Here is a 106,265-nt window from a genome sequence, read left to right as displayed (position 1 = left end):
GAATCACAGTGAAACATTATGCCAGGGCAGAACATTGGCATATCTAACTTGTCCATTTCATACACTAATTAAAAATAAAGTCCATCTACGAGGCATGTTTTGTACGTAAGCACCATTTTAACATATTTAAAAAAATCATGTTATCACTTTATGTACAAATTTTATTTTGATATGAAAGACCACTCTTTTATCTTCTTTTATACATAATTGCCATCAATATTAAGGCACCTATATCTAAAAACGTCCTTTTGTATACTGTTGTCATAGAAGATTTGCCACCTCATTCAGCAGTGGGTGAATGCAATCATTTTCACGCTTTAGTCATTGGTGCTGTGCTGGACCTTCAAAGTCCTTTTTCTGATAAAAAAACAAAAAGGCGCTAAACTAGCGCTATTATGAGTATTATAAAATTGTTCCTAACAAAATTCTGTGATAAGATCTTGAGTTCCTTTTATTACATGTGGGACGGACATTCTCATAAGGCAAAATGTGTTTCTCGATAAAACCTCCTAGAGAATACTTCTTTAAACTTGAGGAGACTCTTCTGATAACAAAGAAATAGTGAAATGTCTGTTCATTTTCACTTTATTATTAGTATTAACTTTCTGCACCAATTCATAGGTGATCATTGTCATTGAGGGTTGTCCACTGCATTTCTTCTTCATGAACATTTTTTGACCATCTTTTAAAGTCCTAACCATTTTAATGCTTTTCCATCAATCACATTGTTTGTGCATACACTTCACAATTTTGTCAGTGAATTTTTAATTGCTTTCACATCTTTATCACCAAACATAACAAATAACAACACATACTTTCCAGTCAGCAGGATTCTCAATTGATGGGGGCATTTGAAAAATGCATTAAGAAATGAAAAATGATCAAGTTTTAGCCACTGTGTCTATGGCTTGCAAACGGATGAAGGTTGACAGTGCGCAAGGGGGGCACTGACCGTAGTGCTATAGTGGCAGAATTTCAAAACTGTACTTAAAAAAAACACGCCTCGTACTTACAGAATGAACATGTTCTTTGAAATAACAAAGAAAAATATTACTGAGGTAGTTTCCCTAAATTTTAATTACAATGTCTCCTGAAATATCATCAGGTCTCAAATATGATGAAATTAGTATGAATTAAGTTTTTTCATATTTTTTAAGAGTACAATCTGGACTAGACACTTCCTAAAAAGTATCCTAGCTCTTTAGTGCGAGTATTAGTAGTCCAAGTTTTAGATTTTACAAATAATAAACTGCTTTTTGGTAATAAGCAATAAGTTATTGTAAATATTCTAATAAGTTATGCTACTTATCTAAATTAAAAATAAAATGAGACTTAAAGTGCTGTCCAGCACCACACCTTAACACACCAGTGAGGTGTTGCTCCTGACAGCACAGAAATTTATGTAAAGTCAGTGAGATAGCTTCAGAACCAAACTTTTTTTATAAACATCAGTTTGTTCAATGATAATTTACATTTTTCAGAGCTAAAGGTTATTTTATTGTAATAAAAATATTACTCAATTACAGCCTGTCAAACAAAGCATCATTGAAAAGATTGAAATTTTAAAATGTATTACAAATTGAAGGTTACATTAATCGATATACTCAATGTGGCTACGAAAACAACAATTATCCAAGATAAGTTAAAGGGTCATGCTTTAAAATTAATCTATGCATGGACTAAAACACTTCATTTATGACCCATTGACACCCGTGATGGGACAGAAGAGTGGTCTTCTTCTGTAGTGGTCAAATAAAGAGGGTTGGATAACCGTTTAACTGAATATGTTGTCAAACAGAAGGTAAACAATGAAAAATCTCAATTTTGTTCCATAGCAGACTCATGTGTCATTTTTGGACTGGAGAATCATTTCACACTTTGTTGAAAGAATTTTTCATTTGTCAGTTGTACGTGTTATTGAAAGAATCATTATTATATATATATCTAGAATTGAATAGTAATGATACACCACTATAAGATTGATTAAATTTTCATGGTGTTCAATACAAATTTAGATCTCTTAACATTAAATTTAATTATACACAGCTAAATTCCATTTTTAGTCTTAGAAGTCATACATTTTTTAAACTATTCCCATCATTCAGTGATTAAAAAGGGCACATATATACATATATAAAATATGTAATAAAAATCCTTTTACAAAGCTGTTAGGTCTACATACTTTAGAACTTAACTGACCACTGTACTTTAATATTATTGTACAATTAGATACAATACTATTATTCAATGTAATACATATGACAGAATATATGGATATAAAACTGTAATGTGATTACCAGGCCAGACACAGTTCTGTTGTAACAAAACTAAGAGCAACTAACAATGAAATTTATGAACCTTTGCGACCCCAGACGCATTATCATTTGACTTATTGACATTAGTTCAGTAAACTCTGGCCTGTATGATAAGCTTTACACTTCAGACTTCACAATCATAAACTCAATAAGACACAATTTTATAGTACATAAAATATTCACCTGAATTGGCACCATAAATATATATATATATATATATATATATATATATATATATATATATTATATATATATATATATATATATATATTTAAACTGAGAGAAGTCTTACAAACAAAAATATTTAATGATCTGGCACTTCTATGATTTTACTTTTATATTTCCATTTTCCAAAACCTTTAATAACCCAATTCAAATATTCCTTATACGTTAAGTAGAATTCGTCCATAATCAGTTTATAAATTCCTACTTAGGTACCAAACTATTATAAAAGACTTAAAAAACTGTTGTTAAAACAGTCCCAAAATTGCTTGTCATGTTGTAGAATTGCAACATGTTTTGAGGAAAGTGTTTTTTCATACAATTGTACTTGAAAATAATAAAACAGAATACACAACATTGACAAAAAACAAAATTTCATTAAATAAGAATTACATTAAAGGTAAGCTTACCACACATGCACAATCACAACAACAGGCACACAACCATGGATAATTGATTGACTATTTACTCAAGGAATATCAATTTTAAACCTTTTTCTTGTTTACTCATACTTTCTATTCATTTGGATTATGAGGTATACACACACATACCTTCAGATAAGTATATATGTAAGAATTTTTCCCAAGAGTAATTTATTTATTACTATTCAGACAAACATACTGGTAAAGTGTACAGCAAAATAAAATGTTTTAGTACATCATATTGACATTCTGTTGCAAAAGTAAATTATTCACAAATAAAACTATGTTTGAATGTAGCTACACCAGATATGGGGTTAAACTTGCAATCAGAAAGATAAAAATAAACTAAACATTGACTTCTGAGACTAAATTCATTATTATTATTCGAATACTTCGACAAATTCTACTTTAGTAGAGAAGGATTTAAAAAATATATAATATAGTAAACACAGAACTTTTAATCAACATTTTTATATAATCTTATAAAACATATTACAATATTCATTTTTATCACAGCTTTTTATTACCAAATCACTTTACAATAAAAAATTCTAAAGGCAAACTCAATATGATATTACTTTGTGTAAAAATTCCTATAGTAATATAATAATTCATTATATCTACACTGTGGTGTACTGAATCTCACATGTGCAAGGGAATTGTTGTATTTCCTTAGAGAATGCCACAAATTATCATTCAATATTTGAAGATATTAACAGATTGATAAGAAAAATGCTTGATATTTTGGTCAATACCACTTTTTTGGTATTTCAAAAGATTTTTGAGATATTGATTACATGTAGATCCTATAAGAATTTTTCAATCACCATGAATTGGCCAATGAAATGCTGAAACACATTCAAAACTTGATACAAAGATACACTTTATGAATATCTCAGCAATGACCGTTGAACACGCTTAGTATGTAATTTTATTCCAATATGGCATTCATTAAATTGTTTAAAATTCTCTACTTTGTTATTTATAGAGCTGAAAATGTAAAGAAAAGAATCAAATTTATAAAATTAACTATTTTTTCATATCTCAAAACAGTTTTCAAAATATGAATTACATGTCAATCCATAAGAAATACATTATTAATATTTCTATTGTCACAAAATGTACCAACTGTTTACGACTGAGCCAGAAGGACTATTGTATACGGATTTAGCCTATTACAACTGTAGAGTACATAATGAAAATCTTTGCATAACTTTCCGAACATGAGCTCCAGAGCTCAAAATGTTTTTTTAGTACCACTTTTTATAACATAGGTACAACCATATTCATATATATCTTAATTATTGTAAATAAATAAAAAAATATTTATTGATATTCCTGATATATTATAATATACTTCATTTCCTATAAAAAATATAAATATATATTTTATTTACAGTAATAATTAACTCAAAACTATTGCTTCATTATTATCTAAATATGTGTAAAATGTATGTAAATCACTAATTTACTTTATATACCAATGAATAAAAGTACAGAACATACCTATGAATATCTTTATACAAATATAATTATAAAACTATTAATAATATATTTGATTATTTTAACAAAGACTCATTACAAAAATATTTCATATATTCAACTAAGAAATGAAGATGGTTAATGTGTGACAATATATACAGAGTATTTTAAGATATTAAGATTTTTAATTATTTCCAAACATACGTTGAAAAGATTAATCATATTACCATATAAATAATGAAATTGTAAAAAAGAATAGATTAGAGATAAGAGAAAATCTGAAACTGATAAGGTGAGACCTTTTTGAGTGATATAACCCTGCTGCAAGTATACAGTATTAGAACATAGCTGTCAGTTGGAAGAACCTCAACTACAGTGCTTAATATTTTTAGGTTAAGTTTTAAATACCTGTGTTATGTAACCCTTTTGTTACTACAGTAAGTGGTTTGTTTCACAGCCTCTTCCAAAACTGTCAAGTCTCTCACCAGAGGCATCTCTTAAAACCACCAGCTCATATTCAGACATTTTAGGTGTTTTACATTAAAATGACTTACACATTATTGATTATCGTACAAAGCTAGAATTGTCTGTGTTGTTTATAAAAAAATAACCTTAATATTAGAAACAGTATTAAAATGTTCTACATTATAAACCATAATAAAGTATTTCTTTAACTTTTAGTTTGGAGTTTTTCTTTTAGTTTAACTTCAAAAAGAATATTGTAAAGCCAACTCAATACTTCTTCCATACTCATTAAAGTTATACACAACATATTTCAATAAGAAAAAGATCATGGTAATAACTTTATCAATAGTATTTTTTGGGTGTATTTATGACTACAAATTACTTAATTCGTATATACACTCATATACATAAAATATCATTTTGTAAAAAGATAATTCAGTCTTAGATATTTATATACTAAAAATGTACTTATAAAACTTATAAAACACTCAATAACAATAGTTTATTTTATTTAAATTATTAACATTTTCATAAGCCAAATTCCAAATATTTAGCAGGAGTGAAAATGGTAGCACTTAGTGTAAACCTACTTTCTGTATATGGACTCAAGGATTTCTTTCTAAAAAAGTATCATTTATACAAAAGTGTTTAACCCTGTTAAACCCAGCCTTAATCTTCCATGGATTTGCCAAATAGTCCAGAGAGAAAATGGTCCTTACTGTCGACTTGAGGAAGAATGTATCATTTTCTTACCTTTTAAGACAATTTTGAATTTTATTTTTCATAAGTGTAATTGAGATCAAACAAAAGAAAAAGTTACTTGACAAAATTAAAAATTGATAGGTAAACTCACACATTCTTGGACAAAGGTTTTGCGCCACCATCGCTATTAAGTAGTGTCAATAATAATAATTCTCTTTTTATTTTATACTGAGGAAATATAAATGGACAAAAATAAAGTACAAAAGCTAATTTATTCCAAATATTTGAAAAAATTAGTACAAGAAAAAAAGCATTAAGATAACCATGTATAAGGAGGAATACAAATTGACTGATGATCTGGTTTACCGATTTAAGTTTTCTGATGATCTGGTTTACTGACTGGTTTACCGATTTAAGTTTTCTATCAGTATCGAGTTTCCACCTCTTGTTCTTATTACCTCTCGAAGTTTCCATCTCATTTCTGGAATAACATGTTGCCAATACCTTGTGATATTGCCTTCCACTTTCAATCACTGGATTTTGTACGATAGCCAGTGTTGTTGGAGGGTTGTTTCTGGCTATTTTTTATCAAAGTGTTCCACATGTGTTTTACAGGACTGAGATTCAGACTCTTCTCTTTGGTGGTCATTCAATTCTGTCCATACTACCTTCCCTAAAGTAGACTTTGACTGCTGCAGCGTTATGCGGATGAGCATTGTCGTGAATCAGTTTAAAGTGAGGACCAAGAACTGGAACAAAGGGAACTAAATATTCTTTTAGTATATTTTTCACATACCTTTGTACATTTAAAGCTAGTCTAGAAAGTGGTATGAGCTCTGTGTCTGTGTCAAAACTAATACTACCCCAAAGCATAATGGAATCCCCACCAAAAGCGCATCTTGGGGGAGAAGCAAGCTTGGGAAAATCTTTTACCCTGCCTTCTCTATCTGGAGAAACTAAAATAACTTTGATCTTGTCTGAGAATACTCTCTTCTTCCAATCATTTAATCAGTTGACATGGTTTTGAGCAAATCTAAGTCTGGCCACTCAATGACGTCTTGAGATCTCCTAATACTGAAATCACCTTGTCTAAGACATCTATGTACTGCACAACTTGAAATATATGTACACATTATGTAACTGCCTGATCAGGTCCTGCAGTTGAGTGTATCGGTACTCATTCACCAACTATTGATGATAAAGTATTGATCATTTGTTGTGTCTGTGGCTCTGGATCTGTCCTGAACTGGTTTTTAGTGTTGTAATGTCCAATTTCTAAGCATAACCTTATAGACTTCCCAACTGATGAATGGTGTACTCCAAATATTCTATTTACTTCTTTTTGCAAGCACCCCTATTGAATCAAAATTCTTTCCCTATGTGCCTCAGCAGAAGTGACATTGGACATCCATTTTAGTCTACTTAGCTTATCGACTGCAACACTACTCACATCCAAACTTGCTCAAAACAATACAAATGAGCTAATATGAAAACTGTAAGATTAACATTTCTTTTTTAATTTGGACTGAAGAAGAGATAAAAAACAGAATATAAGATAAGAAAACAGTTTTATATCATTAGTAGATTATCTTCCTTCAGAGGATGCTCCTTGGATTATGTATTAGCCATGATAACAGTTCCTGCAGAATCATAATTGTTAAATGTACCAGGATTAGTTTGAAACTCAGTCACTACGGAGCAGTAACAATATGAAGTAAATTAATTTTTCTGTTTTTTCCTTAATTTTCACCCAGTATTAATTTTGAAAACTGATTTGTAAACCAGATGATCATAAAATTTGATGTATATAAGAAGACAAATTATTTGGTTTATAATAACAAAATTACTGTATAAAACTTCTATTTCAAATAAAAATTTGCAATTAGTCATTTTGGAAGCAATAATTTTTTATGAGTTTTTGAAATTTTTACTTTTAAAAGGAAAGATTAGAATCTTTTTTTTTATTATTTCCAGTATTTATCTCTCAACACTAAAGCTAGACAAAAGAGTGTTGTTGTTCTTAATGTTATTAGTTTTAATTGAACAAGCAAATCTTTAAGAAAGTTGAATATTGCATACAACTTGAAAACCTAACTTGATTTGGACGCTTAGTTCGAGAGTCTCATAAATAATTAGGCTGAGGATGACTCTCTGATACATGTTCACTATACTAACAGGTACATTTGTACATTTGCTTATCATCTCATTCGTTTATTCACTAAATGCCAGTTATTTTTAGTCCACATTATGAAATAAAAATTTTGTTTATTGGCAATGTATGAGAAATGTTTAGTCAATTTTTATTTTACTACCTGCGAAGTCTTCCAATCAGCTGAAACTTAGTTTCTAGGCAAATATAAAACTGCCATAAATAGAGAATTATAATAAAATTATGACTCATGGCGGAAAGATTGAAAAATACTGTAAGTATCTTGTGAGCACCATAAATTAACACGGTATTGAGTACTGAAATGAAATTAAAAAATGATTTTATTTTGAGGTGGTTAGGGCTGTTTTAGACCTCTCTTCCACTCAAACTCAAGCCTACTCTAATTCAAACTAACAAAATCTTAAACACTTTTATAATGTACAAAGTATGGCTGCTGAATAATAAAATTACACATATAATTGGCCATACAAGTTTTGAACAGTAAACTATACAGTGACATTGTGGAAATAATGCCGTAATTTTTAACTGATTCAAACTAAACTTGGTAAACAGTTACTCATACATCGTTTGGATAAGTTCTTAAGCTTTTCTCAGCCAATAAAAGGTTTCAAGATGGTGGCCATTCAGATTTGTGCAAAATAATTATCTGTAGTATTTCACAACATACATTAACTTTCACATTATTTTACAACAAAAATTAAAACTTTTTATAAAACTTTCAAGCAGTTTTAATTCTTACAAATCTTTTGATAACTCTAAGATTTTTTTGATGGCATTCAAAGGTTTTAGAAGTATACAATAACATTAATTCATTATATGTGAATATGTTCAGGTAAAATTTTGGATAGTTTGCTTTAAATAAAGTCCATAGTTTTACATACATATTTATATGCTTATCACAATATATTGTAAGGTTTCTAAATATCTGAAAGTATATACATATAGTATATACAGTATGTTAAGATGAAAACCTTTAAAGTGTTCTTACCATAACTCTTGTGAAAATGAAAAGTCTAAACTAAAAAGGATCTATAGTTTGACATTTCGAAATGACAGCCATAAGTGAAAACTACCTTACCTCTGACTAAGCTGCAAGGGATATTTATAACTAATAATGATTTGACAAGAATCGCATTACACTAAACAAGTTATTTCTCTTAAGAAGACACAGCTTTCGGACTCCCTTCCCATCCACCTCAAAACACTAACATTTCAATTCCATCAAGACACAATCGGAAGCCACTATTACATTACAAATACCTGACTTTAATTACTACAAATAAAATATTGGTTAAAGCCCATTTATATTGGTTTCATTATTTTTAATTTTTGTACTTTTATGTTGGTTTGTATTTGATATGAAAATATCATTTATATAAGCTGGACATGTACTCCCCTTCGCAAGAACGTACACACTAGTATATGTTGATTCCCCATGCCAAAAATTAAAAATAGAACTTACAAACACTAGTTATAGTAGCTCTTTACTGTTGATCACTCAATATTCCTGTACAATATTTTATTACGGAGATGAAAGGCCTCGGACTTATTTTAGACCCTTAGCTTGTGATCTTGTACAAAGTTTGAGGAGATGTTATTGATTGTGGTGGTAAATAGACAGACTATTTATTTCCAATAAATTCACTGAGGGTGTAGAAACATTTTTCTATTAAAAAAGCCTTCAGTGTTCCCTTAAAGACCATTATATCATTTACATTCTTTAGGTCCACAGAAAGAGAATTATAAAAAATTACGGCATTATAAAAACAGTGATGTTTGAAAAAAGAGGTTGCATGGGGGGGAATATTTAATTTGTCGCTATTCCTGAGATAGTGTCCGGACTGCGGAATTAGTGACTCGAAAATGCCCTGGTTTTGCTTAAAAAAGACCAATGTGTGGTAAATATATATACTTGGAAAAGTAAGCAGATTGAACTTCTTAAAGTGTGATTTGCAGGATTCTGATTGACGGATGCCAGCAATAGCTCTCAACGCTTTCTAAAATAAAATGAAATAAAATGATTAACTGCAAATTTTCATTTTCAAATTCGAACTAGAAGTTATGTACAGTAATTTTGTTATTATAAATTAATTAATTTTTCTTCTTCTAAACATTAAATTCTATAATTATCTAGTTTACAAATCAGTATCCAAAATTAAAGCAAAAATTGAAAAATACATTTGGTCACAGAGGATTGTGATTCATTGGATAAACTTCATTACATTTTCCAGTGTGTGTAGATCTTATTATTGGGGTGGTGCAGAACGTTTGTCCAGGCGTGTATGTTATTATGAAATATGTTCAAAAAATGTCTCATGTTTGGTAATTTACAAAAGATAGAAATTGATGCCCCTAAAAAATTCAAACATTTTGTTGAACATATTGCTTATACAGGGTGTCCAAAAAGTCCCGGGTCAGTTAAATATTTTTCAAAATATTTAAAATAGAGCTACAAAACCTTACATAAAGTTACTGGACATAAAAATCAATTTTATCACATATTCAGTGATCCCCTACTTCTTCAGGGGGGCGGCCCCGCCAGGAGTCAGAAGAAAATCTTAAATGTAAGCATAGGTTGATATGCATATCAAATAAAAGGTCTTTATTAGTAGAGTACAGAGCCGCAAACCCGACCTCAAACGGATAACCGAGTCAAAAATGACAGCCGTTCAAAGATGGCTTGAGTTTGCAACTTAGGTTAATGTAAAAAATAAACTGATGAGCTTTTTGATTTTGACTTAACTAACCCAAAACTGTTTACAATTAATTGTTGTTGTAGAATAATAAGTTTCGTTATTTCAGAGAGGGATCGGAGTTTTGGTAAAAATCAAAAGTTTTGGTAGTAAAGTTAAAATCAAAAAGCTCATAGCGGATCACTGAATATATGATAAAAATATATTTTTTCGTCCAGTAACTTTGTGTAAGGTTTTGTAGCTCTATTTTAAATATTTTGAAAAATATTTAACTGACCCGGGACTTTTTGGACACCCTGTATATGCAAAAATGTTAAGAACTTATCTTGATGAATACAAAAGCTGTAGCTAATCCAATGCAGTGTTGTATAAGAACTTTTTAACACACCTTCTCAAATACATATATATTTTATTTCAGTAACACTATAAATCTACAAACTTTTGAATTTATAAAACAATGTACTGTAAAAACCACTAAAACATTTACAACTTATATAAACTACGTTTATATATAATGTTTGAATTCAGATTCATTCTACCATTCTTATTTTCACTCACTGGAGAATCTCCTTAACTTTTAGTCATATTTGACAACTAAAATATAATATAATAATATTACAATGATATATATTTCATACTAATATTAACAATAAGTTTCAATCACACAAACTCAACAATTGATGAGCAGTCATCAATGAGTGATGCTTCATTGTCTCAGTCTCCCCACTGAGACCGACCTACACTACTTTCTTAGAAGACAAAATACAACGCCAAAAGTAATTTTGTTTGTTTTTTAATGTTACTGGTATGTTCACCCATACCACTGTACCAAACATGGTGGAATCTAATAAGCCAACTACATTAAATACTGGAACATCTAATATAACAGATGTTGTCCACTGTCCAATATATCAGATTTTAGGATTAAAAGGATTAATTCTAAATACAATGTTTAGTTTAAAAACTTTAAGTGTGACTTTTAATACATTTTAAAATCATTTTTGAAAACGTCCGGAAAACTAGACACTGAATTTTATGCATAAACTTCCAATATCCAGTTTTACCATGTGCCTGAAAAAAGAGACAAATTTTCTTTTTAAATAAAACAGAAGAATGTCAAACTTATTTATTTCTTAACTGACAGTTTCATTGTGCTGCACAATCTTATCTTTATGTCAACTTTATTTATATATGGTAACTGTTTTGTTCTCTACAGCAGTAGCGACTTTGACATTTATTGAAAAATTTGATTATATGTACAATGAATGTAAATGCCCTATGTAGTTGTGTTGCTATGGAAATTAGACCTGTCCTATGCTACAGGAAATAATTATTAACCCTTTGAATCCCGCAGCGTTTTGCTATATGGTATGCATAAAATGCCGAGTGAAAATGCCTGATTCTGCAAAGGTCTGGTTAAAAATTCATAACAAAATTATTTATTGGTATAATGTCCTGGGTTTTTGTTTTTTTTTTTTTAGATAAATATATTTTCTTTATAAATATAATACATTGATCACTTATTTAACGTTTTTATACCAATAAAAAAAACATTAACAAAAATTGTATGAGCAAAAACATTTTGTTTTTTATTTTGACACAACTTAGTGTTATTGAAATATTTTATTTTTTCACTTTTAGTCATTCTATGTTATACTCCATTTAATTCTTTACAAAAAGACATATAAAAACTTTTGTTATACTTATAAATAAAGTTTGGAGAATAAATATGAAAATATGAACCACTACAAAACTAGAATTTTTTTAACCTAACCTAACACTCTGTGTATTGTCTACATTGCTAATGCTTAAATCTAATGCCTGCAATACTAGGTCTTCATTGTCAGCAATGTTTTTACGACTCATTGTTTATAAATATCACTGAACAAACATAAAAACTATACAACTGTATTTAGTAAAGTACTAGCTGCTTACGATCACTGTAACTCACGATCAAGTCATTGTTCTACTTACACACAGACTAGAACAACATACACAAACCAAATAATTTGAAGATACTAACACTACAAACCCATTTCACTTTAAAAAATTTCAATATTTACAATCATTTGTGAAATAAGCACCAGCGCAAACAAAACATGTGACGGCTCGTCCGCATAGCGGTCGATTCTAAACTCGACTGACACACTCACTTTACAACCGCCGTAAAAATCAGAATGCAACAAAACCTACATCAAAAGTTACGTTGAAGCCTTTGGAATGCGTATGTATAGTCATTGAGGCAATTTAGATAAATAGCAATTCTGGTATTTCTGGCAAATAGCGATGCTGCGGCACTCAAAGGGTTAATATTCCAGTTGTGATTACAATTTGTGTCTCTTAATATTGTTGAACTATGATTATGTGGTCTAATCCTTGTATTATTTGAGGTTTATTAGAGCCGAAAAGGAAGTCTCCTAATAAATGTTTGGCAACAGTAATTAATTTTAGATAAATATACTGCTTTGAAACTGTACGGAGTAATACTTTAAACATAAAACGTAATCTGTAGTAATTATTTTAGAAGTAGTTGTTAATGCGAATAAATTTTAAAAATCTGAAAATTTTGCATTCATTACATTTTTAAACAGTTATAGAGCAGTAACCAAATAATAAATAATATTTTTACAAGCAACATGTAAGGTTAATATGAACACAAATCAGTGTGTATATATCTAGAACTATCAGGCCTGGCAGTTCAGGTACAAAAAGTAAATAAATAATAATGTATGAAAGAAAGTTCCACTTCTCAATGTTTTTGTGATACTTAAAATGAGATAAATTTGGATGGAAGGTAATTTTAGTTCAAACTACCCAAAATTTGTGTCCTTTTAAAATTCACTCATACAAATATATTTTAATTACATATTTAACATTGAATTTGAATGGTATACACTAATTGAAAGTTTTTATAATTAAACTTATATATTAACTTAAAGATATATTTTACATTATAACAAGTAAAAATGGGAATGTATTTGATTTTTATTAGGTCTGTATCATTTTACATTTTGATTACAAACTGTTTTGATTTTACAATTATTAGTAACATACATCATTTTGATTGTCTTAATGCTAATGTAAAACACTAGTTACATAATTTTGTGATGGTAAATGGTCTCTAAACTATCATACAGATTATTTATTACTACTAAACATTTTCACTTGTACTTACTGTGTTACTTCAAAAAGTGAGAAATGCCAGTATACTTCGGTATTTTTATATAATTTATATCTTTATAACATTGCTATTTAGTTTAATTTTCTAAAATACTATCAATAAATATCATAACTAAACTAAAGCTATTGCCATATTAATCTTTTAAACTCTTGACACTTTGGAATGAATATATGATTAAATTAATCACTTTGAAAGATTGATTGAATAGTAAAATAAACAAGTTGCCGTAATACTCTGAAGTCTCATTAAAAATGTGTTAGTTGTTCTCTTGTGGTATTTATTTATTTTAGATTATTTTGCAGGTTTTTACTATAAAGTAACTAAATATTTAAATAATCATGTTCAAGCTATTTACTACAAAACTAAAATTGATGACATCTTGTCAAGTGACTTATTAACAAAACACTAGTGTATCAATAAAACACTGCAGTTGAGCTATAATTGAATGTTTCGTCTAAAGAGTTAACATCTTCAAGAATACAGTACGTAAGAACTAATCCGACAATCAAAAGCATAACACATGATGCAAACTCACAGATACAAGAGGAGCAAACCATGACAAATAAAACGAGTTTGAGCTTTATAGATAATTTAGAATCTAATCACTATCATGGATAAAGATTTCTGTTGATTAACTATTGTATAAGAATAATTATTTAATGACTATTAACATGTAATATAAATATGTCATACAAAAACTTCCATTTGTGCTGGAAATTTAAATATCCACAAAGTTAGCCTCTCTTCGTAAAGCAACCAATGTACAAATGAACAATTATAATACACCGATGAACCCTAATGAAGCACCATAATGTTATTGGCTAATGCAACGGGTTGAACTGTTACTTATTTTTAGTAAATATATTCAACCATACACCACCAAAATATACGAGGGGTATTAGAAAAATAAGGTTCCCATGATTTTTTTGAATAGACAGCTCTATATTTCTACTTAGAAATTTCTTACTTTTATTTACTATACATCAATTTAAAAGTTAAGCTATTTTTCAACATAAGCACCGTTTCTGTCCAAACACTTTTGTAGACGATGCTCCAACTTTTCTATCCCTATGTTGTAGAATTCTGCCGCCAATCCTTTGAGGAATCGAGTAACCTCTTCCTTGACTTCATCATCGGTACTGAAGCGTTGGCCACCCAAGTGTTCCTTTAATTTTGGGAATACGTAAGTGATAATCACTTGGGGCTAGGTCTGGGCTGTAGGGGGGATGGCCGATCTTCAAGCAATATTGTCTCAACTTTTCCAACAACTCCATCTGAAACTGAAGGCCGTCCACTTCGGTTTTCATCGTGAATTTCCATGCGGCCTTCACTGAATTCTCTACACCATTTCCGAACATGTTGAACAGATATGCAGTTTTCCCCATAAACTTCGATTAACTGACGATGAATTACAATAGGTGAAATCTGTTTTGCATTTAAAAAACGTATCACAGCACGAATTTCGCATCTGGCGGTAACAACAATAGGAAGCTCCATCTTCGAAGGCAGCTAGACCGGCACTGTTGGACGTAGCGAGGCGCGAGTGGTATGGATAGAGAGAGGGACAGCTGATGAGTAAGACAGTGTTGCCAGATTTCTCCCAACATATCGCATTCTGTCTCGGCGGCATAGGGAACCTTATTTTTCTAATACCCCTCGTATATACCACCATGCGATTCAACACAATCAAAATAAATTAGAAAATTGCTTCAGCCTAAAAGGAATTTACCATTTAGAGCCAAACCCCAATCAAAATACCAATCTAATAAATTTAAGAAATGTTGAAATCGCACATCAATTAATTTTAAAATCAAGGCAACCAGATGGGTTGAACCTAAGCTGCAACCCAAATTTCCACTAACTGGTCTTCCCCCTGAAATTCACAGTAGTGTTATTGGTTTAGCCATAAAAACTAGCTTTGAATTAACTAATCTAGTTTTGAATTCATACAAGACTCTTGCCCAATACCACGGAAAAACAACTTAAACTGCTACATTTGGAGATTTCTAATAAGTATCAAGACGCAATTTATGACCTTAATATAATATTATCAAACTCACAGAAATTTATATCTAAAAAATTCAATTCGTTACATCTCAAGTTGTCAAATCTGCAAGCGAATTCTAAAAACTATTGCAATTCAGCTGATAAATACCAAAATAATAGTCCAATTTCACATCGTTTTTGTACTGGTAATAGTTCAATTTGTGATAAAAAATAACCTACTTCTACTCCCCACTATCAACTCAGATTCTTATCCTTGTATTCCACAACAAGCCTTTCGACAAACATCTTCATGTGTTACTGAAAACATTCTTGATAATCTAAATTTACTTCCAAATTTCCCAATAATTTCTACGTCTTCCTTTGAAATCCCTTCCAATTCCTCCGATAACCATCCTTCCAATTCTTCCGATAACACTCCTCTGCAAACTACAACTTCTATTGAAACCATAAATACCAAGAATACCATGGATGCTACCGATATTAAGCCAAATCAACAGTCTTCGTCCAATTACAACCATCAACTTAAGTCTGACAATCATAGCTACAACTTACGTCCATTTAACTACAGCAATGAAGAAACCTTGCGAATTGAAAACCTGTCTAACTATTCACCAAATGTTCACGAAAGATCGATATTAGAAAAAGGCCTAACTTTTTCACCCACACCAAGATTTGACCACTTCAAACTTGTTACGGATGCCCTTAATTTTGCACGCAGTATAAGATTAAAGTATTTTTTTTACTGTCCAAAATACAGGAAATCAAAATATAACTGAAAAAGTTCCTGACTGTTTATCAAAATTCAAAACAAATCCAGGTTGGGAACCTCCACCTTTACCAACTAATCATCCTGTTGAAGAATTCATAAATGTCGTCCTAGCCAATCTATCAAATTCCTCGTTTCCTAACAACTTAAATACTACCAAAAAACTTATCTGAAAATGAATTTAGAGCAATTAAATCACTACGTGAAAACAAAGACATAATTATTTTACCCAGCGACAAAGGTAACTCTGATGAATTCTTTAGATTATATTGGTGAATCACAAAGACAACTGAATGACACATCAACATATGAAAAATTAGATGAAGATCCTTCTCCTCAACATAATGAACAAATCCAAAATTACCTTATGAACAACGGTCTTCAAGAGGGATTGTCTCAGAAAGCCATTGAACTACTAACACCTAGATGTCCTAGAACTCCAGTGTTTTACACTTTACCGAAAACACACAAGTCTACCAGACCACCTCCTGGCAGGCCTATCATCTCCAGCTATGGATGCCCTACGGAAAGGATATCTGCTTATGTTGACGACATCTTGCAGCCGTTTGTAAGAACACTTCCTTCCTATATCAAGGACACAAATGACTTTTTAACTAAATTAGCTCAAATTAATCAACCCTTGCCTGACGACGTCTTATTTTGTACTGTCGATGTAGAATCTTTGTATACAAATATTCCTACAGATGATGGTCTCAGCGCTGCCCAAAATTACCTTGATTCACGCCCAAACGATTCCAAACCTAGTACTAATTTCATTCTCAAACTTATGACCATGATTTTAACCTTAAATAATTTTAAATTTCAAGACCAAAATTACCTTCAAACAAAAGGAACTGCTATGGGCACACGGATGGCTCCTTCTTATGCCAATCTTTTTATGGGACTATTGGAAAAGAATTTTTTAACCAGTCAAAATTATAAACCTCTAATTTGGTTCAGGTACATAGATGATATTTTTATAATATGGCAGCATGGTATCAAAGAACTTAACGACTTTCTTTTTAACCTCAACAAATTTAGCATTTTAAAATTTACATGGTCTATCTCACCAGATTCAGTAACATTCTTGGATACTGATGTATTTATTGAAAATCACAATTTGAAAACAAAAATTCATGTCAAAGACAGTAACAAAATGCAATATTTGCATTTCACCAGCTGCCATCCAGTTCACATTAAAAAATCTATACCCAAGAGTTTATCAATAAGAGCAAAAAATCTTTGTAGCAATCAATCTGACTTCCATAACTACATAAACAGACTGTCCCATGTACTTTTTGAAAGGGGGTATCCAAAAAATCTTGTTGATAGACAAATCAGAGCACCTAAAAATATTTCCAGTGCTATTAATCCTAATGATCCTAAATTTATCACCCAATACTTTCCTGGCCTTCATAAAATCAACAAAATCCTAAAGGTTTCTTTTCCTATTTTGGAATCTTCCCCTGAAACTAGAAATTTATTTTCTAAGCCCCCCAAAGTAATTTTTAAAAAACCTCCAAATTTACAAAACATTCTCTCTAGACCGAAATTAAATTATGAAGGCAATAAAAAAAGTAATAACATCAAATGTAATGTGTGCAATCCTTGTAACAAGCCAAGATGCGGCATTTGTAAGATGTTAATAAATTCTAAATCGTTTAAAAGTAGCACAACTGAAAAAGAATATCCTATTAAAGGTAACATTGATTGCACTACAAAAAACATAATTTATCAACTAACCTGTAAATTCTGTCCCAAAGACTATATTGGAAAAAACCATCACTCCATTAAGAGTGAGAATGACCAATCATCGATTTGATGTTGCTCATCAAAATTATGAGAGACCATTATCTGCTCATGCGATTCAACACAATCAAAATAAATTAGAAAATTGCTTCAGCCTAAAAGGAATTTACCATTTAGAGCCAAACCCCAATCAAAATACCAATCTAATAAATTTAAGAAATGTTGAAATCGCACATCAATTAATTTTAAAATCAAGGCAACCAGATGGGTTGAACCTAAGATGATTCTCTTTTCCTTTTTATAACAAAAAAATTTTAGTTCTATGTAAACATTTACAAATATTCTACATACAGCTGATTGGGATCTTGTTGTTTATGGTATTTATTTGTTAAAATTTTTATTTTGGTTATGTCTTTTGTTTTTGGTTTGAGTTCTGTTTATATGTTTTAATTCAGTGTGTTCTGAAGAAGGGTTGTGTCAACTCGAAAATTAAACATGAGCACTGAATTTTTGTTTCTGTTTTTGTGTACACTATAAAGTACTTCGAAGAGTATATATATATATATATATATATATATATATATACCACCATATATGGCCACCGTATATATGGTTATATATTACCATATTTCGACTTCAAATTAAGTAAAATACTGGATTTAAAATAATTATTTAATATTATTGACGGAGTTAGAGGAACTTGTCTGGCATTCTATCACTCAGCTATGTTAACCATTTAAGTGTATTTTATGTGTACAATCGAGAATTGGGTAAGTGCTTATGACATAGATATACTCCTCATATTTTTCCGGTGAAACTAAAGATCATATGATCATGCTTGATGTAAAGTTGACTGAGACATATTTGTCTATCAGCTACCACACGTCATGGCAACTCACCCTTTGTTATGGGGTACGGATAGGAGTGAGGAGGGAAACCAGACTGTTTCACGACTTCCACCATGCGCCATCTGCTACCGCTTAGCTCGCACTGATACTGCATTGTAAATAACCATGTCATTTACCCTTCAATTTACTATCTGATGGTTTAAATGTGAAAATGTATTTGAATGTCATAAATTTCTTTCTTTCTCAAACACTTCTCAACTTTTATAAAATCTGAAAAACTATCTTAGGAGCTATTTTTTCATTTATTTTATATATTTTTGTAGGACTAAACAAAAACATTCGTACTGTATTTATATGTTTATATGACAATTATTATCTAATAATCCATAATCCTAATAAAATAGTATTTTACTCTATTTTTGTTTAAAAAAACTTTATTGGACCTCCTGCCCCCTCCACCTTGTCCCATTCACCATCACCAAAGATAAACTATTCCACTAGAGTTCCAAAACATCTAAATCTTACAAGATAAATGATTTTTTTAATAATATAACACTTTTCAAAATTACCTCACCCCCAGCAAAACTTGAAAAGTTTTGAATTTTGTAATTTATGGACAATTGTATAATTATATATCATGTCACTATTGTAAACTAATAACGTTATATGATTTTAAATTAGCTTGTAAATGATATTTGGGACCAAAACAACCCAGCTAGGGCAGAATACAGGTTTGAAAAAACGATATCAAAAATTTATAACTCAATGTATCCTTGTAATAAGTTATGAACTGGACATTGTTCGGTAATTTTACTGTCTACAAAGCATGTGGCTATTTCAGCAGATTTTTCACAAAACCAGTGACTAGGACATAGAATGATTTTTTCTTTTGTTTTTAATAATACAAAAATTACAGGTACTTTGGTATTATACAGAGGCCACTATTTTAGGACGAGTTTTCCTTATCGGGGACCAAAATAAACTTCCGTTATATGTTACTAGTACTTCCCTTGTTTAATAATGAATAAAAAATACTCAATGAGTCATACTTGATGTCGATAAATTGCCTCCAAATAGGCCTAGACAAGTGACCCTTCAAGTAGACCTAGACGAGCGACTCTCCAAATAGGCCTAGACGAGCAACCCTCCAAACAGGCCTAGACGAGCAACCCTTCAAGTAGACCTACATGCACAAATCAATGGTCACTTTAGAATAATTAACTGTAGTTCTTTTAGTTTTTGTTTTCATTGATTGTTGTGCTCTTGATTAATTTATAATTTCACTATGAATAGTAAAGTTTTTACCGACAGAATGCATGTGGCGGTCGGGAGTAAGGGCGACTGGTAGCGATACATTTAACTAAATTCTCACTGACATCACTTCCTTTTGGGAGGCAGAATACAATAACTGTTCATCGCAATGACTTGTAACTTTCAAAATAGGTTAAATAAAATCTATTCTTTTTAATACTGTAATTTATTTTGGTCCCCAATAAGGAAATCCTGTCCAAAAATAGTAGCCTCAACATAATACCAAACTACCAAATTACATTTATGTCCTATTTTTATGATTTCTTACTGTTTTGACAACTCGGGCATTGCCAGAAATTTTGGTATTTTTTGCTTTTTGCATTTTTCATAACTCCTACAAAGTACAGTTTTTGCATTTAGGTTGAATTTTCTCCAGATTCTGCTATAAATATTCATAGACAAAATGTTTATTTGCAATTACAGAACAATAAATAACTAATACAAGTGTTTCAGACTACAAAGTCATTCCCGTATATGTGGCTTGCTGATTTACCAATACGCCTAACATCTGCAGTACAAGACAGAAGGGTGCCAATATTAACCCCCTTAGCAGTAAATTTGTTAAAAATAGTTTCAATACCATCAATGTACCCAGCCCTAATCATAGGCATACATTACACTGCAATTCCTTCAAATATAAAATACATGTGATTGTGACATCTTAACAGTACTAATGATATGTGCTATTGACATGGCGAAACCACAAGGCTTCATTTAACTATACAATATATGTTTAAACCAACGATGAATTGTTACCTTTTTACCGTATACATAGTACATTGAAGAATGGGTGCAACTGAAAGGGATCATAACTTACAGTTTCGTAAAGTCAGTTACACCCAAGAAGTTAAATATCTCATGATTCTAATGGTCTATAACAAACACATATTACTTTTTTGATAAGTTAAAAATAGAGAATTAATCTTGTTTGAATATCAGCTTGAGCTTGAGTGTTCTTGAGACTGACACTCAGCATCCCAGTCCAGGGGCACAACAGACGCCATTGTCTCTGAGAACTTATCCAGAGTACAGGGAGTAGGGCAACCTGGGACCTCCCATCTTTCTGTGGCAGTAGCAGCATAACTGTCAAGGTAGTAAAACTGCAACATGTCAATAGAACAACTTCTATTCAAGTTAAATAAAAAAAATACAGTATAGTATATAATAAGCTGTCCAGATCAATAAACCAGATTGTCACCAGGATAATAATGTATAAAATTGAAAAAATAGATAACATTTATAATTACGAGAGATGTTTTTTTTTTTCAACCTCCGATCTCACGTCATGATGGGCAGACAAGTGGCAGGTCAACGATGAGCGCAAAGTGACTGCGTGATGAAGAAGATCAAAGACGCAAGTCTGTCGCTACAGACAGCCTTGTTGAACAAATTGACAAAGTGCTTAGTGAAACTCGTTGATTCAAAATAACTCCTTTGTCTTTTGAATTTCCAGAAGTATTAAGATCTTCTTTTCACTCTATTGTTACAGAACATTTAGGCTACAAAAATATTTGTTCTCGCTGGGTGCCAAAGATGTGACTGACACCCAAAAAACCGCTGAAAGTCGTCAGATTCTGCTTGCAGGAATCATTTTAGACTTCTCAATTTAAATTTGGCGGAAACATCAATAGAAGCAGCCATGTTTATGTGACAGTAGCTCAGCACAAACTGACTACTTGAACTCAGCAGGGTACTACGTGAACTACTAAATGAGTAGTAAAGAAGATGCGTGATCGACTACTGTGCACTCCACGAACCTGCTTCATGTCTGGCCACCATGGTGTGATATCGGAGGTTGAAAAAAATGGCCCTCGTACCAATATAAAGGTTACATGTTCTTCAAAATCGCTAATGGATATCTATTATTATGTAATGATCACTATCCAGTCAAACTGGTGGGCTGATTCAAACCACGTGACTCACAGTAAAATAAAAAAATATTATTAAGTTTTATTCCACCATTGAATAAAGACGAAAACAGAGTTTAATACTGGTGAAAAGAAAGTGATTGAACATTGTATAGGTATTAATCAACCATCTGACAATATAAAGGAACGTTTACAACTTAATTGTTTATCTTATTCCTTAAAAGGAATTTTATACAGGAAATTTATAAATTGTAGCCAATTTGTTATCTAGTTCAGGACTACATTATGTAATAAATTAATATATATTATTGTATTAAAAAGAAAGATTTTGAGAATGTATTTAATATTCTAGACAATTTTACAGTCCTAATTAATTGGATTATAAATACTCTTCTGTAATTATTGATTTAATTGAAGATATATTTTATTTAATATGATGCTAGGAGCAAGGAGTGAAGATAGAGCAGTAAAGATATATAAGTAACATCAGTTTACAAAAGTCCTTCCAGCTCAGTTGGAATGGAAAAGTCAATTGAAAATTGCAAGTAAATCAGAATGTATCAATGAATATTGAAGAGAGCTGGTTCAATACAAATCATTTAAGTATAAAAAAAAAACAGAATCAATTATTTTTCACTAACTAAATTACCTTAGGCAGAGTCTATTTAACTACTTGGCCTATACATAGACATCGGTTTGAAATGAGATGTATATGTATAATATCTATGCAAGAATCACTTATTTACTAAGAAAACTTTAACTGTGTGTTAGTAGTGATATGTTGATTAATGCGTATTATGCTTTTTTCACTCTCAGATTGTATATGGTATTACTTTACGGGGAAATAGTACTTATGTTGCCGTTTAGCGCATATGCGTAGTGTAGCTACATCAGTTGGAAAGCCACAGACGCCATTACAACACCGTTTGATACATGATTTTAAAATGCCACCGACTATTGATAATCCCGCCGACTGTGAAGTGCGTGCTGTGATTAGTTTTCTCTGTGCTAAAGGCTTAAAAGCAATTGACATTCATCGTCAAATCAGTGAAGTTTATGGTGAAAACATTATGAGTGAAGGAATGGTGCGGAAATGGGTTAGGGCCTTCAAAGATGGCCGCACAAAAGTTCATGATGAGGAACGAAGTGGGCGACCTTAGTCATTACCGATGATCTCATTGAAAAAGTGGACTGTAAAGTGAAAGGGAACAGACGGTTCACAATTTCGTCCTTAGCTGAAAAATTTCCTGCTGTATCAAGAAGTGTTCTCTACGAAATTATGTCCGAACGTTTAAATCATCAGAAACTGTGTTCACGGTGGGTACCTAAAATGTTGAATGATGCGCACAAAACCAAACGATTGGGCAGTGCATTGAGCTTTCTCGAGCGTTACAGTAACGAGGGCGATGATTTTTTAAGCCATACCGTTACAGGCGATAAAACGTGGGTAGCCTGCGTTACACCAGAACCAAAACAACAGTCAATGGAATGGCGGCATTCAACATCCCCTAGGAAAGTCAAATTCAAGCAAACAATTTCTGCCCAGAAAATCATGTGCACTGTCTGTGTTGGTCAATTTTCTGCCTCAAGATGAAACAATTAATGCAGCCGCGTACTGTGAAAAAAAATTGCGCCGCGCAATTCAAAACAAAAGGTGTGGCATGCTGAGTGCAGGCTTCGTTTTGCTCCACGATAATGCTCGTCCACATTCAGCAAATTGAACGCAAGAGCTCATCACTTCATTCGGCTGGGAACAATTGGACCATCCTCCATACAGTCCCGATCTAGCGCCTAGCAACTACCATTTGTTTCTGCACTTGAAGACGCATTTGGCGGGGAAGCGTCATTCCAATGATGAAGAAGTAAAAACGTCTGTGCAACAGTGGTTGTCCAGTCTGGCGGCGAGCTTCTTTGACGACGGCATACAAAAGCTGGTCCCAAGATACGACAAGTGCCTTAATAATAATAGAAATTATGAAGAGAAGTAGAGGAAAGAATGCTTTTTCAGGTAAATAAAGTTTTGTTTGAAAAATTTACTTGTTGGTTTTTTATATCAAAACAGTACTTACTTTAAAAACATGCCTCGTATATAATATATATTTCTGCCTAATAAACGTAACAGAAAATTTGCATAAATATAAAATTAGATCTGACATACATAATTATAACACAAGAAATAACTAAGTCCTAGATTAGCTGTTACCTGCTAGACTTACAAAAACAAATAACAGCATATTTTGCATGAAAAATAGATTATTCAACAAATTGCCACAGGATTGTGGATTGTGAGCGGATGCTCACGCTGTCACTTTTAATAAATTCAATTAATATTTTGTATTTCAGAATCCTTACTTTTTTGCAAAGCTATTCAATATTTAAAGATTATGAAAGATAAATTTAATCAGAATGTGAATATAAAAGGAATAAATATTATACATTTTTAAACAAAACCTTTGGATTTCCTAAACTTTAAGGTTAAATATTTTGTGGTATTTTATAACAAAAATAATATAAAGTTTGTGCCAGTTTATATTCTAGCATTTTCTTACCTTTATGTCTCTTTACCTTTAACCCTTTGCGATCGGATTGCAGTATGTAGTAGTATGTCCTCTACGATCGCGTGGCCAGTGTGACGGGCCACAGCCATGATGCGCATCAAGTCATATTAGTTTTCACTTGAGTTGTCCCCGGCGCTGGATGGCCAGTGAGACTGGCCAACATAGAATTCCTTCAACGGTCGGATGGCCAGTGCCACTGACAAGAAATACATTCTGTATTTAGAAATACTTTATCAGCGTTAAGATGGCTATAAAGTGCTGAAAACCTATCGAGTAAAAATTGAACTAAATGAAACATCTGTTTCATTACATTTAACATCTTGGATTTGAGGAATACTAGAAATAAACAGGTGTTTGTCCGGGTTACCCATTTGACAGTGGGAGCATTTCAGATTTGTTGAAGTGTCGTAAATATTGTGATTAACCTAGTTTACTTGTTATTGTGTTAGATATCGTGCAGTTATTTATATTTAGATAAATGCAATTTATTAACAGTTGTCAATATGGATAAACCTTTAGTCCCTGACGATTTTGAAGAGATACTGTTTAATGAAAATAGTGATGTTGACTCAAATCATGACAGTGATGTACAGTCTAATTTCAGTGGTGATTTTGATAACTATGTAACTGTTGAAGAACTATTTGAAGAAGATTCAGATTATATTGAACATAATGATGAAGTAGACCAGACAGACAATGCAAATATAGTAGGCCTAGATGAGACAGACAAATGGAAATATAATGAGAGAGAGAGAGAGAGAGAAATCTTTATTGACAATCTTCAAGATTGAAATGGCGTCAAACAAAACATTTTTTTAAACTTGATAAAAAGACATACAGTTTTACAGTTAAAAAAATTAAAAAAGTTCACAGTTAGGAGAAACGGTTGTGCCAGTCCAGGTACTCTTCCACACTGTAGAAGGGGTTGATCAGGAGCCAATGGTGTAGCACCGCCTTCAGCTTCTCAGGGTTGGACATCTTAATATTCTCTGGCAGATGGTTAAACAGTTTGGCGCCAATGTAAGAGGGCTTGCCTTCAAATCTTCTGCTGTGATGCCGTTGGTAGGTTGAAGTCACGGGCACGACGAGTGTAGTGTTGGTGGAGGTCTTCATTTCTTGGTGGACTGATTCTGCAGGCTGTTGTCACCACTTCTAGAATGTAGGCATTTATTACAGTAAGAATTTCCCACTCAACAAACGCCCGCCGCCTGCAACTCACCCTCCACCCCAAGTCAGCCATCACACGCACAGCCTTTTTCTGCAGCACTAAAACCCGCTGCAAATTGCGTTGTGCTGTGGCACCCCAGAGCACTATGCCATACTTTATGTGGCTGTCCAGAAGAGCCGAGTAGGCAGTTTTAAAACCGCCTCTGTTGTGCTGACAGCTTTAATGCGTCTCAGGGCATAAATACTACTGCTCAGCTTCCTGCAGAGGACCTCGACGTGATCATCCCACTTAAGATTGACATCCAGTATAATCCCTAGATGTTTAATGGCTTTGAACAGAATCGATGTTAGGGATTCCAGCAACTTCTTCTTTGTTCTTGCCCATTATGAGCTGTCTGGTTTTACCTTCATTGAACACTAGATCATTTCCAGAACAGTATTCGACGGCAAGCTCGAGGGATATGAATGACCTCAATTCTAGCTCTTCGACATTTCTGTTGGCTGCCACCAATTACCGTGTCATCGGCATACATGATCGTTTTGGCAAAGTTCTCTATGTGCGCCGGAAGGTCTAAGGTGAAAAGTATGAAGATGACCGGGCCAAGGACGGATCCCTGAGGCACGCCCCTGGTCACTGGGAGTAAAGATGATCTGACAGCCGTAAGTGTTCCATTGATCTTCTGCCTCAGTTCAACGAGTTGGTCCCGACCCCTCAGGTAACTTTCAAACCAGGACAAAGCCACGTTTTTAAATCCAAGGTTTTCCAGTTTGCGCAGAATGAGATCGTGACTGAGACAATCAAAGGCTTTACTTAAGTCAAGGTAGATGCTGACAATTATCATCACCATCCTCAAGGTGTTCAAGGATGCTCTCCACCAACTCAACCAGAGCTGTCATCGTTGACCTCTTTTTACGAAAGCCGTGTTGGTTTCTCTAAGTCGATGTTGTTTTTCTCAGGTGATCTTCAATCCTGGCCAGAGCGACCTTCTCGATGATCTTGGAAAAGGTAGACACCAGGGAGATTGGTCTGAAACTCCCAAGCTCGTGCCTGTTTCCTTTCTTGTGCAAAGGAATTATACTTTGGCGGTTTTCAGTCTACTGGGAAAGCGGACCACCGACAAGGCTAAGGTTTATTATGTGAAACAAAGGCACCATCTGTTCGTGTAGACAGGTTTTGACGATCTTAGAAGAGTAATCGTCAAGTCCTGATGAGGTCTTGCTCTTCCATTGCACCGACGATCCTCCGAAGTTCACTCTCGGTCGTTGGTTCCAGCTCTGTCATTGGGAAAGCAATGGTGGGCATGCTAGGTCTGACAGTTCCTGACTTGTCCTGTTGACTGCTCTTCAAGGTTTCTTCAGCAATTGATGTGAAGTAGATATTAAATACGTTGGCGAGCTCAGCTGGATTATCTATCCTTGTGCCATTCTGAAGCATCACGTAATCAGTATACCATGGGATCATGGCTTCCTGGACCACATTTCACTATTTATGACCCTCCAGACTGCCCTTAGATTTGCAGCTAGATTGGGAAATATAGTTGGATGGTGTCTCTTGCCTCCAATGATCTCAGTTTTAGATCGTAAGTCTTCTTCAAATTATTAGCAGTCCACTTGTCTTCATTGCTTCCTGTTAGGACATAAATATCAAGGGCCCGAAGGAAAGAATCTCTGCAGTTTAGCAGCTTCCTCGTCGAAAACATGTTTAATAGGGTTGAGTCGCTTTGCCCTAGACCGTTTTAGAGGGCAGGAAGCATTAAGAGTTAACGTGATGATTGACAAAAAGCTATTAAAAGCCTCATCAACGTCTTCGCTTGTTAGGACGGCCCTCCAATCCTGGTTCGCAAGTAGAGTCTTCAGATTTGTTAAGTAAATAGGGCCTAGACGTGGCTAGAGAATGGAAAGAATGGTCTGAAGGTAATGGAAACTTTTTACAAATTTATTTGGACACAGGTTAGTGGTTTTCAACTTGCAGGTAATGAGAAACCTTCAACCCCTTTAGAGTTTTTCAGCTTTTCTTTACTGATAGCCTATTGATAGAAATCGTAAAAGAAACAAACATATTGCTATTGAAAAAAATTCAGAAAAACACACCTTTACAAAAGAAATCAGTATGGTGGTCATGGGTAGAACTAACACTTTCAGAATTGAAAGCTTTCCTTAGAGTTATTATAAAATATGGGAATGAACGGCAAACCAGAAATGGCTGACTACTTTTCCACAAATTGGGTAGACTACCAACCATTTTTTAAGGATGTTTTAAGTAAGGAAAGATTCTTACAAATATTCTGGAATTTGCACATATGCCCACCTCCTTCTGTTCCTGTCGCAGGGACATTGACTCGTTCCGGTAAGGTAAGAAATGTTTCTGCGTATCTGGATAAAAAGTTCAGAGAATATTATGTCCCACAAAAAGAAGTCAGTGTTGATGAAAGCACCATAGGCTTCAAAGGACGTATAGTCTTTAAAGTCTACAAGAAAGACAAGCCGATTAAATGGGGGATTAAGGTGTTTGTGTTGTCTGAGTCCTCTACTGGATATATCTGCGCTATTGAGCCATACTTTGGTAAAACAACAACTGACGCTTGAATAGGCCAGATTTAGGAGTTTACAAAGCCGCATTGTTCTACATCTTGTAGCTAAGCTTAAGGAATCTTATGGCAACATTGAGGGCCTCCACGTCTTCACTGACAGGTGGTATACAAATATGGATCTTCTAGAGTGGAATGTTTATCTAACAGGTACTGTAATGTTAAACAGAAATGGCCTACCCGCAATTGTGAAACCACAAAGAAAAAATGCCAAAAAACAGACTCAAAAGCTTAAACTGAAACAAGGGGACATAAAAACCTTCAGGAAAGATGAAAAAGTTTTCTCTGTTACTGTGGAAAGACAAAAAGGTAGTGTCAATGCTATGTACACTGTATGGTGATAACACTACCGTGGCAGTTAGGCGACAGCAAAAAAGATAACGTAGTACAAGAGGTGAAAAAACCGACTGTAGTTTGCAATTATAACAAGTACATGGGGGGAGTTGATCTTGCGGACCACTACATATCATCATACTCTTTTACCAGGAAGTCGATCAAGTGGTGGAGGAAAGTTTTCTTCTGGTTGTTGGAAACCGCCATCGTCAACTCATTTGTACTTTACAATGCCAACCAAGACCAACAACATCAAGTTAGACAGAGAAGTTACAGAAAAAATGTTGATCACAGAATTAGTCGGTGAAGTGCGGAATATGAGAAAAGAGGAAGACCGTCTAACAGTGTAGATGATGAAAAACAGTGTAGATGATGAAAGACTTAACGGAAAATTACATTTACCCTATCCTCTACAGACTGGCAAAACCAAGGACTGCTCTGTTTGTAGTGACAGAAGGCCGGGGATGCAAAGAAAACGAACAAAATTTCTTCTGCAAAAACATGCTCCAACAATCCAGGGCTCTCCATATCGGCGAGGGTTTTGAGAAATACCACTCAAGCAAAAAGTTAAAAGAAACAATGAAACTAAAGTCGGCCACAGTGATAGCATAAGTAGCAATATAAAGTTTTAATTTCTTTCATTATTCAATAAGTATCTAATTCAATTTCAAATTAATGTAAACCAAATGTTATATTATAATTCCATTAATGTGTGTCTGTATAAGCAATAAAACAATTGCAGTAAAGTAATATTAGTTTTTAAAAGAACAACATGAAAATCAAAAGTCGGCCACTGTGATAGCATAAGTAGCAATATAAAGTTTTAATTTCTTTCATTATTCAATAAGTATCTAATTCCAATTTCAAATTACTGTAAACTAAATGTATATTATTAATTCCATTAATGTGTGTCTGTATAAGCAATAAAAACAATTGCAGTAAAGTAATATTAGTTTTTAAAAGAACAATGAAATCAAAGTCGGCCATAGTGATTTGTATAAGTAGCAATATAAGGTTTTAATTTTATTATTCTATAAGTATGTAATTTATTGCACTTTCAAATGTAAAACCAAATGTATATTATAAATTCCATTATTGTGTGTCTGTATAAGCAATAAAAACAATTGCTATTAAAGTAGTTGGTTTTTAATTATTTAAATTTTAAATCCCACATGTAAACATTGCAGGTTTTACTACGAAATAATTCCGAGTTGGAGGAGGAAGGCCGCTACGATGAATAACAGCTGACGCAGAGATCGCCGTGGGCAGTGACACTGGCCACCGAGCGGCGAGGACAACTCATGTAGTAGTCATTCTGAGCTGTCTTAGAGTAAAACTTGGCCAGTCTGACTGGACATCCGATCGCAAAGGGTTAAAAGTAGAAATTATATTACAATTAAAATTATTATAGGAAACATTTGTGTAAGCTGCTAATTCAAATAATATACTGTATTTATAATTAATACGAATAAAATTCTGAAATGTTTAGACTGTAGTTTATGAATCTCGTGTAAAGGATTTTGTAGAAAAACTAACCTCCACCTGGGGAATGTTATCGATTACATGAAGCTCCACTATGATGGCAGATCCTAGCTGTGGCTTGAAGGTGAAATCATTGAAACCAAGGGCACGTCTAAAATTCACCAGGGTTGTGTCATGAGCTGAGTAAAGAGACAGCTTACGTTTACTTGCTCCACTCACATATGATTCCATGTTAGTTTTTATTTCTTTAACCAACGGGCCTGTAAGAAGGCAATATGGCATTAAAACATTAAATTGATTTATCACTTGTTCACAATACTTATGGTAATCAAGTAAACAATACACTAACAACTATGCAAATGAATAAAAAATATATTATTACTATATTATATCTTTGCATAGAAAATGAATTTGAAATTCCTTTAGAAAGATGTATACTACCTAAGCCATTACATGTTAATTTTTAATGGCATTTTAGCATCTAGGAATTGAAAGCATTTCAGGATTTTGGACATTTTCTATTGTTATATATTACAAAAATAGAATAATACATAATTATAAAGGATTGGAAAATGTCTGTAATCCTTTTTTCATTTCAAATCATCTATTGTCAATAACAAATTTAAAACAAAGAAGCCTAGTATGTATATATGTGTGTGTGTATATATATATATATATATATATATATATATATATATATATATATATATATTATATAGGCCCACAAAATATATAAGAACAGTATGTTTACTCAGAAAAAGGGTTTTAAGAACCATTATTATTTATATAGTTCACCAATACCTTAGATGAACATTATTTAGTTTTCACTGCTAAGCAAAAATACTGCAAATGAAACAGTATAATACAGTATCAAGTTAAATAAAAGTATTTGTAACAAATTAATTAGTTCTTCATTGACATATTTATTAACCCACCGCTTACCAATGATGTATATTGCCCATCATCCGTTAATTTTGGAGTAAAAAAATATTCCTGGTAGGTATTGATTATTTTTGCATTTGTCTATACTGTTATATTGATGGTCTGTTAAAATATAACATATTTGATTTTGAAGCTGGTCGACTCTTTCAAAATTAATTATTTTTAACTGATTCATCTGTTGATTGTATGTTTTGATTCTTGTCATTGTGCAGTGGCAAGATCATGTCCTTTTCCAAGAGTTTTAGTAACATTGTATAGAATCCACTGAATGAAAGTAAAAATGAAGTTAGTGATGGTAACTTTGATGATGAAATTCTGAGTGAAAGTGGCAATGAGAAAATTCAAGAAAATGATGTAACAAGACCTAACTTCAAACTTGGGAGTGAACAATACATGCAAATGATCCACATAATTTTAATTTTTAGTGATAGATCTGGTATAAATCCAATTGTTGCTAGGCAACTAAATACTTAAAATATAAGGTAATAAAATACAATTTTAACATGATAAAAGGTAGTTTAATAATTATTTTTAATTGACCCTAAGCCCTCAAAACAATTGCAACATAAAAATTAATTACATACCTGAGGGTAAAAAATAATGGAATTTTAATTGGGAGTCAATCGATTAAAATTTACTAAAGCGAAAATAGTAAATAAGTTTCTGCATGAACCATTTCAAGAATCAATAACGTATTGCCATTAATATTTTTTTTAAATAAATACTCACTGTCAGTCAATTAAAAACTACAAGTATAATTCTGAGTAATTTGACAGTTAAATACTAAATTTAACTTAATTGCACCTTTCATACCTAGGTCCTGTACAAAAGCATTGTAAACAGTAAAACAATTGTAACTATATCAGCTTATTAAGGCGGAAAAGATACAACATATTACTTCAGTTTACACAAAACTACTAGTATTATAATCCCATCCATTACAAAAATATAAACACAACCAATAATATGTAAAATAACTAAAAGGTTTTCATGTTTTTCTTGATTTGATACAAATACTGTAGAACCATGAATTAATAATTATTAATACATTAAATTATATTACTATTAAATTAAAACTTACCTCCTCTAAGTCTTTTCATCAGTGGTGTATTGGTAAAGCTGGCAAGGACCAGAGCTGCTATGTCTTTCATCTTTTCTGGGAACACTGAGATAGTCCAACTGGGCAGGTCCTTGCCACTCTCTTTCTAAAATTAACAATCAAAAGGAGTAAACTGTAAAGGCTATAGTTTGTACTTAAATTTAAATAATGTAACATTATTATATTGAAATGTATAAAAATAGAAAACTGACAAGCTGGAGCAATATTGATTCATTAGGTCAAATCATCTTCCAGCCCAATGAACATAGCATAAGGCATAAGGCCAAAGATATCATCTGCAAGCCAGGAGACAAGAGGAGCTTACTTGCCTTTAAGGTATCCATCATCTTATCAACTATCTCTTGTATGTATGAAATATCATGTATATGAATACAAATCTTATACAAACTCTGTTTCATCTGTGTTTCTGAATTGCCTATATGTTGTATATTTCTCTATTGGTTTAGGAGTTTTTAGTGACAGAACACAATAAATAAACTCATGATGAGATATAGAAGAAAGCTACCCATAATGCCTAGCCCGCTAAAATATTGCAGAATAGCAACTTTAGTAGTCTGATGTGTCATGTAAAGTGGTAGAATCTTTATGCTGCAAGATTCAGAAAAGCTTGTCAATTGGCAGCACTCGTAACAGCATATGACACCCTATGATCAGGAATAATCTGTCACATCCTCGATTAACCCTTTTACTGCCAGACAATTTTGATACTACATGCGCCTAACCTGCCAGGCTGTTCATCATGGGCATGTACCCAAACTGCCAGGCCAATTTTGGACATTTTGCAATGTTTCACATAAAAATTCATAGCTTTGCTATTTATAGTCATTGAAAGCTAAATAATGCTTTGTTTTTTTTCCTCAATAAATGTAGTATTTAATACAATATCTAAAAGTACAATTCAGGAACTTATAATATTTTTGAAACAAAATATGTACTTACTCTTTTATATAAAATTTTTTTTTTTTAGTTTGACTTGAGATTATATTTTGTAAACTTCATTCAATATAAATTAAAGTGTTTTTATTTTGAAGCTCAATACTATTTTTAACAAATTAAAAAAGAAATTATGTAAATATCTTTAAAATTATAGTTTTTATGAGTGTTTTTATGACTTATTACAAACTCACAAAATTTAAAGGCAATCTGAAAAACCACACTGTAACAACTGCTTCACCAAGTTATTGTCTTATTCAACTCTAAACTGCTTTATTATTCTTTTCAACTTAAAAATAGTTCTTAGAATATTTTCTTAGGCTATTTACAATCATTCTTGTCATATTTACAAAAGAATCCATGTTAGCAAATTTAGCACGAGTGAAATGGGAAGCACTTAGTGTGCAATCCCTTCTTGCACTTTGTACACTGGTACGTAGACTTTTTCCTCTTACCACCCGCCTTTGTACTGGCAGCACTACACACACAGCAGTTTTTTTTCTTTATTGTTTTCAATTTTTTCAAAAACTTGCTTGAATCTGCATCACCACCACCTCGGTTGGTTGGAGTACCTCTCGGATTAGGGCCGAGTCTGGGTCCATGTCTGCTTTCCTGCTCTTGTATCCACTCCCTGCCCATTTCCTCTACAACTGATGCTATAAAATCTAAATGGCTTAAAGGCTTTGTCGTGTTTACTTTATACAGTAAGTATGCATTGAGCATCATTCTACCAAACAAGTTGAGGGCTACTTTCTTCCAGAACTTCTTCATATTTTTTCGGTCATCCTGGTACTGGTACAGCATGGTCTGCACCCATCAACTCCTCCCATAAATGAGTTATATGCTCTTATAATGGAAGGCTTTGTAGAAATATGTATTTTGTTACCTCTTCTCTTGGATTTTGTTACGGACTCAGCTTTGCCACTGGTTGATAGTAGTAATACCTGCTTTTTTTTTGGCTCTTTTTTTTCACGGTAACCCAGTAGAATCAGAGGATTTCTCCTCATGTACTTAGTTTCACAAACTGAAAATTTTGTCTTCATTTGTTCAGGAATGCCTTTTCGGTTGTGACGTAGTGTACCTGTTACATATGTACCTTTCTTGTATAAATATTTTGCCAGTTTAGTAGACGAAAAAAAGTTATCTATGTAAATGTGGTAACCTTTTTCATAAAGATTAGCTTTTTTCATGAGAGTGTCTACAACTGAAAAACCCCAAACCTCTCCTGGTTATCAAACTCTTGTATTCACCTTCAGCTCTCTGGTAAACAAATAAACTAACACAGTAGTGTGATGCTGCTTCGCACAGCATCCACAACTTCACACCCCAGCGATGGGTGTTCTTGGCATGTATTGTAAAAGTTGTGAATGGGATTTTGTGGCAATCATACTCCATCTCCACTGATATATTTTGACCAGGTGTGAAGTGAAGTTTTGAAACACGATTCATGTGATCGACTAAAGGTTTGAACCTAGTACAGGGATCATATCCATTTTCATTTGGTTTTTGGCAGGTTTCTTGTGTCAACAAGGTGGAAAAATTGCAAAATTGCCTGAAAGCGGTTTCTGGTGAACATACGGGAGAACCAGGGAATGATTTGACTTTGAGAGGTCCACCAATAGGACTCAATACTAGGCATGTTTTTTAATTCCCATATTTTATCAAAACGATAATAAAGGCATATATTTCTGACGGAGTGACTGATCTCCAGACTTGTGCTCGGCTGTGCCTTTTTAGCTTGTCACGGTTAGCTTCAATAAATTCTCTGGCATACTTATTAGTGTACTGAACTAATTATGTCAATTAGAGAATCCGTGAAAAACAGTTTGAAATAAGAGCATGGGGTGAGTCTTTTTCAGGGCAATGTTTTGGGCCTGGAAGTTCATGAAAACTAAAAATTTGGTCTGGTCTATGCAAATGATCATTAGCTTCCGTAACCTCAATCCATCCCATTTCATCCTCTGATTCACTAGAAGTGTTTTATTTCTTCATTAGGGGCATTTCTGACTCATTTAGGCCAATAGGATGAGCGGGTAGCCTAGGCCTAGATTGCATATGTTGCCTATTTCTAATTGGGTCGTCATTGTCACTGCCATCAGAATCGGAATCAGAAATATACCGACTGAAATTATGGGTTAGCCCAAGTCCACGATTACCTGATGATGTTCCAGCTTCATTGGGATCGAAATCGGGGTCTACGTCCGTATCATCAACATCAGAACTGCTGTCTGAAGAATGGCCGAGGTTGGAAATGTCACTGACAAAACTGTTCACTCAAATAGTCTTTCTTCAATAATGTTTCTGATAGTTCCCTCACTTACGGGAGATCGAGACCTCTTCATATTTAATATATTATCACATTACACTCGTACACAACAAATAAACCACATTAATTACTCTGATTCAAATGTATACAAACACGATAACCAAAGCTCACTCGGTGACCATGCTGTTTGCACTCAGCGCTACTAGCGGCACAAATGCCAACTATACCAGCTGATGTAAATCATCTGTTAATAGAATATTACTTTACAACATGTGTTACGTATTCTGTGCTTCATTCTGAACACAGTAAACACAAATAAAAGACAATTATGTGAACTTCTATATTATTAATTAATTATTTTACGAAACGTCCGGAAAAAAGGACGCTGGCAGTTTAGGCGTAGATTACCGACGTCCGGTTTTAAGGTCGTTGGCAGTTTAGGTAAAGTTTTTACAACGTCCTTAAAACAGGACGTTGGCAGTGAAAGGGTTAAGGAACAGTTATTATATCAAATCAAATTATTTATTGCACGTGACATTTGTACAGAATGTACCTATCAATCTACCCGTGCGCCCCAAAATTTTGACATTTGCATTCAGTGATGTGCCGCTCCTGGACATCCATGAGGTTGCCCAGATTTAAGTAATACATGGGATTTTGCTGTACCCAGTGGAAGGTTCAACTAAAAGGTAGATAAAGCCAGAAGTCAATCCTCCAGGGGTGATGGTGCTAATTAGTTTTTCTATTGTTCTCTTAGGACAAGAAACTTAGAAAACTGCACAGTCCTATAAGGACCTTTGTGCCGCTTACAGAGTGACAAGATATTCTGGATGGGTAAGGTTGGGGGTAGGAGAAAAAATTTAGGGCAATTAATTATCTCAAGTCATGTCCCCTCAGAAGAAGGGAAAGCCAGCTCTGAATCAGCCTCTCCAGCCACAGCCAAAGCAGGCAGGGGGTGGCACACCCTTATGTCTAGGCTGGCAAGAACCTTTGACAGAAGAAACCTACCAACTCCAACAGTCATCTCTCACAGTAGACTAGACCTATCAAACTACCCTTGCGCCCCAGAATCTCGACATTTGCGGTTAGTGATGTGCCGCTCCTAGACATCCATAAGGTTGCCCAGATTTAAGTGACACATCGGTTTTTGCTGTACCCAGTGTGGGTTTCTTTGCTTGTCTTGGTGGTTTGATAAATTTGATCTCGCACTTAAATAAATACCTCAGACTATCGTGTATCCTGTTAGGCACACAACTGCTTAATTTTTAATGTAAATTCATTGTTGTAAGGTACGCCTTGGGGTACACAGTAAAAAATTGAAAAAAACATAATGAAATAATTTTTTGTTTGCAAAATTTTAAAGCCTACATAGCTTTCTTGTTATACTAAGACGTTTGACGTAAAAAAACCGATTACGGTTTTTTGCCATTACTACTGAAAAATCATTATTACTTTTTTTAAATCAGGTGAGGTTCCCCAAATAATGATACCATATTTCAAAACTGACTGTACTGTATATAGGCATAATACACAACTTTCTGTGTTTCAATTGACACTGTAATTAATAAAACCTTGAATTCAAATATAAAAGTGAACTATTTATTTACTACATAACTTATATGTGATTTCTAATTTAAGTTCTGATCAATAAATACTCCCAAAATCTTATGTGTATCAACTTTATTACAATTGGTCTCAGTCAGCTTATTACAAGTATGATTTCTTACCTTAAAATGTATGGTGTTTGTTTTTTGTTGATTTAAGGCGAGCCCATTCAGTTTAAACTAATTTGACAGTTCCTCCAGAGTTTTACTAATAGACAAACTTAATTTTTTAAATGTGTTTTCTGTTATGAGAATATTTCTGTTATCTGCAAAAGGTTTGGCCCCAGAATGGAGTCTTCAGGAATGGCAAACAACACCATTTACCATCTTGATTTAAATTTGTTTGAGGTTTCAGTAACAATTGAACCTGTTAGAAAGATATGATTTAATGATTTTTAGTGCAACCTCATTTATTCCTATAATATTTCATTTATGTAATAATATATGGGGGTCAACACAGTCAAAGGCCTTGGACAAATCATCACAGAAGACAGAAGCCGTTAGCTGCGATCTATCCAAAGCGAACATGACTCTTCCAAAAAAAGAAGTTACAGCTAAATCAGTGCTTTTATTTTTCAAAATAAAAATTGCTCATTACACAATAAATTGTTTCTTCCTAGGAAATTTGTCAATTTACAACCAATTGATCTCTTTAATACTTTTAATACGTTACTTAAAAGATTGGATGATAATTAGAGATCTCTTTAACTGAACCTTTTTTTAATATAGGTTTTATTTAGAAAAGTTTTAGTTTGCTTGGGAATGTTGCAGTGACTGTCAATATCGAACTCAACTACCTTCACTGATCATTTTAGTGGAAAATTTGAAATATCGTCCCAGCCACACGAGAAACTAATATTCAAATTGATAATGATTTTTTCCACTTACTTAATTTTAACAGGATCAAATATGTTTACACTAACCATATTTTCATTGGTTTGGTTACATAAAGTGACACTGGTAGTGTCTGCAAGGTACTCTGTTTGATGTACTCCTGAGGGTCAAAGATCTCTATAATATTACATATATGGCACTTCAGTGACTACAGCCTAGATAATCTGAGCTGCTTAAAATATTAAGGAAAGAAATAAGGATGTAAACATTATCAGCTGATATGAGAACTGGACTGGCATGAGGGTTTTTGAGCAGTAGCATTGGGGAGCGAGGGGCAGATATAGCTGGTTCAACACTGTCTGTGGAACTGATTATGCCTGCTTGAGATCGTAAAACAGGGACCCAACAACTCACAACCAGGTCCTAATGAAATACATTTGCATAAAAATAATTACATTGCAAAATTAAATGCAAAAAATAAAAACTAAATCAGCAATCCTTCCATTCTATACTACTGCAAGACTAGTGTTTTCTGAGGAACCAATTATATAATCTGTACTCTCTGCATTTTTAGTAGATAGCAAAAACTGAACAACACAGCTGTAAGGGTGTGAGGTCAGTTAGTATGGAATGATTCTTGTGTGGGAATGATGTAATATAATCATCAAGTATTCTACTTGTACTTAAGTATTACATACAGCACTAGACTCATACATACCTCTATTTCTAATATATTGAAAAGTGTCTCAACATCAAGTAGAGTTGAGACGTTTTGTCCTGAGTGTTCACTTAAATACTTGTAAAGATCTTTGTCATCATAAGATGCTGCCAAAACTTTGTCTGAACTTCTCTGTTCTTCATTGTAAAGGGGACATGGAGCTCTCATTGTTATCAACTGAAAAGATACACAAACTTAGATGTAGGCCTAACATTTTTTTAACTGTAAATTTCCTCTCAAATATGCGTGTATAACTGTTAAAAGTTGATTAATCTTTAAACAGAAATCCGAAAGAATTTAAATTAATTACAACTGAAAGGAGATATTTTCTACATTAATAATTATCTTTAACACTATTTATGGCAATGATACACAATTAACACAACCAAAATTTCCATAATGATACCATAAGTTTCATTTTAACGATTTCCTTTATGTGTATCAAGTAAAACCTGACACTGGTATTTTTTTAAACTGTTTATTTTGATGAGTTGAAAAGTATACAACCATTCATAAAATAGAAAGACTTTCGTTAAAATTTTGCATTTTATTTACCTTAGCTTCGACATTACAAAATTAGAATGTCAATTTTTATTGAAAGGAAGTAGTAACTTTTATTGTGGTGGAAGTCAGGAGGGACATGACGATCTTTAGGAAACAGTTAATGATTTGATTTTCTCGACAATGTAAAGGGAAGTAGACAGCAGCTGATCAAATAACTAATTTCTTTTTGTCACCTTGCACTATACTATAACTGGTTTTAGGGAAGAAAAATAATTAAATTTTAATAAATTTAAAATTTAATCAACATTTGTATAGAAGTATTTTCCAGAACCGATAAAATGAATTATATATGAGTGAAAAAAATATTAAAAATGTAATTCAATATTGCACATACATTAACAATAAAATAGTATAGGATAAATGGCTAAGATGGGTAAGTAAGGGAGTTAAATCAAAATAAACTTATAATAAATATATGTGGATTATTATAAACATAGTTAGTTAATGTAGTACAGTAAATTATGTCAGTGAATTGATTAGATATCACACTATATTAAGGAAACAAATATCATTTCTGAGATTGACTCATTTTCCAAATAAAAAACCTGTTCCTTCTAAGACAAAAGTTAGTAAATTCCCTTTTACTATAATACGTTATTGGAGGATTCATACCTTATCTGAATTAAGTGGCAAGGCATGAATGGGTACCGGCTGCCATAACAGTTTACTGTTCCATATTTGATCACCCTGTGGAGGGAAGAAGCCTGCTAGCAATGCTCCGGCACTCTGTAGACAGCGGTCGTGATCACTGCTGTCAACTCTCACAGTCTGCAGAGAGTATGGACCCACAAACTGGCCATACCGAACTCGCAAAAGTTCTCCCAACTGGTACATCTGCTTCTTGCCTTTCTAAAAGAAAATTTTCAAGTATTACACTCTAGTCGACACTGTCCAAGGTCATTTCACAGTCATCAGAGAGAGTATGGACCCACAAACTGGCCATACCGAACTCGCAAAAGTTCTCCCAGATTGTACAACTGCAAGCCTTTCTGAGAAACAATGTTCAAGTTCAGCTATCACATTCTTACTGTCTAACCAAGCATTCTACACATAAGATTGTTGTCAATGCTGTCACTTCACAGTCTGCAGAGAGTATGGACCCACAAACTGGCCATACCGAACTCGCAAAAGTTCTCCCAACTGGTACATCTGCTTCTTGCCTTTCAAAAAAGAAAATTTTCAAGTATTACACTCTAGTCGACACTGTCCAAGGTCATTTCACAGCCATCAGAGAGAGTATGGACCCACAAACTGGCCATACCGAACTCACAAAAGTTCTCCCAGATTCTGCAAGAACTGCAAGCCTTTCTGAGAAACAATGTTCAGGTTCAGCTATCACATTCTTACTGTCTAACCAAGCATTCTACACATAAGATTGTTGTCAATGTTGTCACTTCACAGTTTGCTTGATGTCCCTGTTCAAGAATACTATACATAATGTCTATCCTATGTCATAGATTGACCTATTCACCACCTAATTATATATGAGAAATATCCATCAAATTATTAGTTTTGTTTTGAAAAGTTAATAGTTCATATTATTTTATGTTTGTTTATAAAAGATTAATAAATAACTAAAGGAGTTTATACCACATATGTACACACACACACAGGAATCCATACAAGAAGAAGAACATACACCCATACAATTTTGATAACTTACAATAAAAATATATAAGTCAATAGATTTTAAAATTAAGATAAACTAGCAACCTATTTTAGAGTAAAAATTAACATAAAACAAATTATCATACATATAAGATAGAAATACATAAAACTATTGTAAAATTGAATCATCAGACAAAATAAAGTAATTTATTTAGACCAAATACCACAGAATACATTAAATCTTAATATCAAAAACAAGGAGATTGTTATGCAAAGTAAGTTTACAACACCTGGAGTTATAAAGTGAATTTAGATCAGCTGGTGACTTTACAGTAATGGAATTTATTCTTTTGAATCATGACTTAATATGAGACAGAAAAACCTTTTTTCATCAAGAAATTTATTTAAAAAACACAAAATTAATCAACATTTGAGTTATTAAATAGAGTCATACATTTTATTACTTGTGTTAAATTGGTGAATCTCGATTTTTGTAAAAGAACAGAATAGACATTTACTAGAGGATGACCACTTGAATATTGGATGGCAACTAGAACTCTCAAATCTTCAAGGATCAACATTGCCAGTATTAAATCCACACTAAACCGACAAGGATGATTGGAAGATGAATAAATGTCAATGGAACACGCAAAGTAAAACTGGACTTGAACTCAAATAAGATCTACCCAATTTATGATTCAAAATCTTTCAAAATGCAAACCTAACATGCACCAAAACCTTTTCTATGTTGGATATAATTTTTTTTATGTGCCCATGGCAGTATAATTCACGAAACCCTGTATCATACATGTGACAAATAAACTCAATAATAATTTTAAATCAAACGTTTATTTATTTATATCAATAGCTAGTTAACCCTTTCAGGGCCAGGACCAAATATGAGATGTTGCAAAATTTTTTCACATCTCATATTCCCTTGTGACTAGTCAAAAGTGCCAGGCTAAAATTGGCGATTTTGCAGTCTCTTAGATTAAAATTTATAATTTTTCATAAAAAATTAGAGAATGATCTAAAAGTTTCACCAAATTACTCGTATAGATATATACTATCAAGAAAAAAATATATAGATATAGTTTTAAGTCATTTAAAATTTAAAAAATAATGTTTTAATAGATTATATAAACATTTTTTATTTTTTTTTGCAAATAACTAAAAAAGGAAAAATAATTTTACAGTGGGAAGCTATTTTATTATATTGTATATATTTAGAAAGCAACAACCATAAAAAATTGTGTGTTATTTCTCTCATAAATAAATTTTTTATGACACATTTTGTATAAATACGCATAATTGTACTTCGCAACATTTTATAAGTGTTCAAAGCAACTGACTCTTACATTGCAAGACACTTAAAATAAATATTCATATTATGGATGTACCGGTAAACAGATGATTGTAGGATCCATAAACAGTTTCAATACAGTTAAAAAAACACTATTTACCAAGAAATATTTACACAATTTTATTTTAAATTTATTTACACTTTTTCTATTTACAATAATGTGCTATTTACAATTTCACTCCCGTGAGATCACAAATTGTCAGTCATTGTAACTACTACACACAATAGCTAAGCAGATAACAACTAACACTACTAATATTTACAACCACAAAATAAAATAATGAAGAAGAATCCAGCATACAACGATACGATTACACTAAAGCATAAAGAATTAACAACAAAAGATCGAGTCTGCTGATTATGTCACGTGAAATTTTCGAAATAAAAATGCATACACCTCCAAAATAAAAATTATATTCATATTAATTATTTACAAATATACCAGGGAATAAAAAAAACATAAAACTTTAATCATTTGACGTCGTATTTATTTAAGAAAACTACGGATATCAAGGATACTATATATTGCCACCTGGCGCTTTTCGCGTATGTCACCGATGGCAATATTTTGCCGCCTGGCACTTATCAGACGCGATCTATGGCAGCAATATATTGCTGCCTGGCCCGGAAAGGGTTAAGCAAGGGTAAAGAATGAGTTAATAAATAAATAAAGCAAAAGACAAATTAATAATATGTCAAGCCTAATACTTGGGATATTCTACCTGATAAAATTAAATCTCATCACTCCCAACGTAATTTTACAAATGAAGACCATCTAATTGTTGAACTGTTAAGATAAAAATATTTAAATTAAGCTTGTCTCTTGTAAATGAATGCGTGAATGTGAAGATTTATGATGATGACTATGATGTTATTGAAGATTTTACAAACTCTATTGCAATAAAAATTAACATTGGTCTATTTCAACCTGGAAGTAATTAGTTTCTCGTATTTCAATTCTAAACCATAATTAATACATGAAAATTTCAGATACAATTAATTACCTATATAACTAGAAACAAAGATCAGCTAACTAAAAATCTTAATTGATTTTTAAAGTTCTCACTCCAAATTTCGTATGATTTGAAATTGTGATAAAAATCTTCTTGTATTTTTTATAAAAGTCTGTAAAAAATAATATGAAAATCTTTTAGAAAAGGTTAATTAAGTTAACATAAATCTATTAAGCTAACATATCTGTTATATATATATATATATATATATATATATATATATATATATATATATATATATATTACATTAATTTATCACACCTCCAGAAATGAATTAGAAAACATGTTGCTCTGCTTGATCAAGGTAAACACGTGAAATGTAAAATTTAACCCTAGTATAAATTGAACTGATAGGAAAAACAGATCCTATATAGACCTAACTAGAATGGAAAGTGTTAAAAGCAGAAAATTCCCAGCTTCAATCACACACTGTTGTGTACTTTTGGTAAACAAAGAGTTATACATTTTCTGAATAAAGCATACAACAAACCTTTGTTAACTGGCCCCAACCTTCAGGCCAGAATATAGCTTCCTTGAAAGGATCATTTGAATACGCTGAGGTAGGAGTCTTATCTCCATGACGAAAAATCTAACAAAAAAGTAAAATATAATTAAATTACAGTCTTTTATTAAAAATCTTTTAATTTATTGATTTTACTTGAGCTAATGTAAGAGTAACTTATGTATTTATAAATAACTTAATAAGGCTTGAAGAACATTTTATTAAATTTAAAGGTGTAATTCACTTTAAGGATTTAGTGACCACAGATTTTGACACAAAACAGAAATTATAATAATGATAAACTAGGAAACTTAAATACAGTACTTAGTTTATTCATACCAATCACATTCCAAAAATTTGTACTGAAACTGTAAACTATCAAATAGCACATTATTTCTCTGTTCTACCTTGTTATTCATGAGACCGGAAAATCAATCAATTATAAAAATCACGAATAGTCCTGCAATAGCAAATCAAAATATTGATATTAACAAATTTAGCTTAATATCACTATTTCCATATGTCACTTTTCCAACTTCAGATCATGTTGGATGATCTAACACGTGATCTGAGGTTGGGAAAGTACCTACTGATCGGAAATGCCCCTGGCTATCAGTGTGGACTTTAATGGCGCCTTTAGTGCAACCCCACACATTTATTGAAAAAAGAAAACCATTCCTGGAAATAGTATTCAAGTATTTCCAAATTCAATCTTGGATAACATGAGCCCCATAAAGGTTAACTTTAACTGTGGTAGCACTAATCATAAGATAACCTAATCTAAACCTACTTATATTACATAAAAACAAGTAGTAGATGGGGACAGAGTGGCCTCTGGATAATACCAAAGTACCTTCAATAGTTTAGGTATTATAAATTGATAATTTGGTTCGCTGATTCCATTGTCTTGGTGGCCATTTTTTTTACTGCAGTCAATTATTGTAACATCAATATTATACAGTTGACGATTTTATCTTATTTTTATCAATAATTAGGCTACAATCAATTGTTTTGCCGGCTTCTTACGAAACTGCAGCCTAGCCTACTTTTCCACCTACCAATAAAACAGAAATCATGTTTATTTTTAAGAAAAGTTGTGAAATGGTGAAACACTACACAAATCTCAAATTAGTGCTTGGCACTGAGTGCTTCACCCTTTCCCCTCAATAAGGCTCTTGGCATTCAAAGTATTAAAGTCATGCAAAAATTCTTATCCAAAATTTTACTTACAATATTTGCTTGTTTTAATGATATCTTCTCATGGTCCTCTCCAAAAGCTGTGTAAGCAAATAAAAAAGCTATTATTATTCCTCCTAAAATAACAACAGTTGTGAACACATTCCTTTTTGGGCGCTTTGAAAATTGAATTAAAAAAGATCTTGATTCCTCCATTTAAAATAGTTATTTTTACGTAAAACCTATTTTGCTTATTACAGAGGTTTAGATAGCACAAGTTCTTGGATTGACGTTTCTTTGTAACTATAATGAATGATAAACAAGAAGTTTTAATAGCTGAAAGTAAATGTTGTATCCCACTTTGATTTCACCCAAACTAGAAGGTAAAATAAAGTAATTACTCGTTTGTAACGCAAAAATATTTATTTGACATTTCGGAAATTGAGGTTATATTATCACTAGCACAGCATCCGCATAACAAAAACAAAAGATTGATAACACTCGCAAGCAGACTCATAGTAAGAAAGCCTGTTATCATTTTTTTATAACTTAGTTTAATCCTCTATAGTATAATCATTCGAATAGGTAAAGGATTACCGAACAACAGAACTTTCAATCGATATCAACATAGCAAAAATAAATAAATAAAACTAGGGCTAAATGGAAGGAGTGTTAAATGTGGCAGTGATTTTTGAGGTTTGTCCTATAATAAACAGGAAATTCAACTATTGATACGTGAGTGATGTATGTCTGCTTAAAAGTACTGGACTCTGAAAAGGGACTTTGTTGTGACAAATTCTTTAAAAGATGCTTTCATGTAGCATTCGTTAAGGACGCTAAGTTAAAAAAAACCATAACCACCGTAAATGGTAATGCAAATATACTGTCTGTTGGCTTCCCCATGTAAATTGTCAAATGAAATATCAATGGATTTATCTTCCAAGATTTAAAAAAAATCCCGACAACTTATCTGATGCCTCAAATGACGTAAAGTTTAAAAAAATGAATCTCACAGTAGTTAACAAAAGACTTCAGATCATGTTGGATGATCTAACACGTGATCTGAGGTTGCGAATGTGCTGATCGGAAATGCTCATGGCCATCAGTGTGGAATTCGATTGCGCTTTCACTATTCGATTTACCTCAGCTACTAGAAGCTAAGCACATTATTTATGCCATAATTATTTATTGAAGCCAATATTAATAATCTTCAATTAAACAATTTTAATTCAAATTCGATTCGCTGTTTATACCCCGAAGGAGTGTCAAAATACAAGATGTGATACTCGTGTAAGCCATTATGAGAAACTTGTACAGACTCTGAACTATGCCTGAATTCCCAAAAATTGGAAAACACTTTTAATGTTTTTGCATGGAAATAACTTCCCCGATTAATTGTATGCCATTTAAAATCAGCTTTAAGGAATAAGAGCCTGTTACTGAATTCATGAAAAGATATATTCAGTAAGAAGCTCAAAATTTAGATTAGATTTTAGAAATATGCATATTTTCGAATGAAACAAAGTTTTCTGGATTATGATCAAAATGTGAATGTGTTGCTCACTATTATCCAAGGCTGAAAGAAATTCATTGCTTCTTGTGTATATGATGTCACGGTATTGACTGAAATTAACCTGAATCCAGATATAAGTAGCCCCGACATTTGTTTATCATAATTTAATACGAGGGCTATCTTTCTAGAAAATGACGTTTTACTCTATTGCCGCTAGGGGCTAAACTATCGTGGCTATTTTGATATCGTGTCAATAGTTATCATAAAAATAACATTACAAAACAGCTTTTAGATATCGTAGTTAAAATTGGCACGAAATTTACATTTGGATTTGTTGTCTAGAAGAGTTAAATAAAACTCTATTCTTTCCGTAATTGTCTAATATGTAGCCTATATGCATATACGTTGGAGTAACTCTGGCCCCGGTACTAGTCACTGCGTGACATCCGATTGGTCCGCAACATCTAAAATAACTTTAAAAACTGAAAACCAAGCGCCGTAAGTCGTAATTAACTGTCTCATTGGCCTAATTACATTGTGTGTATATACAGCAAAAAAGATTAATGCGGTACATTTTACTGATAACAGTATAAACAAGATAGGAGTTGCGGTCCTTACGACCAGGCATAGTAGGCCTATTTGTTAATCCGTCACTGCAAGGCATGTTTGAAGAAAGTTAAAGGCAAGTTGACGATAAATGAATTAATAAATATGTGTTGTGAGGGCTCATGTGTTTTTGAGCAAGCCCGTCTTTATTGTACTCAACAAGAAAAAAATTCTAAGTTATGAGAAGAAGTAAACAAGGAAAATAAAAATTTAGTATACCTAGTTTGTAAATTGTCGTTATTGAAGGTAGGCTAGTTTGTTAATATTGTGTTTAATGAATTTTCATTATATTTGTATAACTATTGCTTATAATTAGTTAGTTGATAAGTCTCTCCAGGTGCACCAAATCATGAAGTGCAAGTGTGTGGTTATGATAATATAATTTATCTAGTTGACTTTGAGGAAAATAACATAGATTATCTTTGTTAAAATAGGTTAATTTAATAACATTCAGGTGATGTCATTTATTCTGTTGTCCGCTTCAGTAATTGTTCTTCTCTTTTGAAATTGTTAATTTTTTTGATATAGACTATGTACCTTTTATGTCACTCAAAATTCTGCCAGTAATATATTGAAGTGACTACTTCTATTGCTATGAATATGTTTTGCATGGGGAAAAAACTTTTGCATCAAGGAATGTATTGCTCTGTAGCCACTGGGAGCAGGTTTATCACAGCCATTTTGTTGTCAGGGGAGGGTGTTTCTCTGCTCAGTGACTGTGCTAGTGAGAGGTAACTTGTCGCTCCTTGTTGAAGTGACTACTTCTTTTGGTGGGCTATTGATGTACGAGTGTTCTGTACATGCTTTCAAAGTAGAGTGACAACTTAACCGGCACATAAACAAACTGTTATACCTAAAAACATCTGATATGAAGAATTAAAAGTTGACATTAACCCTCCATCTGTTTGATGACTAGTGACTATTCGTTAAAAAAATGTTTCTCTAATGTTGAATGACCAGTCACTAGTTGATTTTGCATTCATCTATTTAATAAAACTTTGCTATAGAAAATAAAACTTAAGTAGGACAAATATTATACCAAATTACTTAATTGTGGTGTTTCACTGATTAATTTAATATATAGTTTATTGAATAATAATGCGTAATAAGTAGGCACCAAAATGATAAAGTTGGAATACAAATGTTGGTTTGCGTGTCTGGTTGTGCACCTCGAGAGCACGTGAATAAACGAGACCTTTTCCGGTACTTTGGGATTATACCGACCACACCCAGACATGAATCGTTACTTGACATTTTGCTTCTACTGATTACTAGATTAGCGTAGAACAATATTTCGTCAATATAAAACAGGAGTTGTCTTATCGCAAACCCCTCCCCATCCTCAGACAGAGGTCAAAGTCGAGCAGTCTAGTAGATAACGTGATTGCAGTGTCTCGCCGCCCGTTCAGTTGGTGCGTCGCTTTGTTATACTTCCGTGTTTTACCCCTACATTTCTCCAAACACAAAAATTCAACATAAACAACCATTACCAAACAAAAACTAAACTCTTTATTGAAAAAACACACAAAACTTGTTTTTATTCTTGATAACACTCCGCCACCCAAAATGCGAGTGCCTCCGGCCATCAGCGCGGGCTTCGGCATGTGCTGCCCCGTGCTGATGTCAACGAAAGAAAAACATCCCTTGAGATAGTACCTATCAGTAAAATATCAAATTCTAGAGGGGCTGATCAGAAATATAAATTGAATTGTAATGGAAAGGCAATTATGTACCGTGTAAATCATGTGATGCCGCGTGGCCTGCCATAATCGGGATTCTCGAGAAAGATAAGATAACAGCGACAACAATACCGATCACAATACCTGGAAATGCTTGTAAGTTTGTAATTTTGTAATTAAAGAGTTGTTTTTTCATTCTATCATGTTTGTTTCTATAAATTTATATTTTCGTGTTCTTCATACTGTGTTATTCTTTTCCTGCAAGCAGAAGGATATAATGCATAAAAAATCCATCAAAGAATGTACTGTGTTTACAGAGAAAACATGAGTGAATGTGTTGTGTGTGAATCACGTCAAAAGTTTAAAGTTGGCCGAGTATCAGGTTCAAGGAATGTCAAAACTGGAGCAATTTTTGTGGGTGTCAGTCAACATCTTCGGCACCTAACTCGTCTGTAATAATAGAGTAAAGAGAAGATATTGACACTTTTGGAAATTCCAAAGACAAAGCATTTATTGTGAATCTACAGTTTTCTCTAAGACCTTTGTCAATTTGTTTAACAAGGTCGTTTTTAGCGACAGACTTGTGTCCTTGACCTTCTTCATCGTGCACATTAGTTCGGCCATCACTAAACATTAACGTACAGTACCATCGCTTATAAAGTTTTCTCCGTAAACATGGCACATTCTCCACTAAATTTCTGGTGTACTATTCACTTCTGCTTGTGGGAAATGAATAACACACCTCAACACACATTTGGTGGGAGAATCAATAGATGCGGCTATGTTTATGCAACCAGTTCAGCACAAACTACTTGAACTTGGCAATAACAAATTTTGTAGGGGGAAGATGCGCGATTGACTACTGCGCACATTACAGACCTACCATATGTCTGGTCTTCAAGGTACGAGATCGGGATATTTTTATATTGTATGGTGTATTTTTGATAACAATAGCTGCTAGGAAACTGAAAATAAATTGTGTTTATCATGTAAAAATGTGTATAAGGTTCTTATTCATTATTGGACGTTGTTTCATCATTGTGTTTAAAATCATGAAAATTACCATTCATTGCCAATCTTATTCTGAGATTTGTTATATATTATTGAGCCAAGCTTTTGTGCATTTTTGAAATAGAATTTGAAAAATATTTGTTATGCGCATGTAAAGAATGAAATTAAACTGAGTGGATCATAGGATCTGTTAAAAAAACAAATAAATTTAAGAATGGAATTCCCAAATGTCTGTTTCCTGCCAGACATCCATTTAACAGTTGCAAGTCTGACAGTTAAGAGGTACCAAATCTAAAACTGTAACATATAGTTTTAAATCTTGTGTTCTTATTATGGATAACTTTTTGTTTTTTTTTTCAGATTTTTAAACATGTCACGGAAAATGTTTGTATATGAATTACCATATTCTGTTAGAAAGCCCTTGTGTAGGATCTTGGATGCCGGTGACAAGTGGGAAGAGTTAGGTAAGATATTTTAACCTATATAAACTATTTACTATATTCTACTAATACAACTTATATTAAAATAAATAAATCCTCTTCCGGTCAAATTATTGCTACAGCATCTTGGTGCTATCAGCCTGCTTTGCCGTGGTAGAACACTTTGGAGTTTTTATTATATAACAACTCTATTTGAACGTAACTGTTATATTATGAGGTTTGCTATGTTATTTTCGACCTTAACAAAACTGACCGTTTCTGATTATCAGCTGGCATATCCGGTGTAAACTTTACATTGTTGAACATAATCTCAATCACAACATTTTTTATGTGAGTTCTATTAGTGTTGTTTGCAGTTAATTGAAAAGTGCAGACACTAGTAAAACTGGAATTGACCTGTGAACTCATTTGTGCAATTATTTTTCATGATTTTTAACATGGATTATCACAACAAAGAATGCAACAATGAACTTAATATATTATATAGCAATGAAGCCCCGTGGTAGAGCACTGTAAAAAAATGGTACAATGAGTTCAAACGTGGCTGATGTTCACTCCAGGACGAAATCCATGAAGGCCGTCCAAAATCAGTCGTAGAATGACAAGCATCAACAAGATACTACATTATAAATTGGCCATAAAAAATGTTGTTCCCATTGGACCACGCTTGACCTGACCATTGCTCAAAAGAAGACTCACATTAACTGGTGTGTGTTGAAATGTTGGAAAAATTTGCTAAAATCCATCAAAAGTTCGGTATATAATCTGCTTAGGTTAGGGAATCATGGATGATTCTGAAACAAAACAGCAATGAACTGTGTGGATCTTACAAGATGAGACAAATCTAACAAAAGATGTTCGCAGAAGAAGCACATAGAAGCAAATGGTTGGCCGTTTCTGTGGCATTACCGGGCATGTGGCAACACTGGCATTAGAGCAACATAACATGGTCAACCTGAATGATATACAACTATTTGTTTGCCAGAAGTTAGGAGAAATTCTGAAAATGTCAAAGAAGAGGTGAATCATTCTTTATCATGACAATGCAAGCTTTCACAAATTTTTACATTTTTAACCAGTTGGAAGGTCGAGTTGATGGGTCATCAACCACACAGCCCTGATTTGGCACCCAATGACTTTTTTTTGTTTCCGCTCATCAAAAACAAACTGCATGGTTAACAATTTTAAACACCAGAAGAAGCCGTTTTTGCGTTAATATTTTGGAACTACCTTTTTTTATATATTTGTGGGAGAGAGACGGTTACCTTTATATGGACGTAATCCTATAAGGACCTTTGCACCTCCTTTACTTATGTTTGTGCCCTCAGAATCTGAGACTTTTACAGAAGCCAATCAAATTTGAGGGCTCCTGTTCTCTGATGTCCTTGGGGCTGAGAAGATACACCACTAGGAATTTTTCCTACTTTTAGAGATTGCAGGACAGTATAGCCATATGTGTTCTGCTGATTCTTCTGCTTCTCCACAGAGTCTGCATTCATCAGTCTGACTAAGACACACCTTCATCGTTTGCTAAGGGACGTCATGTCAACATTCATAATATCAATCTTATATCCTCCTTACTTTCTTCTGGCAAGCTACCCACTCTTTAGCATAAGGAGAGATAAACATTTTAGATTGTCTTAGTCCTGAGACCCTACTCCAGTTTAAGGATCTAATCCTATTTTCCCAATCTTTTACAAGAGATTTGCTGTAGGAGAAAGCTATTCCACAGCCCGGCTCAGACCCTACCATTAGGGATTCTGTACCTATTTTGGTAAGGGTATCTGCTTTTTCATTTCCATGAATACCCTTGTTGCCCGGCACCCAACCGAGTGTAACTCTGTTCTTCTTTACCAGTTCCACTGGAAAATTCTTACATTCCTGTACTGCTTTCGAGTCAAACGAGCAGGCATCAAGTACGTTTAGTGCAGCCTGGCTATCAAAGAGGATTAAGAACTGTGCTCTTTTTGGCCTCATTTGTATGAATCTTCTGGTGTATGATTCTGTTGCCATGACTTTGCTTGGAAGACCGTAGCGCGTTTTCCCAGGGGCAATGTTAAGTTAACTCCTGGTCCATATATTCCAAATCCTGCCCTAGAGTTAGGGCGTGATCTATCTGTGTAAAACTTCTGGGCTCCTTTAATAGAGTAGGCCTCCTTATTACTCCATTTTCCCTATCTTCAATAGAGACTAGGTTTGGTTTTTCAAAGGAGTTTTCTTAACCTTACTTTCTGATACGTAGGTTAATATTTCGGCCTCAGGAAACTTCTGAGTTATTTTTATATGCCCTTCTGAGGAGGTAGACTTGATCACCTTTTTTCCAGAAGCTTCATAGCACTTACGGCTGTCTTCCTGACCTCCTGTCTCAGAGGAGTGTATCCCAGTACCGCTTCACTTGCCAGAGTTGGACAGGAACTAATTGCTCCTGTGATGCTTTTGCAAGCTCACCTTTGAAGACTCTGTAGCCTCTTGGCAAATGTTTTTTTGTTCTTTCAGCCACCACACTAAAGCGGCATATGTGACCATTGGTTTTATTATTACCTTCTGAGATCCAATAAATCATTTTGGGCTTCTCTCCAAAGAGTCTTTTACAAGCCTCGAGGGCCTTTGTTGCTTTGAATAATATGTTTTCAATATGTGGGTTCCATTTTAGCCTTTTATCTAGAACTAGCCTACCCCTAGATACTTGACTGCAACTGAATGTTTTATACTTATGACTTTCAGAACAGGCTGTACAAGCTCGAACTCTCTTTTCCTGGTAAAGGTTATCATACTTGCTTTTGATGGGTTAATCCGTAGACCTCCCCCTTGACACTAGTTGCTCATAAAGTATAGGGCTTCTTGAGAGAGGCGTTCCAGTGTGTCTTTATTTTTTCCCTTCACGATAAGCACCAGATCATCAGCTTAGCATATTAGACTTATTCCTCTTTCTTCTACTTTTATAACGAGTCCATCAACTACAAGTACATTAATAATGACACTATTTAAATGTTTGTTTCTTTATAAACTGAAAAATATTTTTAATATTTTAGAACATTTAGAGCTGGAGTTGGTACATTAGTTCAAAAGCACAGTCCAGCGAACTAGAATAGTTCTTATCGACTGCTTAAAAGGGTGTCTTCAGAGTCAAATTTTGACCATCTTATGTTTTAAGACATTTCTAAGGTAAATGAGTACTTACCTAATCGCTGAAATATAAAACGATGTGAAAAATGTTGATTATTCCTTATAGAATGTACTCACTATAAATTTCAACAAATTGAAAACAATAAACAATGTTTACACAGAACTGGTAATTACATTAGACATGTTCTTGTTAAATTTTTCTTCTTTTTTTGCTTTATTTATTTATTTAACCTGTAATTTGCCCTTGCTTAACTAGCTATTGATATAAATAAATAAACGTTTGATTTACAATAATTGCTATTGAGTTTATTTTTCACATACAGGGTTTCGTGGATTATACTGCCATGGGCACATAAAAAAAATTATATCCAACATAGGAAAAATTGAGGTACATGTTAAATTTGAATTTATACAAAAATGGGTTTGAATTTTGAAAGATTTTGAATCATAAATTAGGTAGATCTTACTTGAGTTCAAATCCAGTTTTACTTTGTATGTTCCATTGACACTTATTTACCTTCCAATCATCCTTGTCGGCTTAGTGTAGATTTAATACTGGTAGTAGTAATCTTTGCTGATCTGAGAGTTCTGGTTGTCATCCAATATTCAAGTGTTCATCATCTAGTAAATGTCTTTTCTGTTCTTGGATTCAAAAATCGAGATTCACCAATTTAATACAAATAATAAAAGTATTACTGTATTTAATAACTCAAATGTTTATTAACTTTGATGAGAAATGCTTTTTCTCAGTCTCCTATTAAGCCATCATTCAAAAGAATAAAAATTCCATTATTGTAAAGTCACCAGCTGATCTAAATTCACTTTATAACTCCAGGTGTTGTAAACTTACTCTGCATAACAATCTCCTTGATATTAAGATTTAATGTATTCTGTGGTATTTGGTCTAAAGAAATTATTATTATTATATTTTTTTATCTGATGATTCAATTTTACAATAGTTTATGTGTTTCTATCTTATATGTATGATAATTTTTTTTATGTTAATTTTAACTCTAAAATAGGTTGTTAGTTTTCCTTAATTTTAAAATCTATTGATTTATATATGTTTATTGTAAGTTATCAAAATTGCATGGGTGTATGTTCTTCTTCTTGTATGGATTCCTGTGTGTGTGTACTTATGTGGTATAAACTCCTAAGTTATTTATTAATCTTTTATAAACAAACATAAAATAATATGAACTATTAACTTTTCAAAACAAAAATGTAACATTCTCTTAATTAATATAATAGCTTTAGAGACCAAGATGGAATTTTTCGCTACTATAAAGATCAGTGGGGCATTGCCCGGAAAGTTTTTGAAATAATAATAAGCCCATATTTATCCCTGGGACTGTATGAATGTCCATGAAAAATGTCAGTGCAATCGGTTGAATATTTTTCGTGTGAAAGCAAAACAAACAAACAAAGGCACTTTCACATTTATAATATTATTAGGATATAGAAATGCATTTTTTTTCACAAAACACAATTTTCTTACTCAGTATATTCAATGAATATTTCCACCTAAACATATTTTCTGCACCATCACAATACTTTCTCATATGTTTTGTAATTGGAGAAAATAAAAATGTGTTGTGCCCTTAACATCTAATTTTATTATTTTAATGTCATGCCAAATAAATCTTATACTGAATTAATTTTACTGTAAGCAAAAATGTTATTTTAAAACTAAATGTATGTTTATCAGGTGGTGAACATATGGGATTTGATTACACGTACCTTCAATATATCCGCAGAAAAGATTCACCCACAGATGAGCTATTGACTTCATGGGGAAATCAAAACCATTCTGTGGATGACCTTTTTGTTTTGCTTTCAAAAATGCAACACTATCGTGCCATGAGTTTATTTAAAGATCTTGGTAAGTATATTAACACTGTAATCTGTTATTGCTTGAATTTACATTTGAACCCTTTAATGTGGTTTTATAAGATGGTCTAGGTCGGTAGAGTCACTGTGTTGTAGTGGTTTGGTTCAGATGTATAAAACATTTGATGATTTTGTTTATATTGAACCAGCATATGCATGCTGCTGTAAATACATGGGACAAGCTATTTTCATCTGATTTCAAGCGTTTAAGTTTGATGATGTCATTTGAGTGTTTTTAGGCTGAGTTTTATTCTGTACATTATTTATAAAGTTCTTCTAATGATGTAATGGACCCAGTAGGGATCACTTCTGGCTGGTTTATACCTTCCAGTTGAATCTACCACTGGGCACAGCAAAAATATGTGTTACTTAAATCTGGGCAACCCTATGGATGTCCATGAGCGGCACAGGCACATCACTAACCACAGATGTCAAGATTCTGGGGTGCAAGGGCAATTCTATAGGTCTAGTCTACTGTGGGAGATGACTGTTGGAGTTTGGTGGGGTTCATTCCTTGTAATATACTATTACTATTATACACTTTAAATAAATGGTTAAACTTAATTTGTATTCTGATGATTATAGTTAGAAATAACAAATAACTCAGTATGATATAAATGTGAAATTTTAATGATGATAAATTAATTGACATACAAGTTTGAATTTTGAAACAAGATGGAGGATACAATAATGGTAAATTTTTAAATACAATTCTTAATTTTTAGGGCAGGGTGGTCGTGCTGGCTTAATGAAATAGAAATATTGGGTATTTTATTTTATAAAAGATATTGTAATTTTGAAAAATAATTGTTGTTAAATTTTAATTATATTAAAATTGAATTATTAGCCAAATCGAATGTTCCTGGGTTTTATGTTCTTCCAATGAATCACTATTAAACTTAAAAGGAATTTTCTCACCCAATGTCTGTCTTCTGCTTCTTTGTACTTCAGTGATAATAAGAATTTAATAAAGTAACCTTTCAAATACTGCTGAATAAATGTAACCAGTTTCTTTATAATAATAATCTTGCTTCACTTCTTTCAGATCCCTCTCTCCTCTTCACCTTTCAAATATCTGCTCTCTTCACTCTTCAACAATCATCCCTGCACACTGTATCACTGACTTTAGTTCACTTTATAACTTTTGAATTTTATATGTAATAAGGTGAATTTTGATTAATTTTGATTTTGTATTTATTATTGTTTGTAGTTAAATTTGAGACAATTTATAAATAATTATTCCTTAATTATTATTACTAATAAAGTTCTAAATTAAATTAGGCCTAAGTATTGAAATGAATGTGAGATGGGCGTATGAAATGAGTCATTACAATATCCCCTCAGAAATCATGTGAAATAAATGAACATGGTTTCGATACAATGACGAATGAATAGCAAATGATACATATAGATGTGTGATACTTAAAGAGAAGGATGAACCACATTAAATGAGTGAATTAATTGATGATCATACATACTATTTAATAAATTTAATTAACAAACAAACAATAGGAAAAAAAAGAGAACAAAATTAACATTAGGGTTAGGTAGTATTTAAGCTAAGCCAACGAACAAAGTTACAAGTTTCTTAGTATACAATAAACAAACAATAGAGAAACATTAGATCAATGGCAAATATTAACTCAATGTCAAAGGACATAGTTTTTTTTTTGGAAATACACATTTAATGAATTGTGTACCGAATAGCGGTATACTTTCCACTAACAAATTATTATCCCCTCCTGATAGGAAAATGTTTATATAGTATTGATTAAAAGTGTCTATGTCACTGGGTGTATAGTTGCACTGTTTATTTGGGGAAATAGTATTAATTTCACACAGGTCCCAACGCGTCAACTTCAGTATCTTCTGTATCGTTGTTGACCGAGTTTTTATATGGCTTCAAAGAGGATATATGATAAGGTCCATATACATGCTCTTGGGATAAATCAGAAATTTGGTAGGTCGATTTCCCGAGGATTTCTTGAATTATGAATGGTCCTTCGTACACTTCAAATAATTTTGATGTTTCACCAGCTATAGCTTTAGAAAGGTGATGGGACTTTACCAATACTTGGTCATTAATTTGGAGAGAAACTGGTTTTCTCTTTTCATTTATCTTATCAGATCTCTTCTTTCTACTTTCTTCAAGTTTACGCCTTGCAATCAGTAGTTTGTGTTCGATTGGTACTTCTTCAGCTAGAGGGTTTGATACATATTTTTCCCAAAATCTGATATTTCTTGTTCCAAACTGTAGTTCGTTTGGTGTGAATCCAGTTGATTCATGGTAAATTTCATTAAGACATTCATTTATAACAGGTACATATTTCACCCATCTCTTATGATTCTGTGAACAATATGTTCTGAGACAGCGCTTTATTTCTCTAATTGGCCGTTCTGCCAAATTAAAACTGGGGTGATACACTGGACTGTATATTAATTGTATGCCGTGGGATTCAAATTTCCTGATCCATTCGTTACTTTTAAATTGGGTTCCGTTATCTGATTGAATTCGTTTAGGAAAACCGTAATTAGGAAAGTGATGGTGAAATAATTTATGTAATATACTTCTGGTTGTTGCTCTTTACAGTGGATAAAGTTTAACGAATTTGGTAAATATGTCAATAATAATTAACATGTATTTTGTATTTCCTACACTAGTCGGTAAGGGACCTATGATGTCAACTGCTAACTGGTCATTCTTCTCTCTGCATTTAACTCCTTTGGCTTGACTGTTGAGTGGATGGTTGTTGATTTTGCAGCGCTGACATTTATCACATGATGATAACAGTTGCCTGATTGTTTGATGCATATTCTTGAAAATAAAATTTTCACGCAGTAACAGGAAACATTTTTTTGCACCGCAGTGTAGATAATAGAGATGGCATTCTAGTATTAGTGGTTTAATTACTGATTCTGGGATGACTATAAGCCATTTGCCCTTAAATTTTTGTAGTAAAGTGTTGTCATATAAACGATAATTAGTATATAATTGTTGAAATTCATTTGTTTCCATAGGTGACTGTAAGATTTCTATAAGTGGTTGTAGTTTAGGGTCTTGATGTTGAAGCTGAGGTAAGTTTCGGAGTTGATCTTGTAGATGTTGGTCGGGAATTCTTTCGATGTAATGAATAGATAACTCAGTGAGGTTGTTTGCATCGCTTGACATGTGTTGTGGGGATATATGACTGAGAGTGTCAGCAGTAATGTTGTCCGTCCCTTTGCAATGGATTATTTTAAAGTCGTACTCTTGTATAGCCAATATCCATCTTGCTAATCTATTGTTTAGCAAACGGCAGGTTTTCAAAAAAGTTAAGGCGTGGTTATCTGTAATTACTGTTAACTTAACGCCCATAACAATGTATCGACACTTCTGTAGGCAGTGGATTATAGCCAATAATTCCTTTTCGGTTGTGGTGAAACGCTGTTCTGCTGGTTGTAATGTGCGTGATATGAACATAATTGCAGCTTTTTCGTTATTGTCTTTTATTTGATATAGATGTCCGCCAATTGCAAATTCGGACGCATCGGTCTGTAAGTAGAATTCTTTGGATGGATCGGGGTGTGTTAGAGTGTTAGTTTTTATGAACAGCTGTTTAATTTTGTTGAATGTTGTATCATCATCTCTAGTCCAATGAAATTTAACCTTCTTTGACGTTAGCCGTAATAGTGGCTGGACTGTTTCAGAGAATTTATGAATAAATTTATTGTAATAATTGATACATCCGAGGAATGCTTTTAATTGTGTACGACTTCTGGGAGTTGGGAAGTTTAGAATTGGATCAATCTTACTGTTATCCAAACAAAGACCTTCATTTGTTAGAGTAAAACCTAGGAATGGTACAGAATCTTTACAGAATTGAGATTTTTCAAAGTTTATTGTCATGTTGGCTTCAGCTAGCTTTTTGAATATGTATTCTAGGTGTTGTAGATGTGTATTGAAATCGGGGGAAATGATACATATGTCATCAACGTAAATTGCTGTGAAAGCTTCTATCTCATCATCAAACACGTTATCAAGAGCTCTTACTAGTGCAGCTTGGGAAGTAGAAATTCCAAATGGTGTGACTTTGTACTGGTAGGTCTTGCCTCTAAATTGGAATGCGGTGTATTGACGCGAATTTTTAGTAAGTGGGATTTGCCAATATGAAGCCGTTAAGTCTACACTGCTTATAAATTTTGCGTTTCTACATTTACTCAGAATTTCGCTAACACTGCGGTTACATTCGAAATCTGGTTTAATTATGGCGTTTACTTTGCGGGCATCTAAACACAATCGAATTTCTCCAGACTTTTTAACTACTGGGATGATAGCATTTACGTAGGTACTTTTGCTTCTCTCGATTATGTTAAGGTTCTCCATGCGTTGAATCTCAACTTGTACAGCGTCTTGGTATGCTTGAGGTACTGGATAGGTTAATGATTTAAAATTTTTAGGATTTTCTATATTTAATTCGTGTTCATATTTAGTGCAACATCCGGGTTTGTCTGAGAAAACGTCCCTATATCGGTATAGTAGATTGATCAAACATTGTTTTTGTTCTTCATTTATGTAGTTATTAGGGATTAGAGTTTTCATTATATCTTCCACCGACATATTATCTTTGGATGATATATTGTGTTGTGTATCAATGTAATCATTGTTCTCATTATTAATCTTGTTATCTTCCCATTGTTTTGATGATTATAGTTAGAAATAACAAATAACTCAGTATGATATAAATGTGAAATTTTAATGATGATAAATTAATTGACATACAAGTTTGAATTTTGAAACAAGATGGAGGATACAATAATGGTAAATTTTTAAATACAATTCTTAATTTTTAGGGCAGGGTGGTCGTGCTGGCTTAATGAAATAGAAATATTGGGTATTTTATTTTATAAAAGATATTGTAATTTTGAAAAATAATTGTTGTTAAATTTTAATTATATTAAAATTGAATTATTAGCCAAATCGAATGTTCCTGGGTTTTATGTTCTTCCAATGAATCACTATTAAACTTAAAAGGAATTTTCTCACCCAATGTCTGTCTTCTGCTTCTTTGTACTTCAGTGATAATAAGAATTTAATAAAGTAACCTTTCAAATACTGCTGAATAAATGTAACCAGTTTCTTTATAATAATAATCTTGCTTCACTTCTTTCAGATCCCTCTCTCCTCTTCACCTTTCAAATATCTGCTCTCTTCACTCTTCAACAATCATCCCTGCACACTGTATCACTGACTTTAGTTCACTTTATAACTTTTGAATTTTATATGTAATAAGGTGAATTTTGATTAATTTTGATTTCGTATTTATTATTGTTTGTAGTTAAATTTGAGACAATTTATAAATAATTATTCCTTAATTATTATTACTAATAAAGTTCTAAATTAAATTAGGCCTAAGTATTGAAATGAATGTGAGATGGGCGTATGAAATGAGTCATTACATCCTTAACTATCAGAGGTTCTTGCTAGCCTCAACAAGGGTGTGCACCTGCCTGCTTTGACTGGAAAGGCTGGTTCAGAGTTGGCCTTCCCTTCTTCCGGGGGGACATGACTTTGAGAATAGTGCCCTAATTCTTCCTTATGGATCTCGATAGGAGGCGTTCCCTACCCCCTAACCTTACCCATCCTGAATATTCTGTCACTCCAGAAGCAGCGTTAAGGTTCTTACAGGACTAAGTGCAATTTATAAGCTGCTTGTCCTAAGAGAAAAAAAATGTAATGGATTAATTTCTGACAGAGAGCTGCATTTTTTTTTTCTTATGGTGCAATCAAATTATTTTATTTGCAAACACTAAGCCTCCTTCATAGTTGGCATAGTGATTTCTTTGTCATGACAGATGAAACTTTATGCAGATTATTTTTATTTAAAATTGTTTCAAAACGTGCATGGACTTTTACATTTTATAACGTTCTGTTGGTTCACAGTTGTAATATTCAATTACATTAATGCAAAATAAACCTCATTGAAGCAAACAAACAGGTTTGAACTAATTCAATTGTCATAATTTAATTATTACTCACTTTTTTCCACTTCTGGTAAAAAGACGAGGGAACCCCTCAGTACACCTAGTTCTGAAAGGGCCTTTATGCTACTTCCATATTGATAGGATTGAGGTTGGGGGTGGAGCTGCCTCCTGTCGAGATCTCATGAGGACTCATGCAGTAGTTCAGCCATACTTACTTATGTTTAGACTTTAAAATAAGTAACATTAGGGCTTATTTCCCCAAAATAGTTAAACTGTTAACCCTCCTAGTGATGAATATGTTTATTATGAATGATAGGTGCATTTGGAGTGTTTCGCTGAGGGTTTCTTAAAAATTAATAAAAATTATTAATTTTATTGAAAATACAATATATTATATACCAAAATATTCATAAAAACATAAAGAACGATTTTAAAGTAAATAAAGCTACTTTCCTTTGTACATATCCCTTAAAACTTGCTCAAAAATTAAAAAAAACTGTTTTTTGAAAAAAAAAATTTTCCACAAAAACCACATAGTATAAAACTCACTAAACAAAGATTTGAAGATAGCAATTTTTTTCTAAATTTCATGAAGTTACAGTTTTTTTTTTCATATATACAGTTTTCACACAATATTTTACTTGAAAAAAACTGTTATGATGGAAATATTATACACTATGTACATGGAAGAAACCCTTGCATTCACTCCGAGGCACTACTACTATCATGCTTTCTCTTCCTCCCTTGATACTTTGGTTTCCAAAAATGATCCAATTTATGGAAACACTCTCTATGAACACCAGAATTGCATCCTGGACACTAAAATTGCGATCTTCCCCTTTTTTTGTGTGGCCACATACAATACATACCGCTCTTGTCTTCCTGGTAAGCGTTGGAGGGAATGGCCTGCACCAGGATTTGAATTATAATCATCGGGAAAATTGTCTGCACTGATATCACTGTCACTCACATCACTCATTTGTTCTTCTAAAACATATCTAATATCTTCTCAACGTAAATCATCCGCCATTTCAAACGTATTACGATCGGAATAAATGAAATAACACCGGTAAACACGCCGACACAAGTCATAGGTTAGCGACTGCGAGTAAAACACAAACAACGTCGTAACAAATACCAGCTATTTGTTTATTCTTTTAACAATTCATCTGGAGACAGATCTAGAGGAGAGAGAAGACATTTCTGTACACAATGCAGTAAATAACGGCCGAATTTAACCGAAGGTAGCCAAGCAGCGATGACGATTTCGAAGGCATGTTTGAACGTCGACACATCGACATCTATCATTCATATTAAACGAATGAACATCGCTAGAGCGGCTTCTATCACTAAGAGGGTTAAGGAAAGTTTAACTGAAGGTTTAAGCCAACAAGGGCTTTCCCCATAAGCTAAACCTTTACTCTGATTATGGATTAATCACAATTTACTGTAAACCGACTAACTTCACAGACTACCATTTGTTTGTTCACCTTCACTGCCATCAGCTCAGACGTTGTTTCTTTACACTTTGAGATTATGTGACTTGTTTCCGTTATGAGAAATCATGTTTGAACTATTGGGAATTTAATGAAATTGAAGCTTTTCATTTTTAAGGGTGTTCGTATTTATTTGCTCCTTTTACAACATCATGTAAATTGTTTTTTATTGTTCTAATTAAAAAGAATTACGAAGAAAGTTTATAATAAATTATTAAAATTGATTCCTGATTCATGACTTTACACCATGTTAGTTCTATTTTGGTAGTCTAAGTACTTACTTTAGGTTGTGGCAAATAAAATACAATATTGTAATCTTTATTCAAATGTAAGTAAACCTAAAATGTATTATACATTAAAATATTCAACAGGCATAGAGAAAGTTACATATAGTTGTGCAGCAGTCATTTTTTGATTTTTTTCTGATCAAATCTTCTGTTCTTATGTGTTTTAATGACATAAAAAATCTTGAATCTGCAATATTAAAATATTATTTAAGAACAGTTATAAATTTCAACGCATTAAATAAATTTAATTGTATTAAATTTTTTTAAAAATATGCCTACTTCACTGTTTTTAAAGTTATTGATCCTTTTACTTGCAATAGATCAGGCCTTGTATTTTCCATTTTAAAACAACAGTTTGCCATATCCTCTTACCAAAAAACAGTTTACACAAACACAATCAACAGATGATGTCATGCAAATCTGAGCCAAATTTAGAATTGAGCTATTTAAACTAAACTTCTCACCATTTAAGTTTAGGGAAATTAATCAGTGATTATATCTCGGATCAAAATTAAAAAACTAGTTCACTTTAATGGCAGATTATTTTATTTTTGGGAAAATGGTCTAAGGAAGTCCCACCCAATCAAGGAGTCATCCTTCACAGTCAACTAGACCTTTGTCTTTGTTACCTAAATAAATAAATTTTTGCAGTTAATGATGTGCTGCCCCTGGACATACATTAGGTTGCCCAGATTTAAGTGTCTCATCAGTTAAAAAAAACCATCAAATTATAGAATAAAATTGAAAACAATAAACAGAGAATGAAAATATTCAAATCATGAAATGTGCTTGAAATAACAAAAAATGAACCAATTATAGATTACAATTGAAAACAATAAACAGAGAATATAAATACCCAAATCATGAAATGTGCTTAAAATAATAATTTAACTGAAGACATATATCTATTATAATTTAATATAGTAATACCTAAAACTTCTGTTTAGTTCAAGAGCAGTACCACCATCTCTTAAGGGAAGGAGAGGAACTGATGAATCACCATCAAGCAAATAAAGCTGTTGATAATAGACCTAGTCTTAGGCAGAATAGCATTAATACACCAGAAACTTCACAGGGAGCTGCAAGACAGTCTCGTGACCCAGTTCTTCCACAAACTTTTGAGGTAGGCTAATAAGAGGCGTTTTCAGAAAGTAGTACTGTTTCATTCTACTGCCACTGTAGCGCTGCAGTCGGTGTTCCGCACATGCGTACTAGTCATTCTTGTTCACTGGCTATCGTGTTCTTGCAAAAAAACAAAGCGAAGGCACATTGTTTGCTGCTCTGCAGTTCTGGTTAGCATAATAATGAGATTATTTGTAGAACACAGTACATACCGTCAATGTCCATCTTATTGCAATTAGTGCAATGTTTAAAGTGTCTACAGTCTTATTAGAACCATAATACACATCAGAAAGTAAGTGTTAAAATTGTAACATGAAAACAATTAATTTAAACCGTAGATATTTTCATAATCTGTAGCATGAAAACTATAACCGCTACATAAAAACACATAAATAACCATAGTTGCTCCAGAAATTGAACTTTTCATTGGTGCAGCTTTGAAGTGTCTACAAAAAATAATAACGCATATGGAAATGTTCAAAATTACTGAATTTTGTCAATGCAACTGGTCAGCTGTCACGAGTTGTGACTTTTACAAATTATTGTACTTTTTCTTTTATTATTCGTTGATGAATAAAGAACAAACAGTTATGTTTTATATATGAAGATAAAAGTTCAGAATTTCATCTGTTGACTGATATATGCTATATTTGGTGTAAAACTATTTATAAAAATTAAATCATGAGATAAATGAGAATAGCACGTGATATCCGGAAAACCAACGCCTGCCACCTGACAAACAACAAAAAATCATTAGGAATCTGATAGCCACGTAAGGTTAATACATGGAAATATTTTAAGAATAGTTGTAGTGTTATCAAACTACATTGATATATGATAAATATAATGTGATATTCATCCATATCACAGTATAAATTTGTATAAATATTTCCTTTTTCCATCATGTCTTATTTTTGAGCTTGCTTCCTTTGTTTTAGGATAACAAAGATCTTGGATTAGATATGGGTAATTTGAATTTGGGCCCTGACAGTCCTGTGAATAAGATCAATAGAAAGGCGTTAAATGAAGTCAAAAAACAAAATACCCCCAATCCAAGGAGAAGCCCAAATGTAAATCAGAATCTTAATGCTCATCTTGTACCAAATGACCAAAGTCAGACAGACCATAACCTCAACAATAATCCACAACCCGATAAGCCTACACAAGAAAGGAAACTTTCCAGTAAGTATAATAAATTGATGGTAACTTATGAATAATAAACTAGTCGTCATATGATTAGGATTGAAGATCTCGAATGATTTCACAGTAAGGAATCAGGGATTTTTACCTTGGCAGAATCAACAACGTTGATGTCATGAGGGGTCTTAAATAATGTAAAGGCTGATATCTTGGCAAATCTGGGCTGGGCATTTAATATGATTTCACTGAACCGTTCTGTGAAATTCTTAAGTGTGAGTTCTCTAGGTAGATTGTTGTCTTCTCAAATTGTAGGTCTGATCAGGAAATATGGTTTCTGAGAAGGCGTCTTTATAGGCTGGGGATTTTTAGGGATGATCTGCCCTGTAGATTATATAATGAGCAGGAGAAAACTGCTTTTTGATTGCTCTGTGATAGTATAGGATTGTTATGCCATCTTTGGCACTCTGGTCAAGGGTGGTGAATTTCCTGAAGAAAATCTGATTGGTTGTTTACAGCGTTTTGTGGAACTACTGAAATTGTAAACTGAAGACTTCACACTACGTTTCCGGGGAAGCTTCAGTGCATGGCAAAATATTAAAAAAGTTATTTAAACTTAACCCTTTGTGCTCTCTTTTGTTAACATGAAGATGGCCCATTAACTCTCCTGTCCGGTTCTGATGGATAGTACCATTTTCTCGTGCTTGAACTACATACATGTCACCTTGTCAACTAGAAAAATAACACAATTAATTTGATCAATTATTAATTGGACAAGACTGAAGTGTTGTATTCCCTCTCCTGTCCAGTAGTGCTGGACAAACTGTGCAGGGCTTTACTGTACATTTTCTGTTGCTCTTGAGTGTTTGGACAGTGCTGGAACCTGTTGATGACATAAAATTATTATAAACAAGATTTTTTTTAATGTCAGGTTTTTTAGCAGTATAACAGTTCATGTGAGCTATCTCTGATGGAGTATCATTCTGTTTTAGTAATTAAAAAAAATTGATTAATATTTTTATTATAGCTGACCGGGAACTTCATACTGAAGATGTAAGGAATGCCTTGTAACTAGAAGTATTAGAATATGATAATCATATATATAAAGATTCAGAATGATAACTTTAAGTAGGCTCTCTATTTTTATTTTTATCCCTTCCTTATCAATTTCCTTTTTGATTAATAGTAGTGTATGTGTATATATATATGTATATATATATATATATATATATATATATATATATATATATATATATATATATATATATATATATATAATGGTATATGGAATTAAGAAACACAGCTGAATTTAAATCCGTGCTGTAGAGGAGTCATGGGTGATTTTTATTATGAGTAGTAGAGAGATACTGCCAAATGTCTAGTAGTGCTTGAAAGAAGAGCACAAAGGGTTAAAATGATTTTATTCACAATGTATTCAGTTGTACCATATCTAGAGTTAAGAGAAAGATCGGTAAAGGCTATTCAGAAAGTAAGGAAAGTATCCACCTGAAGCCGCCATGTGCACGCTAAGCGCGTATATATTTGTGTGCTTGTGCTTGGCACATCAGTCAGCTTCCAGCCATGAAAACACTGCCAAACATTGTATAACTTTAGGAGAGCTGTCCAAAACAAGTGCTGAGGAAAAGTGTCATCCAAAGTTTTGTTTTTAAATGACAATGCCCAACTTCGCTTAGCAAACCGTACGCAAGAACTCTTGAACTCATTCACCTTGGGAAGTTTTTCTCATCCCCCCTACAGTCTTTCTCCAATTGTTTTTACTTGTTCCTGAAAATGAAGACCTGGCTAGCAACATAGCGTTTTGACAACAATAAGATCACACAGGTGGCAGAATTATATGACAAAGGAATTTCAAAGCTTGTCCACCGCTATGATAAGTGCCTGAATTTGTAAGGCGATTTTGTAGAAAAGTAGTATTTTAGTCCCTCTTTCCAATTATCCATTTTTCTTGTATTTGGTTTTCAAAAACTCCAAAACCTTCCTTACTTTCTGAATAGCCCTTATATTTAAAATAATGTTTCATAGATGAGTTTCATTGTGCTATTTACTTATATTTAAGTTTTTGTTTTAAATATAAGTGTGTTCATAAATTACTCTACCAAACTTTACCATTTGATTTTTCTGATAAAAATAATTAAGAAATGTCATATAAAGTATAGTCCTATTTTACTTTATTTACCATCTGCCTGTCTGTTTCTGTTTTTGGAGAAAAAAATTATATCTTTAAATTGATGAAAGGTATAAAGTTAAAACTTTGCTAAATGTTTCGTTTAATTATGATCTTATTTTAAGTTTTAGAAAAATAATATATCAGGTTTCAAATCAGTGGCCCTACAAAATGTTTAAACTGTAATAACTCAATAGCGGGAGATTTTATGAAAAATGTATAAGAACAGTCAAATATGGGTTATTTTTAGATGGACATTTTAATACCAAATTTATTTTGGTACAACAAATAATTACCAAGCAGTAAATGTTTTTCTGATTGCCATCCCTCACTTAAATTGAAATACACTAATCAAGTTTCATTGTTGTTTATCTGCTGTTTCAATCAGCTAATTGTTGTGTTTAACAGATGAGATTACTAGCTCATTGTCGTCATTTTTTACAACCATTATAAAATTTGTTTGAATGCAGTACATGGTTTGCCAAATCAATCTTGAAATTTTATTTTATTAGTTTATGTATTGTATCCAAATACCAATTATTAGATATTAAATTTTGTTTAGACAATTTTACTATTCTATTTTTACTTTAAATGAGATTGTTTCATACATTCAACAATAGTGATCTAGAAATTTCAGCTGTTAACATAATTGATTTTATGTAGTTTATCAACTCGTTTAAAGTAATAAAATAGTTGTGTAAGCCAATGAAGTGTACGAGTGGTGGGAGGGAGAGAGGAAGCATTACCCTCTTTCTTTTCATTTTGTTTCCCAACATACAATATCTTTGTTCCTTAATGTTTGTTTTTTTTGTGCGTAATAATTGTTGTGTATATGCAAAAAATAAATGTTAACTATTTAACCAATAAATTAAATATGTATTATAATGTTGCAAGTTCTTCCTTTAAAAGTGTTAATACACTATTATTATATAACTGTTATTTTATTTTAATGTTGAAACCGAATGTAGGTTAATTTGTAATTGGAAATATTTCTTTGCTACAAACATTCTCAATAAAGTGTTGTGACAAAAATGCTGAAAATCCTGGGATTGTCAGGGCTCAAAAAACCACCCTTGGATTCCAAAATCTGATCCAGGGATTGCAATCCCTACTTATAAGCCTACATTTAGGCTCAGTTTTGAGATTTGAAAATATGATTCCTCAAGTGTATCCATGATCTACTTTTATAACCAAAATTAAGAATATTATCATATTCATTAATATTATTGATTTGGTTTTCAAGAATGAGATGTTTGGTAAAGCTTGACTTTTGTTGACCTAATTTTGATTCTAGTAAATGTTCCAAATTCTTTTTACCAAACGAACAACTTATTTTGCCAGTATAATAGGAAGGACAATTGGAACATCTAATTTTATATATGCCAGTAAATTGTAACAGAAAATAGATAATTATTTATTTTACAGTGCAAGTTTCAGTTATAAATTATTAATTTCTAAATTTGGTATGACTTATTGGTAACTAGGTCCAAAATGTTTCTTTTGGGCTTCCAAACTCAAAATTTTTTAGCGGAAAACCTACATCCTGATCCTTTGTAAAACATCATTAGATAGGCTGTAAAAATATTGAAGATTTGGGGTCTTCATATTTTTTGAGATCATGTATTTTAAGTTGAAGTTAAAATGGTGTATTAAAAGACTGGAAAGTCCTTTTTTAAATACAAGTTCTTTGAAAAAATTAAACTATGGGTGAGTAGTGGTCAGTGTTTACTGTGAGCAGGTAGTGTTCAAAACACGGGAAAAAGTTTGGAACAACATCAATGAAGAGTTATTACATCCATCAGAGACAGCATAAGTTCAGATCTGGAAATCGTCTTGTAAAATCATGAATAATTTGACGATTGCAGAGAAGTTTTCCCTTTTGAAATCCCATTTAACCCATTAACCACTTATCACAGTACCGTCTTATGATGGCCAAAGTAGTACCAAAACACACATCACGAGAAGGTATTGTGATGACGACACTCCCTAATAAACATATTTTATTTTATTTATGGACTTAAATAATAAAGTTTGTGTATTAAAATTAAATAAAAGAACATGTACTATACATATAAATATGTATTAACCCCAGAAGATTAACACTGAGTTAAAATAATGTATATTTAGTGATGAAGGGGAAGTAAACAGGCAAAGAAATGTCCAAGAAAGTCAAAAAAATATTATATTTAGATGATTTTGACAAGTGTATCTTCCTGTGAACCATTTATACAGTAATTTTCACTTATAAAACAATACCTTCCAACCATCAACCTATTCCTAAATGAGCTTGGAGAAAATATAGATTTTAAGCGTGAAAAACGTAGTCTTTGTTTCGTTCTGAAACATATGGGATTCAGATAGAGAAGAACCCAAAATAGTAGAAAATTAATAATTGAGAACTTATACATTCATGAAAAAAGAATCTTATTTAAGATTAATGAAACATTACAGAGAGCAAAACAGGCAAATTAGTTTTCTTGATGAGACATATATTCTTTCTACTCATGTTAAATCTCAGTCGTGGTTCGATTAATCAAATAAAGGTATTCGAGTCCCTACATCAAAGGGAGACAGACTGATGCAGGAAACAAAAAGAGATTTGTTCCAAAAGCTTTAACAGTTTGACTTTGTTATAACATTGAGAATAAAGTTGATTTGTTATAACATTAAAATGTATAGCAAAATAAAGAAGACTCCAGGTTAATTTTAATTTTCGTATTGTGTTGAAGTTTAAAATATTGAATCAGCAATTTTAATACTGAAGAGTCTGAGTAATTCTCTTTTCTATAGCTTTTATAACATTTTAATTTGAATTCCCTTAATGCGTGCACTTAGTTATATATCAAGCGACTTCAATGACGAAAAAAACATGAGTGCCGGTGTTGCAGTGGTATTTAAGAGTCAGTTTGGGAAACCTACACAGTCAAACTGTATAACCAGCCATCTAGCCTGCCAACAATCACAAAATGGAGCCACTATATACAGTTTAATAACCAAACCAAAATATTTTATGAAACCATCAAAAAGCGACTATGATGAGGCATTTGAACAACTCACTGCTGATTTCAAAAACAAAGGTCTTCAAACATTAGTCTGCTCACCGATGGGATGTATGCGGGACAAAATAACAATTGGTCACTTCATTGAAAATATTTTTGAGTTCCAAAATGCAACTAATGCCCAAATTAAAATCATTGTTTTTAATGAAAAATCCCAAAGAAGCTTGAGAAATGGTATGACTCACAAGGATTTTCTGAAAAAAATTCAGGATACTATTAGTACCAGACAGTTACATAAAATAGTGGAAGATAAAAAAAAGACAGCACCAACTGACTATCTTTCTGCTTCAACACCAACGCCCATGACAAACAACCCACCATTACCACCAGGGAAGCTGGAAGGGGCACACACAGCAGCTCAAGAGAACCAGATGAGTTTCACTGAGCCAGCAGAGACTACACTCTACATACCCAGGTCCTCACCACATGACAACTCGACGCATTGTTTTACAAGAAAAGACTGCTCTGAGGCAAACAGTAGTTTTAATGATAGCTGTCATTCTAGCAGTATAGGTTTAAGTGATTCTGTTAATGGTGAATTATTGTTAAATGGTAGGCATAAGGCATGTAGTTTAATTAATAACTCAAATAACAATTCTGAAGATTTTTTAATGTTCACAAAGCAAAAAGTCATTGTAAGATAAAAAGGAAACCGAACTACATACAAAATCAAACTTCATATGTAACTGTCTTCCATCAGAACATACAGCACCTGGCCACCAGAATTGATCCTCTGACAATAACTATCCAAGAGCTTGAACCTGACATCATAATTCTGACTGAACATAAATTAAATAGTGATGAAGTTGAAAAACTTAAAATACCAGGTTTTGTATTAGCAAAAGGGTATGTCAGAAAAAATTATGAGGGAGGTGGGGTATTAATATTGGTATCGGAGCATTTAATAAATTACAAAACAATCGTTGATGTTAATTTGGATCTACTGAATGAAGACAAAATATTTGAATCTTGTGTTATTCAGATTAAAATCAATTCAGTAAAATTCTTAGTTGGAGGGATTTATAGGAGTCCATCTGAAAATACTGCAAGTTTTTTACAAAAACTAGACATGTTTTTAGAGATTTTATCCAAAATTTGTGATAACATTGTTATTGGTGGTGATATTAATGTTGATGTTTTGAGGGAGGATAGAAAAAAAAAAGATTTTGTCAATACATTGAATATGCATGGTTTTTTATTATATAGTTAAAATTCCAACCAGGGTAACAGACAACAGTGAAACTGCAATAGATAATTTTCTCACCAACATGAAAGCTACTTTATTTGATGTAGAATGTATAATAACATCACTCTCTGATCATGATGCTCAAATGTTCAAAATAAAGAAAAATAAAAATGTTAAATTAAAAATAAGTAGAATTGGAAGAATTTTTAGTGAAAGAAATAATAGAAAACTTTAAGAAAGACATATCTAAGGAAGACTGGACTAAACTTTATATGGCACCAGTAGATGATAAGTTTACATATTTTTACAACATCCTAAAATATTATTTTGATATAAATTTTCCCTTAAAACGCTTCTTTATTAAACACAATAAAAACCAATGGATAGATTATGAAATAACTTGCAAACAAAAAGAACTTATAAATAAACATAATTTATATAGGAAGAGTAAAAATAACAAAAAAATAAAACTTTCTTTGAAGGAACAAAAAAATAAATATAAAAAATTGATTCAAAAAAAGAAAAGAGATTACATTAATAATAAAGTGGTGAATACAACAAATATCAATAAAACTATATGGCAAGTGGTAAATAATGAAATTAGAAACAGTAAGGAAATGTCATTTAAAAATATAGAGCTTAACGATGGTGGTAAAATAATCTGTGACCCTGTTTGTGTAGCTGATTTATTAAACATAAGTTTTGTCGAAATGGTAAAGAAGCATGTTGCTCCAAATTTAAACAAAAAGTCAATTTCTATTAATCGAAATTCAAATTATAAAAGTAAATTTAAATGCAACACTATTGACTGTAATCAACTAATTAAAATAATTGATTCTATTAAGCCAAAATGGTCGGCAGGGTATGATGACATACCTATAAAGATTATTAAAGAGGCAAAACATGCACTTTTAAATCCTCTTTTACATGTGGTGAATGTTTCTATAATAACAGGAAACTTCCCAACTCAATTAAAAATATCAAAAGTTGTTCCTGTGTTAAAAAAAGGAGACAGCAAAAATCCTCTAAATTATAGACCATTGGCAATACAACCTGCTTTATCAAAAATATTTGAAAAGACTATGATGATTCAATTAGTAGACTATTTTGAGAAAGGTAATTTGCTGGATTTGGAGCAGCATGGCTATAGAAAAAATAGATCAACGGTAACAGCATTAATTGATTATATTGAGAATGTGCTAGAAAATTTGGATGAAGGGAATCATACTGTTGGAGCCTTTCTGGATCTGACAAAGGCATTTGATAGTGTCTGCCATAAAACCTTGCTAGAAAAATTAGAATCATATGGTATTGAGGATAAAGAATTAAGCTGGCATCAGTCATATCTGGAAGGGCGACAGCAGTATGTTAGTATTAAATATCTAGGTAATAATGAAATGAGAAATATTAATTCAAGAATAGAAAAAATACAATATTCTGTACCACAAGGTTCAGTATTGGGCCCATTTTTGTTCTTATGCTACTTGGGAGGTATGCCACAGATTTTAACAAATTTATCAAATAAAAATCATTTATGTTTGTTTGCAGATGATATAAGTATGTCGGTTTCTGGAAAAGATTTACAAAGTGTAATAAATACAACAGAATATTCAATGTCACAACTAAAATGTTACTTGAATGATAGAAATTTATTACTAAATTCTGATAAAACAATTTTAATGAAATTTAAATGTAAACAATCAAATGAGATAAATACAATTGGAAATAAATTTGTAAAAGATACAAAATTCTTGGGTCTGGCTCTAAGTAATACATTAAGTTGGACAAAACAAGTAGAAAAAATTTGTCATAAAATGAGTTCTGGAATATTTGCAATCAGGCGGTTATCCTTCTTCCTAGAAATAAATGCACTGAAATCTGTTTACTATGCCTTGATACATCCACACATTTCATATGGCATTGAAATTTATGGTGGAACCAGTGCAAATAACTTAAACAAAATATTACATTTACAAAAAGTGGCAATAAGACATATTCTACACCTTAAAAATAATGATAGTTGTAAAGACCACTTTATTAACCTAAGAATAATGACAGTATATAGTTTATATATTTATAAAACTATATTACATGTCAAGACAAATGCAGAGTCTATACCAAGGCAATAAGATTATCATAATTATAATACAAGAAATAGAGAAAATTTTGTAGTAAAGAAACATAATAAAGAAAAATATAAACAGTGTCCGACATACATAGGAATAAAATTTGTAAATAACCTTCCAGGCTGTATTAAGAATGAAAATTCTTTTAATAATTTTAAGAAAATGTTGAAACAATTTTGTACAGATCATTCATTCTACTCTCTTGAAGAGTTTTTTACACTGTGACTTGAAAGTAATTTTGTTTGTATTTGCCTACCATTACAAAACATATTAACACCATGGACATAAATATTTAAAATATTTTATGTATTATTATACTGTATTAAATATAAAGTATGAATACTCTAACCTGAGTCTTATGTTTTATATTGTAGTAAAGGTAATTGACGCAATTCATGTACATTATGTATAAAAAGAATAAAGGAATTTTGAATTTGAATTTGAATATAAAACAAAAAATTTCAAACACAAATTATACATTTTACTCTATCATAGTTAACAGTTATAGTCATTATTTAGGGTGAATATGTTTATGTTAAGACACTCTCATGGTTTAAAGATGTTCTTCAGATGCTCAATCCTTCTCAGCAAAAACAGCCCAACTTCATTTTCAAAATATTTACAGTTAATTAATTGTTGTTAGAATAACAATTTTGAAAACTTACAAATTTCTCTGATTAACAACTTAATTCAAATATTTTTTAATATGTTTTTATTATATCTAAATATTAATATCAGGCAGTATGATCCAAGCCATGATACAAACGTTCTACATAAGTTTATAAAACATGCAAGTTTTATCTTTTAAAGCACTGTTGCTTGTTAAAATACATAATACTATGAGCTATGAATAGATTCATATGATCATTTTGGCTTGTGGCCAATAAATGATTCTGATTACTTATTGGAAGTTGCAACATTTATGTATATTTCTTATAGACATTATTAATCGAATATTTATTAAATTATTAACAAACATTATTATTATTAACAGTAAAAGGCTTATTTATATGAACCTGTTTATTAAAAATTTATTTTTATTCAACCGTATTGTATAATGTCATTTGAACCTTCTGATATTGCTTTTAAATAATTAAAATCAATATTATTTGAGGTGTTTACAAAATGTTCAGCTTAAAGGAAAACATGGGTTGAATGGCATTAATATATTTTTATAGTCAGGTGTTAACAGAAGACAATCCTCACAGGTATTATTTTGCCAACAACGTTTTGGGCATGGTTAGTAGTGAAGAGCCCATGAGCATAGCCAGCCTAACTGAACTTATTTGTTGTATTGATATTTTGCTCATATACATATGTCAATAAAGGAGTAAAGCAGTTTTCACGTGGTGGTGTGATGTGTTTCAGATGTGTCTGTGACAAGCTCAGTAATGGAAAGCCTCACTCCGTGTATCAGCTATGAAGAGCTTGAAGTAGCAACCAATGGCTGGAACACAAATTGCATATTAGGTAAAGGTGGTTTTGGCACCGTCTATAAGGGTACCTGGAAAAACACATTAGTTGCAATTAAAAAGTTGGAGACACAGGTTTGTTCATTGTCCAATCTTTAGCTAAACTATAAAATTGTATGTATAACATAATACATACAATACAATACAATATAATAATACATACGTTGTTTAATATTGTGTGTAGCGAGGCCAAAGGCAGTTGATGAACCTGTTTGTGACTTTCATCAATTCAGAGGAATTATTTTCAATGATTTGAAAATTGGGTTGGAGACTCAATTAAGGTATTTCTAACAGTGAATCCATTGACATACATTTTTATTGGATACTGGTTATTAAACCTTAATGCTTGGTTGTCATATATATGATTGTAGTCCAAACTCAGAGGGTCACTACTGTTGGCTGGCTCATTCATCAAGTTTTATACAACACTTTTTAGTAAAACACAGTATCAAAGCCACATGATAGTTTTGATGTAACTCCATTTCTGGTTGCTCCCAAATTTGAAATTTCTCTGAAAAGATAAAGATTTTGAGGCATAGAAAATCAGACTAAATGAAATGGGGGATCCAAAAACTGAGCTTAACCCATTCAGTGCCAATGTCTGGGTAAACAAGCATTTTTAAAATAAGCATGAATTGCTAACGTCTGGTTTACATTTTAAGAAAATCTATTGAAAATATAATACATTATATTTTTACGTGTATTATATTTTAATATAAATATTAAATATTTTAATCAATTCACATTAACAATAAACATACTTTCTGTTAAGCATGTTTTTTAGTGCACAAACAAAGCTGATCATTAAGTAACATTGCTAATAGTGGCATAACACCAGTAAAAATACCCTTGGCATTACTGACTAACATTCCAAAAAAAGTCTTGCATTGAAAGGGTTAAGGAATGTTTCGGGAAGTGGGAGGAGGGTTGTACGATGGTAGGGACTTGTGGAGGGGAGTAATTTGATGGAGACTGGGTCGAGGTTACCTCTAAATAAATCACGTTCATGCCAAAAGTTAAGGTGGAATAGTTTTTGGAGAAGCATTGACAATAAACTATTTAAATTCAATATTATAAACCAAATATTTCATGAAATTTTTTGCCTTTGTTTTATCAATCATACTCACTCCACTTATTTATCTCTGTTTTCTTGTCTCTCTTGGTGAGCCGTTTAACAGGTGACCAATTTCTTGTTCTCTACATTATATAAACAGTGGAGCAAGTTGTTCAGTTTTACTCGTATTTGTGAGGGAGTAATAATTATCTTTCAAAGTAGTAAACTTTAACCTTTCATTTATAATCCAAACTAGCTGCACCCATCATGTCTAGTGGGATTGATCGAAGTAGGTTTTGTTTCTCTGATTCGAACAATCATGGATGTCATAAATGTTGTAAAAATTGATATTCCTTTTTTAGTTGAGTGCTTATTTGTAAATGTTTAGTAACTATAAGAAATTGGAACACTATAAGCTCAGTGTGTCTTAGAGCTGGGATGAATATATTCAGTTTTGACTTGACCATTAGTACAAAACAGTAACATTTTTCATAGAATCACAGTTTATAAAATTCATTATTTTTTTAAACTGGTCAAAGTAAGATCTTAATATTTTTTGTATATTATCAGTGTTAGTTAATTTTTATGTATCAATCTGAGAAAAGTTAACTACTTTCTAGCTATTTGATATAATCCAGAGCCAACTATTTTTAGAAGAGTTTTTCTTACCGGAGACTTAAAAAACTAGATTATTAGACAAACAGACTTTATATGACTTATGGTGAAAATTACATGTCATTATGATAATCGGTTCTTGTTTTCTGCCTCCTTAAAGGAAGCAATGGTAAAAAGGAGGGGTGGTGCCAAAGGTGACACGGCAGCCCGCACTAATGGTAATCAGTACTTTCCAGACCTCAGATCACATGAGTGAACGTTCAATGTGATCTGACATTGGAAAAGTTGTACGATCTGGGACGTGATCTAAGATCAGGAAATTAATGATTGGAAATGCCTCTGGCCATCATTGCGGGGCCACATGTAATTTTCACAGTAAGTCCAATAGTCTTTTCTTTCTAATCTGTACGTGTGAATTCTAAATTACCATGTATGAAGTCTTTAACAAGTTTTTTTTAATAATAATGTATATTTAAAACTAAAAATGTATTGCATTTTATTAAATTGTGAAAAAAACCTTATTGACACAAAAGAGGTTTGTCAGTTTTTTTATAAAACCTAATGAAATATTGAGTTTTTGTGTAAAATTTTTCTTTTTTTTATTATACATAAAATGTTACACAGTCAAAATACTACTGTTTTCCAAATTTCAGTTGTTTACATTATATTAATCAATGGTGTAGGATTAGACACCAATTTACTGCCTCTGGCGGTATGATAGTGAACAGTAGTATAGCTTAACTTATATTGTTAACTTTTTACTCTCTCACCTGCTCTGAGGAAACCACTGCTAATGGTTTATTGTGACTAATTATTGTTACTTTACTATCTAATTGAATTTTTCTTGTTCCCTGTCAGTTCCCATAACCTTTCTGGGCAAAAAACTTCAAACTCTAATTTATACGTATTTTACAGAGGGATCACCAAATTCCAAGCTCAGATTTGAACTCCAGTCAAATACAGTCCATGCGTGAACTGAGATATTTGAACTCCCATCGGCATGACAACATCTTATCTCTGTATGGATATTGTGTTACAGACAGCGTCTGTTGTTTGGTCTACCAGTATATGGCTAATGGTTCTCTTGAAGACCGTCTCCTCTGCAGGGTATATATTTCTTTTGTTATATTTTTCATATAGAATAGATAATATTCTTTATTTTCGTACTCATGAAGAACAGAGATAATGTCAATATGTTATTTACAATTAAAAGTTAAAACATTCATAGAAACTTCTATTAGTCATTGATGATGGTGTTAAACTTTCTAGGCTACAAACAACTCTTTCCATTTGCCACTTTAACATTTTCTTCCTGAGGGCCATAGTTCTTGAGTTCTCCTGGTAGCCCTGATTCTGCATAAGATGGCTACTTGCAAATACAACTGATCTGTGAGCTGGCAAATTAGTCATCCCCATGTCTTGAATGATGGTTATGGATATCATTGCGCTCCTCAAAAGATTTCATTTTAAGACCTGTTGAATTACCTCAGTGATTTAAATAGATACCACTGTGAGTATACCCAGGTCCAAGCCTCCCTACAACTATCTTGAGGATTTCAGCTAATCATGATTCGCACTGCACGGTTTTGCAAAACTAGCGCTCACTGGAGGTTAGTGATGCAAGACCCTCCCTCAAAGCACTATTCCATAATGAATATGTGTCTCAAACAGTGTAAACTGTTCTGGTAGCTTCTAGAGTGCTAGTGAGTTTGAGTCTCTTTACAATAAAAAATACTGTACTGAGTTTTGTACACATTACATCTACATGTTAATTCCATGACAGGACGATTGTCAATTGTAATACCCAAATGTTTTGCAGAGTGTACATTTTCCAGATCTAATAGCAAAGTTACATAATTTTTATGTCTTCCCTATAGGATGCATTTAGTTTTGGATGCATTGCGGACCAAATCTTTATAGAGGCAATATTCCTGAGCTTCAGTTATTGATATGTAGTTGTCAATTTCCAGGGCCTGGACCGATTCGTTGTTCATGACGAGGACTATGCCATCCGAATATGATACTGGATAGAAACACTTCCCCTGATGGTCTCCAAAAAAGCACAAACAGCACCGCCCCCAAAACAGATCCTTGAGGAACACCTCTTTTAATCTCCGTAGGTTTATATTTTCCAACTTTTGTACCTCCTTTAAAAATTTGCTTGATCTCTACTACATTTTTTTCTCCGCTGCAAGTAGCTTTAAAAAGTCCCCTTGATGCCTAAAGAGCTAAGTTTTGGCAGTATTAATTTGTGATCAAGGCAAAGGATTGCTCAGGTATAGGAAGACACTGCAAACAGTTTTTTTTTCTTCGAGGTTATCTATGAGTTGTTCAACCATATCTGCAAGGGCACAATGTCCCCCCTGGAGGGAAGGGGAAGGGGTTGATATTTTGACACTATAAACTTCATAGGTTTTAAGTTCTTCAGAAAAAATACATTGAGTTAGCGATTTATTTATACTACTAACAATTGGTTTACTAACTTCATGTCTGCAGGACTTCAATATTTTTGAATATATCTCATCCACTCCAGTTGATGTTTTGAGTTTCATTGAAGAAATAACTTTCAGTATCTCTTCTGAAGTTACTAATTGAAACTGATTGAGTACTGTATCATAACAATTTCTTGGCTCCTCCATCACTGAAGTCCTGAGGAAATTGTTATTAATCGAAGTATCTTCCACTATTATCATAAAAAATCTATTAAAATATTCTGAGATTTCTTCTACACTTTGAGCTGTAATACAGTTGATGTTCAACTACCAGATTATCACTGGGTCATTTCTCTTTGATTTTCTTTTATACAATTGATAATCTCCCAGACAGCCTTACTTTTGTTGCCTGCCTTAGCCATACTTTGTTCATGCGTTGTTTTCCTAATTTCTCACATCTGCATGTCATATTCTTTCTTCTTTTAAAAGGCTACATTTTTGTCCTCTTTATTTTTGCTAAATATGTACATACCATTAGCTTTTATGAAGTCTGTTCACAGTTAATGTACTTCAGTGTTGTATAGCTTGAATATAGTTGTAACCCCGTTGACATGGTTTTTCCTGCAACAAGCAGCAACTAGAACATAGTTGTTTAAACAGACATTGTTCAGTGTTAAGGGTTTAGACCATGTTCTGTGAGTACCACTGTCCTGCTTGTTTATGTCCAATAAGTGGTTTAGTCTATCGATCTTGTTGTTCAATCTGTCAATATTCTGGTGAAATACTACTAAGTTATTCACAATTTTTTGATTTGAAATTGTTTTGTGTCCAGTTTTTATTGTAATTTTGTTCTAAAAACATTATCAGCAATAAATCGTGTACCGGGAGAAGTGAAGGTGATTTCTGGAGATAAGAGAGTCGTCTCATGAGTATACTGTCCTGTTGAATTGTCAATTGCAGATGAACTTGCTATTGATGTTATGAACTTTGTATTCATCTATGTATTGGGTAAAAAACATCAAGACTTTCTACCTCCTCTCTAAATTTTGCCCAGGCTGATGGTGATCTAGCAATCCTGTGAGATAGAGAAACAGAAGTTAGGGGTTTAACACTTCGTAACCTGAGCCCGAGTATAGGTCGGGCCGCGTTGGCAGCGCCTGCTACCGGCGCCCGAGTATAGCTCGGGTTGTGTTATTTAATTGTATTATTTAGCTCAGTCATCTTATTTTTGGATTCAAACATTTTGATTATGTTCATTGGTTGTCTAAGTTCGTATTTGTTGGTTTTAAGATCCCTGGGTCACGTTTTAGTAATGAAATACGTATATTTTTCATCGTAATACAAGCGTGTCTAGACTGCTGATCGTAGGCGCCGCGGCTGATCATCGGTACGGTCAGTTTGCTTTGTAGTGTTTCACATTGTGTGTTGTTGTGAGTCTTAGTGATGTCTTACTAAATTTTCTACAAATCTCGCCGACAAATACTGAAGCAAATGTTATTATAATGTATGTATGTAATGTGCCATTTCACAATACTCAATTACAAATAACTTATTATATATCTGTAAGATACAAATACGTTATATATTTATCCCAAAACATTTTGTTTGAAAATAAATGCTAAAAAACTGAATCCAAAAAAAACTGCTCCACCAAACACTGTACAACTATAAATTGCACAATATGCTAACTTGTGACGTTGTGGTTATAAACAAAACATCAGCAGCTGTCTTTACAAGATGAACTATAAAATAAATTCGCTGCAAATTGGACTATGAAGTAATAAATAAAATAAATAAAAAAAAAATAAATATATGTTTATTGCCATCTTACAAAAATGCATCAGCAAAGTCAAATATACACCTAAGTGGTATAGTCTGGAGACAATATTATTAATCTAACATTTAAACATATTTAACAAAGTATAAAATAACATTACTTAAATGATGGAAAAAAAATAATACAAAACTAAGACGATTTAGAACCGAAAATATGTATTACTAACCTAATGTCAAGCTGATTCCGGCACTGGAGCGGAACGGAAAATTTCAATGTCGGACTCAGTTCACCTATGGAGTGCAAAAGGATAAATATTATTTTATGAGATGTTAATTATAAGTTTTTAAATTAAACTAACTTAAAATTTTGTTCTTTCTTATAGAAAGTTTTTGTAGTTTGGAAATTTTTTCTGTGGGTTGTTTAGTTCATATTTCTGGTATATGCTTTCGGGACTATTGGGCAGGTGTTTAATGTGCAGTCTTGTGTTGATGAATATGGAATCATTATGTTTTATCAGTTATAACAATCACTGCGGGTTGCATTAAAAATGTTTCACTATGGCACAAAGAACTATCTGGTTGTGTCTGATCACAGTGCAATTTCATCTGTAAGATTTAAAACCACGTACTCTGGTTATGTAATTATAAGCTACATAAACAGAGCAAATTATTTCTTGTTAAAACTAAACTAAAATGAGTTCTTTGATGATAATTAAATATATTATTTCAACTTTTTAAAACTATGTAATCAATAATGTTTTATGTGCAAAAAATACTTATGACGTTAGTATGAGCTAAAATTCAAACAAATTGTCCTATTGTAATTTGTATAATGAACAAATTAGATCGATGATTTAATTAGTTATACAGTGCTATGCAAAATTAGACTTACATGCTGAATTCAAATCATGTATCTGGTTTTGATAGAATTTTGAAAATTTAGCATTATAACATTTGATTAAGAATTTGTAGAAATGTGCAATTTGTATCATTACCTTAATGATCTGAATGTAAGAATTTAATCTACATCGTAAGGTAATATTATTAATTTATTGCCTTTTCTTTCTTTAAACATGGTTTTTATTACATAATCTAAAGAAATACAAATTTATAGAACATTCTATAAAATGGTTTGGACATGACTACATTTGCAAACTACAAGTATTCAATTTCTGTTCATTTCGTCACAGCTGATCATTATACAAACATACCTGATATGTAGTATGGACATTTTCAAGAAAACAACTTATTTTAATCAGAGGTCCGGAAATAGAAACTTTATCTGAAAAATAAATTTTGTTTAATTATACCATCAAAATACTTACTTTTGTTTGATGAATAAAGTTAATTTCATGATAATATATCTTAGCAATCTTGTAAAAATCAGACTGGAGTGTGTCATCTATTTTTACATTGATTGTCTTTAAAATTTAATATTTCTCAAATTAGTGAATGTAATGTTTAAATAATGACTGTAAATAACGAATTCATACAAAATTACATATTTTTTCATTGAAATTTCGGAATACAGTTTAGATCAAATTATAGGTTGACTTGTAAGAAATATCAATCATAAAATACTTGTTTAATAATACAATTATAAAATATTATTTAGGACTTGTCAAGTTACCTGTTCCTACCGAATTAACTGTGTAAAACTTTTGTTTCGTGATTGAAAACTTTATCATCCTCATAATGTTCTAATATTGATAGGTGAAGTGACTTCTTGTTAAATTACCATTTTGATCTGTAGTTGGACTTTGTCATGTTATTGTTAAGTGAGGTTAAATAATTATAATTATAACCTTTATTTTTGTCTGTGCACATTTGAACTACAGGTAGTGATTAGTTAAAATATTAATACTTTTTTGGTGGGAAAATTAGTTTTGTGTAATTTTTTACTCTGAAAGAGGGTTCCTATTTTGTTTACTGAGTTAATGTATTTACTTTTGAAAGATATATAGATTTTTTTAACTATGCATTAATTTTTATCTGACAGTTGAGTCATCTCTATAATTTCTTGCATAAATGCTCTTTAAAACTGGTAAAGATGAAATATATTTAGTAAAATTAAACACTACAAACTGAAAAAAACCTAATGAGTTTACTCTCCCTTTTTTAAAAAATTTGATTGTTAGCTCAGAGCCCCTGTAAGCATGAGGCTATTTGCAACCCTATCTGTTATACACTAAGTGCAGTAATGTAAACGTTTTTGATATTTTGTATCCATATGTTTATAACTACTGTATGTGTGTTAACAGAAAAACACAAGGCCACTAAATTGGGCTCAGCGTCTCAACATCATGACAGGAACTGCTAGAGGTATACAGTTTCTACATTCTCTGGGACAAAAGCCTCTGGTTCATGGAGATATCAAAAGGTTTGTTTCTTTTCTTATTTATCAGAGGTAGATCAGATGTAAAGTATTTTTGAAACGAGGTTTTATTGCTAGTTATGACAAATTTTATTTTGACATTGAGGTAAACTTGACAGACCATTTTAGCAGACGTGATTTCCTAGTAAGTGATTTCTCACAATTGGGTGATTCAGACAGCAGTTGTTCTTCCACCTGGTGATGTGCTTGAACTTCTCATGAACTTGCGAAACTCTGCAACACAAATTGTTGCTTGTGTGCCATATGTGAGTGTAAAAACTCGAAAAATAAAACCAATTTCTTTTGTCCTGGATATAATTGTGGAATTCACCCTAACTCCTACCATCTGCTCGAACACTATGCTAGACCAGTTTGACAGAGAGGCCGCAAACTCGGATTGGAATCTAGTGACAATGACTGAAAGATGGAACTGTATTAATTGTACATGTGTAAATAAGGTAGGATTCAAATTTACTATTCATTTTACCTATTACCTATTTAAACTATTATACCTGTACTTATATAAGAACAAATGCAGTCATAAGATTATGTTTACCCACAATATAATTTATTTAGATATCAACCTATTAAAAAAAAAAAAAACAAAAAAAGGAACAGCATGCTATTTCATATAAAGCTATAGAACAAATAAGATTTGAGGTAAAAGTTAGAATAACTATATACTTTTTGAATTGGCACAAAATTTAGAATAAGTTATAAATTACAGTTTTGATGAAAAACTTATTGCTAAGCAATTGCACATGTAAAATTTGTTGCTAGGCCGTTGTGCACGTGATAAACTTATTGCTAAGCAGTTGTGCAACAGAATATTTACAAAATCTTTTTAAATTTTGTTAAAAATATTTACATAGTAACTAAAAGTACACTATAAATAAAATCTGTGTCACTGATGAAAGAGAGTCACCAGTGAAGAGTAATACCATTGGCTGTATTAGAGTTAAAGATTTACACCTTTTAAAGGTAAAAATGTTATAAATTTTATTATGTGTTATTGTTTCCCTATTAACCAAAAAAAGACCAAAATCATTATTTTATCATAAAAGTTAGCAAAATAGCAACGATTTATGTCTATGTGTGCTATAACTCGTAAAATTGCTCCGGCACTACTGTTACATACCCAGTGGCTAATACATACACGAAGCCCCGTATCAGTAACTTTGGTGTTATATGGCGTGAGCTGTCAAATATGCTTGGTGCTAAAAGGGTTAAATCATATTTATAAATTTTTAACTAGCTAATTTGAAGTTTATTGGCTTAGCATTTAACAAATTCCTACCCATCAGTTGATGACAAAAGAAACTTTCTAGCTTTTTGTGTATCTGTCTGTATACACAATAATGTTCAAATGAGTTAAGCAAAAAGACTGAAATTTGGTGAGAAACTCCACCTGAACTACTATTATATCAAAATTGCAAATAGTAAACATTGGTCCATTAGGAGTCGTTCTCCTAGGATGTCTCCATTAGGTGTTATTCTCCTGGCTAGGATGTCTCCATTAGGAGTCATTCTCCTGGCTAGGATGTCTCCATTAGGAGTCATTCTCCTGGCTAGGATGTCTCCATTAGGAGTCATTCTCCTGGCTAGGATGTCTCCATTAGGAGTCATTCTCCTGGCTAGGATATCTGTCTGCTGTAAGGTGAGCATGAAGTCTCCGACGCTGATTCAAAGTGTGACTTCTTATTATCTAAAAAAAAACCCTTCTGCATTGCAGTGCAAACATTCTGCTGGACAACAACTTTGAGCCCAGACTAGGAGACTTTGGCCTGGCCCGAGAAGGTCCACTGCAGCAGTACACTCATGTCAAAGTGAGCAGAGTCCATGGGACAAGACCGTACTTACCTGATGAGTTCCTGAGGGCTAAGCAGTTCTCTGTAAAAGTTGACACTTACAGTTTTGGAGTGGTAAGTATTTTAAAATAAAATATGACTGTATACTTTATATAATTAAGATAAAGTGGCACATTATGAGTTGAAGAGCATTCAAATTCAATATTAAAATGTCACTGAAACCCCTCAATGATAAGTGATGTTCATGTGCAATAAGGTTTTGCAGCAGACTGCAAACATCTCATTTCAAGCCTGCCATGAACATTGGCAGTTAATGAAATAAAGTATTGTTGATCAGTATCTTCATGTTGTAATTTTTACCCAATAGACAGTCTACTACTGTAGCTAAGTAACTTATATCAATGTATACAAATAAATTAATAATTATTAACCCTTCAACGCGTTTTGCCGTACTAGGTACGTCATGACACTTTCACTTGAGATCGCGTTTTGCCGTACTGAGTACGTCATGGAGTAGTCGGTTATTTTTGTAGCTGTAACAGACAACTATCGAATGTTTTCAATGAAAAATGTATACCAATCGAAAGTAGAAGATTCAAACTTTCGATTAATTGAGTCGATATCTCGAAAAATCGATCTTTAGAAAAAATATCTGAGAAATCAGCTGCATTCAAGACGACGTCATTGCCGTGCACCCGATCGTTTGTCGGCTTACGTTTGTTGTTGTTTACAGTCATTGTTAGTGTGATGGTTATGTTCTACTGACATATTTTTGTGTGTTTTATGTTCCTTTGTTTAGTTATTATTATTAGTTATGCTTAGTATTAGTTTTACAAGCTAACTATATGGTTTTGAAGAAGGAAATCCCGTTTTGACGGGAACAATTTGTTGTGTTTTACAAACATGAGTCGGGAATGTTTTGTAGGTTAGCTAGCTTTTAGGGAAATATTTTTGCATATTTTAGGGAATTTATTTTAAAACTGTTATCGGTTTTGTAAAATATTTTAAAATCAATCGAAAATGAGTAATCTTGAAGGACACCTAGTGGAAAGAGACAGTAAAATTGACAGACTTTTCAACCTTGAATCAGATGAAGATTTCGACGATGGATATGACAATGACTTTGCTCAAGCTGAGTTTGAAGTATTAGACTTAGGACAAAATAGTGATGATGATATTGAAAATAGGCTAGGTGAAAACATTGTAGTACAAAATGAGTTCAATGTTGTTGAAAGAGGAGGAGGTGATGCATACCTAAATGTAGGCCTAGGCTTACCTGGTTTTTGAATCATTGTAAAGTTAATAAACTAACCTAAAGTAGGTTAATTTTGTTTAATTTGGCTAATTCTAAACACTAACAACATAATAACAACAAAATAATTATAAACTTGGGTAATTTGCTTATATTATTTATAAAACACAAAATCTCTAAAAAACCGCCAGAAAAATCAACGCAGGAGGGGGTATGACCATGAAAAAAAAATAACGCGTTGAAGGGTTAAAATACAGATGTCACAGTTTGGATGTTTTTTCTTCTTTTTTGCACAAAAGTTAGTATGTACGATTGTATTAAAATTTTGCATTGACAGTGAAATAATATATATATCTCAAATATGTTTACTTATGTTTTAAAATAAACATAGATCTTCATCATATTACATCATATATGCTGTCATTAAGAAAGCTATGCATAACAACTTCAAGATTCCTCCCCATTGGCCTAAATATTTTGAGTGCTACTGAAATCTTTGTAGCTATTCAATTAAATGCCATACAATGTTGCATAGAAATTTCATCATTTGTGCTTATAATTTAACTGTAACTCTCTGACTTCAGGACCTTGACACACTGTAATTTAACATTCTAAAGTATCAGGAGTTATGAATATCTTCCAATGGTCATTACTTATCTCAGAGGTGATTGGTATTCCATTTACAAAAAATATGCCTATGGCATATCTGTTATTCAGGAGGAAATTGTGTGTATAGCTGTGGCAGTATGTATATATTATATAACTGGAAATTACATTTTTTTTATTTTAATTATTTAATTTCTTTTTATATCAATTTTTAGCTTGAACTTGTTTGTACATAAAATAGATAATTTTCATTTTTTATAGTTTTTAAATACTGTTAAAAATAAGAAACGTATGAAAGTGCTGAATTTATTTTGTTTTTAAATCATTGGATATTTTATGTCACATCTTAAATGAGTATGTCATAGCTTTTTTGTCTTTTTTACAGTTTCTAAAACTGTTGCTTACTAAAAGAAAGAACAGTTACAAAAGCATGACTCATTTGTAATTAAAATATTAATCCATACAGCATTGAGTAAAACTGATTTAAATGGGATGTGTGAGAGACAAAATTAAACTTGACCACTTTTTATGATTACCTTAACAAATTTCAACAAGAAAAAAGAGTTGCTATTAACATTTTAACTTACATAAGCATTAGAACAAGTCACAAGTCGGACTGTCACATGAAGAGTTCCTACATTTTTTGAATAGTGCAGTCTACAAGTGTAAGGAATCGCCACACAAAGTGCTGAATCAAAGGCAAAGACTTCTCAATAATATCAGGCATTTCACTTTGATGCTGGTCAAATCCTATCTGAGATATCTAACAAGAATGATATCTACACCAGTGACACAATATTCTCTTCGAGTTGTCCCATGAGAACCATCTTATAGTTAAGCAGTTAAAGGGCAAGCTGATAAAAGTACTTTGAATGAAAGTCAGTCTGTAAGTGTTACAGTACCCCCCAATATTACTTGTAATCTTTATAACTAAGATTATTATTTGTGCAAATTTTATCCCTTAGTCACCCAGTCACAGTAACTAAACCGTCACTATAAGGAACTTCCAGAAAGTAAGTGTACTCAATTTATGTAGGGTTCAAAAAAATGTATTAAAACAAAAACATACTTGGTTACACTTGTACATACGTAAGTTATTTTTCAACATAGTCACCATCCCTCTCGATGCAAGTGGTGAGCCGTGGGATCAATTTTGTTGATGCCTGCCACGAAGAAGTCTCCCGCCCATTTCTCCACCTTCCACCTTCACCTCCTCTTCCGTTGAAAACTTGTTTCCACTCATGTATACCTTCAGGGAAGTGAAGAGATAGAAATCTGAAGGGGCCAGGTCAGGGGAATACGGGGGGTGGTTCAAAACATCCCATCCAAAAGAGTCCAAGAGCTGCTTCGTGGCATTGACCGTGTGAGGTCTGGCATTGTCGTGCATCAGGTAGACTCCCTTGCCCTCAATTTTTTAGCATCTCACAGTATCTTACCGCGTTGATGGTCTCTGTGTGAGGCAGATATTCAATCAAAATTATGCCTTTATGGTTTTTTTTGGCTGAAATTGTGGTTTTGAATTTCTTGGTGGAGGGTGACAAGGTGTGACGCCATTGCTGGGACTGCCTCTTAGTTTCAGGCGTGTAGTGGGCAACCCAAGTTTCGTCTCCAGTAACAATAGAGTAGAGAACATCATCGCCTCCAAGTTTGTAGTGTTCCAAAAACTCTTTGAAGCCCTGCACTCGATTCAACTTGTGCTGTTCTGTCAGCTGTTTTGGGACCCACCTCACAGACAATTTCCGATATCCGAGAGTTTCTGTGATTGTTTCATGTATCAGGGTTCTGGAGATTTGTGGAAACATCGCAGAAAGAAAGTTCATCTAATGTCAATCTCGATTTTTTCCACAAGTTTTTTCGTCAGTCACAATTGAAAGTCTTCCGCTCCTCTGATCGTCATGCACGAAAGTATGGCCATTTTTAAACTAGTGACACCCCACCTGTACACACTCATATGATTCATAGCTCCATTACTGTAAACAGTTTTCATCTCATTATAAATTTCAACCGGAGCTTTTCCCTTCACAACAAGGTAGCGAATGACGGTGTGAATTTCGCACTTGTCGGGAGATACGATCAACATTTTTCGCGAAAAATGCTACTGTGTCAAGAGTTTTCAACACACTAACCTCGGATTGGTCTCATTTTAAAGGGGAGGAGTCAGGCTTCGCGGCAGTGTTGCCAACATGTTAAAAAAGTATTCCCTACAGCAGTGAGACCCCTACCGGTAGGTATACTTACTTTCTGGACATGCCTCGTAAATTTAGATTCCATCAATGATTATAAAAATAATTTCATTAAAATATTAAGCATTTTAAAAATGTAATGCTTACATATAATTCTGTATGAGCTAAAACCTCATATCCTTATTTTCAGTGAACATGACATGAAAGAAGAAGAAATTGAACGTTTAAATATAGAGAACTACCTAGTTGGTTCGCACTTGTCACGCAATGGTGATGTAAGGGTTGAGTTATGCTATTGTGAAATACCAAAGTATAAGGAAAACAAAGTACAATTTTTGTAGTCCTTAAAAACTAAATTATTACAAGAAAAACTGTTTGAGTTTTGTGTCAATAAATTGACAAATATAGAATTTGGTGTAGCAGGTATTCATAATTCACCAAAAACAAATACTAAAGAGTTCCTAGATACAGGGTCTGTTCAGTAAATATCAGAACTGGTTCCAAGAAACAAAATTTATTGCAGGTATTACAATTATTTAATAATCTTCAAAATACATCCCTCCTGTATCAATATACTTAGTTCGGCGTGTCTGCCATTTGTCAAAAGCCTGCTGGAAGTCGGTTTCGGGAATGCTTTTAAGAACCTTTATCGTTGCCTCTTGAACTGCCTCGATGGAGTTGAAGTGATGTTCCTTCAGCTCCCTTTTCATTCACAGAAAAAGTCTGGTGGAGTCAGGTCTAGGCTTTAGGAGGAGTGAGGCAATGTTTCCATGCAGAATTTCACCAACAGCTGCTGCATAACAATAGCACCGTAGCACGGTGCATTGTCATGGTGAAGTTTCCAATTCTTTATAATGGCTGGCCACACGCATATTATATGATTTTGCAGGTGTCAGTACTTGCACCTAAAATACACTATTTATGGTTTTCTTTCCGGTAGGCACAAACTCCTTGTTAACAATGCTACGTCGGTTGGAAAAAAACAATCAGCATGGTTTCGATTTTTGATTTGACATCCAAGCTTTTTACAGACCTGGGAACCCCTGCTTGTGCCATTCAGAACTGTGACGTTTAGTTACTAGGTCGTACTGGAACAACCACAATTCATTGCCGGTAAAAACGTTGTTGAGAAAATCTTCAACTTCTTCGATGCATTCCAAAATTTCTTGCGAAATTTCTACCCATGACAGTTTTTGTTCCTCAAGACTTTTGGCACCAGCTTTGCGCACACTTTTCTCATTGCAAGATCCTTTGATACAATGGTGTGGACGGTTCCAACTGAAAGGCTGATCTCCTCATTAATAAGGGCGATAGTTAAATGCCTGTCAGAGTCCAAAACAAGTTTTCACCTTAGCCACCTGAGCATCGGTCCTAGCAGTTGCTGGGCGTCCAAAGCGATGATCGTCTTTGATGAGCTCCCGGCCTTCCTTAAACATTTTGTGCACTCAATAACTTGTGTGGCTTAAGGAATCATCCCTATAAGTCTGTTTAATGAAAAATCCACCTGTCTCAACACATACCCGCAGGCAAATTAAAGTGTGCCTAAGAGGTGGCTAACCACACTACCGAGGCCGACTGGTCAGACCCCCCTCTACCGCTCCATTGAGGATACAAGGGAATCAGTCCCGATACTTGTTGAACAGACCCTTTAGGTTAAATTTATGTATAGAATATTTAAAAAAAAAGTGAAATCTTAATAATTAAAGGAGATACAATACTCCAAAAGTCTATAAATGCTAATATAGTTTTAAAAAAGGATTAAAAGTATCATTTAATTTAATTAATGAAAAATGTTTTGACAATATTTCTTTGTACTGAGTTATCTCTGTTTTATATCACTTCTATTACTTTTACTTATCGTATTTTGTTTTTTTTTTTCATCAACAGGGAAGATAATGTTTTCAGCAACAACCAACACAGTTAGAGAGGAGACTCCCAGCAAAACTGTAAATATTTACATCAACATGTACTTAAATTTTCATGTTATTTACATTTATTTTTTAGGTTCTATTTGAAGTTGCCACTGGATTACGGGCATATGATGAAAACAGGAAAGAAAAATTTTTGGTAAGTTCATATTTTTTTACTATTCTTTAGGTTTCCAGTAGACAGTTAGCATTCACTAATGCTAAGCTAAATTACATGGAGGTACATGCCACATCATTGAACTCAATCTTGTCTAAGTAGAAGTGAAATTTCATGCAAAATTCAATACTATAGCTCATTTTGTTTTGAGATATCGAGAAGATAGTTAAGCTTTGTTAATGCTGAGCCAAATCCCATGGAAGGAGATGCACAGTAATCAAACTCATGAAGGGCTCAAAAAAAAAAAAAAAAAAAAAAAAAAAATGGTGCCTACTAACAAGAATCTTATATGTGGTGCTTGTCCCAAAAGAGTCACTAATGGATCTGGTGGCATTATGTGTGAAGGAAACTGCAAGAAATGGTTTCACTTTAATTGTGCAGGAAAATCTAAAAGTGAATATGCATTTTCTAAAGGTGAAAAATCTAATTTTAAGTGCGATAGCTGTTTGGAGCAAACTAGTCTGCTTGAACATGACGTGAGTACATCACCTGCAGTTGTTATTGCTGTTGAAAGTGAGGGAATTGAGGACAATACATGTAAATGTTTTGATTTTATTAAAATATTGACTGATCAAATTTCTGATCTAACAAATAATCAGCTTGAACTTAGAAAACAATTAAATATTCTGCAAAATGAAAACGCTAAACTAACTTCAATGGTGAATAATCACTCAGATGCTATTGGTGACATTTTTACTGGTACCAGCAGTATTTCTTATGCTAGTGTATTAAAATCCGCTATGTCGAAAATTGACTCTTCTTTAGTTACAAAAGATTTGAATAATAAAAATAACAATATCTTTGATGCAGTTAGAAATGTTAATGACAAACATATTTTGACTCCAGCGGTCGAAACTTCTCTTTTTTCTCAATCTCAAAGCCAAAGCAAAGAAATTTCAGTGCTGCCAACCAAAACTTTAGCAGACATGAAAGGAAACCTGTCTGAAACGAAAGAAATCGAGAAAGCAAAGGCGTCTGACAAGGAGAAGACAGCTAGGCTTCATGAAAACAAAGCTATACCATCCACATTGCATACCAAGTCTACAACAGATGTTCCTTCTGTTGTTGCGTCGTTGAATAGGGAACAGGTGGTTTTGGAATTGGAAGAGGAACCTGAGGACTCCAATAGTGGATTTATTCTAGTGAGAAAACGTAACAGCAAGCAAACTAGGAAGGTTATGAATAACTACAAAAGGTCTAAGTTCTTAATGGGCCGTGCTCCTGTTAATGATGATAAACTGAAAATTGTAGAAAAACATAAGCATATCTTTGTTTCGAGATTTGCTGAAGGTGTAGAAAGTGAGAACATTAAGCAATATGTAATTGCTCGTGTGAAAGGTAATAATAACTGTGAAGTGACAAAATTAAAAAGTAGGTATCCAGGATACAGTTCATTTAAAGTGGGTGTCCCATTGTCCCAGTGCAATACTGTGTATGATGAAGACTTCTGGCCTGAAGGAACTTATGTAAGTCGGTTTGTATATAAACGTAAAAGTTCTGGGGAGAAAGGAACCCATGAAGCTTCTTTTTTGGAAAACATACAGGTGAATTCACAAGTCACATAGTTTATGGTTCTACACACTCCACTAAGGATGAGTCTCAAGTTGAGGTTAGTGGCAATGCATCTTTTGAAGTCAAACTTGTACTTATTAATCTTCAATCAATAAAAAACAAATTAAACCTATTGGACATTTTCAATTATACTATTTTATGTGATATACTGTGTGTCAATGAGCATTGGTGTACCCAGGGTGAAATAGGATTATATGTACTTGATGGATATTTTCTAGCTGCTAGCTATTGTAGACCTTCTCCCTATGGTGGAACTGCAATTTTTGTAAGATACTCTTTTCAATATCCATTTGAGGTGGTAAATATTGACATTTACTGTGAGTGCAAAATATTTGAAGCAGCCATGATTGTATCCAATGCTGTCGGTCTGATCATTTTAACTGTATATCGTACCCCAGATTCCGCAATTGACATTTTTAATGATAGATTATCTGAACTTTTGGACTTTATAACTAGTAACCCTAAATTCTGTAAGTTGAAGATTGTTATCGCAGGTGACATAAACATTGATCCTAGAGTAAATAGTTCACAAACTATAAAGTTCATCAATATGCTTAAGTCTTATGATTGCTTTTGTTTGAATTTTCAACCCACTCGTGCGGAAGCGTGCTTGAATAATTTCATTTCCAATCTCCATCCAGCTACTTATACTTGTAAAACCGTCCAACCTCACCTCTCCGATCACCTTGGCCTGCTGCTGAATTTCGAACTTTCAGTTACACAAGCTCACAACCCCGTAATGCGGGTGAAAAAATAACCTACAACTATAGACTTTTAAATGATGTAAATATTAATAGATTGAAGTATAGGTTAAGTAATATTAACTGGCCATATATTTTCTCAGTAGCTAATGATCTTGAAAGTGCCTGTTATTCTTTTCTACAGTCTCTGTCATTGAGCCTTGATGAATGTTGCCCTGACCTGGAAAACGTAATACGTGAAAAAGTAAATGAAAAAAACTTGTTGGTTATAGGAGATGTCCAATATTGATTTGACAGATCTAGAATTTAAAAAATAGTTCAAAATTATAAAAATTTAATGGCAGAAAAACGGTTTAGTCTCATATATAAATGGTTTTACAAGGGAAGAAGTTTTGGGAAACAGACTAGTTAGATCCTGTCTTGATCACGTTTATCTCAGGGCTGATAAGGTTACAGCAGAGGCTTTCTTACTGAAGTTGAAACTGGCTGACCATTATACTTGCCTTATCAATGTACAACCGGATAGTGGGTCCTTTCCACATAACAAAAGTCTGTCTACTTATCATAGGATTGATAAAAAATATTAAAAGAAGTATTATTTGAGTGCGATTGGACTGTTCCATACGGTAACAGTCATGACACAAATTTTTTATGTAATTACTTAATTAACAATTTTAGCAAAGCATATGAGAAATGTACAGACACACTTGTAAAAAACGGGCAAAAATAAGAGACATAAAAAACCATGGATCACAGGAAATATAATTAAAATGATGAGAAATAGGGATAAATTGTTTAAAAAATTGAGGCAGGATATCAATAACTTATTTATTAAAAATGAATACAGAAAGATACGCAATTCGATCAATAAAGAATTGTTAAGAAGGAAAAGGCAGTATTATTTTGAAGTTTTTAAATAAATGTAAAAAAAATATTAAAGATGTATGGACTAAAAATTAATTGTATAATGGGAAGACAAAAAAAAAAGTCTGTTGATGATACAATCAATAATTTTTTTATAAATGGAAGAGGCTTAAAGGAGTAATGGAGGTTTGTCAGGGATTTGTGGACATCTTTACAAAAGAAGTGGATAAAGTAGTTCATGACTGTGATATAATAGTATTGGACGAGCAGAATGAGAATGTGCGTACAAGTTTGACATCTTTTTATATACCAAAGGCAAGTAGTGGAAAAGTTATTAAAATTATAAATGAAATGAAAAAGAAAAGTCCAGGAATTTGATAATATTAGAATTCAAGACATCATAGAGTGTGAGAGTGTAGCTTCACCCTTAATCACAAAAATGATTAACACGTCAATTAAAAAAGTGGAAGATTTCCAGATAAGCTTAAAACTGCAATAGTAAGGCCGATATACAAGGGAGATGATCACAAAGAATTTAAGAACTACCGTCCAATATCGATATTATCTGTATTAGACAAAATAATTGAAAGGTATGTTGGGGATTATTTAACAAAGTATCTGACAGAAAACAAAATTATAACATTAAGTCAATACGCTTATTCAAAAGAGGTAAAGGGCACCAATGAACTATTAAGTGATTTTTCAGATTTTTGCAAATAATACATTAAATGAAAAAAAAACACATACTCATGACTTTTGTTGATTTTTCGAAAGCGTTCGACTCCCTAAAGCATTGCAAAATACTTAAAGTACTTGAGAAAAATGGAATTAATGGAAATTTGAAAGATTGGTTCAGAAGTTATTTAGAAAATAGGAAATTAGTTGTTAAAATCAATGACACATATAGCAGAAGAGCAATACTAAATTCAGGAGTACCACAGGGAAGTATATTGGGGCCAATACTATATTTACTATATGTGAATGAAATAACCAAATTTGATGAAATATGCAAAAGTATACATGTATGCAGATGACACTGCGCTTGTGGTGGCCCATGAAAATGTATTGGAAGCAGAAAGACAATTACAGCATGACTTTACCAGGCTAACAGTGTGGTGCCATGATTATGGATTGGTTATGAATGGGAAAAAAATCAAAAGTCATGCATATTCATTCCCCAAGGGTAAGTAGTGTCCAAGCTAATATAAAACTGCATACATACTCTTGTCTCCACGATTGTTTGTATATTGATAATGTCTGTAGTTGTGATGTGTTAGAACAGGTTGTGAACTTTTGTTATTTAGGAGTAACAATAGACAAACATTTAAAATGGGATTTTCATATTAATAAAATATGTCAACGATTAAGATTATGTCTGGGAAAATTCTACTATTTAAAACAATATTTGCCATATAATAATACTTTGCACCTAATATATACATCTTTATGTGAATCAATTATAAGATATGGGATTAGATCATGGGGAAGTGCAGTAGACACAAGGTTACTACAAGTAGAAGACTTACAGAGAAGGATTTTTGAAAATTATACTGCGCTGACCATATGAGACATTGCATACGAGAGGAGATCACAGTGTTTCATATTACACAAACTTTGCCAGTCAAAAAATTATTCTTTTTTCATTAATTACGTTGATTTTTATTTTTCTCTTGAATATAAGACTATTAACATCCACAAATATTTTTCGAGGAAAAGATTGTATGTAGTGCCAAGGATTAACAATGGCTACGGTAAAAGAACCAGGCAGAGATTAATTCCAAACACTTTTTAATAGGTTGCCTGAGGACCTTCAAAATTGTAATACATATAAACAAGTAAAGGTTAAAATAGGGCAGTTTTTAATGTTAAAAAATATACATGTTTGAAGCTTGAAATTGTTACTGTTGTTGGCACTGTTGTTTGAAATAAGTTACTATTGTATATAAATTATTGTATTGTTTTGATTTGTTACATTGTTAAAAATTTAGAAGTATTGTTAGATGTTATAATTACAGTTAAAAATTGCTCAGTTCTCGTTTGTGAAGCTTTATAAATATTTAATTTGTTTGTTATGTTTGTCCTGTTATTCTTTGAAGTTTGTGTTGTTATGGCTTTTAAAAATGTTGTCGTGTTATTTTTGTACATAATTTATTGTTGCTGATTTGAAGTTTATTATTTTTTGTTACATAGTTTCTTGTTATTAATTTATTATAATATTTATTTATACTTATTGTAAGAAATAACTGTTGATACTGTAAACTGAACAACATTTGGTTTATTCAAAAATTAATTAGAGCTGCTCATGAAGATCAACCACATCAAAATAAATAATAATTAGTTTGTATTGACTACAGGCAAACCTTTTTAGTTTTTTGTAGTTTTGTGTAAGCAATGCATGTAACTTGATGTTTTTTTCGTGAATAAATTGAATTGATTGATTGAGTTACTAAAACTAAAACTATTTCTAGGCCTAGGCCTGCCAAAAACTGGTATACCCCTTTCTTAGGAAAACTTAGGCTATTGCTAGATTTAAGCCATCAAAAAAGCAAAAATGATCCTAGCCTGTTACAAAATCATAGGAGAATCAAGAAGTTTTATAAAGAACAGATTGATATTGCAAAAAGGAATGCCAATGATAAATACATATTAGAATCTCGTAACCCTTGCAAAGCGGCTTGGAATGTCATCAATGCTGAAACTGGGCGTAGTTTAAAAAACAATTGTCAGTCTAAACTTCCCTTTTCTGCCGATGACTACAATAACCATTTTGTTTATATATATATATATATATATATATATATATATATATATAATAATGTAAATAGTAGTAATTATAATGTAAATACAGCTAGTGCCATAGGGATATTAAAATCAACCATCAAGAGTCCTCAGGTATTGCCTTTTAAGTGGAGTTATGTTAACCCTGTTGATATTCATAACACTGTATGTAGGCTAAGTAACTCTAAGTCTGAAGATGTCTTTGGATTATCCAATTTTGTTTTAAAGAAAGTTACAAAGGAAATTTTGTATCCCTTGACAATTCTTATTAATTGGATGCTCAGTGTTGGTGTTTATCCTAGATGTTTAAAAATGACTGTAACTGTGCCGATATACAAAAAGGCGATAAATTAAATGTTAATAACTACCGACCAATTGCTTTGGTGCCTGTTGTGTCCAAGATAATCGAAAGCATTATTAAATTCCAGGTTGAACATTATTTTGAGCAGAATTGCTTACTCTCATTGGAGCAATTTGGTTTTAGACAAAACCTCTCCACTGTTAAGGCTGTAGAAAACATTGTCTCCTATATTATTAATGGTTTTGAAAACAAAGAAGAGATATGCACTTTATTGTTGGACCTTAGTAAAGCTTTTGACATTGTACCTCACTCAGAACTCATTGGAAAGCTTAACCATTATGGACTCGGAGATGTTGAACTATCTCTTTTTAGTTCTTACTTGTCTGATAGGTACCAGTTTGTCAAACTAAGTGGCCAGAACTCTGATCTCAAGAGAGTGACTAGGGGGGTTCCCCAGGGCTCTGTCCTGGGCCCCTTTTTGTTCGTCGTCTTCATTAATGACCTCCTAAAATTTCTACCAAACAAGAGTATCTTATATGCTGACGACACTACTTTGATGTGTTCTAGTAAACTTCCTGAGCTTAATCTTGTTATGATGGACTATATGAAAGAGAGATCCTACCTTTGGTTTACTGCAAATAGTCTAAGAGTTAATGAGGATAAGTCAGAGGAAATAATATTTAACCTAGGTGTCAACTCTGTAAATAAGTCTGTTAAGTTGCTAGGTCTCCATCTTGACTCAAGGCTTACATGGAGAGCACATACTGATTCCTTGTGTGCTCGTCTATGTAGAGTTATCTTTTTACTTAAGAAACTTAAACTTTGTACTAGTTGTAATTTAGTTTTAAAGGCTTATTTTGCTCTTTTTCACTCTCACCTTCTGTATGGCACCCTTCTCTGGGGGGATCTAGTGGTGCTAAAGAGGTTTTCTTGTGCCAAAAGAGGGCTGTGCGTACAATTTTTAATACTAGCTATAGTGACACCTGTAAACCATATTTTATAGAATATGGTATACTTACGCTTCCTTCAATTTTTATCTTACAAATTTTATCGTATGTAAAAGAAAACTTAGAATTACAGTAGAGTCCCGTTAATCCGACCTAATTGGGACCGAGCCCTATTCGGATTATGTGATTGTTCGGATTAGCCAGAATTACAGAAAAATACGGTTTTAAACTTGAGAATGGGTCTATTTTGTTATAGAATTATCAACATTGTTTATTAAAAACATGTTTTCTGACTGTTGCATTGTATTTCTTGAGAAATAAACGTGTTTTGCGAATACTAAGCACATTTACCATATTTAGTGTGAGAGTTCTATTGTTAAGCAATGTGAGCGTACTGGATATTGTACGGTTCAATACGCGTTCAATAGTTGTACGAAACTACGCGTCATCCAATAGATTCTCTTCAATGCGACAGAAGACAATAACTGAATTTATGTCTTTTAACAATTAATATTGTACTCAATAATAATATCAGTACTGTACGTCCAATGTTTGTTTGATTTCACTTCTTAATACAGTAAATAACTCATACTTAACCTATAAGTTTCAATTTGGTACTGTATTTAACTTCATTATTTATGTACTGTACCGTACACAATTTGTCTTAATAAAATACTGTATGTCTATTTAATTAAAGTATTTATATACAAAATGATGCACCCATTTTCATTTTTTATGTAATTAGTTCCTATAACTGTTCATTATCGTTATAAATAATTCCTCCTGGACCTGTTCGGATTAACCAACGTTCGGATTACACGTGTTCGGATTAGCGGGACTCCACTGTATTTAATTTAAGAAGCTCAGTCCACAATCATTATACTAGAAACCAACATTCTATTGATCAGACGTTTGCTAAACTATCTAAAACACACGGTGCATATCTTTATTTAGGCGTTAAAACTCTTTAATAAGTTACCATTAGTTGTAAGAGACATTTCATGTAAAGATTTTAAGAATTCAATGACTAAATGGTTAAAAGAAAAAGCTTTTTATTCTGTAGAAGAATTTTATTCCTGTAGTATAAGTGATTGCATTTTCATGTAAATTGTGCTATGTTGATTTTTATGTGTCATGTGATTTATAAAACTTTTTGTTGTAGGCTATTTTAATTTTAATTTATGTGCTCCTATATGTTGGTCATATTTATATATTTATTTAGGCCTACTAGTGCTATTCTGATGTTGTCAATACATTGTTATGTGGGATGACAATAAAGATTCTTGAAAATAGAAGTATGTTCAAAAAGTAAGGGGAATTTTAATTTTTTGAAAATATATTTCTTACTTCATCTACATTAATGTTCTCATCTTCAAAATAGTCTCCATTAGACATTATGCACTTGTGCCAGTGCTTCTTCCAATCCTCAAAACACTTCTCAAACTCGATCTGTGAGATATCCTTTAGCTCTTTGAGAGATGCACTTTTAATATCATCTATGATTGTAAAATAATGGCCCTTTAATGTTCTCTTGATTTTTTGAAATTTAAAGTCATATGGAAACATGTTTAGATAATATGGAGGCTAGGGCATTGTTACAGTATTGTTTTTGGCTAAGAATTCATGAACAACCAATGAAATGTGAGCAGGTGCATTTTCATGATGCAAAAGCCATTGCATTGGAATTGTTTTGCCAAAATCCTTTTTTTTCAGATTGCTTCTTGCAAACGGTGTTAACCTTGCAGTTTGAGCATAACTTTCACGTTTGACTGCACTTTTCAAGTCTTTTTCGGTCTTGGCGATCCCCAGATTGCCTCCACTGAGCCATAATTTTGATATCATATCTGTAAACCAATGTTTTGTCCTGTTAAAATACGTTTAAGTAATTCTGTATTGTTATTGACTTCATGTAGTGACTCCTGACTAACTTTCACCGCTGCTTTTGTTTAAAATTAAAAAATTTATTAACAAATTATGCTGCCACACTTTTTATACCCAAAACATTAAAAAAAATGTCATAGCATGAGCCAATTAATATGCCAACATCTTCAATGACTTCTCTTATCGTAATATGGAAAATGTTCATAATCATTTCTTTCACTTTTTCATGTTTAATTCGGTTGTTGATGTGCAGGGTGTTCAGAGCGTTCATCACTTTCAATGTCTCCACAGCTATCTTTGAAATGTTTATACCATTCGTAAATCCTTTTTTTACTCATAGCAGACTCAATATAGGCCAAGGGCCATTAACATTTCTCACACTTTTTTACACTTTATTTCATTTTTCACACCAAATTTTATACACATTCTTTAATCCATTTTTATTTTACAAACAAAAATTGCTGTGTTCTTGAAACACCTCTAACTTCAGCAGCTGCCTCTGAAAAAGTAAGCAATAATTACAGCAGGAAATTTTATTATACTTCAGGAATATGATTACCAACTTAATTTTTAATACAGACTTGACAATCGGACTCTCCAAACCCGTGAAACTTAAAAATTCCCGTTAATTTTTGAACGCACCTTGTATGCAGTCCAAGTCTCTAACTGAAACAGTTCTCGAGATACTGTGCAAACAATTAGGCTTCGCTAATGCTCAGTCAAATCTCATGGAGATACACACATCATTATGGAATTCGATGTTGCCTATGTAGAAATCAAATTTCATGCAAAATTTCAAATCTAGTTCAATTTGTCATCATGATTTAGTACAAAAATACGGAGAGAAGAGAAATTTCACCATCTCCTGAGTGGTATGCTATGGTAATGCTCAACTATTAAAACAAACATTTGCATGTGATTTGAAGTATTTGCAGTAATTCTAATTTACATCTTATTTATGGGTTTGTTCGTAGTATACAATAAGGTAACTCTGCGAGGACATGACACATACATGCACAGTAACATATCACATACTAACAATCATCTTAGATAGACTTATGAAGCAAAGAATGGAAATCTTAACTCATTTCTTCACAGAATGTTTAGTTTTAGTCGTGCTATATTAAACATGTGAATTTCCACTGTAGAGGTATCCTAAAAATGAAACTTAATAGGGTTAAAAACAATTATTTCTAATCTAAAAGTAAAATGTAAATGTCTTGTTAATCTGAAACATATAATTTATTTAAGTACTCTTCAACTGAGTAATATGTCCATCTGATACCACTTTAAAATGATGAGCTAATCAATCTCATCTCCTCAAATTAGTTTATAACCACAAAAGCCCGGTTCAACGTCAGAATGAGTTTCTTTGCTTGATCCCAAATCCATATAAACACCTAAATCTGAACTTTTAAATACTCGTTGACATAGATATTTTAAATTTTGACACAGCAGTAATAAGTAAATATTTGATTTATTATGACATTGCATGTTGTTAATGTATTAAACATGCTACGTGTGTGTGTGTGTGTGTGTGTTGTACGCTTTTAAACCCTTACAGTGCCAGAGTCTCATGTAGGTTGGAGGAATATCTAGATAGTGTTAAGTAGTGTGAGATGTTGGCACTTACGATTTAACGGATAAAAATTGTTTAAATAATTACTCATACATTCATACAGATTGATAATTGCATTTAATTGTACTAAAAATTTAAAATATTGAATTATATTTCATTTGAAAATACTCATAAAATTCAAAATAAAAATCGTGGGTTCTAAATTATCACCAATTATGCGCTTCATGCTGTTTGTTTATAATTTTTACAAGTATTTTCGTATCTACTAACACAACATTACAAGTCTTTAGCAGGATCTGAATGGGATTATGAATCTGTTTTAATGCAGAAGAAATTATTGTACTCTTTTTAGTCTCATCTTACCATTTTTAAGTAACATTTTTATATACCCATGTACTTGATTAAATGTTACTAAAGATTAAAATAAAGTAGCAAATTAATTACATTTTATAAAATGTTTATTTACTTCAATATTACAATACATAATGTAATATCAAATTTCACAAAAAAATTACAGTTTCAATTACTTTACCCTTCATCTGTACAGCAACTCAATTTGAGTTATTTCACTTAACAATGCCCATCAACACGTAATGTTTTTACTAATTTAATTATCTTTTTAATACAATAATTTTAAAAATTGTGTTTTGATTACATAGTAAAATTTGAGATTTCTTGATTTGTCGTTATTCAACAAAAACAGTTACAATATATTTTGTTAAAGCATTGTAAAAGTTCTAGGCAGACTACAACAAAAATATGTACAACCGTTTACACAACTCATGTATTTAAACTAAATTACCACAGAAGAAATGTAATTATTTTGAAAGTGTATTTTAATACATTAAAGTTCATAAGGATTAATAAACAAAAAGAAATATAACAAATTAAATACTTACAAATTGTCAACAATAAAGTGTTATACATAGCATTAAATAAATTTATAATATTTCAAAAATATTTAGCATTAGCTAAATTTAAAATATAATGTAACAACTAAATATACAAATTTTAAAGAACTAATATCGCAGACTAAATATTTGTTTATAGAGTAGTATGCTTTTTCTTTATAAAAACAACTGATTTCAGTCTATTTATATGCCATGCACTTTCTGAGAAATTATTAAATAATTTAATTTTCATATAATAATGTGACTGTTGTTGTATGATTATTTAAAAGTGTTGCATCATTTGCAAACAGGACTCACATACATGGCATATTAAAAAAAATTAAAATCAAATACAACAATAAATAAAAAAAAGGATCCAGAACAGATCTTTGAGGTACACTATATTTTTTTTCTTAAGTTGAACGATCAAAACCTTGAACAACTATATGTTTTTATCTTTTTAAATACGATGCTAACAAGCTTAGTTCACTACCTCTCACTCCATAACAATACAGTTTACTTATAAGCAACTCTTGTGGTATTGTATCAAAGGCTTCAGATAGCTTAATTAATGTTGCATATGATAGTGCTTTGTTTCCAAAGTGATTTAAAACATTACCGTCTAAAATTTCATCAGCTTTTGTAATATTGATTTCTGATAAAAACCCAAATTCCTGTTACATAAATACCCATTATGCGGGAAAAGTTATTGTAACTGGTTAACAATACAGTGTTCAAATAGTTTACTGAAAATTGGTGTTAAGGAGATGAGGCGATAGCTAGAGGAGTTTTTAATCTACCTTCTTATCGATAGGAAATACTTTGACTACTTTTAAACAATCAGGAAATATACCTTCTTGTAACATTTAATTAAAAAGGCAAATCAATTGTTCAGATATAAACAATAATTTATTTAGTAATCTTACTCGACAAGCCATAATAGTCTAAACTACCAGAGAGGTTTAATGTAGAAACACATTTTTTTATGTGAATCCACGTGAATTATTCTCCAATAAAAACTATTCTCTGCTTACTAGGAATACAGCCAACATAATTATTCACTAAAATGAGAAAATAATTAGTCAGTAGATATTTGTGTTTTATTTGTGTCAAGAACTATGTTAATGAAGTAGTTATTAAAAACATTTAAACTAATAGGAGTTTTTTTGGAAACTTTGGTTTTGCGACTATTTCTTTTTAAATAATATTCCATGCTGCTTTGCATTTGTTACTAGAATGTGTAATTTTCATTTGCTAAACATTTTTGTCTTTGATCAAGGCCTTCTACTGTTTTTTCCTCCTTGTATACAGATTGTACTACCACTCCTTGAGAATTTTCCTATACCTTTACTTTTTGTGAGATTATCATAACAAACCAAAACAATTTATAAAATTCTTAAGTTTGGCTGTAAATCACTGAATATTTGGCCTTTTATAAACTATTGATTTTAATTTCCTTCAAAACACAGGGTTTCTTCATATTTATTTGTCCACAAAAATGTCTCTTCAAATTGAGAGTAAAACTTAAGTTTAGCCCAATCTATAAACTGAATATGTCATTTTCTATCTATGTTAATTAGGCATCAAAAATCTATTTTTTTTTGTATAATATACTACTTGTTTTTTTACAAAATGTGTCCGCCAAAGTGTCTTTTACAAGCTAGCCAAAACACCAGCATGGTCAGACAAATAGTGTTCTAATACTCTACATTTGCACTTCTCTTTAGCTAAGCCAGTAGCAATTTTATCTAAACAAGCCTCTTCTCTTGTTTTTTCTAAATTCAAAACAATATATATATTATAGGTTCACAATAAGTTAAAAAGATTTTCAGTTTCAAATTAATTTGTAGTAATTTTTATATTGAAATTTCCTAATAAAACTATACTTTCCTTTATATATTATGGATGAACAATATTTTAATCTGTCTAGAAGGCTGAAAAAATCTTTAACACTAAATAGCTTTTTTTATTAAAATTTCCAAGGCTTTGAAGACAAGTGTAAAACAAAAATGTTCTATATTAACTACTTGAAAATCAGTGCCTATCTTAGCATGTGTAGGGTGAAGCAGCGGAACCCAGGAATCTAACCTCTCTATGTTTATGAAAACCCCCAATTTCGACCAGAAATCGGGAAAATAATCTAAACACCCAAAATGCCACCTTTTTTGGGAGAGGGATCCTTTTTTTAATAGATTTTTAAATGTAAATCTAGGTCAAGCCATACTTCATTTTAAAGGTCTCTCTATTCACTGATCATTAAAAAAAATGTTTGTTATTTCGCTTCTTGTGTACAGAGGGTGGTCCAAAATGTCAAAGTTTTACAGTTTTTTTTACTGTTACCTCGTTAAAAGTTTTAACAAATCCAAATTGTTATCCAAGGTTACCAAAGAAGTGCGCCTTCTAAAAAGAGTTCAAATTTAGGATAATTCAAACTCATAAACATAGAAACTTCAAATAGCAAGGTGTGGCTTTCATTGGTCTGCCTCATCCTGTATACTACTATCTCCTCTTAATAGAGGTTTCTTACAGAAAATATTGGAAACAGTATAACAGACTCTTCTTCAATAAGCCAATGTACATTAATTATAATTATATCTATAGGTATACTAATTTCTCTTAACTAAATGTTTAGCATGTCTAACTTATTTTTAATTGATTGAAGTTCAAGGAGAAAAATATTAAAATCTATGAAGTCAGCTGCACTATGGAACACTATACTCAGCTTGGAAACCCCTTGGTCACTATCCACGTAGTCATAAAAACAAGCCCCTGGAATAACTACAACTACTTTAGAACAAGTACTAGACACACAGTCCAAAAGGGATTCAATATTCTTTAATAGCTTCATTAAATGCCACATTACTAGAATCATACAGGACAACCGTAATGTAGTTAAGTTGTTTTAAAAAGTAAGTAATATAATTAATTTATTCATTATTATCATGGTACCATTGAATTGCTAATGGGTGTCTATTAGATCTAGTGTACAAAATGGATGTTTAAGTCCGAAGAAGTACCTTTGAAATATACTTTTATAGATTTTTTAGTTATTCAATGTGGTAAGGGTTCTCTTTTATTTTAAAACTAAAAACATTTTGTACATAAATATAAGTAAGTTCTGGGTGGGACTGTTACAGAAGGACCACATAGTATCATACTCAGGAGAGTTGTGCAGTCTAGCAGACCCCCAAGCGGGACTAGACTATTGTTCGTCAGCAGCAGGGCTACTTACTGTGGGCCGCAGCTGCGTTGTAACGCGACCAAAGGACAGGCCTGACATGAAAGTTGTTCTCAATGAT

The 106,265-nt window shown here is 32.4% G+C and overlaps 2 protein-coding genes across 2 annotated transcripts; one reads left to right on the top strand and one right to left on the bottom strand.

Moving 5' to 3' along the window:
• Positions 1–20,377: 20,377 nt before the first annotated feature.
• On the bottom strand, positions 20,378–45,866 carry LOC124371213 (prostatic acid phosphatase-like). The gene is made up of 7 exons (XM_046829545.1): positions 45,027–45,866; positions 43,785–43,883; positions 39,923–40,159; positions 38,747–38,923; positions 32,353–32,476; positions 30,384–30,589; positions 20,378–21,433 (listed from the first exon to the last, which is right to left on the bottom strand). Exons 1-7 carry the CDS (start codon positions 45,186–45,188, stop codon positions 21,269–21,271), a joined length of 1,170 nt encoding a protein of 389 aa, XP_046685501.1. The 5' UTR covers positions 45,189–45,866; the 3' UTR covers positions 20,378–21,268.
• A 1,387-nt stretch (positions 45,867–47,253) lies between these two features.
• Positions 47,254–106,262, top strand: LOC124371214 (serine/threonine-protein kinase pelle-like; the record flags this gene model as incomplete). Its single annotated transcript, XM_046829546.1, has 11 exons — positions 47,254–47,337; positions 50,142–50,245; positions 55,056–55,229; positions 63,929–64,104; positions 65,042–65,285; positions 75,165–75,343; positions 77,853–78,044; positions 83,407–83,525; positions 85,252–85,441; positions 91,373–91,435; positions 106,104–106,262. Coding segments are annotated over exons 2-11 (1,590 nt in total), but the record flags the coding sequence as incomplete, so codon positions are not given.
• Between the last annotated feature and the right edge of the window lie 3 nt (positions 106,263–106,265).

The sequence above is a fragment of the Homalodisca vitripennis genome, unplaced genomic scaffold, assembly GCF_021130785.1.
Source record: "Homalodisca vitripennis isolate AUS2020 unplaced genomic scaffold, UT_GWSS_2.1 ScUCBcl_1104;HRSCAF=4318, whole genome shotgun sequence".
Classification (NCBI taxonomy): Eukaryota; Metazoa; Arthropoda; class Insecta; order Hemiptera; family Cicadellidae; genus Homalodisca; species Homalodisca vitripennis.
This window is presented reverse-complemented; position numbering and strand designations above follow the sequence as displayed.

Coding starts and splice junctions, on each gene's coding strand:
- LOC124371213 (XM_046829545.1), bottom strand. CDS start 45,188: ATGGAGGAATCAAGATCTTTTTTAATTCAATTTTCAAAGCGCCCAAAA. Junction 40,160..43,784: donor GTTGGGGCCAGTTAACAAAG/GTTTGTTGTATG, acceptor ATTTTCTTTTAG/AAAGGCAAGAAGCAGATGTA. Junction 32,477..38,746: donor TCAATATATTAGAAATAGAG/GTATGTATGAGT, acceptor TGTTAATTTTAG/AAAGAGAGTGGCAAGGACCT.